We start from the raw sequence: 142,087 nt of genomic DNA on the forward strand, positions 1-142,087 counted from the left end.
CATTATGACCACTAGAGGCCACTGACACACTTGCTTATAAGGGAGAACCAGTCTGACTGGGGAAGTGAAGTGCCTCCTTTGTCAGGCAGTTCATATATTTTGAACTGGACAGTGCAGATTTCATTAGATTTGCGTATACTAAATTGCTCTTTCAAATTCTTGATTGTGCCCACAAATCCGCCCATAAGAGAATGGATTGGATCCAGATATTGTGGCCAGTGCTTTGAGACCTGAACCACTCAGAATACCAACCCCTCAGGTGCCAACTTGGTTTGAAAATTAACTTTTACTGTAAAAGGTAAAGGTACCCCTGCCCGTACGGGCCAGTCTTGACAGACTATAGGGTTGTGCACTCATCTCACTCTATAGGCCAGGAACCAGCGCTGTCCGAAGACACTTCCGGGTCACGTGGCCAGCGTGACATTGCTGCTCTGGCGAGCCAGAGACGCACACGGAAACGCCGATTACCTTCCCGCTAGTAAGCGGTCCCTATTTATCTACTTGCACCCGAGAGTGCTTTCGAACTGCTAGGTTGGCAGGCGCTGGGACCGAGCGACGGGAGCGCACCCCGCCGCGGGGATTCGAACCGCCAACCTTTTTGATCGGCAAGTCCTAGGCGCTGAGGTTTTACCCACAGCGCCACCCACGTGCCAACTTTTACTGACTTCAGCTCATAAGGAATTGTTGCGCCTATTAGCCTGGATTGTCATTGGCCCTTGGCTACAGCTCATAGTTTGTTTGGACCAAGGCAGACCATGAGCCTGGCTTCACACATAACGCGAAGCCAAACCATGGCTTGACTCCCAAGAAGCACAACAGCAACTGGTTTGGTGAGGAGCAAACCATCTGTGATTTTTCACCACATGGTTTTGACTCAGCGCTATGTGAGAATCAGGCCACTCACTCACAGTTAAATAGTCTAATGAAAAAAGTTAAAATTGTGACTGTGTTTCCCTTTCATTAGGGATGCGGGTGGCGCTGTGGGTAAAAGCCTCAGCACCTAGGGTTTGCTGATCGAAAGGTCGGCGGTTCAAATCCCCGCGGCGGGGTGCGCTCCCGTTGTTCGGTCCCAGCGCCTGCCAACCTAGCAGTTCGAAAGCACTCCCGGGTGCAAGTAGATAAATAGGGACCGCTTACTAGCGGGAAGGTAAACGGCGTTTCCGTGTGCGGCTCTGGCTCGCCAGAGCAGCGATGTCACGCTGGCCACGTGACCCGGAAGTGTCTCCGGACAGCGCTGGCCCCCGGCCTCTTGAGTGAGACGGGCGCACAACCCTAGAGTCTGTCAAGACTGGCCCGTACGGGCAGGGGTACCTTTACCTTTACCTTACCTTCCCTTTCATTACAAATAAGAAGCAGTGATTGCTTTTTTAACAATTAATACATAGGAAACAGGAATCTGCCTTATACTGAGTCAAACACTTGGCCAACCTAGGTCTCGATTGTCTACATTGACTGGCAGATGCTGCCCATGGTTTCCAACAAGAGTCTCCTAGCTGTACCTGGAAATGCCAGAAGCTGAACCTGGGAGCTTCTACATGCATCTCTGAGCTACAGCCCTTCCCTAGCCCACTGCTGCTGTTTTACTTATGAATCAGCAATGCTTCTGAATACCAGCTGTTGGAAACCACAGGAGGGGAGAGCGCTCTTCTGCTTGAATCCTGCTTTGCTGGTTTCCCACAGGCATCTGATTGACCAGTGAGAGAACAGGATGCTGGGCTCTGCTTATGTTCTCTTCATCCAGCAGTTTAGTATGGGGGGAAAGACATCCAAAGCCCCACATATTTTTGAAAATTGAGAGCTCGTGCACACTCGTCCTAGACAGCAGAAGTCCAATAAGTTTTCCACTTGCCCCACGCTTACTAGGCGTGGGTCTGAACAATTTTGCCTTTCCCCTGGAAACCTGCTCTTTAGTGCTAAATCAGAACAAATGGCAATCTGCAGAAAACCTGATTGCCATTTGTTCCGATTCAGTGCTAAGCCATGGGTTTACTTGGGGGAAAGCAGTGGGGCGAACAGAAGTGTGGATAAGCCCCCATTCTTGCCTTCCCATCACTATGGTGCAGCTCTAGAACCTGTGCTCAGTTTACAGGGCTCAGCCTTCAAGCATGTGGCGTCATTGCAGTGAATGCAGTAACTTGGAGCATCTTAACTGACAAAGTAAGTGTCACGCTGCGGTCAGCTCCACATTTCACCTCTGTGCTTTTTGGACATGGATGGGGGCCGGACCCCACCCCCAAAATATTTGAGGGGCTCAAAAGGGCTCAGCTCCCAGGAGCTGGTGTCCCTGATGTGCTTAGACTGCGTCTTTCCACTAAGTTATAGGGCAGCCACTAATCATGTATACTTGGCCTTTTTTAAGTAGACCTTCCAGAGAACAGGGCATGATGTCTACACATGTATGTTCCTAGTACGTCTTGTTTTAGAAATTAAGCACTGCATACATTACCACAGTGCTTTCCACCTAAAACTGTAGGCCAAGCAGCTACTGATAATTGTTTGAATTTATATTAATTTTTGTTTTACATGTTTCTATTTCCTGCCCTGAGGCCTTCGGATTATAAATGCTTATAATCAAATGTAAATAAATAATAGTTAAAACAAGAGCATAAAAAGCAGCCTCAGTTTACAGGTTTTAACTCCTGTAGAAGGTCCTTAATAGGACTTCTGTGCAGAGTTCCTGTATGTCCTCTGTATTCATGGAGATGTTCACTGTAATGACTGTAAAACAGAGTTGCTTTCCAAGCAAAGAGGGAGAGGCCAGATTTTCTAGAAAACCATCTTACTTTGAAGATGAGATCTATTTACAGAACCAATTTGTTTCCCTGTATTACTTTAGAGGGTTTTAAGCAGGCAACCTAAATCCCCACAGCATCACAAGTAGTTGGGGGTGGGGGTGGGATGAGGGGGTATGGAGGGAGGGAGAGAGACGCAGGCTTGGGACAAGACACATCACCATGGAGATAGATAAGAGCAAATGGTTGTACCATCAAACGGAAGGAAGAAAGCCAGGAGAAGACACAAATAAAAGGAGAAATCTCATTAAACCCAACACTAATTTTGTAATCAGAGGAATAAAGGTCCCTTGAAAGCCTCCAGCCCGAAGATACGGCACAACAAAGAAGCACAAAAGGTTTCTTGCAGCCAGGTGTGGGGTGCATTTGGACATGGCAGCGCTCTGCTTTTCGTCTGCTTTCTTCCCAGATTGTCCAGCATAGTGCTGGGGTGGCAGTCATCTCTCTAATCATGATGTTCGGCAGCAGGAAACAGCATGAATTGCCTTTCCTTATTATGCTACATTGCTGAAAGAAAACTGACATGCATGGGTTTCTGAGGGAAAGCTCTATGGAAGTAATTTTTATCTGCAAATCCATGAGGAAAACTGAATGTGGGAGGACTCTATCTATCTATCTATCTATCTATCTATCTATCTATCTATCATCTATCTATCTAATGCCTCCCCTGCACAGGAGATATTGAATTCAGTGGTACCTCGGGTTACAAACACCTCAGGTTACAAACACCGGGTTACAGACTCCGCTAACCCGCAAGTAGTACCTCGGGTTAAGAACTTTGCCCCAGGATGAGAACAGAAATCGCGCAGTGGCAGCGGGAGACCCCATTAGCTAAAGTGGTACCCCAGGTTAAGAACGGTTTCAGGTTAAGAACAGACCTCCGGAATGAATTAAGTTTGTAACCAGAGGTACCACTGTAATTATCTTTTCACCCCTTGTGCCCCATTAACATATCTCTACATTTTTGCAAGTTCAGCTGTAGTGATGTAGTGAGAGAGTATGAGCTTTGCGTGCTGATGGTTCTAGGCAGGCGACTACAATTTTTTGCCAACCCCACCCACCTCTCCCAACGTGGGTGAGAATCAGTTTGCATGCTGCATCTTGAAGGTGCGAGTGTGGCAACCGAAATGGTCAGACCCTGGCCCTGGGCTCAGGTGCCCAACTTCTCCAGGTAGTGCTGGAAAATCTGAAATCCTCAGAGCTTCTGGTAGCATAGACAGGCGAAGGGCCAATGGTCGCACCATCAGATTGATAAGGCATCTTCCCATCTTCTTCCTAACTTGGGCATACTTGGGTGATCAGGGGACCTGAAATGCCAAGGAGCAGAGGCATGGCTGATAGGGGATGGGCCCAAGGTGCGTGAACTGACAGAATGGTCTTGAGTCCTTGGGAATAAAAAGTAAAGGACCCCTAGATGGTTAAGTCCAGTCAAAGGTGACTATGGGGTTGCGGTGCTCATCTCGCTTTCAGGCCAAAGGAGCCAGCGTTTGTCCACAGACAGCTTTCCAGGTCAAGTGGGCAGCATAACTAAGCCACTTCTGGAGCAATGGAACACCGTGATGGAAACCAGAGCGCACGGAAATGCCATTTACCTTCCCACCGCAGCGGTACCTATTTATCTACTCACACTGGCGTGTTTTCGAACTGCTAGGTTGGCAGGAGCAGGGACAGAGCAACAGAAGCTCACCCTGTCGCATGAATTCAAACCACCGACCTTCTGATCGGCAAGCCCAAGAGGCTCAGTGGTTTAGACCTCTAGAACAAGCCTAACCAGAGTTGAAGGCCGCAATGCTTTGGGTTGTCACAGATGAATATTTGTCTGGGGCACAGTACCAATCCAAAGGAAAGTAAAAATAGTAGTACTGTCTCTCAATGGGGATATTGAAAGGCAGGGATCTGTATAAAATCTGACCCTGACAATTGCCAGTAGTACTAGCCACATCAGTGTAACCATGGGCAGTGCTTTAATTATTACCACTGGACATTTTACTATTGGACATTTCAACTTGGAAGTGAAGGAGTATGCCAGAAAATGACAAATCACTATAATTTAAAATGTGGAAACTTGGAAAGTATAGATATGGCGAGGCAGAAGGAAACAAGATGTACTCTGGTTTTACTCTGTATGAACTGAAGTGACCATTATGTTGTGTGGAGTTTGGTAACATGTCACTATGACTCTCCCATAGTTCTTCTGGGCTATGGACCAACAGAGGGTTTCTGCAAGGATGCTGCCAGCACAATTTTACAACCAATAAAACAGCAGCCACTGTCTGATGACTTACTACTGTCAGGGTCTGAAAAGCCAAAGAACCTGAGAGCCACATGAAGAAGGAAATAACTTATTTTGCTTGCTTGGCTTAACCATTTCCTAGTTCTACTAGGTCTTTGAGCCACCAGATTCTGCCTCGAATGCTACCTGTTCAGAAAGCAGGAAATAAGTATAATATGGCATCTTAAAGAGCAAGACATTTATTGTGGCATCAGCTTATGTGGGCTACATTCTGCTTCACCAGATGCTTGACTTATCTTGAGTTGCAGCGGGGGCGGGGAGGGAGGATTGTAATAAATGAAGTCAGAAATAAATCAAATGCACCCCCCAAAAAGTACCGATGGAGATAATTACATTCACAAAAGTCAATCATGTTAATAACACAAATATTCTGGCACTGGTAAACCAACTGGCACAGATAATGTGATAAAAATCCATTGTGCCAATTCAATTCACAAGGGATGGCACTGAAATCCAAAGTTGGCAGCCATGTCCACACACCAGCGGTGAGGTTGTCCTCTAGAAGAACCAGGCACCTTAAATCTTAACCACAACACCAGCTTTTCTCCTTCAGATGGCGCTTTGGCTGAATAACTCTTACGACTGCATGCTGAGGCATGCCGCATTCAAAGGAAAAATAGCTGCGTGTAAGTAGCCAAACAATGTCAATGAACTAAAGAACATCAATAATTTGTCAAGGCTGCTGCATGTCATGTATCTAGACAAAAGCTGAGAAAGTACAGAGACAAAGATGGTAAGCACATGTTTACTAAACTAAATAACTCTTGCAAAGCTTAATGGCCTTTTCCTATCCAATATTTCACTCATTCATCCATTCACAATAGCTTGCAAACAAACACATTGCCGATTGCTAAATGGCATTCCTTGGCACTGTTTCCTTTTGCTGGGTTTCAGTGAATAAAAGCAATGGGGGAGGGTAATCCACCCTGTTGTGTGTACCGTTTAATGAACTTCTGCCACAATCCTTATAGATTCCTAGGCAGAATTCAGCAAAGTCTGCAGAAGGCATTCTTTTGATTTGTGTCTTTTGGATAAATTCTTTTTTTCCTTCTTGCTGGTAGTTCATAAATTCCAGTGATAAGTGTGTTTTGAGGCACACACAAAAATACTTATTATTTAAGGAACCAGCATTCTTGTGACACTCAAAATATTCAGCCAAGTCTTATAAGCATTTGTACTCTGCACTTTCCTAAGTGATCAGAAGTACCTAGGACATTCTTGGAGAGTATCAGTTTTCTGGGGAGGGGAGAGTATTATAAATGCTTGGTGTTTGGGGTATTTACTTTGATATCATTGTGTGGTGGTTTTGATATTTATTTACAAAGAGTGGAATTTAACGTATGGCTAAGTACAGGGCTACTGGGACGCGGGTGGCGCTGTGGGTAAAAGCCTCAGCGCCTTGGGCTTGCCGATCGAAAGGTCGGCGGTTCGAATCCCCGTGGCGGGGTGCGCTCCCGCTGTTTGGTCCCAGCGCCTGCCAACCTAGCAGTTCGAAAGCACTCTCGGGTGCAAGTACCCGCTGTTTGGTCCCAGCGCCTGCCAACCTAGCAGTTCGAAAGCACTCTCGGGTGCAAGTAGATAAATAGGGACCGCTTACTAGCGGGAAGGTAAACGGCGTTTCCGTGTGCCGCTCTGGCTCGCCAGAGCAGCGATGTCACGCTGGCCACGTGACCCGGAAGTGTCTTTGGACAGCGCTGACCCCCGGCCTCTTAAGTGAGATGGGCGCACAACCCTAGAGTCTGTCAAGACTGGCCCGTACGGGCAGGGGTACCTTTACCTTTACCTTTAAGTACAGGGCTAGCCCAACCATGAGACAAGGTGAGGTGACTGCCTCAGGCGTCACACTCCCCGAGGCAGCAGATTCTGATGTTGATCTTTCTTCTTGTTCCTGATGGAGATCTTTCCTCACCCCTTATTTTCTGGGGAGGGCACCCTTTTGGGGTCTGCCTCGGGTGTCAAAATGTCTTGGGCCGGCCTCGGCTAAGTAGGGTATGTGCACAGGGAATTAAGTCCACTTGTGCAACTGTTCAGAATTGGCCAACTGTTTTCATCCATCTTCCCCAAGTAGATGGGGAATTTTGCACCCAGGGCCATGCCCCTTCACACACACCCCCCCATGCTACGCCACTGGCGCCTTGTTATGATTTTGTATGCTGTCACTCCCCCCCCCTTTTTTTTGTTTGTTTTGCTTTTATTAAACTAGAAGTGTCCTGGGCCTCTCTGGACCTATGAGATGGATGCAGCTGGCATCCAGATGGGTAATGCTGTGACATACAGCTCATTTGAGAAACCCAGCCATGCAGGGCAGGCACCCAAGGCCCAATTTAGCAGAATGAGCAGGAGGGCAGCCCAACACCACAGGGTTGGTTTAGTGACCACATAGGGAAGTAAGTGAAGCTAATGCACCTGAACTTCTAAAGAGGTACCTCCCACAAAAGACCATTAAGTCCAGCACCTAAAATTATTCTCCTAACTGAGAGCAGGGACCATTTTCCTTGCAGCTGCCTGTCTGCCTCACCCATGAGATCAGAGCAGCAAATCTAATGACAGCTCCATTGATCATTATTTAACTTGGGCAGCTCACATTAAGCTTCTTCCTCCCGTTAACTGTGCTGCATGTTGAGATTCCCTCATGCAAGTGATGTAGGGAAAAACCTGCTCCTTTTCCCTTGTGGGATATCCAAGAACCCATATAGAGTCCTTAAATTATCTGTAGCAGAAAATAACAGAGGCCAACCAGAGAATATTGAGAAGCAAAGCAGCTAGTAAGCCTGATCTTTATTAAACTGTTGCAACAGGGTCCTCACTCACCACATGCAGGAGAGAGGAGGCGAGGAGAGAAACGCCTAAACGTGGAGGGGTGCAAGAGATATTCCGATGGCACTGAAGACGTGCGTCTCGAAAGCATTTGGGTTCACACAAAGTTTTCCTGAAGGTCATTACTCAGTATGGTAACTTATGGCTTTGCTGTCAGTTTCCATAAAGCCACTCCTTGTAACAAGGGGGCGGTGGGGTGGGGTGAGGTGGGGTGGGGGAGAAAAGAAAAAGGGTTTTGTTTGGAGCCATTAGGGGGCCCCTCCCCCACCAACCCTATTAGTGAGCTTTATTAAAGCCGTGCAGACAAAGAGCAGGGATGCCCTCCTTAATGGAGAGCCTTCGATAATTACTCGGCTCTGCCGCTTCTTCTGGGGCCTGAATGGCCTTTGAATAATGTTTCTCTTGCTGTGGTTGCAGACAATGTCCTAGCAGACTGCTCTAAACGGTGCCAATCCCATTAGCAGAAGAAAAGCGGCCCCCTTTCTAGGGAGGTGGATGTTTGTTTGTGGTGGTAGCGGCGGCCTTGCAGTGGGGATGAACTATGCCCACTGCCTGATCGCTTCTGCGAGGCGAAGGAGCCGTGCCAGGAAAAGCTTGTTCAAAAACAATCCCCCTCTTTAAAAAGACCTGAGCTAAGTGGCTTGGGAAAGAAGGAGCTGGCTGGCAGAAGGGCTGGCCGATGGGAACATCTCTCATCAAAAGGAGAAGTAAAACATAGCTTATTGAATGTTAAAGAAAAGGTAATTGCTACAGTGTTGAATTCCAGTGGGCAGCTTTTCCTCTGCTTCTGAGGGTCAGCTCTGATGTTACATTGCCCCCCCACCCCCCGCCATGGACGGCTGTGAAGAAATTGCTTGTGAAAAATGTAAGCGTGAAGCAAAACGGATGCATGCAGGAAATAAATATTATTGTAATCCGAGGAAGGGAAGAGCAGAACGCCTACTGGTTCCAAGTATACCCTCAGGGTACGGGCCGGTATTTTAATTTTAATAATAATTCATAGATCTTTCATGCAAGAACTGAAGCATGCTTCCCATTCCGAGGCATAATTTTTCACCTGCATCCCTAACTCAGGAATACAGCAAAGCACTCTCGTGGAAGGAAATCATTTGGGTCGAATCAGAATTTCTGATTCAAAGATGGTCAGTGCCCAAATTCTAGCCGAGCCACCCTTTTCCCCGATCAGTAGAACCTAATGCAGACATCCTGCAGCCTCAAGCCAATACCAGTGCAATTTTTCTAGAAAAAGAGGCACTGGAACTCACCATGAACTTCTCCCTCATTCTGTTAGAATGGTAATGGCGCCCACCGGAGAGGTGCTGAGAGTTCCATCAAGTTCCAGCTAAAGAAAGCCCTGGTCTATACCACTTTTACTTACAAAACACTGAACACTGAACAAAAGAATTTAGTTCAATTTTAAATGTTGTCACAAACTTTGATTAATTGTTGGTATTGGCTCCATTCCCTAACCTGGCAGGACTGCTCTGAAAGATTCTTTTTGAGGTTGCAATCCTATAACCCTGTACTTGTGAATAAACCCCCATTGAATTTGATGGCACTTGCTTCTGAGCAGGCAGGCATAGTGTTGTGCTGGCAATTAAATACATAATAGCATCCTTTATTAATTGAACAACGCATTTACAAAAAATGTTTTTAATATGAGTACTTATAAAACTACAGATAGCAGGCATCAAAAAACAGGACGGGAGCTCCTCCCATTCATATATATTCAAATTCATATATTCATATATATTGAAATGAATATATATGAATATGAATATATATTCATATATATTGAAATGAATATTGTCAGAGCTGGCTCCTGGTCCCAGCTCACAAAGGACCAACGCTAGCCGGTAGTAAAGTATCAAAGTCTTTATTGAAGAATAGTTTCCATTTCCAAGCCTCAGCGTCCCAGCTCTACGTCTAGAGTCTAGACCGGCGAAGCTCCGTCTGAATCTCCGCCCCCTGTACACCAGTTTAAGACTCTAATCTTACTCCACCTCTCCCTTCTCTCCTTTCTCCTCTGGGTCCTGCTGCCCCCCGGGGTCTCCTCCCTCCTGGACTCCTCTGACGCAGACGTTGACCCTCCTGACTCCTCCCGCTCTCTTCGGTGGGCTTTAGGACTTGGCTCCCTACCCGGGCTGCCAACTGTGCCGCCTTCCTGTACATTTGAACTTGGCGCGCGCGTGCGTTTAACCTTCCTCTTAACCGTTTCCTCGCTCCCTGACGGAGGCGTGGTCAATCCTGCCTCATGTTCTCCCGCTGGTAGCGCGCCGCCTGATCCCGATGCCTGGGACTCCTCCCCCCTACTTCCCTCTGGTGTGGACGCTGGTCCAGATTTCCAGCTGCTGCTCTCTGAGTCCCCTCTGGCCCCTTCTCCCTGAAGTGCCCCCCTGGGTACTCCCCTTGCCCTGACCATGGGAGCCCCTTTTTGTGAATCCTCTGATTCACTGGACAGACTCAGAGACCTCGGATCGCTGTCGTCGCTGACATTTCCTTCGGACTCCTCCCCTTCGCTCTCCATTTCCTCCCTCTCCTGTGCCTCTGCTCCTGAACCCCTGACAAATATATATGAATATGAATATATATTCATATATATTCAAATGAATATATTTGAATATGAATATATATTCATATATATTCAAATGAATATATATTCAAATATATTCAAATATTTAAAGGGCTGTCATGTGGGTGATGGAGCATACTTGTTTTCTCCTGCTCTGGAGGGAAGGCCCAGAACCAATGGCTTCAAGTTGCAAGAAAGGAGATTCCGCCGAAACATCAGGAAGAGCTTTCTAACAGTAAGAGCTGTTCCATCCTTGGGAGATTGTGGACTCTCCTTCCTTGGAGGTTTTTAAGTAGAGGTTGGATGGCCATCTGTCTTGAATGCTTTCATTTAGATTTCTGCATTGCAGGAGGTTGGACTAGATAACTACGCTAGCCCTGGTGAACATCTCAAAATCCCAGAAAAGCCAATTGTGTGTATGATGTGGGGGGGACAGAATAAAAGAACCAACGGGCTTTTTCTTTTGAAAAGTACCCACAATGTTGAGATTATCATAATGCTAGGGGCTCTGGCTGTTACCTGCCGTCACACACTGATATTGTTGTTATTAGTGTTGGTTTTTTTAAAAGAATTTTTTATTAATTTCCTTATACATACTTTTACAATACATTACAATAAATCACTTAAATACTTTTAGCTCTGCTGAGCCTGCAACTTCCCTCCATCTCTTCAGCGAGTATCCCTTATTTTCTTGTATCGCGTATTTTTTAAACTCTTATATCTGTCCTACATTGTAAGAGCTATTTCAGTCCTGCCCGTGCTTTTAAATTTTTACAATTATCCGTTATTAGTGTTGTTATTATTATTACCAGCCATCACAAGTTGTTTATTCCTGTTCCATACCCTCCAACATTTCTCCGACGAAAATAGGGACATCCTATTCCATAATAAACAAAGGTCTGTATAGTTAAAGCTATGGTTTTCCCAGTAGTGATGTATGGAAGTGAGAGCTGGACCATAAAAAAGGCTGATCGCCAAAGAACTGATGCTTTTGAATTCTGGTGCTGGAGGAGACTCTTGAGAGTCCCATGGATTGCAAGAAGACCAAACCGATCCATTCTGAAGGAAATCAGCCCTGAGTGCTCACTGGAAGGACAGATCCTGAAGCTGAGGCTCCAATACTTTGGCCACCTCATGAGAAGAGAAGACTCCCTGGAAAAGACCCTGATGTTGGGAAAGATGGAGGGCACAAGGAGAAGGGGACGACAGAGGATGAGATGGTGGGACAGTGTTCTCGAAGCTACTAAAGTGAGTTTGACCAAACTGCGGGAGGCAGTGGAAGACAGGAGTGCCTGGTGTGCTCTGGTCCAGGGGGTCACGAAGAGTCGGACACAACTAAACGACTAAACACAACAACAACAACATTCCATAATAATAATAATAACAATAATGTTTATACCCCACCAACCCCCATCTGACTGGGTTGCCCCAGCCACTCTGGGCAGCTTCCAACATATATAAAAACATAATAAAACATCAAACATTACAAAAACTTCCCTTCAGATGTCTTATAAAGGTTGTATGGTTACTTACATTTGCTTGGGGGTCACATAACTCCATACCCTCTAACATTTCTCCGTTAAAAATAGGGCTGTCCTAAGGAAAAGTGGGACATTCTGGGATCAAATCAGAAACCAGGACGGCTTCTGTAAATCCGGGTCTGTCCCTGGAAAATAGGGACATATGGGGGGCGGGGGGGGGCAGTGGCCCCCCTCTAAATCAAGTAAATCAATAAAAAATACTTAAATAACTGAGGTTCTGTCCTCCCTAACAAAAATCCTGGCTATGCCCATGTTGGAGGGTCTGCATTGTTTTTTTTTAAAAAAAATATTATTATTATTGTTGTTGTTGTTTTGTTTTGTTTTTTGTTTTGTTTTGTTTTGTTGTTGTTATACTATTACTACTACTACTACTACTATTATTAGGTTGTTGTTTTTGTTTTTATTATGTATTTTGTGATTTTGTATCTTGATTGTATTTTGTGAAGTGCCCTAAGGACACCCCCCCCCCCGGTATACGGCGGTATAATAATAATAATAATAATAATAATAATAATAATAATAATAATAATAATAATAATAATAATAATAAAACAATCGTCATCATTATCTTTATGTTGGGCGGGGCTGAGGAGTGCGGAACAGGCTGCCTGCCGGAACCTTCTTGCCGGTTCTTTGTTTCCGTGGCTGCTGCGGGGAAGCGTTTGAGGCGAGCACCGGGCCAGGGCAGGTTGTAAACAGAGAGAGCCGAGGCGGCGGCGGCGGCGGCGGCTGAGGCTGAGGGCGGTTGCCGGTGTGTGTGTGGCCGGTGGCGGAGGGAGCGAGGAGGACGGGAAGAGAAGGCAAGGGAAACCGGGGGGAATAAATGCGGGACCCCCGGGCGGCGCGTGTGCGGCTGCTGCGGAGTCCGGGTCGAGGCTGCCTGTGGCTTGAGCCCCTTTGCCTTTGCGGCTGAGTCCCTGGAGGCTCCGCAGACGGGAGTGGAAAGGCCGCTGACCACCCCGAAGGTCCAGCCTGGGCGTTTATGGCGCCTTCCTTATTGTGCCAGGTGCCCTCTTTGCTCTGCAGGCTCTGCAGCCTGGCACTTTTAGGAGGCGCGCATCCTTATAAAATCAAGCAGCTTGGGGGTTTGTTGTTGTTGTTGTTGTTGTTGTTGTTGTGCATTTCTTGTGCCTGGATCTGTATTCATCCTCTGCCCCCCCCCGTCCTCCCCTCCCCCACCCCAGCTCCTTAAATTATGCAATATTAGGTCATCCCATGGATGCAGTTATAGCTTTCACCAAAGAAGCCACGCAGTAACTGCAGGACAAGCACAAAGCTGTGCAGTCGGCTTAAGCGTTTTATGTAAACTGTGTCTTGTCGTTGTTGCTGCATCTAATATATATTCGTTCTCTTCTCTATGTAGTGTTTAACCTGCCCTTCTTCCAAGGTAGTGTGTAAGAGCCTCCTATCCCCCTCTCCCCATCCCCATCCCACTTGCAACAACCCTATGGAATAAATTGAATTCCTTTAAACTGAATGATGGCAGGTGCCTTGAAATCACTCGGTGAACTTTGTGGTGCAGTGCAGATTTGAGGCCAGGTCTCCCTGTTTCAGGCAAGACTCTACCAGAATAGCTCTCTAGCACATTACATGTGCGCCACCGTATGTGGTGCCCTCTGAAGGCATGCAAACTGTTGAATCAGAGTTAAAAGCATATTAATGTTCTCTTTGATTATTATTTTTAAGCATTATGGAAAATAGTTTACTATTTGTGTTCTGAGTGTACCATGTTACCCAGGCTTCCTTGAGAACGCACATATTTTTACTCCAGAATGCAAAGTGTGAAAAAGGAGGTTATAGTTGCCATTTTGGGGCAAGGCGGTTTGAAAGTCTTGTTTTTTCAAATAATGGACTGGCTGTGATTATCTGTTAAACATTTGGCTAGTTCAGATGGCAACCTTGAGCTAGGTTAAGAACTTTGAGAACTGAAAGAAGAAAAGTCACTTTATCCAGGGACAGTCTACATATATATTGGCCTGTTCCTACAGGATGTTGTATTAGTGTGTGAAGATCCAATGATCCCCAGATATGCCCTCCACATAATGTCAGGCATCTTCACTTGGTAGCAAGTGGCCAATAGGCAGGTGCAAAATGTGTCTGGTGCCTGGCTAATTTTGAATGTGTGTTTGTATATGTGTGTGTGTACAGACACACAGAGATGTACACACACATATATGCATATACATAAACACACACCCATACATATATCTAATTGATGTTAATAAGACTTGTTACTCACAAGCAAATGTGAGTAGGATTAGCATTTGTTCTGTTTTAAATCCAGTATAGGCTGCAGTCTTAACTGCAAGTGACTTCCATTGAACTTGCTGGTTCTTAAGAGGATATGTATAGGATTGCATTGTTAGTTACTTTAATCCCAGTAGTTTTTACTGCCACAGATTCTTTCACAATAACCGTAAACTATATAATACACCATTCTCAGAATGACTGACTATCAAGTATATAAACTGTAGCAAAACTCCATCCTTGTGGACTGATACTGACTAGAGAGGAAGTGAGCCAGTTTGATCAACTTGCCAATAAAAAGCCAACTTTTCTACTATGGAGATGTTAGGAGATATTTTATAGGAAACAGTACATTCACCTGTCATTTAATAGTGCTCTTTAAGGTAGCCAGGGAAAGAACTTCCTCCAAGATTGGTTGGAGCAGAGGAAAATAAGGCAGGTAGGCATGCTTATAAAAATGTTGTGGGCTAGTAACTGTTGTAAACTTTTTTACAAGGCTGTACTATAGTATGTGGGACGCGGGTGGCGCTGTGGGTAAAAGCCTCAGCGCCTAGGGCTTGCCGATCGAAAGGTCGGTAGTTCGAATCCCCACGGCGGGGTGCGCTCCCGTTGCTCGGTCCCAGCGCCTGCCAACCTAGCAGTTCGAAAGCACTCCCGGGTGCAAGTAGATAAATAGGGACCGCTTACTAGCGGGAAGGTAAACGGCGTTTCCGTGTGCGGCTCTGGCTTGCCAGAGCAGCGATGTCACACTGGCCACGTGACCCGGAAGTGTCTCCGGATAGCGCTGGCCCCCGGCCTCTTGAGTGAGATGGGCGCACAACCCTAGAGTCTGTCAAGACTGGCCAGTACGGGCAGGGGTACCTTTACCTTTACCTTTACCTTTACTATAGTATGTCAGTACTTTGTTCAGAGTATCCCCCTTCCAGTCTAGGATGCAGGCCATGGAATAATCCAGATGAATGTGAAGGATTCAACAGTTGCAAATTGGATTAAGTAGAGAGACGAGGAGGAGTCTATTTATCTTCTCTTTTCCTGGGCTGCACATGGCTATTCTGCAGAAAGAGAGAAGAATAAGACCATTTAAATGTTACATATTCGTCTTTAAAACTGCCCTGAAAATGGGGGTTGGAATAATCCTCCTGGGTTTTGATGCTGGCAAATATTTGAAATATTTTCCTGTTTTGGTTATGATATTCTCAATAGAATAATTTCCTTTTAGTTAGGGTCTAAGTTCTGTTGAATACACAGAGACTTCCTTTTGCTTAAATTATGGACAGGCATGCCCCTAGCATCCAAAAGACAGTGCTGCAGCATCTTTTGAAATTACCTGATTTATTCATTTTTGCTGCCACAAATTCTCTCATGTGAAGCAATATAACAGACTCCACATTTCTCTTCCTTCCTGGCTCAGTTACAGGAACTGGAAGTATAGAAAATGGGAGTATGGTTATAAACAGCCATCTCATCATCAGCCTCCCTGCTTAATGACCTCATCTCTAGCAATGTCTGTATGACTTGCTTTTGTTTGTGCTGAGCATAGATGATGCTTCAGAGTTGCCTCCATGGCAAAAAGAAAATGCAAACATATGCATGGCTTTGTTCTGTTAGTAGGAGAATTCCAAGGTCAGTGTATTTTTGTACTGAGTATTCAATCTGTCTGAGAGTGAAACAGGGTCTGTTTATCCAGAACTGAAACATGTAGCCTGTTAGAGAAAACACTGATGACTAAGTACAGTGGTACCTCGTGTTACATACACTTCAGGTTATAGACTCCGCTAACCCAGAAATAGTAACTCGGGTTAAGAACTTTGCTTCAGGATGAGAACATAAATCGTGCTCCGGCAGCGTGGCGGCAGCAGGAGGCCCCATTAGCTAAAGTGGTGCTTCAGGTTAAGAACAGTTTCAGGTTAAGAATGGACCTCCAGAACGAATTAAGTACCGTATTTTTCGCTCTATAACCCGCACCCGACCATAACATGCACGTAGTTTTTAGAGGAGGAAAATCCGTAGGCATGCCACCCGTAGGCATTCCCTCCATAACACGCACAGACATTTCCCCTTACTTTCTAGGAGGAAAAAAGTGAGTGTTATGGTGCAAAAAATACGGTACTTAACCCAAGGTACTGTTGGGATACTGCCAGGGAGAGAAAGTCCATCTTGACCTCCAAGTCGTCTCCGGACGTCCATTGATCTCCCGTAGACACGCAGTATCAGCAATTAGCGACAGGAGCTCCAGAAATAGCTTCTGAAGATCCAGAGCTCTTGCACACTCTTATCAGCAGATAATGCACAGCAAAAGTTGCACCCAGGAGAGCATTATATAGAAGTTTATTCAGTGTTGATCAGAACAAAGAAAACCATGACTGCCTGCTTGAGAGAGTTCCGGCAGAGAGAGAGAAAACGAAAAGCAAAGACACAACATAAACATCCTGTGAGACAGGAAATACGCAGACTCTGACACAAAAAGCCTGCTCCCTGTTAAGGTGGAACAGAAATATCCTAACAGGTACCACTGTATAAACCTTCAGCATGATACAAGGGTCAGTGGAGATGAGTTTTTTCTTCATCCATCTCAAATTCTGAGTTCCCTTTTCGTGGGCCAGGAACTGGGCTGTTGAGTGCTCTCCTTGATTTCTACTACTCACCGGATGGGTGGGGTTCATTCTGGAAGGAGTTGCACTCCCCCTAAAGAGGCAGGTGCACAGTTTAGCGGGACTTCTGGATCCGCTTCTGTTATCGGAGGCACAAATTGCTTTGGTGCCATGAACCTTCTGCTGCGAACCCAGCTGTGACCCTCTCTGGATGAGGATAAGCTAGCTTCAGTTGTCTATGCTATCAGTCTGGGCTAGATGACCATGTGGGGCTGCTTTTGAAGACAATTTGGAGACTATAGCTAGTGCAGAATTCAGCAGCCAGATTGTTGAGTGAGCCCTGAAGGTATGTTCATATTACACTGATTCTGGCACAATTGCACTGACTGCCGATATGTTTCTGGGCTCAATTCAAAGTGCTGATTTTGAAATAACAGGCAGTGACCAATTTATGCACATCCGATTGACGTGTGACTGTGCATGCGTGCATCACGGGAACCTAGAAGTGGCTGAAAATAGGGCATAACAGGCTTATGCGTGCTCCTCTGACGCACGCAAGGACAGGAACGTAACCCCGGTACGTTCAAGATGACAAAGTTTTTAATATAGAGTTGAAATCAGTTTTTAAATACTTAAAAATATTGCGAACAGATTAAGACATTAGCAGGATTAATTACAAAAATGTGCAGTGATATAAAACAAATATTGACTATATGTGATAAATAATAAATAGGTTTAATTTGGAAATGCAGTAAAATAATTATAAACATCAGGAGCTGCTAGAAGAGGTGGAGGAGAGTCAAAATATGATATATGTAATAAAGGGCACAACAAGCTGCCAGTCTGGGCACATTCTATGGCTAGATCCAGCTAGATGATGAAATATTTCTGAATGTATGATGTTGATAATGTTGTGATAGCAGTGGGCTGTATTCAGCAGATCGCCAGGTAGTGCTTTGCTTCTGCTTGTGCAGTGGGACTTTCTTCCCTCTCTCCCCCCCCCATGTGCCCCCTAAATCTGTTTTGGGGTTTCCTCCAACCCTCTGGAGCAACTTTGGGGACAGCAGGGTGGATGTGTCTGGGGAAGTCCCGTCATTCAAGCAGAACTAGCTGCACTTGTGTGTTTATTTAGTTCAAAGTTTCTCAAACTTGGGTCTCCAGCTGTTTTTGGACTACAGTTCCCATCATCCCTGACCACGACTGGTCCTGCTAGCTAAGGATGATGGGAGTCCAAAAGCAGCTGGAGACCCAAGTTTGGAAAACTCTGATTTAGTTGAATGCCTCCTTATTCTTACCACAACCTTTCAGATATACTGTGATTTCATTCAACCCTAGTGAAGTTTCTTGCTTTGTGGGGACCCCTGCTACTGAGAGTTAAATCAGAAGTGTTTTGGGGTGTGTGTGTGAGGGAGGGAGGTTTCTTAGAAGCCAGCAGCAGCAGTTGTGCTAAATAGTGTATTCAAAAAAGACAAGAGTTTCCAGGAAGTTCTCTGACTGCTTCTCAGTGTTGCTGTGTGTGTGTGTTGTTGTTGTTGTTTTTACCTTATAAAATAAAGTACATTCTCAAAAAATTTCACAGTGAACTAGACATTAAAACAAAAACTGACCAGATACATAGAGAATACAAGACAAATGCTAATAATACCATACAGTGGTACCTTGGTTCTCAAACATAATCCATTCCAGAAGTCTGTTCTACTTCCGAAAAAGTTAGAAAATGAAGGCATGGCTTCCGATTGGTTGCAGGAGCTTCCTGCACTCAAGCGGAAGCTGCGCCGGACGTTTGGCTTCCGAAAAATGTTCAAAAACCAGAACACTTACTGCCGAGTTTTTGGTGTTGGGAGCTGATTTGTTCGTCAACTAAACCGTTCGAGATCCAAGGTTCCACTGTATTTCATCAGCTCTGAATTTGTCATTCTGTTGCTGAACTTGGTCAGTTGCTTAACTTCCTCCCTTCCTTGATTTGATGATTTGTCACTAGGGCTGAGATGCTCATTCAGGTGGGCTTCCCGTCTTGCTTCTGCAGAGATGTGAAAGACTGAACAGAATCCCATTGCCCTATCCTTCTTCCAGCCAGTTGTCAGAACAGGGAGGGCATAAAGCTGGAGAAAGACGTCTCTGTGTCAAAACAAAAACAACCACACAAGATTTGGTACCTTGAGCCTTGGGTATAAATGCTTCCTCTGGGTGACGACATGCAAAATGCTTGGTAAAGGTCGCTACATGACATGATTTCCCTGGGGAGTCAGTGTTTTGCTTTGCATTCAACCTCTGAACTGAGCCACTTCTTCTTTTCCTTGTCACCTGCTCCTGAGTGGTTTCAGACTGGAAGTCAGACTGACAGTAACACAGAGGGCAGTGCCTGGATAGTCAGCTGTGCTTACCAGTAGCTGCTCTAACAGAGCTCCTGTATATGGCAAACAGTTCTGTTTCTTTTTTCATTTTCTGCATTTAAAGTCATGCACGTGAGAGAGGCTGAAATTGCTTAAATTGCTGCTGTATTATGAATTATTGTTGCTAGATCTATTGCCATGGAGAGTGATGGATAATCTTTAGCTGACTAACACACCCCATTGATAGATTTTCTCAGGCTCCTTTAATCTTGGATCATTTCTCACTGGTTTAATTCAGAATGGGTTTGTTGTCTCCATAGTGCTAAGATCACTCTGGTTTTCCCAGCATGTTGCAGATGAAGCCGTGCTGAATTCAGACCGGCTTTTAGATGTGTGCAATTCAATTCTATGTAAAGAAATATACAGATAGCTGAGTTGACCTATAAGAAAAATGCCAAATATTAGGGCACTACTTTAATTAGGCCAACCAAAATTGCACAATATTTTATGACATTTTGATTGGCCCAATAAAGGCATTGCCCTAATATGTATTTAGACAGGTTTGCTAGTTCAAGGGAATGGAAACTAGAGGGGAAACTGTTAGGCTAAATAAAGTGAAATCTCCCATAACGTCTGAAACCTCCGCTCAGTCCTATAACAGAAACCGCCAACGCATTTTTTCGGCATGTCTTTCAGGCACTGAGGAATAGGAATTTGCTTTTGAAAAGCAGGCCTTTCTCTTCTTTAGGACTCTCACTGAACCCCGCAGAATGGATGGGTAAACAGTTAAAGCACTGAGGGTCAGATAGACTGCTGCTGCTGCATACCTCGGGTTAAGTACTTTATTCGTTCCGGAGGTTTGTTCTTAACCTGAAACTGTTCTTAACCTGAAGCACCACTTTAGCTAATGGGGCCTCCTGCAGCTGCCACGCGATTTCTGTTCTCATCCTGAAGCAAAGTTCTTAACCCAAGGTACTATTTCTGGGTTAGCAGAGTCTGTAACCTGAAGCGTATGTAACCCAAGGTACCACTGTACTCTCTTTCTGCCCTGCAGCACTTCAAGCTTCAGGCAGTCTCTGGGTCTGAATCTGTATCCCTCTTTCTGAACTGCTGAAACCGAAGTTGGCAACAAGAATCCAGGGGCTCCTGTGATCAGCTACCTATACCAGGTGTGGGGAACCTTAGGGCTGCCGGATGTTGCTGCACTGTAACCCCCATCAGCCCCAGCAAGCATGACCAATGGCCAGGGATGATGGGAGTTGTAGTTCAGCGGCATATGGCAGACCTGAGGTTCCCCACACCTGGTTTAATCTGCTCATGCCAGTTTCCAGGCTTCTCTTGTGTCCTTAATAGTGAACTCTACTACAGTGGTGCCTCGCAAGACGAAAAGAATCCGTTCTGTGAGTCTCTTCGTCTAGCGGTTTTTTCGTCTTGCGAAGCAAGCCCATTAGCGGATTAGCGCTATTAGCGGTTTAGCGGCTATTAGCGGCTATTAAAGGTTTAAGGGATTAGCTGCTAAAAGGCTATTAGCAGCTTAGTGCCTTAGATAAAGGGGGTGGGGAGCGAAAAAAAACCCCCAGGAATCGCAAGACATTTTCGTCTTGCAAAGCAAGCCCATAGCAAATTCGTCCTGCGAAGCACCTCCAAAACGGAAAACCCTTTCGTCTAGCGGGTTTTCTGTCTTGCGAGGCATTCGTCTTGCGGGGCACCACTGTACTTGACTGAGAAGCAGAATCCAGGATAGAGCCATGGAGGTAGCAGGCTTGGTGCCAAGGGACAAAATAAACAGGTTGCAGCCTCCTCCTTAGTTCAGAGGGGGAGGAAACTACCATTTGCCAAGACGATGGTATCACTCAGGTGTGGGGGTAGTTACTTCATACACACACACTCTCTCCAGCGTTACCCACAAGTGCATGTCTTTATTTTCACTGTCATCAGCAAACAGTTGCCACTTTCGAGTGTTCGAAATCAGCCAGGTGCCAGGCGCGTTTTGCGACTGGCATGGATCAAATTGTGACCAGGTGGAGATATCTGGATGCAAGGCTGGCGACTGACATCTCCACCTGGCTGCCCCCTCCAGCTTTCTTAAGCAGGTAAGCAGAAGAGGTTATTTCTTGCGTCAGTTTGCCACATTTGTCTCCAAGGAGTACATGGTTCACCCCACTCTTTAGTCATTCCCTGCAATGACCCTGTGAGGTAGGTTAGGAGGCTCCAAGTGAGCTTCAAGACTGAGTGGCGATTTGAACCCTGATTTCTCATGTTCTAGTCCAACACTCTAACCACTACACCCCACTGGCTTCCTAGAATCCTGCTGCTATGGGGCAGCTCTGTAAATTAAGTAGGAAAATAAATACAGTGGTACCTTGGGTTAAGTACTTAATTCGTTCTGGAGGTCCGTTCTTAACCTGAAGCTGTTCTTAACCTGAAGCACCACTTTAGCTAATGGGGCCTCCTGCCGCTGCCACCGCACGATTTCTGTTCTCATCCTGAAGCAAAGTTCTTAACCCAAGGTACTATTTCTGGGTTAGCGGAGTCTGTAACCTGAAGTGTATGTAACCGGAAGCATCTGTAACCCTAGGTACCACTGTACGCGGAAAGCAAACTATATTTTCCTTGAAGCTTGACTTAGTTTTATCCTGGGTTGTTTCATTTGATGTTTAAATGTGTTGTAAAGTGCTTTGAGATTTTTATCTTTAAAACATAAAGTGATATAGAAATGAAATAAACAACAACAACAAACCCGGCTGGGGGCGGAGGTGGCACCTAGTCATACCGTTGTAGCGACCGTAATCTAGATTTAAGGTGCCATTTGGTGATTAGCTTATATTATTTGAGTTTCTAAACACTGCCTCTCTCTCTTATGGGGAGGAGAACAGAGCTGCGCTTGTGTGGTGGGTGGGAGGACACACTATTGTGGTGAGGGCAAAACCAGCAGTGACACTGGGTGGCCTTCCGCTGACAGAGCTCTCTCAAGGGGATAGAGTATATTTCTGGCCCAGAGCACACAAAGATGTATTGCATTTCCCCAGAGCAGTATACAGGCTCACACTCTGCCTGTCATTATGTCGGACATTTTGTCAGTAATAATAACAAAGATGATAGGTTTCTTTCTTTTTTTTCCTCGGTCCGCCTTATCCCTTATTTGAAAACCGAGTTGCCAACACTTCTGGGAATCTCCTTTGATTGTAACCGGCCAGTGGAAATCTCGCTGCATCGTGGTTTCTCCCCTATTGTACAATGATGCTGAGTCATGTCTTCCCATCACAGGGCTTGCGATTTGCAACTGATAAATATTTTGGCAGTAAAATAGTTTTGGATGTACCCAAGTGATGCGGCAGAAAATGCTTACAATGCCAATCTAAGAAAAAGGGATCTCCAAGGCTGCATTTTACCTGGTGGATCTTCACGGGGCTTGATTGTGAGTAGACCTGTATAAGATTGCCATGTAAAAGTAGCACCCGATGAAAGCATTTTAGTCAGTTAACCTTGCACAGAGTATACCAAATTGTTCAATGTCTAGGCAGTTTAATTGCTAGCTTAAATTGTGAAAATAAATCACAGTATTTATGGGCTGGTGGGTGTTAATTTGTGGCTATTTAAGTTACTAGATGTGTTTTGGTCTGAAGAACACATGAGTTGTTTAACTAGAAAATGGGGTCAATTGCTTTGACTGAATCAAGAGATGTAAACAAATTGTTTGTCACAGTGCCATTGGCACTGAAACCCTTTTCACAGGCAGCCACTCAAATTAAAGAATAACAAACAGGGCATATACCTGCCCAAGAAATGTTCTGCAACGTATATTAATTAACAGTGCTGAGTGATAAATATGTATGCACTTGGACTTTGCCACAAAGGGCTTCTTAGGTCAAGAAAACACAATCAGGTACAAGTGTATCTTAGACAAAAGAAGTGTGATCAGTTGTAAAGAAGAAATATCTGTGAGGGCTATTAAGATAGAGACATCTCTGAAGTGTGTGTTCTTGGGACCAAAAAGCCTAAGGAGGAAAATATGGTTGTTGCCCCACTGATTCTTCTCCTCTCCCCAGAGCTTCAGAAACCAAGTGTCTGTGAATGTTGGCTACCCCTTGAGCTCTCTACCTCGTCGCCTTGCGTCTTCCCCCTCAGACTCCTAACCTCCGTTCCCTTTGCACCACTTTTTCTTCAGCCTGAGGGAACTTGAACCAGGGACTTGCAATCTTCCTTTAGTTAGTCTAGTGAAGTTATGGCCCATACTCGGAGAACCCTATAACATTTGAGTGTTGATAGGCATTTTGCAGATAAGACATGCAGAACAGCATCTCTCTGCTGGTGTTCCACTCACCCTGTCTCTGGTGAGAGAGCAACTTCACTAACATGGTTTTGTAACATGTTTTACAGGAAAATCCAGATTCTGCGGACTTCCACTGCACAGCCAATACCCCCCCATCCTATCTTACCATTTAGACTGGTAAGTCAGAGGCCAAGTTATTCTTCAGTAGCACGTTTACAAAGGGAAGTCAAGCCAAACATCTGAAGGCCCATGCCAGTTGCAACCCTAACCATTTAGCTCCCATCACCACCTCGTTCAAGCAGTGTCAGAATCTTTCCTGAGGCACCTTCCTCTTCTGCGCCTGGAATTTTTATGCTGTTTTTCGACAAAATTCCCCCAAAGTTCCTGCTCTGACTGCCCATAAAATGGAGGCGTTGGAGGTCGATGACATCAGTCCGGCCTTGGAAGTGACGGAAGATTTCTTTAGCACCTTTGACGCTAAACGAGAGAATGTGCAGCCGCCAGAGGTTTATGGGGTCCAGGAAGTTCCTGAGCTGGTCGGCCACGAGGTGTTTAATAGGATTGCAGCCTGCGGAGACCTGAGGAACATCACTTTGGGGAAATCCAACCTCGTTTGGGAGCACTGCAAAAACGGACTCTTGGAAACCAAAGTGCAGACTGCAATTCCTGCCAAAGAACAGTTTGGAGTACAAAGGGGAACGGTTCCAGACAACCTCTCTTGGGTGGAACGGGGGGAGGCCTCGGCTTTTAACATCTGCCAGAGGAGGCGGAGTCGGCCCCGTTCTGTGAACGATATTATAGTGCAGAGTGAGGAAACGGCCACTTTCAAGCCAGGCCACAACCGGTCACGCTCAGACGTCAGCCACATAGACTGGGGTGTCATCTTAGCTGATGCGTCTTCACAGCAGCCGTCTAATCAAGACAATCGATGTCCTAAACTTTCATTTGCACCAACTGGATTCGAAAAGGGAGAGGACATTCAAGGGAACTCTGGTGAGTGCTTGATACTTTGCTACACCTGGCTTCCTCCTCCTCCTTCTTCTTTTGGTGCCTGTCTCTTAGCGAAGGCAGAAAGTGGCAGGTTTGGTGAGGCAACACAATCCCAGGTTGGATTTGGTTTGGTTTTTTTAATAAGATTTTTATTGGGTATTTTATACTTATAACAAGAAAGACAATAAAAAATAAACAAAAGGGGGGGAAAGCAATACATAAATTCAACAAACAATACATCCACAATAGAAACTGAAATAAAAACAATACAACATAAAAAAAAGAAACAAAAGTAAAAACACACATCCAAATTTTATATCCACATCTTTCATTAGCTTATTTCCTCGACTTCCTCGCACCTCCCTTTTTTGTATTCTAGTTCAAGTTATCTAATTCAACAAATCCTTTCCCTCTTCTTCAATTTAATCTTTAATTTATCATAATACGATTTAATTTTCAATTTCCCAATTTAACGCATTAACACTTAATGTTCATATCATTCTTAATAACCCTTCTGCTAAAACCGTGTAACTTCATTCCAATATACTTCTAACATTCATTAATTTTACAGTATTTTTGTAAATATACTTTAAATTTTTTCCAATCTTCTTCCACCAACTCTTCTCCCTGGTCTCGGATTCTGCCGGTCATTTCCGCCATTTCCATGTAGTCCATCAGTTTTATCTGCCATTGAATCCCAGGTTGGATTTGGAGCTGTGAACCTCGAAATTCAGTTCCCAGTTCCCACCATGGGTTGCAAAGATTGTCTCAAGCAAGTTGCCCGTTTCTCAACCTTAAAGGCAGAGGAACTCAACTTGAGTTACGGTTGTAAATATAAATATTTCTGTGACACATTTGGCAGTAGAAGACTTTGATTCTGCAGCCTGTCTAAATTATGCTACCCAGCTCACGACAGTATCCAGAAGTAAGGGAGAGAATCTGGAAGATGCTCTGTTTGCTGATTCTTTCTTTCTATGAGGACAAAGGTAGTGACTTTGAATCCCAGGATGGTCAGCCTATGCAGTTCTGACACTATGGCTAATTTTTAGCACTTTAGTTTATCAAATTATTTATATTTGGCCCAAGGAGCATCACAGTGTAAGGAAAACACTGTAAATGCAATGACCTAAAATACCGTATTTTTTGCTCTATAAGACTCACTTTTTCCCTCCTAAAAAGCAAGGGGAAATGTGTGTGCGTCTTATGGAGCGAATGCAGGCTGCGCAGCTATCCCAGAAGCCAGAACAGCAAGAGGGATTGCTGCTTTCACTGCGCAGCGATCCCTCTTGTTGTTCTGGCTACCGAGATTCAGAATATTTTTTTCCTTGTTTTCCTCCTCCAAAAACTAGGTGCGTCTTATGGTCTGGTGCGTCTTATGGAGCAAAAAATACGGCAATAAAAATTAATAAAGGTGAAAGCATTAGCAATTATAAAAAGGCCTGGATTGGGGGGGGGGGGGTTAGTACAAAGGCTACTAAAAGAAGAAATCATACTATAGTGGGCCTGCAACTTTTGCTCATTTTACATATGTGATCGCAACCTTATATGTGTGTGTGGGGGGGGGGGTGTTAAATAAATGGAGAGCAGGGAAAACTCACGTTATCCACTCTCCATGTATTTATTTCCCCCTGTCCCATGCACCCAGTGGATTTTCCTTGCTTACCAGGATCTGGAAGGTTGCAAGAGGTCCCTGGAATGCTCCCAGAGGTGTTCCGCTTACCAGGCCTCGGGGAAGGCTCTGGGAGTGCGGGGGGGGGGGGGGAGCGTTGTTCCTGATATCACGTGATTTTGCCTTTGCACATGTGCCCCTAGAACTGAACCCTCGCCTAAGTGGCGGGCCGACTGTATATTTTGCAACATGGAAAGGGCTACTAGGAAAGGGCGACTTGGAAAATATGTTTGGTTTTTTTAAACCAGTTTAAAAATCCAAAGTTTAGGTTGGATATGATGAGCACCTTTGAAGGGCGCTCCGTAGAACTGAACGCAGTACTCTAGGGGTGGCCTGGCCAAGTCAGGCGATTCATGTAAGACAGGCCTATCAATGGAGATTAGGCATAAGAGCTAAATGGAACATCTGCATTATAATAATAATAATAATAATAATAATAAATAATTTATTTATACCCCGCCCTCCCCAACTAAGGCCGGGCTCAGAGCGGCTTACAAGCAATAATAAAAACAAGATGAATGATTACAACTTAAAAACAAAAGTAAAATACAACATTAAAATAATGGAACATTAAAATATTAAAATGTAGCCTCATCGCAGGAGGAGAAGGAAAAGAAAAAAGAAAGAGAGGGAGGGAGGGAATCAAATTGGCTCCAAGCCAAAGGCCAGGCGGAACACCTCTGTCTTACAGGCCCTGCAGAAAGAAATCAGATCCTGCAGGGCCCTGGTCTCAAGAGACAGAGCATTCCACCAGGCCGGAGCCAGAGTTGAAAAGGCCCTGGCTCTGGTTGAGGCTAATCTAACTTCCTTAGGGCCTGGGACCTCTAGGGTGTTGTTATTTATGGACCTTGAGGCTCTCCGTGGGGCATACCAGGAGAGGCGGTCCCGTAGGTACGAGGGTCCTAGGCCGTGAAGGGCTTTAAAGGTCAAAAGCAGCACCTTAAATCTGACCCTGTACTCCACCGGGAGCCAGTGCAGCTTGAAAAGCACTGGGTGAATATGCTCCCATGGCAGAGACCCCGTGAGGAGCCTTGCTGCAGCATTCTGTACTCGCTGGAGTTTCTGGGACAGCTTCAAGGGCAGCCCTATGTAGAGCAAATTACAGTAGTCAAGCCTGGAGATGACTGTCGCATGGATCACTGTGGCCAGGTCGGGGCGGGAAAGGTAAGGGACCAACTGCTTGATGCGGCGAAGGTGGAAAAATGTCGCCTTGGCTGTTGCTGTAACCTGCGCCTCCATGGAAAGGCAGTCTGCCACTGGGGATGGGAAGCCAATGAGGAAGCACGGATGCGCCTCCATGCCATGTTCAAGCTTCCTCAAGGCACCTGTTCAGCCTTATATTGAAGCACTCACCTGATAGCCATGGGCAACAAGGGACGGCATACCAACATGGTGCTCTCCATCCATCCATCCTTGGCACCCAGTATAGAAACCAAGCAGGCTGCCTGAGGGGGAAAGTCCTTTCCTCTCTGCTCAGCAGGGATGGGGCAGTTTTGCAGGAGGCCGGAGCTCTCAGTTCCCACAGCTGCCAGTCACAGGCTAGCTGCATTTCTATCCTTCTTTTGCAGGTATCTTTTGTGGGCTTCCATACAAGGCTGTGCTAGATGGATTTTGGGGCTGATTCCATCAGACAGCTCTTCTATTATTTGCAGACTAGACCACCAATACAAGATTACTTATCCGTGATAAACATCCCAGGTTTTGCTCATGCCACTTTCAAATTTTTCCTCTTCTAGTACCTGGGGAGACTATTTGAGCACAAAAGGAGAGAAATGTTGCCCTCTGTGAACAACCGTTTTTGAAACACAGTGTATGCAAAAAAGATTGTAATGAGACCTAATACAGCAAGAAAGGAGATATAATCTGTAGATAAGAGGAATCTTATAAGGCTCTCAGCAGGTTGTTTTCTTCGCTGTTTTCTTCTTTTGGTCCTTATTTCTCAAGAAATTACTTTTTTTAAAAAAAGGAAGGCACCCTAGATGTAGGCTATTTGGTGTGATTATCTCCTATTTTCTATGATGGGCTCTGATTCGCTCTGCCTTGATTTAATTTCCTTGTTTGGGGAAAGAGTGGAGAGAAATGCTGTTTCCATTTTAGAGGGTGGACAGAAAGCACTCAGCGGAAAGGTATTATGCAGCTTTTGTACACCAGGCAGGTGAGGTGGCAGGAGGGAACCAGAGAGAGAGATTGGGGGGGGGGGTGCAGCTGTGATTCCACCTGTCTATGTCAGGAGCCGGCCACTTCTCAAATCAGAAGGGTCCGCTGCATTTGAATTTTAATCAAGTCGGCCACTGTCATTGTCCCAGTTTAAGTGGGAGCGGATGAAGCCAGTTCACAGGAGCTGGAGAGAAAAAGCTGGCAGAGAGACTGTCTGGCTGTGAAAGATGGAGAGGAGAGACAACTCCTCTCTCTCTGTGTGTCTTTCAACAAAAGACAAGCAAGTCTCTGCTAAAGGCAGGAGGGAGGGGAAACAGTGGCGAGTGTGGCATAAAACCTGGGAGAAGCTTGGAAGAGTCACCTGTGCCTGATGGAAACGTGAACAACAGGCTGAGGTTTCACTTTGGGTCTGCGGTAGCTGCGCTGTTTCTCTTATTGGATGATTAACAGAAAGGGAAGGTAACTGTGGAATATATGCGCATGATCGGCACTACAAAGGGATCTGTGTGGCTTTCAAATAAATTAATGGCTTTTGAGTTAGCGCAGAAATCCCAACGAATGTTAGGACCAGAGAGGGAAGGCAAATCAAATTGGTTTCTTCCTTATACTCTTGCCTCATCAACACTTTTTTTTTAAAGGCCTTTTCTTTTTCCAATTTAGATTGAATTTACCGTATTTTTTGCTTTATAAGACTCACTTTTTCCCTCCTAAAAAGTAAGGGGAAATGTGTGTGCGTCTTATGGAGCGAATGCAGGCTGCGCAGCTATCCCAGAAGCCAGAACAGCAAGAGGGATTGCTGCTTTCACTGCACAGCGATCCCTCTTGCTGTTCTGGCTTCTGATATTCAGAATATTTTTTTCCTTGTTTTCCTCCTCCAAAAACTAGGTGCATCTTGTGGTTTGGTGCGTCTTATAGAGCGAAAAATACGGTAATTACCCCACCCACCCCACCCCCACACACTGCCCCAGCAGTTTATGTGAAATAAAGCTCCTTTTTGGAAGCTGCGTTTTGGATGTTATACACTCGCATTACGGCTGGCGTGAAGATGCGTTGTCACTACACAAGCACCAAATCCGATGCATTCTCAGCCTGGGAGGGAGACACACACATATCCAGGAAATGCCAAAGTGACAGGCACTCTCCCCAGCACCCCCGGAAGTTCTGCCATTCCCCACCAATCAGAAACTTTCTATCAATGGCAACACCCAAATGTGGAGGAAGCCGATGAACTTGCAGTGGTGGCAATGCATCTCGAAAAGCTCAACGTGCAAGGCAGTGCCATAGCACACCCCCTTTGTCTGAATTTCAACATCACAATATATCACCCTCTAAACATCATGATATATTGATATATCAAAGGGTCTGAAATAAGGATGCAACAATGTAGAGGCAAACAAGGTACAGTGGTGCCTCGCAAGACAAAATTAATTCGTTCTGCGAGTTTTTTCGTCTTGTGAATTTTTCGTCTTGCGAAGCACGGCTTCCCATAGGAAATGCATTGACGGTTTCCCATAGGAATGCATTGACGGTTTTAAGAAAAAGGCGCAATACGTTTTCGTCTTGCGAAGCAAGCCAATAGGGAAATTTGTCTTGTGAAGCAACTCAGAAAACGAAAAACTCTTTCGTCTTGCGAGTTTTTCGTCTTGCGAGGCATTCGTCTTGCGAGGTACCACTGTAATGTCCTGGCAACTGCTGCTACTTAGGGTTCTAAAACTGACACATTTTTAGTTATCTTTAACATATTGTTACATCTGTTACTTTATAGTACAACAGAGGTAGCAGGAATCATAAGAGAAGCAATGACTGGCTTCATGGTTTTTCCCACATCACAATTTTTTACATAGCCCCCCCCCCCACATCACAATTCACAGTACAATGGTACCTTGGGTTACGGAACGAATAAAGTTCTTAACCCGAGGTACCACTGTATATCACCATGTTGAATATTCCGAAACCGTTACCATGATGTGGGCTTCAACAGTGGCGTAGCGTGGGTTGTCAGCACCCGGGGCAAGGCAAGTAATTTGCGCCCCCTAACCCGTGGAGCCAGGTAGGGGCAGAGAGCTGCGAGCGCGCCCCCCCCCAAGATGTTGCACCTGGTGCGGCCGGCACCCCCTGCACCCCCCACGCTACACCACTGGGCTTCAAACCAATTTTGGGTGATGTATAGATACATTACCTAGCCCACCAGTGGCATAGCCAGCCCTGCAGACCCCCAGGCATCCCTATAGGCAGGGATCAAATTCCTTTGCACGCTTTAAACCTCTGTTTTGAAGCACAACGCACATAAGAAAAGAAAGGAGAGCCCAGTGGGAGCACACAGTCCCTGAACATGGGTGCATAGTAGACGTTTGCAAGAGAGAAGAGGGAGTAATGCCACCGGGAGGGATTCACTTCATCCTGTTATTTCAGGTATGTGCAGGAGACACAAGTTATGTGTAACTAAAATGGAACTCCTGTTAGGGCTCGGCGATACATCGTCCAAAACCAGTTTGAAGTCCATATTGTGATAAAGGTAAAGGTAAAGGTACCCCTGCCCGTATGGGCCAGTCTTGACAGACTCTAGGGTTGTGCGCCCATCTCACTCAAGAGGCCGGGGGCCAGCGCTGTCCGAAGACACTTCCGGGTCACGTGGCCAGCGTGACATCACTGCTCTGGCGAGCCAGAGCCGCACACGGAAACGCCGTTTACCTTCCCGCTAGTAAGCGGTCCCTATTTATCTACTTGCACCTGGGAGTGCTTTTGAACTGCTAGGTTGGCAGGCGCTGGGACTGAACAACAGGAGCGCACCCCGCCGCGGGGATTCGAACCTCCGACCTTTCGATCAGCAAGCCCTAGGCGCTGAGGCTTTTACCCACAGCGCCACCCGCGTCCCCTCCATATTGTGATACCGGTTTCATAACTTTTGACCTGGCAATATATTGCAAATCATGATGTGTGTGTGCATGTGCTATGCAAAAATCACAATGTGGGGGAAACCAGCCAATACCTCTACATAGTTCCATCCTTATTTCATACATTGTGATATATCATTATATTGTGATGTTTAGCTGGTGACATATCACAATGTTGGAAAGCAGTTATCGCCCAGCCCTACTGTTCACCTCTACATAGTTCCATCATTTCAGACGTTGTGATGTATCGGTATATTGCAATGTTTAGCTGGTGATATATTGCAGTATTGAAAACCAGATATCGCTCAGCCCTACCTACTCACAATGTAACCAAAGAAATTTCAGTTATTGTTTCTTCAGAGTTTCTCACCTTTATCACCTGCTATGTCACCTGTAACTGGAAGTAATGGACTCCGTTGTTCTTGCATCTGAGTTGAGTTGGAAATCTGTCATACTCTTTGCTGTTAGATTCACTTAATTTCCTGCTTTCGTTGCATTTATTTTGAGGAGTGGCTCTTAGTCTAATGAAGCCCACTGAAAGGCACGCGTGTGTCATGTAGATGGCTGCCAATAATGTTCAGATTTTTGAAATCAACTCCTGAGTTTTTACAGCTCAGTAAAAAGGAATAATTAATTGGAATTGCTAGTCTCTTATGTTACAAGTTGATTGTCCTAGTCCAGTTACCGTATTTTTTGCTCTATAAGACTCACTTTTTCCCTCCTAAAAAGTGAAGGGAAACGTCTGTGCGTCTTATGGAGTGAATGCAGGCTGCGCAGCTATCCCAGAAGCCAGAACAGCAACAGGGATTGCTGCTTTCACTGTGCAGCGATCCCTCTTGCTGTTCTGGCTTCTGAGATTCAGAATATTTTTTTTCTTGTTTTCCTCCTCCAAAAACTAGGTGCATCTTGTGGTCTGGTGTGTCTTATAGAGCGAAAAATACGGTAAGTGCTTTGACTCCCCAGTGGGCAGTAACTGACAAAGCTACAAGCCAAGTTCCCTCCACTTGCAGTTTTCAGTCACCCTATTTTCATGAATGTACATCTGATTAAATCGCTTGAATCATCATAACTCTGACCCAAATGTAGTGGAGCCATTTAACAAGTTTGGGGTGCAGGTGGGGGTCCTTTCCCAACAAAATGCAACAGACATCTTTGTTGCCATCAGAAGACTCTAAATCTGATTTTTTGACAATAGTTTCCACGTAGCCAAAGGAAACATTTAATTGATACCTCAAACCATATTGTCTGTTCATTGTATTTGAAAACTAACTTCCAGAGTGATTTGATCAGGGCTTGCCAATCTTTTTAGGCCAATGGACCCATCTGCAAACTTGAAAAACTGTTGTGCAGATGACAATTACTCGTTTATTAGATTTCTTAGTTGCCCTTCAGCGTAAGTTCCCAGGATGGGTTATCATAATAAAGAATCATATAGCTAGAGTTAGAAGAGACATAAAGGATCATCTAGTCCAACCCCCTGCAATTCAGCGATTGCAGCTAAAGAACAGCTGGCAGGTGGGTTGCCAACCTTGTTGGACCAGTGGGCACATTTCAGCTCTTTCTGTTGCTGTCTGATAGCACCTGGGGAAATCTCCCTTCTCTCTTCTTCCTGTCATCTTAATTTTGCACGGGGAGGTTTGCTGGCGGTGCCATTGGTCCAACCAGAAGAGTAGAGCATGGTAAGTGGGCATGGCAGGAGAGTGAGAAGGCCCTGGCTGGTCTGCAGCACTGAGTCCCACTTGAAAGTGGTCTGAGGCCGACCATTTGAGAAACTGCATTAGAGAAGGAAGTTTAAGATATTTGTAAGGTAAAGGTACCCCTGACCATTAGGTCCAGTCGTGACCGACTCTGGGGTTGCGGCGCTCATTTCGCTTTATTGGCCAAGGGAGCCAGCGTACAGCTTCTGGGTCATGTGGCCAGCATGACTAAGCCGCTTCTGGCGAACCAGAGCAGCGCATGGAAACGCCGTTTACCTTCCCGCTGGAGCGGTACCCATTTATCTACTTGCACTTTGACTTTCAAACTGCTAGGTTGGCAGGAGCAAGGGGAGCTCACCCTGTCGCGGGGATTCGAACTGCCGACCTTCTGATCGGCAAGCCCTAGGCTCTGTGGTTTAACCTACAGCGCCACCTGCGTCCCTTAAAATATTTGTAGTTAACATTTATTTCAACTCTCTTCTAGAACACAAGCCGACGTTCTCAAATATCCTGAAGAAAGGATACTTGGAAATTAAGAACAACCATGACAGCTATTGGCAGACATGCTGCGCAGAACTCACTCCATACAAACTGTACCTGTATTGGCTTGACAACAGTGGGAACCAGAACCTTCCTACTGTCTACCTGCTTTTGCATTTCCAAAGCATCAATGTGGAAACGAATGTGGTTGATGCAGTGCTGTTCAATAACTCGCACCTGCAGCTTAAGGCAGAGTCTCCATGGGAGGCCTTGGACTGGGGGCAGAAGCTTTGGGAAGCTGTTCATTCCTCAGTACCATCTTTCATGAGGTCCCAGGGAGATCTGGGGCGCTCGCAGAAATTAGACAACGATGAGAGCGGCATCATCCAAAACCGTGGTTTACAGAAGGAACCTGCCCAGTTTTTCCAGCCCGCATCGTTGACCCAAAACATCAAGGACTACCAAAACATTCTCAAATCAGGGACTCTTTACAGACTGACGCTCCAGAATAACTGGAAAGCATTCCATTTTGTACTCAGCCGGTCTCTCCTCATGGCGTTTCAGACCGGTGGGCTTGACGAAGACCCTCTGTTGAGCTACAACATTGACGTGTGCCTGTCTGTCCAGACTGATATTCTGGATGATTGTGACTCTTGCTTTCAGGTTATCTTTCCTCAAGATGTGCTTCGCCTGCGGGCAGAAACCCGTCAAAGAGCTCAGGAATGGATGGAGGCATTGAAATCTGCCGCCAATGCAACCAGGAGCTTGGGTCAAAATCTGCAGGTGACGCTCAGAAACAAAACCCAAGGCCTGTCGTGCGGAAAAGAGCACAGGAAGATCAAACGGCAGTCGGTTACCACCAGCTTTCTGAGCATCCTGACCACCTTGTCGTTGGAAAGAGGACTGACTGCCCAAAGTTTCAAGTGTGCAGGTAAGCAAATACCGTATTTTTCGCACCATAGGACGCACCTTGTTTTAGAGCGGGGAGAACAAGAAAAAAAAATTCTCCCCCTCTCTGCCCAGCGCCCCTTCAGCGAAGCGGCAGGAGGCGCTGCGCAGAGAGAGGGAGACTTTTCTCCCTGTTGTTTTCCCGCTCTAAAACAAGGTGCCGTTTAAGGTGCATTCAGGCGGCTACCTTGGAAGCCTGGAGAGCGAGAGGGGTCGGTGCACACCGACCCCTCTTGCTCTCCAGGCTTCAGGTTCCTTTCAACCTGCTCTTTGGGGCTGGCGGGGGGAAGCCCACCACCAGCCCCAAAGAGCAGGTCAGAGAGCAGCGGAAAGGCGCAGCGGAGAGGCTGCTGCCATAGTCGCACGTCACTTCTCCAGCTGGGAGAGGGTCGCGGGGCTATGGCTTCTTTAGCCCCGCACACGCTCTCCCAGCTGAAGAGGTGACGGGCGGCTATAGAGGTTCCTGCCATAGCTGCACGTCACCTCTCCAGCCGGGAGAGGGTCGCGGGGTGCTTCTTTAGCCCCGTGCGCGCTCTCCCGGCTGGAGAGGTGACGGGCGGCTATAGAGGTTCCTGCCATAGCTGCGCGTCACCTCTCCAGCCGGGAGAGGGTCGCAGGGCGCTTTTTTGAAGGGGAAAAAGTGTTTCCTATAGAGCGAAAAATACGGTAAATGTCGGACGTTGTGTACTTGTTCTGCCTCCCTTTATTACTTGACATGCCTTTCCAAGGTGTAAGGGCTTTCTGCTGAGTTTTGCACAGCTTCCTGTTGCAATGCTATAACTAGGGCGATCTTTCTGTGTATCACTAGCTGTGCTGGCATGGATCATGAATGCATGGGCTTGTGATGAGCTGCCAGGGCTTACAAGTCTCCTGGCACCTGGTCCTTTAAGTAGGTCCTGATGTGCACCAGCAGGAATCCAAGTGGAGACTTTGGGAACAGGCTGGGCAACCTGGCTGCCTAAATAAGGTGCCTCCATAGAGACACCTTATCTCTCCAACAGAGAAGCATGGGCCATGCCTCTCTGTTGGAGGTCTTCATCACATTGTGTTTTCATTTTGTATTTTTATGTTGCGAACCGCCCTGTGATCTTCGGATGAAGGGCAGTATTCAGATTTAATAAATAATAAAAATGTAAGCCCCACTGGGCACAGCCTGTACTTATCTGTGCCTCCCCAGCCGCTGAACGGGGTCAGGAGGCTGAGAAAGATTTTGGAAGGCATCTTGTGGTAGTAAGTAACACACCTGATTGCCGATGCCCAGGAATGCAGCAATTAGTCTTTCCAGCAGGGGGCAGTGTCAGTAAATTGTCTTTATATTTTAGGTCAGCCAACCTTGTTTTGAAAGTTTTTTTTTTTTTTTTTTTAAAAATCCTTTTATTGCCATCATTCTGTTCCTGCATGTTAAGGAGAGATTTAGCTATTTTGCATTAGTAAGTTTAGGGTCAAAGCCTGGAAAAGCAACCGTATTTCACGGATCTTAATTGAAAAGTGGTGTTTGGAAAGTATTTGGCTGGCGAATTGTGGGTTTCCCCTTTCTGGCAGGCTGAATTTCTTATTTAGTTACATATAGAGATCCTCTAGAAGTGAGAGACTGGTGTGCGTGTTCTGTAAATAGTAATCATTATTCTTTTAAAAAATGGGACATTTAGCTTTAAAATAAACCAGCCATTTCCTCTCCCCCTCCCTTCCTCAGTTTAGCAGCATCTGGACACTTAGACTACAACTCCCATCCCATACCGACTGATGGGAGTTGTAGTCCCAAACATTTGAAGGGCACCAGTTTGGGAGAGGCTGTTCACCATGTTTGTTTCCCCTTTATTGCATCACACCCAATATTTCATTTCTGGTGACTTCTCTGCAAAAACAAAAAACCTTTACCCTCGACCCACAGTTATTACTCCTGATTGACTTTCTCCCCATTCATATTGAAAGTGGGTGGAAGATCAGCTGCCTTTGCTCCCATCTAGGAGAGCAGAAGGAGTTCAGGCAAATTCCTAGTGGAGCTTTCCCTAAGTTCTCCTATGAAGAAGTCAGTGTGAAAGCAGGAGCACATTCATTTATTATTAAATTGGTATACTGCTGTAATGGTTCTAGGGGTTGCTTGTGCGTAAGTTGCCGCCACTCCTGGCTAGGTTAGCTGGTTGAACCCTTTCTATCTGGACAGCCTCAAGTTTCGTGGCTGCCTCAGTCGCTGGCAGAATCCGTCAGTGGGCGTTTCTTGAACCTCTTCCAGCATAAAAGCTGTTTGACGCCCAGTCTTCTCCTACTCTCCCTGCACGGAAGTCTTCTGCGCATGGAGGGTGTGGGCAGCGGAGTACCCGTTCTCTCTCCGCTGGTCTCCGGCGAGGAGTCCTGGAGCCACCTCTCCGATTCCCCCATCTGCCCCCCTTCTCCACTGGTGTTACGCTGATTTCCTTCCCCAGCGGACGGGCTGCGTCTCTCCCTGCTGGGACCCTCTCCGGCATCCCTCTGGAGCCTTCTCTCCGCCTCCAGCTCCGATGGCAGTTCCCTGACAACTGCCCTTCATCCAAAGATCACGGGGCAGTTCACAACATAAAGGTACAAAATGAGAACACAAACTAAATAATAAAACCAAGGACAAAAACAAACCCGATAGCCCTGCTCCCACAAACACTTTTTAAAAGCCATAGTATGTTAAAGAGAAACGTTCAAGCCTGGCGATTAAAGATGCATAATGAAGGTGCCAAGTGAGTCTCCTTGGGGAGAGCATTCTACAAACAGGGAGCCACTGCAGAAAAGGCCCTTTCTCATGTTGACACCCTCCAGACCTCTTGCGGAGGAGGCACACGAAGAAAGGCCTGCAGTCAGATAATGACTGCAGGCTCTGGGTCGGTTCATATGGAGAGCAGTGGTCCTTGAGGTATTGGATATACACAGATACAGCCAGTGAAGGCAAGGCAAAATGTTAGCAGATATTGAAGCTGGACCCTGCCGGTTGCATCTGTGCACACAGCCCAGGTTGCTCACTAGTGTTTCAGCAGCCCCCTTGCAGCCCCTTCTCTCTCCAGTCTTACCTTTAAGATCTTTCCAGCAAGGAAACACTTTAGAGGTGATGTAGGTGGGGGCAGGTGTGTGTACGGTTCCGGTGTTTTGCCATCCAGGTCGCAGCAGAAGGTTGTAGAGAAGCCTTGTACCCTCCTTCATCTGGGGCATGGGCACGTTCCGAACAGAAACTCTCCAGGGACCTCTGCATGTGCATTTGTGACCTGAGATCTCGTGAGTAGCTCGAGGCGATCCAGTAGGTTTTGTCGTTGAGCAGGGTTTTTAACCTGGGCCTTGTATGCTCAAAACCCAGTTTTTTGTATGCAGCATTGCACTGGCAATTTATGCTGGTAGTTTCCAGCTGTGCATTGGCTGAAAGGTGCACTTTACTGTTTTTACTGAGCCATTCTGGCAGGATCCGTGCCTCAGAAAAAAACTACCAGCTGGAGAACCCTATAGAGGTTCATGCACTGTTAAAGTTAGCTGTGATTTCCTAGCTCACACCAACATTTCTCCCCAGGTATGGATTGAGGTGTGCGCATGCAATCTTGCAGCTCATTCTAGATGGGTCACATAATCCCATGAAAAGAGCCCTGGGGTTCCCGAAGGGAAGAACAAAAAGATGCATTGTCATTATTCATTTATTTTAATTTAACGACATAATAAATGCGTTAAAGCTAACGAGTGGAAAGGCCGTGCTGTGGAAACTGGGCTGAACCAGGCTTGTCTGCTGAAAGTCCTTGTTGAAGGTAGCCATTTGTCTTTTCCCACTTGGAAAGATGTCCGCTGTCTTAACTTTGCGGGGTGGCTGTTTAACTGAATAGGAATACTGCTGGTAATTGCATCTTGTAGGCTTCAGGCCCACCCTTCCCTTCTCTCCACCCCCCTACCCTCATCCAGTTCCCCCACAGCTGCAAAAGAGGGGCAAGCTTTGTGGAGGTGGAGAAAAAAAAAGTTTTGCTGCGAATTCTTCAGCCATTTAGTGCAAATTCCTGTAATTACCATCATTGTGTCCTGTCTGAATGGCACATAATACAGCAGAAGCCTTTCCTAATTGAGACCTTACAGGAGGTACAAATCCCCCCTTTGTTCAGCCTGACAAATTAGTGCCAGAAAGTGGCAGGGTCCGAGTGGGAATCAAAGAGGAGCTGCACAAAGATGAGACTTAAGGCTACAGTAATAACCCTCTCTTGTTCTTCAGGGGAGGAAAAAAGTAATGGAAAAATTAGGCTTTTTCTTTCTTTGGGGTTTTTTGTTTTGCTGCAAATTCCCTTGACATGACAGCACCTTAGGGCTGCTTTATTTATTTAGTAAAAGTGATTAAATAGTAATATGACCCATTGTCTCACCAACTGCCCCCCAGCCGACTAAGTCCCACTGCCTTGACTAATTGATTGACAATGAACCTCTGATAGAGGAGTTTGTTGGAAAGATTTGCTGGGGAGAAGGTTCCCCCCCCCAATCCTTCCCCCATTTCTTTCTTTGTTTTTTCTTGTGTCAGGGATTTGGGGGGGGGGATGGTTGGGGGGGCAGAGTTGGTTTTGTTTGAATTGCACTCTACATCCCCCCCCCCTTTTCCTATCCTCCTTGTTAAAAGCTTTTGCAGCAAAAGCTTCCAGACAAACAGCTGACACTCAGAAGTGGGTAAGGAAGAATGTAGCTTTAGACAAGTTTATCTTGGGCGCCAGCTAGCATTTTTCCAACCACGGATAGAAGCCAGGGCAGGCATATCAGGCCTGGGGATGTGGCAGAAGGAGAAGAGGAAGGGGGGAAATGGATTCTCAGTGTATCAGGGTCAGGAGGGCAGATTAAAGAAACAAAAACGGAGGGGAAAAGTTTTTTCCTTCAGGAACGGATGCCTTCACTCGGCCTGGGAAGAGAAAAGGTTTTACTCTGTCCATTTGCATTTAGCTCTTTCCACCAGAATAAGTGTGTCTGGTTCTGTTTTGCTGTGCGGTCCTTTTCAGCACCTAGGATCTTCTCTGCATCAGTGGTCAGATCCAGAAACAAACTGTCCATGGTGCTATGCCAAACGGCCAAAGAATTTCATCACCTCCAGTGTTTCAAAGGGACCATCAAGGCATCTTTCCCATTTGTTGATTGTAATCCTGTCTTTCATGAATTAGTTTATCTTAAAGCCCTTTTTTATTAATTCAGCAATGTTGTTTTGGGGGGTTGCTTTTGTGTTTTGTTTTGTTTTGCTGGCAGGGTATCCTTTGAATACGAAGTAAAAAGATTTGCCCTTGCCTATGCTATGCATTAGGGACGCGGGTGGCGCTGTGGGTTAAACCACTGAGCCTAGGACTTGCCGATCGCATGGTCGGCGGTTCGAATCCCCGCGGCGGGGTGCGCTCCCGTCATTCGGTCCCAGCGCCTGCCAACCTAGCAGTTCGAAAGCACCTCCGGGTGCAAGTAGATAAATAGGGACCGCTTACCAACGGGAAGGTAAACGGCATTCCGTGTGCTGCGCTGGCTCGCCAGATGCAGCTTGTCACGCTGGCCACGTGACCCGGAAGTGTCTGCGGACAGCGCTGGCTCCCGGCCTATAGAGTGAGATGAGCGCACAACCCTAGAGTCTGTCAAGACTGGCCCGTACAGGCAGGGGTACCTTTACCTTTACCTTTTTATGCTATGCATTAAACTAAGGAATGTAGTCAAATTGCTTAGGAGATACAATCATAGAATCATAGTTGGAAGAGACCACATGGGCCATCGAGTCCAACTCCCTGCCAAGCCATTGTGCACCGTGCTCCTAATCTCCTTTACTCAGAAGGAAGTCCACTGGGGTAGCCTCCTACTAAACTTCCAATAATATTGCATCCCTAATAGTGTGATCCTGTGCATGTCCTATTGAGTTTACTGGGACCTGCTTCTAGGTAACGGTGCAGAGGATTGCAGCCTAAGCCTTGCAATAGGAAATGGCTATATATGCTTAGCTCAGGCAGGGGTCCCATTATAGTTTGCGCTGTATAAACATATTAAGGAAGCTTGTTCCCACCCTGTTTTGTTTATGGCAACCTCATCCTATGGACCCAATTGTTATACAGTTCATTTACTATTTTTACATGGCTTTTCTTGTTGCTCAAGTGTTAGGATGCTAAATGCCTCTGTCGGCATCCTGTAAACTTCCAATTCCCATGCACACATTGCAGTGGCAAAGACTTAAGGGGGAAGTCAAGCAGCTGTAAGAGAAAAGCGAATAATTCCAGGGTAGAGAGAATGAGGGAAAACGTCTGCTACAAGCCCAGATATGGCGCTTGGAATCATAATCATAATTTATATAATGTGTTAGAGATTTCAAACAACTTCATATATGTTATTTAAGCACAGTGGTACCCCGCAAGACGAATGCCTCGGAAGACGAAAAACTCGCTAGACGAAAGGGTTTTTCGTTTTCTGAGGTGCTTCACAAGACGGATTTTCCTAAGGGCTTGCTTCACTAGACGAAACAGCCCTGCCTCTCCTGTCATGGCGACGGTCACTGCACGCACGCACGCTCGCTTCCCCGCTCCTCCGGCTCCCTCCCACCTTCTGGCTGACGGTTACACCGCTGCCCACCCCCCTCGCGTGCTTCCCTCAGAGAGCCGTTGCCACCAGCGCCTCTCTCTCCCTGGAGTCGCGCCCCTGAGCCCCGCCGCCCTCCAGCAGCCGCGTGGCGCGGTGGCCACAAGGCGCGGGTGAGTCTGAGGTACCGGCTGGGGCAGCTGTCCTGCTTCTCCCCGACCCTCCCTGCCGTTGTTAGTGTTTAACTGCAGTGGTGCTTCGCAAGACGAAAAAACTCGTACGACGAAAAAACTCGCGGAACGAATTAATTTCGTCTTGCGAGGCACCACTGTAATGTGTTAAAGGTTTCAAACAACTTCATATATGTTATTTAAGTATGGTAAACTTCATTGTGTGTGACTGTTCATGGCTGACATGAGGACTGAACAAGGGGTTTCACTGCCTTATTATTTCATTTGCATCCCACCTTTTCTCCAAGATGGCATTTGTGGTTTTCCCCCACCCAACAACCCCATGAGATAAGTTAAAATGAGAGTCTGTGAGTGGGCCAGCGTCACCAAATGAGCTTTGCAGCTGCGTTTTAAGTTTTGGTCTCTTTGATCCTAGTCTAGGGGTAGGAAGCCACTTTCATCTGATGGGCTGGATCAGAAAGCAGTCAACCCTCTGCATGCCACATTTAACAAAGTCACTCACATGAAGGAAGGCTGGTCAGAAATTGCTTTATGGGCCCATGAGCCAGAGATACCCTGTCATTGTCCTGGTCTTGACTGGCACTCTTGGCCACTATGTTTCACCAGACCTCAAAATAAAGTGAGATTGTTTGCATGTGTTCAGTTCATATGCATGAAGGTGTGTGGGTTTTTTTGCCTTCAGAATGCTCTGGTGCAGTGCCATTTTCCACGCTCGACCAGTCATGCCATCATTCTTGCATATTAGGGGCATTTGAAAATCTTCCGATAGGTCTGGAATTGTGTATAATGCATGCACACGTAGCCCACAAACTTGCTGCCACAATTTTACTTTAGCATTGTTATTATCACAGTATGTTTCCTGCAATGTGCAAATTTGCGGCTGATGGAAGGAGTGGTTCAGCGCTCAGGGGCTTTTGGTCACGGTGAGGTCCTATCTAATGAAAGATTAAAAAGAAAAAGAAAAATGGAATGTTCCTCATCCTTGAACATAAAACCCTTCTGGATCAGGTCTTTTGTGCACCCATGTTTGTTTGTGGTGGTGGCCAACCAGAATCTCCCAAGGAGCCCACAAGCAGGGTGCATGAAATCAACATGTCTTTCCTACATGCCTCTCCCTCCCCTTGGAAGCAACTGGTATTCAGCGAAATCAGAGTTGTCATTTAGCCAGGTCAGCTAGTAGCAACCATGTAAGAGAATGAAAGTTTACTGCCCCCCCCTTCTCCCCCAACCTTATATTGACCACAACGTTAATGTCTCACATTGAATATAACTTATCTGTAGAAAGGACTTGGCGATCTGAAAACAGAAACGATGTATGTACTTTTGTAAAACCCTCCCCCCCCAAAAAAAAATCTTTAATTAAAAACCCCCAATAAGGATGCCCTTCCATGAATTTGGCTAATCCCTTTTCAGAGCCTTTTAAACTGGTGCCATTAGCAGATTCCATATGTTAATGATACTGTGTGTGAGAAAGCTCTTCTTTTCGCTGCCCTGACTTCTCTGCAGGTCTGCTTCAAGCAAGGGGTGTATAACTTTTATGAAATAAATAAATAGAGGAGAAAAACCCTTCCCTGCTTTGAATCCAGGCAAAACCCTTTCCACCACATTTCAGACAAGGGTGTGAGAAATGCATTGCTTGGGGAACGGTTGGCTCCCCATTCCCGTCCTTATTCCTCACCTCGCCAAAGAGCAGGTCCACTCAGCTCTTGAAGCATGCTATTCCCCAGTCCTTGCATCATCTTTATTGCTTCTAACAGTGGGGGGGGGGGGGTGAGACGTGTTTGCAGGTGTGCAATGTGCCGCATTGTTGTACTTGGTGGTTTTGTGATGCCGAGATTGTGAAACCCAAGCAATAAAAAGTCAGCCAGTTTCAAGGGTGAAGGTTTCTCCTGCAGCGTATTCACCTTTGCAAGATAACCAGTGTAGTATTTCACTCAGGTTTTATTGGCTTAGATTTTGAGGTTCGCAAACATACCAAAGGGCAGGATTTTAAATTTTTTATTTAAAAATGGTTTGCCTTGTTAAAGGCTGATGCAACTTGGCCAGCAATAGGAGAGACCTCTGGAGACCTTCTGTTATTTATTTTTATTACTACATATGTATTCCACCTCTCCTTCCACTGCCCGTGATATGAGGGGGAGGCTGGGGAAAGGAGAATGGGATTGGGAAAAGGCAGAACCTTTCTGTGTGAAATACTGCAGGCCTGTCTGTACCAGGGCATTGTACAGTGGTGCCTCGCAAGACGAAATTAGTTCGTTCCGTGAGTTTTTTCGTCTTGCGAAGCACCATGGCGGGGAGGGGTGGAGAGAAGCAGGGCAGCTGCCGCAGCCGGTCCTTGGACTCACCCGCGCCTTGTGGACACCGCGCGACGCGGCTGCTGGAGGGCGGCGGTGCTCAGGAGTGCAACTCCGGCTGCAGCGCTGGCAGCAACGGCTCCTGAGGGGAGCGTGCGAGGGCGGGGGGCAGCGGCGCGAGGCAGCCGGAAAGTCGGAAGGTCGGCCGGAAGGTGGGAGGGAGCCGGAGGAGCCGTCAGCCGGAAGGTGGGAGGGAGCCTGAGGAGCGGGGAAGCGAGCGTGCGACCGTCGCCATGACAGGAGAGGCAGGGCTGTTTCGTCTAGCGAAGCAAGCCCTTTGGAAAATCCATCTTGCGAAGCACCTCAGAAAATGAAAAACCCTTTCGTCTAGCGGGTTTTTCGTCTTCCGAGGCATTCGTCTTGCGGGGTACCACTGTACAAGCTATTTATTAGCATTCAGATTCTTGCTGCCGTGGTCCATTATGTGCACTGTCAGCTGTGTTGTGTCTGGTGTGGTGGGCCAGGATGCACAGGCAAAGAAGGCCTGTTGAATTTTTCAAGCGCTTGAAAGCTTTCCTACCCAGTTGCTAGGTAAAGGGAACCCTGACCATTAGGTCCAGTCGTGGCCAACTCTGGGGTTGCGGCGCTCATCTCGCTCTATAGGCCGAGGGAGCCGGCGTTTGTCCGCAGACAGCTTCCGGGTCATGTGGCCAGCATGACCAAGCCGCTTCTGGCGAACCAGAGCAGCACACAGAAACGCCGTTTACCTTCCCGCCAAGGCGGTCCCTATTTATCTACTTGCACATGATGTGCTTTCGAACTGCTAGGTTGGCAGGAGCAGGGACCGAGCAACAGGAGCTCACCCCGTCACGGGGATTCGAACCTCCAACCTTCTGATCGGCAAGTCCTAGGCTCTGTGGTTTAACCCACAGCGCCACCCGCGTCCCTACCCAGTTGCTAGACTTCTGCAATTGTGCCAAATGAACATGCACAAAGCGGAGAATTGTGAGGAGAGCCAGTGTGGTGTAGTGGTTAAGAGCGGTAGTCACGTAATCTGGGGAACCGGGTTCGCGTCTCCGCTCCTCCACATGCAGCTGCTGGGTGACCTTGGGCCAGTCACACTTCTCTGAAGTCTCTCAGCCCCACTCACCTCACAGAGTGTTTGTTGTGGGGGAGGAAGGGAAAGGAGATTGTTAGCCGCTTTGAGACTCCTGAAGAGGAGTGAAAGGCGGGATATCAAATCCAAACTCTTCTTCTTCTTCTTCTTCACAGCATAAGTGAAGCCCTCTACCTCTCTCGTCTGCTGGGCAGTGAGGGTGGTCTGCAGACCACCTCATTCTCCCCTTCCAGAGCAGAACCACAACTGTAATTACCGAGAAATGAGCAGGAGAGTTAGCTTGTGCTTTCTCCGATGGCCTTCCTGAGCAGCACACACAGAAAAACCCGCAAATACTGTCTGTTGACATAAACTGGTCACCAGAGCCTTGTGCAAAGGTCTTCAGGCTGCCAACAATTTATGTTGCGAAGCCTGCAGAGAAGATGACCTAGCAAGATGGCACATAGGGTCATGGACAGACTGCTTGCATATGTGTGTTGCAACAGGGTCTTATCTGAGAACACATTGTGCTTGCCTCCCCCCCCCCAGGGCTGCCACCTGATTAAAGAAACCATAGCCAACGGATCCTAAAGATCTGAATTTGTTTGCACTTTTGAATCTGTTGAAGTTTGAAAAGCCAAGCGTGAGGAATATGGAATATATTTTTTAACCCAGGCTCCCAGAGAAGCTCACAAAGCTTCTGTTAAAGACAGGCATGCAATTCTCAAAGACAATGACGCACAAGGAATTCTGAAGAGCAAATATTTTCTCTGGTTTTCAGTAGTGCCTGCTGTGACATGCGCGCAGGTGTCATCTTAGAAGAGGTATTCTGTCGGCTGTTGTTACTGCTGTTGTTGTAATATCCATAGCTAAAACATACAACACAACGTACAAAGGAATCATAGAACTGGAGAGCTGGAAGACCCTGAAAAAGAGGAGTTGGGATCAAAACAGAATCGTGCTCTTGAGACCCAAAAGCTTCCCCACCCCTGTCTTAGTAATCAATAACCAATATGATGTTGTACGTCTGATGCTATGAAAATTCTTGTGTGGATTTGAACAGAGTGCTGCTGCTTGCTGATTCAACAGAGGTGCCCTCGCAAGTTAAAATGGGCCACTTGCATCCCTAAAAATCCTGTACTGAGGGTGGGGGCGAGTGTGGAAAGGGATACCCAATAGCATTTCATTCCAGTAAATGTAATGGTGTTAATAAGAGGGGGGGGGGGGTTGAAGTCTAAGAAAGGAATGGCATTGTAAGCCTTAGAATCCAGACTCTATGCAACAGAGGTACTCAACCTTGTTCTGTATCACTGCCCCCACCTCTTTCTTTCCCTTCTTTATTTTTTGCAAATAGCTTAATTGGTGTCTGCCACTGAGATACATTTGTCACCGTGCATCGCTTTGAACCTCCTAACATCAAAGGAATCGACCGCTTTCATAACTTGATTTGAAGGGGTTGTAGAAATAACGGTCCTTGCGAAATAAAACATGCGACAGGCACAAGGCGAGGGATGTTGAACAGTTTCAACACAGTTGGGGCAGGGAGAACGCCGCAACCTCAGCGGTCGTGTCTAATGGGACAGGAAGATGTCGTCCTGTTCTTTGCAGCTCTCGCTCTTCCTCAAGTTTGTCGTTTTGCAATTCGCTCGGCTACACAGGGCTGTTTGTGTGCATTCTGCTGTGTGACCCAGGTCAAAAATGTGTTGTCAAGGAAATGGAAGGCAAGTACAAATCAAGTGGAAAGCGAATGGCTTTGCTGCGTGAAAACAGGTTTAGCAGCAATCGCTTCCTTGGGAGAGGTCATAGAGCAAAGAGGAGGAATAGAGACTTCTAGAGGAAGGGAGCAACAGGAAAAAGCTGCCTTCTTCAGGATTGCATATGTGTAGAGGAGGGCTGACCGGTACCTGGCAGAGAACTTTGACTTCTGGGATTTCCAGCTTTTTATTTTAAGATTCATGTTTCTAGCCCTCGTGGTTTCTAGTCTGAAAATGTTCAGGCAATTTCTGTGAATGAAGCTTTTGTGGCTGTTCGGCTTCCTGTTGTCAACTTTTCCCAGTCAGGTTCCTCACAGAATATTCTTCCCCTTGCTATATACTCTGCAGCCACGTTGATGGTTACTCCAGAGTTTAAAAAAATATGGAAGAAACGAGAAGCGGGCTCGGAATCAAGCATTCAATTTCACATCATCACTGAATCTGAGATCAGAGTTTGAATTTATCAAAACAATTGAATCTCCAGGATGCGCCATTTGGACACTTTTCTTGGTTCAAAAGAGAAAACTTTGGCGAGGCACACCCTGAAGCAGAAGTTGATAGGCTTGAATAGATGCTAAATTGAACCAATTAACTCCTCCCACACTATATATTAGGAACATTGGAAGCTGCCATTTACTGAGCGAGACCACTGATTGATCTTGACTCGGTATTGTCTCCATGGACCAGAAACAACCCTTCGTCGTTTCAGATAAGCCCCACCTGGAGATGCCCAGAATTTAATCTGGGACCTTCTGCATGGGCTGTATGAGCGAGCTATGTACATTCGCCTTCCTATATTGGGCATATTCACCTGGACTTTACAGATGAGCAAAATCTGTGCATCCTGACTTTCACGGCAGATCGTTCAGGGCTTCCATGAAACCTTCTTTTGTGGACACATGTAATCAGTGCCTGAGCCAAAAAATCTCCTCTCTGCTAACAATCCCCTTTCCCTCACCCCCAAATCTGTGTGACTTGCTATCAGCTTGAGCATTCTAAGAGCACATCGTTTCAAAGCAAGCCCAATGTTCTTAGAATCATAGAATTGTAAGACGGGTGCTTTGAGAAGCTGGAAAGTGATGGACCGGGCTTCTTCACACACCCTAACCCATTCCACAAAGCAGGCTGCCAAGCAAATGGTGTTACCACGGTCATCAGGAAGAACAGCCAATACAGTACAGTGGTACCTCGGGTTAAGTACTTAATTCGTTCCGGAGGTCCGTTCTTAACCTGAAACTTTTCTTAACTTGAAGCACCACTTTAGCTAATGGGGCCTCCTGCTGCTGCTGCACCGCCGCTGCGCGATTTCTGTTTTTATCCTGAAGCAAAGTTCTTAACCTGAAGCACTATTTCTGGGTTAGTGGAGTCTGTAACCTGAAGCGTATGTAACCTGAAGCGTATGTAACCCGAGGTACCACTATCTCTTTAGGAGACCCACTTTGGCTCTGGGCTTCCAGTTGCTAAGCTGTTCAGTGGTACCTCAGGTTACATACACTTCAGGTTACAGACTCCACTAACTCAGAAATAGTACCTCGGGTTAAGAACTTTGCTTCAGGATGAGAACAGAAATGGTGCGGTGGCAGCACGGCAGCAGCGGGAGGCACCCTTAGCTAAAGTGGTGCTTCAGGTTAAGAACAGTTTCAGATTAAGAATGGACCTCCGGAACGAATTAAGTATGTAACCAGAGGTACCACTGTAATATGAAACTGGGCTTGTACATGGATTCCTGAAACTATTTCATAGCATATGAGGAGATGTTAGAGATTTGTGTGGTTCAGAATCTTACACAGTCGTACCTTGGAAGTCGAACGGAATCTGTTCCAGAAGTCCGTTCGACTTCCAAAACGTTTGAAAAACAAACGTTTTTCAACGCTTCCTATTGGCTGCAGGTTTGCAACATTCGGGAGCCAAAACGTTCAGGGAACTACGCTGTTCGCCTTCCAAGGTACGACTGTATTTTGCAATAGGGTAGCATGGAATGTCACACAAGCAGTTATCAAAAACGCCTCATTCTCTTATTCCGGTAATATTTATTTAGAGCTGTAATTGTTCTGTTTTGAAAGGTAATTACCGTATTTTTCGCTCTATAAGACGCACCAGACCACAAGACGCATCTAGTTTTTGGAGGAGGGAAACAAGTAAAAAAATATTCTGAATCTCAGAAGCCAGAACAAGAGGGATTGCTGCGCAGCGAAAGCAGCGATCCCTCTTGCTGTTTTGGCTTCTGGGATAGTTGCGCAGCCTGCATTCGCTCCATAAGACACACACACATTTCCCCTTACTTTTTAGGAGGGAAAAAGTGAGTCTTATAGAGCAAAAAATACGGTATATATTCTGTGTTCTCTCTCTTACTAAAACACAGCAGCGTGTAGTTATGGAGATTTCCTTCCAATACTGCTAAGAGTCCTGCATTTTTTAAAGCTGTTTTTTCCCTTTCCCCCCCTTATTGGCAGGTTGTCAGCGGTCCATAGGCCTCTCCAATGGCAAAGCCAAGGTGTGCAGCTACAGCGGGTGGTACTACTGCAGCATCTGTCACGTGGACGACAGCTTTCTAATTCCTGCTCGGCTGGTTCATAACTGGGACACTTCAAAATACAAGGTAGGACATGAAGGAATCCCTTCTCCTGCCCTTAGTGACGAATGCCCATATGAACAGTTGCGCTGAGTGCGAAACCAGGGGGGGAGAGAAGCCATCTTCCTTATCCCCAAGAAAGCCCCTGGAATCCACACAACCTCGTGACATAGCATGTTCCCATCAGGCACTCTGTCCCCCTGTGAGGAGGGAATAGTGCTGAGGGTGCAGGCTTGTCACCACTTGGCAAAGCTTTCTTTTTCTGTAGAAATGAGTTGGGGGAAGAGAGGGAAAAATAAATAAATAAATTTATACATACATACATACATACATACCCTGTCCATCTGGCTGGGTTTCCCCAGCCATTCTAGGCGGCTTCCAACAAAACACTAAAATACAATAACCTATCAAACATTAAAAGCTTCCCTAAACAGGGCTGCCTTCAGGTGTCTTCTAAAAGTTGGGTAGTTATTTTTCTCTTTGACATCTGATGGGAGGGCGTTCCACAGGGCGGGCGCCACTACTGAGAAGGCCCTCTGCCTGGTTCCCTGTAACTTGGTTTCTCGCAGCTAGGGAACCGCCAGAAGGCCCTCGGTGCTGGACCTCAGTGTCCGGGCTAGGTATACTAGACCGAGGCCGTTTAGGGCTTTCAAGGGAAAACGCTCAGACACCTTGTCTTAAACATAAAGCCACCTCCGTCTGAACATTTTGAGATTTTTCTGCCTTCCCCACAGTGCTTGTGTGGCAGAGGGGGTCTTGGCTGAACACTGCTTTGACCTAGCCCAAGTAAGGTGCACACCCTCCCCTGTGCTTTGACTGACACTTAAAGTCACCACAAGTTCAAGACAGCTTGCTCAGATACCGTTATATCTGGAAGAATTCTGTGGGGACCTTGAGCTGAGATCCACTGGGCAGTGGCGTAGCGTGGGTTGTCATCACCCGGGGCAAGGCAAGTAATTTGCGCCCCCTAACCCGGGGCAAGGCAAATAATTTGCACCCCCCTCCCCGCTGCACTGTCCCTCCCCCAGATAGTCCCTCGCTCTCTCTCCACACCGCACCGCACCGCACGCCTGGCACCCTCCCCTCCACAGTGGGCGGCGACCCGGCGGCTCGGATCGGATTCACACAGCCAGCACTGCAGTGAGAGAGAGTGAGTGAGCCAGGTAGGAGCAGAGAGCTGCGAGCGCACCCCCCCAGATGTTGCGCCCGGTGCGGCCGGCCCCCCCTGCACCCCCCACGCTACGCCACTGCCACTGGGTATCGCAGCCAAAGCAGGGTTGGATGTCAACTTACTATCGGAGATGGGCAGCACTGACCAGCTTTGACAGACAGAAGGTTGTTTCTTAATTCTGGCTTTCCAGCCTTTTCACTTGTGCACAAGACGTTTCCTATTAAGCCTCACGGAGACCTGGTGAGATTTCAGTCCTCATTACATGCTTCCCAGCTGCAAATGTCTGTGCCTCTGCAAATTATTTTGGAAACTTTGGTGCTGCTTAATCTCCAGAGCGCAGAATGAGTCAAATGGAGCCATTGAGAGCCCTCACCTCCTGTTCTTATTGCTGCTCCCGGGTAAAAATGTGAACCTGTTATTTTTCTCTGCAACAGTTCTGCGTAGGGGAATCAATGTATGCGCCATAGCATGAGCCTTATTTGGTAATGTTGATACAACGAGGCATGTGTTTTCATTTGTTCACTCGGAACTCACTGTTCATGTGTAATATCAACTGTGTTTTACGTGTCATCCCGTTCCTTGCCCACACGTCTGCTTCGTGTACCGAGGTCTAAATCTAGCAAAGCACTGGAGGCAGTGATTCAGCATTGTCCTGGGTCAGGAATATGAAGCAATCAACCACAGCAGGATTTAGAATGAGGATGAGCTTGCACTGACCAGCTTCAGGGCAACTGGAGGGTGTATTTTCGCACTGTTTTGCTGTCTTAACTGGATGCCATGGGGGAAATCTTAGAAAAATGCTACGATCCATCATGGATGCAACCTGGGATCAGAAGAGGAAAACACAGAGGTCAAGGCAATAGTACCAGTGTTCAAAAGTAGTGATTAATTAATTTCATCTATACATGCAACACATTCACAATTGCTCTGCAGGTATATATTTATCAAAGACAGTTGTTATGTCTAACTAGATAGGCAGGTGTAATGGTTCTAGGGGTTGCTCGTGCGTAAATCGGCGCCACACCTGGGTGGGTTGCCTGAGTGAGCCCTTTCTGTCTGGACAGCCACTCGCCCGTGGCTGTCTCAATCGCTGGCAGAATCCGTCAGTGGGCGTTTCTTGAACTTCTTCCAGCATAAAAGTTCTTTGACGCCTAGTCTCCGCCTACTCTCCCTGCGCGGGAGCCTTCTGCGCAGGGAGGGTGTGGGCATCGGAGGACCCGTGCTCTCCCCGCTGGTCCCCGGCGAGGAGTCTTGGAGCCACCTCGCCGATTCCCCCTTCTGCCCCCCTCCTCCACTGGTGCTACGCTGATTTCCTTCCCCAGAAGATGTGCTGCTTCTCTCCCTCCCGGGACGCTCTCCGGAATCCCTCTGGAGCCCTCCCTCTCCCTCTGGCTCCGATGGCAGTTCCCTGACAGCAGGCTAGTACAAAATAATAATAATAATAATAATAATAATAATAATAATAATAATAATAATAATAATTTTTACCCCGCCCATCTGACTGGGTTTCCCCAGTCACTCTGGGCGGCTTCCAACAAAATATTAAAAATATAATAATACATCAGACATTAAAAACTTTCCTAAACAGGACTGCCTTCAGATGTCTTCTAAAGTCAGATAGTTGTTTATTTCCTTGACATCTCTTGGGAGGGCGTTCCAAAGCGTGGGCACCACTACTGAGAAGGCCCTCTGACTGGTTCCCTGTAACTTCGCTTCTTGCAGTGAGGGAACTGCCAGAAGGCCCTCGGAGCTGGACCTCAGTGTCCAGGCAGAACGATGGGAGTGGAGACGCTCCTTCAGGTATACTGGGCCAAGGCCATTAAGGGCTTTAAAAGTCAGCACCAACACTTTGAATGTTGAATGGGGCAATTGTAGGAAGCTTCGCTCTGTTCCTTGGGTGCTGCAGAGGTCTTCATCCAAAATTGGTTCTGTCCCGAAAGTTCTTATACTTGCTCAGTCTCTTGCTAACTGACATAGACTGTTTTATTATTATTGCAAGGGCTACATGACAAAAGGTCATATTCTCTGACCACATCAGGGTGCCTGTGAGCAAAAGAGCACAACTGTCTTGAAATGTGATATTTCTTCTTCCAAGGAATGTAGTTAAAAAACCAAGTCCTGTTTATAGCCATCAGTAACCTGTTGCCCCTACCCCTTTTGACAACCTTGCAGAGCTCACATCCCATTCATTCCATATATCCTTCCCAATTATAATGTAACTAATTACATAAAAAATAGCAATACAGTGGTGCCTCGCAAGACAAAATTAATCCGTTCCGCGAGTCTCTTCGTCTAGCGGTTTTTTTGTCTTGCGAAGCAACCCTATTAGCGGATTAGCGCTATTAGCGGTTTAGCGGCTATTAGCGGCTATTAAAGCCTTAAGGGATTAGCGGATTAGCTGCTAAAAGGCTATTAGCAGCTTAGCGCCTTAGAAAAAGGGGGTGGGGAGCGATAAAAAACCTCAAGAATCGCAAGACATTTTCGTCTTGCGAAGCAAGCCCATAGAGGAATTCATCCTGCGAAGCACCTCTGAAAACGGAAAACCCTTTCGTCTAGCGGGTTTTCCGTCTTGCGAGGCATTCGTCTTGCGGGGCACCACTGTATTATAAAGGCAAAATCTTTGGACTCATTTTGCAAAATAATATCTGACTTACCCTGGTGCACGTGACATTTTGTTCTTACTGAGTACATTTAATATGGAGAAAAGACACAGAAAAATCCTCGCCGAGTCTTTATCTGATGAGACAAATTCTTGGATTATGGAACTGGAGTTCAGACCTGCGCATGTTATGACCACCAGGTCAAACTCAGTCTACCATGCTGGTACCATGCCTACCAGAAACTTGATAAAATCCTGTTTTTGCTATCTGCCCTGGGACAGGAGATGGGATTATCAAGCACTTCGCAGGCAAAAATATCTGACTAGTGGTAGGCTGTGTTTCATTCTAGCCGTTCACAGCTTGATTGAAATACAGTGGTACCTCGGGTTAAGTACTTAATTCGTTCCGGAGGTCTGTTCTTAACCTGAAACTGTTCTTAACCTGAAGCACCACTTTAGCTAATGGGGCCTCCCGCTGCCGCTATGCGACTTCTGTTCTCATCCTGAAGCAAAGTTCTTAACCCGAGGTACTATTTCTGGGTTAGCGGAGTCTGTAACCTGAAGCATATGTAACCTGAAGCGTATGTAACCCAAGGTACCACTGTAGAGTCTTCCCCTGTTGCTTTGTACAACCAAGATCGACACCACGCAACTACCTTTGTGGCTGTTTGCTTCAGTTCAACCTGCAACAACTTGATTGATCACTGAGGAAGCATCGCCAGGTTTTTCAAACTAGAAGTGCTTTGTGGAGCTCTTTCTAGATCTTGGACTTTGTTTCCTGTAATGGTTCTAGGGGTTGCTCGTGCATAAGTTGCCGTTACTCCTGGCTGGGTTGCCTGGTTGAACCCTTTCTGTCTGGACAGCCTCAGGTTCCGTGGCTGCCTCAGTCACTGGCAGAATCCGTCAGTGGGCGTTTCTTAAACCTCTTCTAGCATAGAAGCTGTTTGACGCCCAGTCTCCTCCCCCTTTGCCTGCGCGGAAGTTTTCTGCGCAAAGTGGGTGTGGGCAGCGGAGTACTCGTGCCCTCTCCGCTGGTCTCCTGCAAAGAGTCTTGGAGCCACCTCTCCGATTCCCCCATCTGCCCCCCTTCTCCACTGGTGTTACGCTGATTTCCTTCCCCAGCGGATGGGCTACCTCTCTCCCTACTGGGACCCTCTCCACCATCATCCTGGAGCCTCCTCTCCGCCTCCCGCTCCGATGGCAGTTCCCTGACATTTCCCTTGTGAGATGGTGATTTGTTTCATAAGGAAGCTTTGGTGATAAATATGGCGGAATAGAAATCATGAGCTCTTTGTAACAGTTTATTCCCCCCCTTTTCTTCCAAGGATCTCAGTGTGATATTCTTGCTTCTCCCCATTTCATTCTCCCAACAAGCCTTAGAATTAGGCGAGAGTGAGAGGGAGTCACCAGTTAAGCTTTGCGGCTAAGTTGAGATTTGAATCTGGAGCTCTCCAATCTAAGACCAAAACTCTCACCGCTACAGTGGCTCTAACGTGAGCTGGAAGAAGGTGGCAATACAGTCGTACCTTGGAAGTCGACTGGAATCTGTTCCGGAAGTCCGTTTGACTTCCAAAACGTTTGAAATTGCGGCTTCTGATTGGCTGCAGGAAGCTCCTGCAGCCAATCAGAAGCTGTGGGAGCCCCATGGGACGTTTGTCTTCCAAAAGAATGTTCGCAAACCGGAACAATCACTTCCGGGTTTGCAGCGTTCGGGAACCAAAACGTCCAGGTTCCAGGGCGTTCGGGATCCAGGGTATGGCTGTATATAGATGTACAAACATGTACACAAAAGTTCCTCATCATAACTGACAGCTGCTATCTTGCCTTGTTTTGTGACCAGGTTTATTAATAATGTTGCATATATATATATATATATATATATATATTTGCTTTCGTAGATTTTCACGGGTACATATATATGCAATTGCATTTCAAGTCTTTTATCCAATTAAGATTAACAAATTTAATTCCTTATCCAAATACAAAAGACTACTTTATTCCATTTTAACACAGATGACTCTTGTATAGCAAGGCAAATTAGCTTTGTGGTCTTAAAATTTGTCCTTTCGTCAGGAAAAGAATGGATAGAGCCAAAGTTTATTTATCAGAATATAAGTGTGTAGGTAGAGAGTATCTTGTTTTGATTTCATGTAAGCCACTCTGGGAGCCTTTTTGGCTGAAGAGTGGGCTACAAGTTCTCAAAATAGATAGATAGATAGATAGATAGATAGATAGATAGATAGATGATAGACATAGCACGTGGGTGGCGCTGTGGGTTAAACCACAGAGCCTAGGGCTTGCTGATCAGAAGGTCGGTGGTTCGAATCCCCGTGACGGGGTGAGCTCCCGTTGCTTGGTCCCTGCTTCTGCCAACCTAGCAGTTCGAAAGCACGAAAGTGTAAGTAGATAAATAGGTACCGCTCCGGCAGGAAGGTAAATGGCGTTTCCGTGCGCTGTTCTGGTTCACCAGAAGCGGCTTAGTCATGCTGGCCTCATGACTTGGAAGCTATACGCCGGCTCCCTCGGCCAATAAAGCGAGATGAGTGCCGCAACCCCAGAGTCATCCATGGCTGGACCTAATGGTCAGGGGTCCCTTTACCTTTACCTTACCTTCTAGGATCGCCCGTCAGTCTGTGCCATTGTGGCTGGTCTTGCTGCCTTCTTGGGCCTCGGCTTGGCTTACAAAGACCTCACAATTTTTCTCCTGGTTGCTGTGAGGACGTCTGCGGCTGAGACCAGGAGACCACTTCAGACTTTTCGATTGAGAACTGGTATGAACACATTTGGCACCGTGCTCTATTGAGGGGGAAACTAAGCCATAGCATTAGGCTGGCTGTGGTCCAAGCTGAGCGAGAAGCGTTAGAAGCCATCTGTTTTCTCTTTATCACGTTCATTAATACATCAGCGGAGTATCTTTGTCCACCTGGATCTCATGCCAGCTTTGGGAGGGACTTGTTGCGCTAAAGTACATCGGCTATTGGGTCAGTGATGCTGACCCAAATGTAATGTTCCCACCAAATGTAAACATTGGAGACCTGAGTGTGCTTGTTAATGAATGATACGTTGCATGTTTTTTGTACATGCAGAATCAATAAAATTGCCAGAAAAGGTAATATACAAAACCTGCACACAGTTACAACGTAAATACTCTGCATAGAACATTAAAATTCACTTTCAGGCAGTAGTTCACATTCATAATCTTTCTCCAGTGTAATAATCATAATACTCACTGAATAGCACAGCTCATTAATTTATAAAATCGTTTATAGATCAGCATATTTATGTTAGATTTAAAAGATTTAAATCATCGTCATAATTTATTTTTATTATTTATACCCCGCCCATCTGGCTGGGTTTCCCCAGCCACTCTGGGCAGCCTCCAACAAAATATTATTGTCACAATGGCATAAATACTATATCGCAAGTGGACTGTGCAGGTTTCACAAAATCATTTGTATCTTCCTTTTGCTAACCTGCTCATTTAACTGGAGATAATAAGTCCCAAGCCTTTACCCTCTCTCTGTTATTTGCCTCTTTTTAACATTTCCAAAATCTAACAAATGTTGTTGGCTGCACCAGTTGTATACAGAACTGGCATTTGAATATTGCAAGATACAAAATGCAGCAAGCAAAGCTTCAATTCCGGTTTTAATTTTACACATTTCATTTATAATATCTGTAATACTATATTTTCCAAAATTTTCTTGTTCTTTCACATAGCTGCAATATGTGGATAAAAGCCCCTTTGTTTTTAAAGCAATACCAACATTTATATTCTGTATGTTTATGTGTGTGTGTGTGCCTTTCATTTCATGGTGTACAGCACCATTGGTAGACCATTATATAACAACATACAAGTGTTTTGTGTCTTTATTAATCTTCAAATTATTGTTTCCACTTTTTAGTATTATTTTCGTAAGAGATCAGTGCAAATCAACAATGTCTGCAAAGGTTTCCTTCTCTCTCTCTCTCCCTCGAAGGATTCTGTAATTTTGAGATTTGCAAATTTATTGTGTCTGATGGGGCTGCCAGTTGACAATTTTATTTCTTGTTTATTTTAAAAAATAATAGTAGCAGCTGACAAATAGATGGGGCATTTATTGCAGCTTATTGATCCTAGCCATCTGGAGAACCATAACATTACATTTCTTTTATGGCCCCACCTGTATTTCAGAATGCGCAACTGTGCCATTGAAGTCATATGTAAGCTTTTTGCCAGTACTTTATGATTAAATTATTATTCAACATGTTTATAGCTGGGCTCGGTTCTTGCTATTAATCAGGGATTTCTGCCCAAAGGAATACAGTTTCCTCAGGGCACATGTAGGCAGCACTTCGGCCTTTTCATAGATTTGTACAATAACATGGAAAAGGAACTGCATGTCGAGCACTTTGAGCAGACAGGAAAAGAGCTGTTTTAAGAGTCCCCACTTTACTTAAGTACTGATTTTTAAAACAGAATAATAGAATTGAAATATGGGTTTTTCTCATGTTCCATCCTTTTGTTGACCTTGCCAACAAAGGTCCGTATAGTTAAAGCCATGGTTTTCCCAGTAGTGATGTATGGAAGTGAGAGCTGGACCATCAAGAAGGCTGATCGCCGAAGAATTGATGCTTTTGAATTATGGTGCTGGAGGAGACTCTGGAGAGTCCCATGGACTGCAAGAAAATCAAACCTATCCATCCTTAGGGAAATCAGCCCTGAGTGCTCAGTCGAAGGACAGATCGTGAAGCTGAGGCTCCAATACTTTGGCCACCTCATAAGAAGAGAAGACTCCCTGGAAAAGACCCTGATGTTGGGAAAGATGGAGGGCACAAGGAGAAGGGGACGACAGAGGATGAGATGGTTGGATAGTGTTCTCAAAGCTACCAGCATGAGTTTGACCAAACTCTGGGAGGCAGTGGAAAACAGGAGTGCCTGGCGTGCTCTGGTCCATAGGGTCACGAAGAGTCAGACACGACTAAACGACTAAACAACAACAACAACCATCCTTGCAGACATGGATTGTGTGAATAATGCTACTAGGGGAATTTTCATGTCGCCTCATGTTCCTTGCATGATTTTTCATGCTATCCCAATGTTGGACCCTTAGACATAACTGGCCAGAATGAGCCAGGTGATGCTCCCTGACCCCTGTAGAAGCTTTCAGGCCAAATTTACTTGCTGATGTGAGAATTTAGGAGACAACCCCCTGACTGTATATAGAATTGACTTTTTTTTGGTATTCCTTGTCCTTTGCTGTCCCTGAAGCTCCTTGTGAACAAGGTTCTGACAAGGTTCCAAGCAGGTAAGGTTGGGTTATCATAGTTTCAAAATCTCATTTTCCAAGCTGTGCACTTTACCTACTCTTGGATCTAAGCTGAGTTTCTGATAGAGCACAAATTAAGTGCAGGAGGATAGCAAGGAAAAATAAGCAATTCTTCTCTACTGCCTGCCTCCTCACCTTTCTGAATTAATTGTATCATGCCCCATAGTGACCGGGCAGGTAATCCATAAGCCAAAATGTATAATTTTGAGACAATAGCCAACTAAAAGGGTGTACATCCTAAACGGCCTCAGCCTAGTATACCTGATGGAGCGTCTCCACCCCCATTGTTTTGCCCGGACGCGGAGGTCCAGCGCCGAGGGCCTTCTGGCATTTCCCTCATTGCGAGAAGCAAAGCTATAGGGAACCAGGAAGAGGGCCTTCTTGGTAGTGGCGCCCGCCCTGTGGAACGCCCTCCCATCAGATGTCAAAGCGATAAACAACTACCTGACATTCAGAAGACATCTTAAGACAGCCCTGTTCAGGGAAGTTTTTAATGTGTGACATTTTAGTGTATTTTTGGTCTCTGTGGAAGCCGCCCAGAGTGCCTGGGGAAACCCAGCCAGATGGGCAGGGTACAAATAATAAATTATTATTATTATTATTATTACATCCTAAACTTTTGAGAAAACGATAACAGTTCTTCAGTTCTGTGCATCTAGTTTCCATCCTCACTCCTCTGCCCTGCCAAAAAAATGATACAGAAATGAACAATGAGAGAGAGTCTCTCATGGTCATACTTTGCCCCTAAAAATGTGTTGGGAAAGCTTGTTTTCATTCTTAGGATTATTATATTTCATTAATTTGAGCACTGTTCATTTTGGTACTTGGTAGCAATTATCTGATGGATTTTTCCCTTAAACTCAAAAGTGTTGCAGTTAATTTTTTTAATTATATCATAAAGCCGAAAAGGTCCGGAAGATCACTTTAATCTATTCCATTTCGTGTCTTCAGAGAGGGTCTTCAGTTTTGTACCCCATAGCCACACGCTGCATAAAATCCACGATATCCAGATGACCAAGTGTGGACCAAGTAGAGAACAAAGAGGGAAAACCTGAGCACTTCAAATAATAATTCAGTAAAAACAGAGGCATGTTCTGTTTACCCTTTTAAACCAACACTATTACTTTCTGGCTTATGGTCCTATGCATAGTTGCTTTAAATCTCACTGTTTTGAATGGAATTTCTGTGAAAGCAACTGTGTGCAGGAAGATTGGCATATATTATGAGTTTTTGTTTTGTTTTGTTACTTTGTTCTAAGCACTGAGAAAAAATGGGCTCGTTTTGCTGTTTAATTGTAGCAGCTGACAAATGACTGTTTCAGTGCAGCTTGCTAAACATCTGGAAAGCCATGCTCTTTTAATTCATTTTACAGTCCCACCTGTGTCTTAAAATGTACAGCTGTGTAATTATGAGTAAGCACCAAGCGTTTAGTGGAGTTGGTAATTTTGGATGACTTTGGAACAGTCTTTTTTTGGGTGCATAAAAGACTTATATAACATCTAAACCAGAGCTTTCCAAATTGTGTGTTGCGACACGTTAGTGTGCCGACTGCAGTATATAGGTGTGTCGCACGAATGCTCCCTGCATTCCTCCCAGGCCTGGAAAGGGGTTAGTTTCACCTGCAGTTTGCTAGTAAAACTGAATTACTGTGTCGTGAAATGATGCATATCTAAAAAGCGTGTCACCGACATGAAAAGTTTGGAAAGCTCTGATCTAAACACTTGAGTATCCCTTTTCTAGGGCTTCCCCTTTTATTTCTTTGTTACTCTTATATCTTCCCTTTTTCCTCTACTGGAGAGCCAATACAGTGGTACTTTGGGTTACATATGCTTCAGGTTACATACGCTTCAGGTTACAGACTCCGCTAACCCAGAAATAGTATCTCGGGTTAAGAACTTTGTGTCAGGATGAAAACAGAAATCGTGCTCTGGCGGCGCGGCGGCAGCGGGAGGCCCCATTAGCTAAAGTGGTGCTTTAGGTTAAGCACAGTTTCAGGTTAAGAACGGACCTCCGGAACAAATTAAGTACTTAACCCGAGGTACCACTGTACGATTCAAAATAAAGTTGTTCAATAGATCCAGACAGCTTCCAGGGGGCTTGCGGAGTGAAAGTCATCCTGCTTTTACTGTGAACACGGCAATTATGGCTTTCCAGGGCCCAGCAAAATTGTTGGCTTTGGAGAACTGAATTCAATTTCCAACTTGGCCCTGAAATTCATTGTATAACTTCATCAGGCTATGGCCTTTGGCCTGGTTTGGATGTTCCAACACTTTCCACGTATCTGATCAGGCATGGTTATGCGTACCACACTGGTTCCACTGGTTCCAGATTGGGAGGTTGGGCATTTAAATCCTAAATCCAGCAGAGGCCTGCTAGACTACCGCAGCTCCCCTTTCCACTTTACACAAAGTATCTGACTTGCCTTTCCCATCTTTTCCATGTTAGAAGATCCTGTTGAGGCCCCCCAAATCCCTGAGCCAGCACTGCAGGTATTGTGTCCTAGTGACAATTCACATAAGCACAGTGCTCCAATATTGTTGTTTTAAGCCTGACACACATACAAGTTGCTGCCAAGTTCCTGTTGGTTGTATTACTACTTCCGCACAGCTGTACCTTGCTCTGTGAAGAGCCATTGAATGTCTTCATCAGGTGAATGGCCTTTCAGTACTTCATCCTATTAAATAACAGTCGCCTTTCTTGCAGGATTGTGATGAGTTTGAGTAAAATAAGGAAAGGTATCTGAGCCGACATTGGGGAGTGGGCAGGGTGGTAATAAGAGCCATTCAGTTGTCTGGTTGGTTTCAAGGGTGGAATGCCTCAAAACCTATAGGAGCCTCTTATTTTGCATTCACATAGAAACATTTATGGGCAGATACTAGTATCAGAGGATGGACACGAGCTGAATTAAAACATCTCTCCAGCCCAAATGCCTTTCTAGTGTAAGAACAGTATACAGTTCTGGTAATGAGAGAGCTTTGATCAAGCATATACTGTATTTTATCCAGGCTTTGCCAGTGAGGTTAGATTAGGTTTTGTAGAATCTGCTATTCATATGCACACTTAAAAGTTAGTGTGTGTGTGTGTGTGTGTGTGCGTGTTCAGTATGTTCTGTAGAAGGTTTCCAGTAATTGAATCTAGGTTAGCTGAATATCTGAATTCAGTTGTTTCCACCCCCGTAGCCTCTGTCTCTTCATGACGGTCTACTGAATAGCTTTTCAAGCATCCAACTAGCCTTCCAAGTGCTATCCAAGCACCCAGTAATACAGATGCATAAAGATGTCCCTTGAGCCATTTGGGTAAATTAGGTTGTATTACAACCTCAGAACACTTTAGCGTAACTAGTATAACACCGCTGAGGAGATAGTATCGATTGCCTGTGAGCATTTAGAGGTTTTATTAGAGGCTGAGCTAAGCTTAATGGATTTCCCCACCCCTTTTCTAGGTATCAAAGCAAGCCAAAGAGTTCCTGGAATATGTCTATGAAGAGCCCCTGATTGACATCCAGCAGGAAAACCCGATGCTGTATAGACATGTCGAGCCACTGACAACGGTGGTCCGTCTGAGACAGCAGCTGAAATCCCTCCGAGCCTATTTGTTCAGCTGCAGAGCAGCAGTGGCCGAAGACCTGCGAAGGAGGTAGGAAGAAGGGCTTCCTCAGGGCTCCCTTCCCCTGTTTGTCTGTCTCTCACTTCCTCTTCTCGGTTCCCATGACCTAGCAATTAAAGTGCGGCCCGTTGCGTCTGCCTACTCGTTGTAACTGGATACTTCCAATGCAACTGGATGGTCCACGGCCTTAAAATATCTCTGATTCACCAGCGCTTCTCTTAAGGATATTGGGGAGAGAGTGGCTCCACAGACTGACAGCCTTACAGCAGGAATGGTTTTCTGTGCAGCAGATGTAAACTTAGCAGTCGTTGCATGCCAATTAGAGAGCAATGGAATATGCAGGCTTTGGAACAAGTTACATACATACAAGGCATATGGAACTGACTCGCTGTGTCAGATCATTAATCCAACTAGTCTCACATGGTGTATTCTGACCTTGCTGTAATTCTCCAAGATCGCCGTTTTCCCCTGCCCTGCCACATGAGATCCTTTGCAACTCTAGATGCCTGGGATTGAGCCTGGCAATGCTTCATGCAGACCATGTGCTGTGACACTGAGCTGCACCAAAACGCCACACTTTGAGCACATGAACATGGCTGTTATTTTGGCTAGTGCTCCTACTGCTGGAAGAGTTCCCACTCAGCTGGGGTTTGTGCATTTGCAGAGGCTTTTCAGCGATGCATCTGAAATATAATTGCCACTGGGCGATCCAGCAATAGCTCTTAGCATCCCAGGGGAACTGCATTTAAAGTCCTGTGGTTTGGAGTCACCTACTGCCCAACTTTTCCTCCCCCATCCATCACCGAGGTCGGTGCCTCAGGCAGAGCAAGGAACAGGGTAAGGCCTGCTGTTGAAATGGTGCCCTCCTCCTCCTCTGAATTGAACACGGCTTACAAGGCCTAAGAAGGAGGGAAGGGAAGTTCAGATTTGTACCCATGCAGCAAACCCCAGGGACGCGGGTGGTGCTGTGGGTTAAAGCCTCAGCGCCTAGGACTTGCCGATCGCATGGTCAGCGGTTCGAATCCCCGCGGCGGGGTGCGCTCCCGTTGTTCGGTCCCAGCGCCTGCCAACCTAGCAGTTCGAAAGCACCTCCGGGTGCAAGTAGATAAATAGGGACCGCTTACCAGCGGGAAGGTAAACGGCGTTTCCGTGTGCTGTGCTGGTTCGCCAGATGCAGCTTGTCACGCTGGCCACGTGATCCGGAAGTGTCTTCAGACAGCGCTGGCTCCTGGCCTATAGAGTGAGGTGAGCGCACAACCCTAGAGTCTGGCAAGACTGGCCCAAACGGGCAGGGGTACCTTTACCTTTAACAAACCCCAGAAACTATTTGTTTCTTTTGTCTCATGGAGTTCCCTGGAAATAATTAAGAGCCAAGGAAGCCCAAAACTGGAACTGTAGCTTGGTTCTGTCTCTTGGTCACACTGTGGTGTGCCAGAATGTGGGGGGGGGGGTGGGCTGGCCAGAACACAATAACATGGATTTGCTTTCATATAAATAGATGATTCCCTGCTACCCTCCCTAAATTGTGCCCCGTTGCAAGGTAGGGGAAGAAAGACAATTGACACCTGCTTGTTTTGCCAGTAATGAAAGGGAAGTGATCTTTGCCATTCAGGAGATAACCTGTGTCAGTGCCTTGGTTCAAAATGTCAAGAACAGCTAAGGGAAGTCGTCAGTGTCAGGAAGGTGGGAGATGCTGGTAACCACATTCCTGTTTAAGTGTGTGTTGCGGGGACTGAACGGAGCTTTTTCTTTCTTTTAAATAAAAGACCTGCAACTTTGTAAGGACGGTGCATGCGATGCTTTACAAATTATTGCCTTGCCCTTACACACGCATCCACAAGCGACATTATCTCTTCTGCTTTTCCCCTATCCTTCATTTGTAATACTGGTAATAGTGCCTCCTTCAATTAGTATGAAGGCAGGATGGCTTATGGAGGGTGCAGTTCAGAAAAAGGTGTCAGAGAAAGAAATTACTGCTTTTGATTAACACCAAAGGGGAAAAAAATAAAAGAATGTTCTGATTAAAATAAAGAGGCAGGGAGGGCTGAAGCAAGTCAATGAAGAGAGTCGGAGAAAAGAGATCAAAGGAGACAAAGAGAGAAAAGCAACAGGGCCTGGAGACATGGGGCAGAGAGGGGAAGGTGAGGATGCTGGCTGCGGATGAAGAGCCAGAGCTGATGGGAAAAGGTGATGGAAAAGGGGCCCGGAGAAGCTGTGAAGAGGCATTCAGGAGAGCACAGGAACAAAAGCAAACCTGAGAAAATAAGAACCGCTGGGAGCTACAAAGTGCCCAAACAAAGGAGGATTAGAGGCGGAGGAAGAAGCAGTCGCGTGGACATAGTGCTGGAGGCAGGGAGGGTGAAGTTGGGATGTGGGGGCTTCCAAGAACTGAAAATATCAAATTGTTATCAATGTTGGGGGAAAGGAGCATTGCAGCGTAGCCCGTTGGGGTAAGACGTGGTGGGCACATGGAATGATGCTGCCAATAAAATCAGCGGGAAGAAAAAATTATTTTAAAAGGTTTCCAATGGGCTAAATTAAAAGGTGTTTGAGTAACAGAACATAGCTTAATTTTATCTTGTCGTCAGGTCAGCTTGGATTAACCTTCGACTATAAAACCATATTGGGTCTATATGGGGCGCGGGTGGCGCTGTGGGTAAAAGCCTCAGCGCCTAGGGCTTGCCGATCGCATGGTCGGCGGTTCGAATCCCTGCGACGGGGTGCGCTCCCGTTGTTTGGTCCCAGCGCCTGCCAACCTAGCAGTTCGAGAGCACTCCCGGGTGCAAGTAGATAAATAGGGACCGCTTACTAGCGGGAAGGTAAACGGCGTTTCCGTGTGCGGCTCTGGCTCGCCAGAGCAGCAATGTCACGCTGGCCACGTGACCCGGAAGTGTCTGCGGACAGCGCTGGCCCCCGGCCTCTTGAGTGAGATGGGCGCACAACCCTAGAATCTGTCAAGACTGGCCCGTACGGGCAGGGGTACCTTTACCTTTTTTATAAAACCATATTGGTAGCTACAATTCTCTGAACACAGTCTGTCATGCCCTCAAACCTCATAACAACTCTCATCATGAGGATAAATCCTTTTCCCTTTCTCCATCTTTTTGTTCATGTGTGAACCTCACTCTCTCTGTGTGTGTTTTAACCTCATTATTTTGTGTGTGTGTGCAAGATTTTATCACACTTCCTAGTTTCTTCTTCTGCGAACAAAAACCTTGCCAGTGATTATCCACTATGTTATTTCCTATTTTGTAGCCCTTATTTGTAACACGATCGCCATTTCTACAGAACGTGAGGTAATCCAGGAGTTTGTTTTTTCATGGTTAAATTATTACCCACCCCGTTCCCACTTATTCTTCGTTTCAGTTATGTGAAAAACCAGCAGCTCTGAGTACACCATCTTGAAGTCCTGTCAGTATGGTATAAACAAGCTGAAACAAAACTGTTAATAGGGCCGTCCAGAGAGAACTAAGAGCAGACTGATTAATCACGATGGCACCCTGTTGCTTTTACAGCATGCATTGCCTTTCTTCTGAGGAAAAGAGAAGAGGCTGCTCCTGTTTTTCTACTGGTTTTCATTACTATCTATGCTTGTGTGTTAAAATGCACAAGGGTATTTGTAATAATAATAATAATAATAATAATAATAATAATAATAATAATAATTTTTGATTTGATTTGTATACCACCCTTCATCCAAAGATCCCAGGGCAGTTCACAACAGAAAATGTGGGGAAATGGCTGCCAAATCTGTGCGCTGGAGTTGCAGTTTATTTCCGAAGCAACTATAGCCTAACATGTAGGACAACGAAAAGAAGCCTTGGAGTTCTCTGTGTTCCCTTTGAACAAAGTAGTATTTACGGTGATTTATCAGATCACTCTTCTTGATGACTCCCGGGTGCTTGTTGCATCGGCTATTTAAATAAAGGCTAAGATTATTACAGAAACAGAAGTGCTTTGCAAAAAAAAAGGGGAATCGCTTGAGTTTGAGTGTGTCCTGCTGCATTGTCACAGTCAGTAACATCTGACCATACAGAGGCCATGGCGCTTGTTAGTTCTGATGGAATGGTGGTTTCTTTTTTTATATATATAATTAATTCTTTTTTTATATAATTAATTTTTATTTAATTTCCAATATACATTCCATCCATGTTTAACATCCACTTTTAACATATACATCTTTTAGACTTCCCTCAGCCTGTCTGACAATTTTCCATATTATCGCAATTACTCACATTTCTTAAATTTATATTGCGCTTTAACAATCTTAATCTTATCATATCTTTTAAGCAACATTTCTATCAATCGTTTTCACAGAGCTTCTTGAAAGCCAACAAGCGTTAATTGCTCCTCACATACATTTTTGATATACTCTGTAAATTCATTCCAGTCCTCGGTGAATCTCTGATCGCGTTGGTTCCGAATTTTCCCCGTTAATTTGTCCATTTCTGCATATTCCATCAGTTTCATTCACCATTCTTCCCTCGTCGGCATTTCTTCCTGTTTCCATTTCTGGGCCATCAAAATTCTAGCTGCTGTCACTGCATACCTAAATGATTTCACATCATTCTTTTTAATTTCATTCCCTAGTATTCCTAATAAAATGGTGGTTTCTTGCTTAGCTTTATCCAGTACAATAGAGCTATCTAGAAGCATTGTGCCATTTCTGGGGGCCCTTTGGCCCTCGGTGGGCCTTTTCTCTCAATAGTTCCTCCAGGAAAAGTGGTACAACATTGCGGTGGCCTCGGTAGGAGCAAAGTGGAAGTGTTAGCTAGCAGTAACAGCAGAGCTATGTGATTGTCCTTCATGTCATGGCAACTTGGAACTACAATGGTACCCCGCAAGACGAATGCCTTGCAAGACGGAAAACCCGCTAGACGAAAGGGTTTTCCGTTTTTTGATGCGCTTCGCAGGACGAATTTCCCTATGGGCTTGCTTTGCAAAACGGAAATGTCTTGCAAGTCTTGAGATTTTTTTTCGCTCCCCACCCCCTTTTTCTAAGCCGCTAAGCCGCTAATAGCCTTTTAGCAGCTAATCCGCTAATCCCTTAAGCCTTTAATAGCCGCTAATAGCCGTTAAACCGCTAATAGCGCTAATCCACTAAGACGCTAATAGGGTTGCTTCACAAGACGAAAAAACCGCTAGACGAAGAGACTCGCGGAACGAATTAATTTCGTCTTGCGAGGCACCACTGTACCACCAGAAGTGGTCTCTCTCGTAGTAGCTCCAAAAGAGTTCATATTTAAGATTCCCTTTTAATTTCCTACTTGATAATGCAATCACAGATGGTTTTTCAAAACGTTTTCATTTCGCTTTTATAGCAAAAGTTGTAATAAACAGAAAAAGAACAACCCATCAACCAAGATTTGTGTTATTGACCAATGGTTAAGAGGGAGATAGATGGTGAAAGATGGAAGATTACAACACAATTAATACCACAAATCAAGTATGAGTATCTGGTCAAAATAAGGAACGTGAGGCTGAAGTGGTATTTGCTTTTAATATAACAAGAATAAGAATATATTTATACCCTTCCCACCTGGCTGGGTTTCCCCAGCCAGCAGCTCCCAACAGAATCTTAAAAACACAATAAAACATCATACATTGAAAACGTCCGTAAACAGCAGGGTTTTTTGGGTTTTTGTAATTTTATTTTAGCTATTGTGATTTATGTGGAATATGTTCAGTTTAATTGCGTATTTTAAAAATGTTTTAATTGTTTGTGACTACTTTTGCTATGTAGAATCCTGAAAGCCACCTGTGGCACAGTTTGCACTGTGGAAAAGCGGATACAGATAAAATTATGTATGTATGTAATTGATTTGCTGTGGTGAGTTGGTTTCTCAGCCAGAGCGATTTGCCAGGTCCTCCCAAACCATCCTTGGCCTTCAAGTCTCTCCATCTCACCCACAGGACTTTTTCCACACAACAACATTCCACTCACAAGTATGTCCTGCCCTGCATGCATGTACAAACATGTTACATGGATTGGTAATAACTTCATAGGTGAATTTATTTTATGGTACACAAGCACCATATGTAGGCAAGTTGACTGGCTTTCCTAAAAGGGCCACTTAGAATCTGGGATTTCACAAACTTGCAGGTCTGTCCATGTTGAAAATTTGCATAAGGTATTTTCAAGTTCATACTCTCCACAGCAGCAGCTCCTGGAAATCTGTTGCCCCAAATTTACAAAACTGCAGATTTCAAAAGAATAGGTGACATTAAAATCATGGGACTCTAGAAATGCTGTATTTGGCATGTAGAATTTCTTATAAGATTGCTAAAATTGCTGCATGACAAAGGAGATAATGGCATTGATCATTTTTTAGGAGAGATATTAGAAAACACTGGATATTAGAAAATGACAAATGCCCCTTTTCTTTCATAAGAGATTGCCTTTTTAAAAAATCCCACTGAGATTCAAAATTGTTTTCACTTGCAGAAGCATTGCTTGAAAAATTGGCTCTACCTATGTCCAGCATATATTTATCACTTTAGGAAAAGCTTGCAGCAATCTTTTAAAGTGCACCTGCAGAAACAGCAACTGCCTCTGTGGCAAAGTAGACGAAAGGTTAGCCTTTTAAATACTTCCTGCTCAGTACTTCATTTTTCAGATATACAGAAACAAGATCACTAAAAGATGTTTCTGAACAACCAATTATATTCTGAATTGCAAATATTCAAAATGTAAAACAATGCTGCAGTATTAAAATAAATAAATGATGGAGCCAACTCAGAACAAAATAAACTAGCTCAGTATAAATCTTATTAGCCAAGTCTGCATAGGTTTCTACTTCACCTTCACTTAACTTATTGCTCTGAGGGCCTTCTGGCAATTCCATCACTGCAAAAAGTGGGGTTCCGGGTTCCTTCTTGGTAGTGGTGTGTGCCTTCCCATCAGATATCAAACAGATAAGCAAGTGTATTACTTTTAGGAGACATCTGAAGGCAGCCGGGCTTAGGGAAGTTTTTTTATGTTGTTTTATTGTGTTTTTATATTTTTTAGGAAGCTGCCCAGAATGGCTGGGGCAAGCCATTCAGATGGGTGGCATATAAATATGATGGTGATGATGATTAAGCAGTTCTGTGTTATAACTACTTTGCTTTCTGGATTCACTTTGTTGACATTGACATTTCATTTCTGTGCAGACCTCTTCTTTAGATTATTTGCTTTTTTTGGCCAAAACGTTTAATACAATAATCTTTTTTTAAAAGCAAGAACAAGTAAGCTACGCAGAAGAGGTGGGGAAGGGGCTTCCAGCAACCACATCTTAAGAGCCTTTTGGTCATCTTAGGAGGCAATTCACCGGCACAGCCTGGTGCTTCTTTTTCACTCTAAAGTTGTTTGTCTGGCAAGAGGGCGGGGGAAGCAGCTGGGCAGCTCTGTTTTAGTTGTCCAGCACAGAAACAAAATCAGTTTGCACTGTTGCAGGACAATCGAGTCTATAGGACTCAACAGTCAGACAGATTTTTTAAAGGATCTGGGCTTAAATTTACTCTAGACATAAACTTCTAGAGCAGATCAAGAGCAGCACTATTTGTTCTGAAAGAGAATGGCGCTTGATCAAACTGTTTTTTGCATACAGTAGTACAGTCGTACCTCGGTTCTCGAACGCCTTGGGACTCATACACTTTGGCTCCCGTACACCGAAAACCTAGAAGTAAGTGTTCCAGTTTTCGAACATTTTTTGGAAGCCAAATGTCCGACACGGCTTCCACTTGAGTGCGAGAAGCTCCTGCAGCCAATCGGAAGCCACGCCTTAGTTTTTTCAAATAGTTTCGGGAGTCGAACGGACTTCTGGAACAGATAATATTTGAGAACCAAGGTATTTGAATCCTTTTCTTATATATCCTCATAAGAACAGTTCCTTGATTTATGCCCACCTGCCTCGATTTCATTGAGCTGCAGACTGTGAACTTCAGAATTTACTCTGCGCTTATCACTTTTGTACTTTGGCTTTTTGCATAGGTCTTAGGCAGGTCTGTTTGCAGTTGTTTTAGCCTAGCTGTCAGAGTGCTTAATTCAGTGCAGAAAAATTGCTCTGAGCTGATGACAAATCATCTCTTAAATGCCTTTGGACAGTGTTTATTCTTAACAAAGGGACATAGCTACAAACCCTGCAACTTCGCCCTAAATGCAGAAAACAAAGCCTTATCTTGGGTTCTGTTTACAGTCAAAAAGTCACAGATAACCTTTTGTTTGTGCAGATACATCCCTGATAAGGCTGAGAGCGAAGGATGGATGAAATGTCTGGTTCGATCTTGCACAATTGTTGTGCTTCAAACCAATTGCCAGTGAAAAAGAAATGGAAACGCACGAGAAACTGCCCACGGTGCCCGAGTTCCTTACTTAGATATAATGCTTCCAATCCCTCCATGAACCAACAGGCAAAAGCCTACATTTCTATTTCTGTCACTTCTTAAGTTGTTCACCCAGAAGAGGCTTCACCTTTTTTTCCTCCTCCCCCCCCTTTTTTTTTTTAAAAAAAGGAATTCCCACCATTCCATCTTAAAAGTAAGGTTCAGGTTGCTTCCAGACGGAAGCCGCCTTCTTTTCCCTTTTTGGTGGCTTGCAAAACTACAGTGCCCATTCCATGCAATCATGAAGCTTTTATTTACCATATTTTTCACTCTATAGGACGCACCAGACCACAAGACGCACCTAGTTTTTGGAGGAGGAAAACAAGAAAAAAAATATTCTGAATCTCAGAAGCCAAAACGGCAAGAGGGATCGCTACGCAGTGAAAGCAGCAATCCCTCTTGCTGTTCTGGCTTCTGGGATAGCTGCGCAGCCTGCATTCGCTCTATAAGACGCACACACATTTCCCCTTACTTTTTAGGAGGGAAAAAGTGAGTCTTATAGAGCAAAAAATACGGTATTTCTTTTTGTTTGATTGAACTATTTTCTGTCCACACCAGCGGACAGAATGTGATGGGATGTGTCCGGAATTCAGAGTACACATCCCCATCACCAAACCTCCTTCTGAGAAGGGAAAAGCTCTCTGTGTGTTTAAAGGTTGTGTGGTTGTAGGTTTGGGCACCCCCCCCCCTTCCAACAGCGGTAATGTGGTCTTCAGGTTCTCCACACCTGCCCTAAGTAAACAACCCAACGTCCTTAACCCTGAAGTCTTGGAATGATTGAAACAGCTTTGGCTTGCACCATTTTTATTGTTGTTCTTAATGTATTGGTGTTGCCTTCCATTGTTGTTGCTGAGAATATTGCATCCCACTGACGTTTCACCTTTAGGCTGCAGTTATATACACACTGTGGGTAAGTCATATTGAACTCAGTGGGGCTTACATCTGAGTAAAGGATTGCTGTGCCCATCTGCACCTTTTTATTATTGTTATGTATTTATTGAATTTATATCCTGCCTTTCCTCCCAAAGGAACCCAGAGGCACAACCTCTGCTGGCTCCCTGCTGCGGTGATTTTTGTTTCAGTCTTCTTTTATATTTCTCAAAGCGTTTCAAAAAATCTGTGCCAGAGTTGCAGCAAAGGAGGAACATTTGTTTAAGCGTGCTAGTTCTTCTTCTAAACCAAACTATTTTGCAATGCAGGTTTTTCCCCCAAGGTCTAAACTGATTTCTCAATGTGAATAAATGACAATGTTTGTTGGTGCTTCTTCAAAGAAAATATTGCGCTGAACTAGATGTCCTGGCTGAATTGACCTCCATCTGACTCTGCAGATGTTCATAAGGTTGCCTTTAAAGCACTCAGACCCTGGATGCAACTGGTTCCATCCATTAGGCACATGATCTTAGTGCCACTGAGTGCCTTCTGCTCTCTTTGATTTTGATGAGGAGAGCTTCTTAATGCACTTGGAGTGCTGTCCTCAGAAGTAGGCATTGGCTATTCTGCTGCTTCCTTCCATTGCAAATGAACAAGACCTGTTTCTGCAGTAATAGGAGTTTTGTTTAAAATAAAAAGTCAACAAAATTGGGCAGACCTTATTTTTAAGGCTTCTTCCCTGTCCCAGTTTCCATGGCAATGGGAATAAGTGTGCTTTTCTTACGGTTTCTCACTTACTGGTCATGTACTTTGTTGCTTCCAATATGTGTTTGTTGCGTTTCATCCTTGATAAGAGTGCTTTCTTATGGAACCAAAAAGGTGGGATATCTTTTGACGTCTCTGCCAATGTCACTTTGAGAAGCTGCTTTCATAGCATATTTGCCCCAAACATCCGTGTGTGTGTGTGTGTGTTGTTTATATTTGAACAATATTTCCAACTCTTCTTTCCTAGGTATAATTGATAGATTTAGACATAACTACTTTTGAATACAGGTCTGGAATGTTTTTCTTCATCAAGAAGTACATTGTACATATTTTTGCAGTGGTAAAACCTAGGATGAACTTCTATGTCTGAGTGGCTAGGGAAACCCAGCCAGATGGGTGGGGTATAAATAAATTATTATTATTATTATTATTATTATTATTTGTAGCAGTTTATAATCATAAAGTGAATCATATGTCCCTAACAAAATTTAATATTTGTCATTTTAATGTTATTAATGTTGTTAGAGAACCATGTCTTGTCAAGAAACTGTTCAGAGGAAAAGGAGGCAAAACCAACAGACATGTGGCACAGTGCTATTTTTCTAGAAAAAGAGGTGCCCAAACTCACCATGAATGCCCCCCCCAAGCGTTCTCTTATAATGGCAATGGTGCCCACCTGAGAGGTGCTGGAACTGAGTTCCGGCTGGGAAAGAAAGCCCTGTATGTGGGCATATACAAAACTACAGATCTGTTAAGATGCCACTGTTACTTCCCAATTTAGAATGAGGTCATTTGGTTTTTAGTTTAAAGCTGTGTGGAATTTTGTGAATGGGTAAAAATCTTTAATATTCAGCACTAAAAAAACAACAACAACCAGTCTCTAGGATGGTTCAGATTTTGTGCCAGTCTTTCTCCAAACTTTGGGATAAAATGGAAATGACGGGGTTCTAGGAAGATGCAGGTGGAACCACCTGTAGAGGCATGTTTTTCCTCTGCAGTCTTCATCCTGTGGCCTGTGATCATACCGTGTGCCAACCAGTTTTAAAGAAGTCCTTCCTTTGTGAGAAATGGCCTGCAGGAAATGCTGTGGTCGGTGAAAGTAATGCAGATTCCCTAAATCATGTTTTTAAAAATTGGGTTGATGGTGGAAGGGTGGTTTTTTTCCTCGTGGAGGTTGAAGAATTCAGTGTTTTTAATATCGTCTTATAAGAAGTTTCTGTATGAGATTTTGTACTCTGAAAATTATACTATTATTATTATTATTATTATTATTATTATTATTATTATTATTATTATTTATATTCATGTGTATTACACTAATTCACAACATATATTTTCTTATTGCAGTGGTATATGCATGTTCTTTATTTTGTTAAAATAAAAGTATTTTTTATTAGAAAATTATACAAATACTCACTTTTTATTCTTGTTTTTCACCAAGAATTTTCCCTAGAGAGTATCTTCTTCAGCAGATCCACCTGTACTCCTTGGCAGACCTACAGCAGGTAATTGAATTTAGTTTGTCCAGAAGCTGGGCCTTATACATACTGTGAATACAGATTTTGTCAAGCTATGTCTTGGTGAGCCTTTCCAGACCAAGAAGCCTTCCTAAATGGTAACTCAGAGAAATGCCTTAAACATAGGTTGCTTAAGAGCCAGTGTGGTGTAGTGGTTAAGAGCGGTGGACTCGTAATCTGGTGAACCGGGTTTGATTCCCCGCTCCTCCACATGCAGCTGCTGGGTGACCTTGGGCCAGTCACACTTCTCTGAAGTCTCTCAGCCCCACTCACCTCACAGAGTGTTTGTTGTGGGGGAGGAAGGGAAAGGAGGATGTTAACCGCTTTGAGACTCCTTCGGGTAGTGATAAAGCGGGATATCAAATCCAAACTCTTCTCTTCTTATCTATAACCAGAATATCAGTGATGATGATTTATTGCCATTAATGCAGTTAATGGCAGATGAGCTGATACCTTTTATGTCCTTAACCGGAATAAAGCCTACATGGATGTAAAGATACAGGGCAAAGGATCTCGTACATTTTGTTAGAAGCTCATGAAGCTCGTACATTTTGTTAGAAGCCGATATAAGTGGTTAAGGGGTTATCTGTGAGCCAAGAAGACCCCAGTTTAAATCTGACTTAATCTATGAATTCCATAAATGACCTTAAATGGGCCATGCTTCTGTCAGGCTCAGAACACCACCTGTAAGTTAGAGATTTAAAATACTAGTCTAGCTTACATTGCTATTGTAAAGATTTCATGTGTGTGAACTGATTTTGAATGTTCCAAAAGCATTACATGAAATGCTGAATAATCGTTAAATGCTGTTGAATGCCTGTATCGCGGAAGTGACTTGTCTGCTTCCGGAGTTGTGAGATAGGAACAAGCAAACCGGTTCAAGGGAAAAGCCAGAGATCAGAGGTCTCCGTGAAGCTTTTAGTAAGTGCCTCGTTCTTCAGATAATCAAACTGCAGAAGAGCAAGTGGCCTAAACTTGGGGTGTCAGTCTCCCCAGTTGCCGGTTTCGTAATCTCCAATGCCTTGCAAGCTGCTTAGCGCCAAATATTGATAGCAGACTTTCAAGAAGTGATCAGTAGCTTATCAAATTTTCCTTGGGAGGGATGGAGGCTTGCAAGAGTCATACTGCACGCATTTATTTAGCTGCTACTCTGGCAGATTTCTTTGTCCTGATAGACATTTACATTATTTCCTTCCCTTTCTGCACCCCAGACCTTTCATCATGTAATTCAATTACAGTTGTGGCTCGGGTGCGTTAAATTGGATTCTGCTTTTAATCTGGCTGGATCCTTGTTATCAGCCCAGAAAGTCTCTCTCTCTCACTCTCTCCTTCCCCCTCCACAATTTCCTTTCTTCTTAAGTGAGAAAACAGGCCGTGCCATTTCAGTCAAAATGGTGAAATGATAAGGTTGGAAGAAGATCAGGACCCTTTAGCATAGCTGTCAGCTTTCCCCTTTTCTTGCGAGGAATCCTATTTGGAATAAGGGAATTTCCCTTAAAAAAAGGGAAACGTTGACAGCTATGCCCTTTAGGTGCTCTTAGTGATGCCCTTGCCAGATCCTTATTCAGGAAGTGTGACATTCTTGATTTGTCTAACATCCATGGGACCCAAATCAGTGTACATGTGGTTCCCAGGAAGTCTCACATCCAGGCACTGATCACCCCTAGACCTGCTTACCTTGAGCAAAATGCCCCATATTCCTTGAAACCATATCCCTGGAAGAAAATCAGTTTGAATGGATTCTATTAGAAAAGAAGTGTATCTAGGCACTGTGGTCATCTGCAAGGGATTCTCACGTGGCAGGGTTAATGTTGCCAGCCTTTATGTCATGTTTGCAGACACCTGTATAACTCACAGTTGGTCTGCCAACAGGTCTGGTGCCTGATGCTAGCACTCCATAATGCACATGAATTTAGGTTGCAGTCCTGAACCCGCTTACCTTGAAGAAAGCCCCATTTAACTCAGTGCGACCAGCTTCTGATTAGGCTTGTCCTGCTAATAAATGATAAACCGTGTTTACTTAGGAGTAAGTCACATTGAGTTGAATTGGGCTTACTCCCAGGTAATAGTAACGCTGCTTTCCATGCATTTGCACCTGGTGAACCTGTGTTGAACAAACCTTGTATTAGCTGTACGCCACACATTGGTTCCATTTTAGCACCAAGAAAACTAGGTTTTCCTTGTACGAGTGGAATTGTGTGAATGCGATATGCAAGGTGGCTTTAAAAGCTGCTGAATGGACAGGTGTTTTGCCCCAGGTGGTGGTTGTTGCAGCGTAATTATAGGACAATCGAAGACAAATCCACTCCATAATAGCCTTTAATGCTCCTGTGCTCCATGAACAGAATAGGGAAGGTGTGAAGCAGGAGGAACATAATTCTGGTAAAGTTGTCAAACTACTAGTAATGCCATTTATTCTTTTCATGATTTGGAAAGCACCGTGGGTGCAAATAAGAATGGCTCAGCGGGTCTGATCTTTCACCAAAGAAACGGTGGTTAGTCACACATAGGATTTAATAAAAACAAATAAATGAAATAAAACCATTTCTCTTATCATGTGCTGAGCACAACAGCTGGTCCAGCTACACAATCCCACTAAATGCCGGCTATTGCTTCTTTATTTCCTACGTAGGCCTACAATACGATGTGGGCACAGCTGCTGCTGCCGCCTCTGCAGCAGAGGTAGCCAACGTTATGACTTCCAGATGATGTTGGAGATCAGCCCTGACCAGCCTAGCCAGTGGCTAGGGATGCTGGGAACTGTAGTTCAGCCGCTTCTGCAGGGCGCTGCATTGGCTACCTCTGCTCTACAGGCTCCAGGTGTCCTGCCTCTGGCCTAGCAGCAGCACCTTGCGGAGTGGAAACGAGCAGCAGGCAGCAGTCCAGGAAGCGAGCCCAGGTGCTACTGAACCCTGCTTCCTTTTCATCCAAGGCCTCTGCTAAGGGTGCGGCTCCCCTCCAGCCAGATAGGAGGAAAGCGCTGCCACGAGGTGGGCCAGTCCTTAATTGGCATTTGGTGTCGCTTTAATCCTTTTAAGACCGTAAACTAAATATTGTGAGAAGGCAACAAGCCCAGAAAAGCAATCTTGCGTAATCAGGTCTTTTGCTCTAATGCACAATTGTGAGAGGCCTGGCAGTTTGCGTAATATTTTAAGCTACGGTTGGTTTAGCCCATAGGAGCCAGCTAGGTGCCATACATTCTTTATCTCGTTTTATCCTTGCAACACTTCTTTTGTGCAGTAAGTGAGGGTGCTATATAGTCACTTGCTCCAACTAGTGTTGTGGTTCAGGTGGAAAACTGAAGGTGAACTTCCCATATCCAGGCCCAGCATTTTGTCTATATCTATCTATCATCTATCTATCTATCTATCTATCTATCTATCTATCTATCTATCTTCATCATCATCATCATCATCGTTAATTGAATTTGCATGCTGCCCTTCATCTGCAGATCCCCAGGCAGTTCACAAAATAAAATCACAACGTGAAAATCACAAAATACAGTATTTTTCGCCCCATAGGACGCACCGGCCCATAGGACGCACCAAGTTTTTTGGGGGAGAAATAAAGAAAAAAAAATTTATTTCCCCCCCCCCCAGGCACTTGTGGGGCCGGCAGCGGGGAGAAGCGCTCTTCTCCCCGCCGCCCGCCTGCAGACCAGGTCCGGGGACAGCGGGAAGACGCACTGCGCCTCCCCACTGTCCCCGGAGCTTGCAGGGCTGGCGGCAGGGAGAAGCACGCGTCTCCCCGGCGTCAGCCTCCAAACCACATCGGGAGACAGCGGGATGGCAGCGTTCCGCCTCCCCGCTGTCCCCCGACCTTGTGGGGCTGGCGCTGCGGCTCTCCTGAAGCCTGCATTCGCCCCATAGGACGCACACATATTTCCCCTTCATTTTTGGAGGGGGAAAAGTGCGTCCTATAGGGCGAAAAATACGGTACATAGTAAAAATATGACCAACAACAAACCAATATCCCCCCCCCACAACACAATTAAAAGGGCATAGGATGTCAATCAAGAGGAAATGCTTTTGCCTCGCACCTAAAAGAAGTATAATGAAGGCACCAGCCGAACCTCCCTAGGGAGAGCACCCCAAAAGTGGAGAGCAACCGGTGTCGTCACCCTCCAGACCTCTCATGGAGGAGGCACACAAAGAACAGCCTCAGAGGATGATCTCAGGGTCCAGGTAGGTTCATATGGTGAGAGGCGGTCCTTGAGGTATTGCGGTCCTGAGCCATTTAAGGCTTCATAGGTCAAAACCAGCACTTTGAATTGGGCCTGGGGCCTAATTGGTAGCCAGTGCAGTCAGGCCAGCATCAGTGTAATATGCTCAGGCCATCTCGCCCTAGGGAGCAACCGTGCCACCCATTTCTGCACTAGCAGAAGTTTCTGAACTGTCTTCAAAGGCAGCTCTACATATAGCATGTTGCGGTTATATGACGCGTTGCAGAAGGATACTGTGGCTATCCAAAACCGCTGAGAGGTCAAGCAGAACAGGGACAACACACACTCTGTTTCTCTCCCTATACAGGTCATACAAAGCGACCAAAGCAGTTTCTGTGCCAAAACCAGGCCTAAACCCCAACTGAAATGGATCTAGAAAATTACACCACCATGCTGCAAAAGTGGTGGACGAAGAAATAGCTTAAAACATTGGTGGTGTTTTTAAAACTAAACCTTTGCGTCTTAATGTTTTCACTCTTGACACCGCCTACAGGGGGAGGAGAGTCCTCTACGGTCTTTGGCTGTGCATTGCACACAGTCCAGTCCTTCTATTTCCTCTTTTGCTAAATTCTATAAACACTACACTATTCTGTCACCTACAGCCGCTATTTCCAGTTCCAGTCTGGAAAAAGTGTGGTATGCTATCATAATCCTTTTTCCTAGACTTAGCAAAACGCCAGTGCTTGTGGCCGCTTAACTTGGTGCATTACTTAGGAAGCAAATCACACACGTTTTCAAATCTGAAAGTCCCAGAATGTCAAAAGAAGTTAACAAGCCAACCAGTATTTCCAGGAGAGCCCTTTCTTAATAAAAGCTAACTTAACGGAAATAATTCAGATTGTGAACGGACGGTTGAAATTACAGCCTCTGTGTTGACTTACAAAGAATCTTATCGTCAGTATGATGATAATGATTAACATGCTGATTTACAAGGGTGGGGTCACAAGATATTTGCAGACTCTGCACTGTCTTCCCAGTGGCAACAGCACCTTGGTATGTAGGCTTTGTCGCCTCTTTAGCTTCAATTATTAACCCTAACCTGCAACCTCACAAAACACAATGCTCCCTCGTTAAAATTAAAGAGGGTAAATGCAGGCTTAACCTCTCTTTGTTGAACTCCACTTGCCTTTTCCTGGAGATGCCCAGCTCAAGGTTAGCTGCCTTGAAGTATCAGTGAGCTGGCAAATCAGGCTCAGTAAAATGATCAAACATTGTGAAACTTTATATTTTACCTACTAATATTCTTCTACTCCTCTTCTTCTTCTTCTTCTTCTTCTTCTTCTTCTTCTTTGCTTGTGCATTTCTCATTAAATGGCAGGCCTTGAACAGATCTTTTGGGGGCATTTTCTTTTTAAGCTTCCATAATTTTAAACATCATCATAACCATTTTATTTGTATGCCACCATTCCATTGTTAAAACGATGCTCAAGTCGGCTTACAACATGACAAGATTTACGTAATTACCAATGCAACAAAAGTCATAAGCAATAAATGAAACACATCAAAAAGTACACAACCAAATGGGAAACTATTTCCACATAAATCATAAAATCTAAAACTAAGAACACAGCTTTAATATCAATTACAATTTAAAATGACAAAGATAAAAAAATAAAAGCAATTTAAAAAACAATAACGGAGCCCTCTCTGCCCAGATGGAAGGAGGCAGACAAGGCCCTTCAGGTAATATCATGAGGGACAGCCAGCCTAGCACTCAAAACATTAGTTCAGTGGACAGGGTGATGTGGATTAAACTCTCAGCTCTGCCATGACATTCCTTGGGTAGTTTTGAGCTACTGCCATATCTCTTGACTTTGCCTCCCCCTAACTCAGAGAAGAGTTGTCAAATGCAGGCCAGTTCAAACATGATGGAATCAATGTGTAAAGTTCACGGAAAGTGCTTCTCTGTGGTGTTGACTCCACCTAAGATATGAAAGCTGCTCTCCACATGGATTGTCCCATGAGAATGAGAAAGAGGGAAGGAGATTCCTTCCCTCCACAGAGAGTACTGTTCCTCAGAACTGCACACATTCCTGGTGGCCTCCTGGTGCTGGCCTGGAGACTTTCCCATGCTGCTGAGTTCCTTTCACGCAACATGGTCCCATGTGGAGCTGCCACAACATGGAGACACTTCCCTGCTATAAAACTTTAGTTGGCCGTGTTTAACAATGGTAAGCATTTAGCATACTCTGAATATATTGTTGAGGCCGGTCAGGATGAACAAAGCTAGTGGCTTAGTAAGTTAATTTGGGGTGCATTTCTGCCCAGTTATTTGGGGGAGTGGGTGGGAAGTCTCATTGGCATAGAACAGTAACAATGGACAGTGTTGCCACCACATTCAGAAAATATGGCACAATATTTGCTTGCTGAGTCAATGTTTCCCTACCCCTCCCCTGCGAAGTTCTCACCATGTATTGATTTAGCTCTCTAGTTGTACTTTGACTATGTTAGGCGTATGCCTAATACATTGTGAAGATACGGAGATAACATTCTTTGTATAGTACAGCTTTCAATGAGACTTCCTTAAGGCCTTTTCTATAGAAGCTATTTGTACTCATTTCCCCAGTGCGTTATTTTGGTAAACAGCAACTTTGGCTGTTAAGTGTTCCCTCTTCTCTGCAGGCATTGAATAAATGGAACAGCAAACTAAAGCACACCATGGTGACCGGTAGGCAAGGAAATCCCATACTGTACTAAAAAGGGTACAGAATTGTGCAAAACACCTTTGTTAAACATTACTAAAGCATTCTTACAATGTAAAACATACCGTATTTTTTGCTCTATAAGACTCACTTTTCCCCTACTAAAAAGTAAGGGAAAATGTGTGTGCGTCTTATGGAGCGAGTGCTGGCTGTGCAGCTATCCCAGAAGCCAGAACAGCAAGAGGGATTGCTGCTTTCACTGCACAGCGATCCCTCTTGCTGTTCTGGCTTCTGAGATTCAGAATATTTTTTTTCTTTTTTTCCTCCTCCAAAAACTAGGTTCGTCTTGTGGTCTGGTGAGTCTTATAGAGCGAAAAATACGGTACATTACATTGCAAGATAATATAAAACATACATTCAAGACTGTGTTGCAGGTTATTATATATATTCATAATATTAAAACTATTTAGCAGTGCAATCCTAAGGGTGCTTACACACGAGGAAGCCCCGCTACAGCGTACAATCATTAACTCAAAGCTCTGCTAATGTGGTTGTATTTCAGGTTTTTTGTTTTATATATTTCTATCACTCCCTGCCATGCAAAACTTCCAGGAAGTAATAAACTGCATGCTTGCCATTCCGCAAACACACATAGGTAAAATGATCAACCGTACAACTCTCATCATCACAGACTTGCTTTAAAAACAAACCAAAAAAACTTCAAAGCCCTCTGTTGCTAGATATAGTCTGACTACCTAGTCTGTCTTACAAATCGAAGAAGGTCACGTTATCCATCTTTCAGACTCTCAAAACAAAAAATCACAAAGTCAAAAACCCTCCAAATTGGGCACCCCCAACCTGCAGCCCTCCAGATGTTTTGGCCTACAACTCCCATGATCCCTAGCTAACAGGAGGGATGATGGGAATTGTAGTCCAAAACATCTGGAGGGCCGAAGGTTGGGGGTGCCTGCTCCAAATCCTGTCTTCCTGAATTCTAGAAACCACCTGTTAAACACATTAATGCAGCTGAACCACATCAGCACGACTGTTTTGTATGTTCAAAGCATGTTCCAGCTTTGCAGTGCGTTATCCTGTCCACATCTGCAACTATGTAAGTCATGGCGCAGTCCTTCTCTACACAGTGGTTTGCAACTGGATGGCACTGCATTTCTTTTTAGGTACCAGCAGGTAGCCTCTGACTAGATACAATTGGCTGCAAGGGTACAAGTGCTGTCTGCAAAAAATTCTGCTCTGGCCAGAATTTTCATAAATTGCTTGTCAGCCGGTCTCTGCCTCCCAGCCAGTAGCATGCAGCCTTACCCACCAAGTACCTCAAGATGCCTCACGGAAAGTGATTCATAAATGAATAGATAAATAATATCTCTTGTTGTTGTTGTTTAATCGGGTCCGACTCTTCGTGACCCCATGGACCAGAGCACGCCAGGCACGCCTGTCTTTCACTGCCTCCCGCAGTTTGGTCAAACTCATGCTGGTAGCTTCGAGAACACTGTCCAACCATCTCGTCCTCCGTCGTCCCCTTCTCCGTGTGCCCTCCATCTTTCCCAACATCAGGGTCTTCTCCAGGGAGTCTTCTCTTCTCATGAGGTGGCCAATGTATTGGAACCTCAGCTTCAGGATCTGTCCTTCCAGTGAGCACTCAGGGCTGATTTCCTTCCGAATGGATAGGTTTGCTCTTCTTGCAGTCCATGGGACTCTCAAGAGTCTCCTCCAACACCATAATTCAAAAGCATCCATTCTTCGGCGATCAGCCTTCTTTATGGTCCAGCTCTTACTTCCATGCATCACCACTGGGAAAAACATAGCTTTAACTATACGGACCTTTGTTGGCAAGGTGATGTCTCTGCTTTTTAAGATGCTGTCTTAATATCTCTTAACACCCCCCCCCTTTCTACCCCTAACATGGACACACACTTGTCTTTGCTGACAAACATCCTTTCCAAACTAATCCAGATCCTGCAAAACCTCCAGTACTGGTTTCTTAGTAAAGCATGGAGATCGTGCTCTTCTGTGTATATCAATTTGCATGTTATTATTTCAAGAACTTACCGTATTTTTCGCCCTATAGGACACACTTTTTCCCCTCCAAAAATGATGGGGAAATGTGTGTGCGTCCTATGGGGCGAATGCAGGCTTTCGCTGAAGCCTGGAGAGCGAGAGGGGTCGGTGCGCACTGACCCCTCTCACTCTCCAGGCTTCAGGAGAGCCCCAGCGCCAGCCCCACAAGGTCGGGGGACAGAGGGAGGCGGAACGCCGCCATCCCGCTGTCCCCCGAAGTGGTTTGGAGGCTGACAGCGGGGAGAACCCGCCGCCAGCACCGCAAGCTCTGGGGACAGTGGGGAGGCGCAGCGCGTCTTTCTGCTGTCCCCGGACCTGGTCTGAAGGCGGGCTGCGGCAAGAAGAGCACTTCTCCCCGCTGCCTGCCCCGCAAGCTCCGGGGACAACTGGGAGGCGCAGCGCGTCTTCCCCCTGTCCCCGGACCTGGTCTGAAGGCGGGCTGCGGGGAGAAGAGCGCTTCTCCCCGCTCCCGGCCCCACAAGCGCCTGGGGGGGAAATAATTTTTTTTCTTTATTTCCCCCCCCCCCCAAAAAAAACATGGTGCGTCCTATGGGCTGGTGTGTCCTATGGGGCGAAAAATACGGTACTATTGCAGCCTATTGGTTATACGGTAAGGCTGAGACTGAATTATTTAATGCTGGATATTACTGATCCTGGTGCATAATTCGCTTTTCCTCTGCTCCGGCCTGCATTTCTTTGTTTACATTAATCTGCAAGTGTATATGCTCTATCACTAACATATCTGCTGCTCCTTGCGTTTCCTCATTTTTGTTGGACATCATTTCCCCTTAACCGGTTTAGACTTTTGACTCTTATAACCAAAATTAATCAAGGAAGGGATTTATTAAAAGTTGCTTATAGTACTGACTTTGACCGTCTGTTATACTAGAGCAGTATCAGAGCCCTGGCCTTGAACCCCACCTTCCCGTAGTGACCTTTGTGAATTGTTTAAGGTCCAGAGTGAGGCCATCATTCTATAGCAGGACACAATGAAAGCATCACCTTTCCGTGCAGTACACACAGATGTCGAGTCTGCATGGCTAGCAATAACATTTCAGCTTCCTGCTGCCACAGATGTTCTTACAAGAATGAGGGCTTTTCAGCATTTCCATCCCGTGGCAGCGACCCAAGCCATCCCATGAACTTCCTTTCCTGCCTACATTTTTCCATTTAGTGTATGTGCTTCAGTTTAGGCCTTCAGAAATACATTTAGCATAAGTGAGGTGAGCATTCTTACGGAATCTGCATTTACTTATTTTGCTTTAAGATTTGAGTCTTGCGGGCTAAAGTGGAAAATTTAAAGTTAGATTGAGTTAAGATAAATTATAGAACAAAAATTGGGAAAGAGGGAAAGGATTTGCTGAATTAGCATTTGAACTAGAATACAAAAAAGGGAGGTGTGAGGAAGTCGAGGAAACAAGTAAATGAAAGATAATGATATGGAATCTTCTTCTTATGCTATTTGGATATATTGTTCTTTTTTCTTTTTCTTTCCCCCCCCCCCCTTGTTTTTGATGTATTGTGCGTTAAATTTCTCTTTTTTTGTTTTTTGTTTTTCTTATACACTTTTTTCTGTAACCATAAAAATCTTAATAAATATCTTCTAAAAAAAAATAAGATTTGAGTCTTGCAGCACCTTAAAGACGAACAGTTTTATTACAGTGTTAAGTTTTTGTGGACTACAGTACACAATAATACCTTGAGTAGCAGAATACCACACACACACACACACACACACAAGGTTCGGGAGAAGATTGAAGATAGTGAGGGCAGAGGTAAATGGAACACAATAAATACAGACACGGTGATAATTATGTTATTACCAGTAATCATTACTAAAACAGTTGTTTTGGCATTGGTAATTGGATACTCAACATTTTGAGTAAACAGAAAGCGAAAAGACTGCTAGTACTGAGTCACGTGGTGGAGGGAACCGGCACATTTAAGTGAACATTCAAATGTGGATTTTCATATACTAGGGCCATTGCATGCCTCTTAAATTATATGTGTGTGTGTGTGTGTGTGTGTGTGTGTGTGTGTTTGTGTGTGTTTGTGTGATAGTATCTTCTCACACCATAGTTCTGTGTGAAATCAGGCTCTCACCCTTCTCTTCCATTGTTATCAGTTGAGTAAAACAATAGAAGAAAAACACTAGTAAAATAAAAACAGACACGCATTGTAAGTAAATGAATTAAACAATCTAACTTTACCCATCTCCAAACAGGTGTAAAATTACCTTTTAATGTTCTGTTACCTTGTTGCCATAGGTGGGTTTTATTTGGCATTCTTCAGCCTGAATTGCATGATTCACCCCATTCTGCAGCAAGCCCTTCACTGTTTAATCAACTCTGAATTGTGTTTTAGTTTGGTAATGAGACACACAAATAATGTCCAGTCATTTCTGTTGCTGATTCTTGGTGATGGGGTCTCTTTTCTGTTGCTTTACAGGTTATTGAAGGGAAGCTTGCCCCTTTCCTTGGGAAGGTAATCAAATTTGCCACTTCCCATGTCTACAACTGCAGCCTTTGTAGCCAAAAGGGATTCATTTGCGAGATCTGTAACAACGGCGAGATCCTGTACCCCTTTGAGGACATTTCTACAAGCAGGTAAAGGACGGTGATTTCATGTGTTGCTTTGCATGTGTGTACATTTACAGTGGTGCCTCGCAAGACGAAATTAATTCGTTCTGCGAGTTTTTTCGTTCTGCGAGTTTTTTCGTCTTGCGAAGCACCACTGTGTATTGACGGTTTCCCATAGGAATGCATTGGCGGTTTTTTAAAAAAGGCGCAAGACGTTTCGTCTTGCGAAGCAAGCCCATAGGGAAATCCGTCTTGCGAAGCAACTCAGAAAACAAAAAACTCTTTCGTCTTGCGAGTTTTTCGTCTTCCGAGGCATTCGTCTTGCGAGGTACCACTGTACTATGATACAGTAATGACGAGAGGGCTGATGCAAACATGAGCAAGAGTTCAGCTTACCTCCTTTCTATGTGGAAACCTTTTATGAAGGCCAAACGAGACACAACATTAAATACATCTTCATACCAATGGAGGAATTTCCTCTCAGTGCAAGTAGCAGCTTCAAAGGAGTGGTTTTCATATGGACTACAGTAAGTTGAACTGCAGTGTTAAACTCCCTCTCACCATCACCACCAGTAATCACCCACCACAGCTGCTACTTGCATTTGTAGCCAGTCCAAGTGGAAAGTGTGCACATTCATGGGGTATGTCCCATCATGCTTTGGTCTGCTTCACCACATGTACATGCACCAGGGAACTGGAGTTCAGCACCGCTCCCTACGGTGTTTAAATGCAAAGGACTAGACACGTGTAGTTATAGCAAGCACAACAGTGTACATAACACACAACGGGGCCTTAAGGGGACTTGTGAACTCAAGAGGGACTTTCACAATCTGACCATTAAAATTCCTTAAGACATTTATTTCTAAGCAGTTCAGATTGTAAATGCAAGTCTGTGATATTTTAGAGGCCCTAGGCAAGGTAAAGTTAATGGGACCTGCCTATCCCGAGCCAACAAGTTTCAAGAATATTTATCTTTTCTGGGGGTCAGTATCCAGACTGTCTATTTCCTTCTCATGGCCCCCTGTACATATGGGAAGCCTGAGGATAGGAGAAAAGGAGACAGGCCCTTGACGCTTGTCTTTCATCAGCCTGTAAGTAGTTGTGCATTGGCAACTGAGCGCATCATCTTGCTGCATATTGGACTTGGGGATTGTTAAATAAAGAAGCTGACCAGGCTGCATGTTGGGTCTGATTCATACATGCATGTTTATCCCTTAATCTGAGTGCATATCATGCCTGTGTCGTTCAGGCACAGATAAAACATCTATGTCACCCCAGTTGAGTTTTTCAATGGTGTGTCCAGGAGTGAGTCATAAATAACTAAGTTTTGTATATTCACTATGTTGATCCTCCCTTGGGCATTGTTGGCAGTTTGTGAGATGGCCAGGATTATTTTGTTAGCATAATTTGTTGAGAGTTGTTTTTCTTCCCAGCTGGGAGAAGAGTTCTGTGCCAGTGCAGCCCAAGGCCACCTTTCACTGAGATTTTTGACTGGCACCTCTTTTACTGCTAATATTTGGCTCATCTTTCCCTGGTTTTGTTTCAGTACCTTGTTTTTAGTATTAGGTCCAAGCCCTGAACGTATATTAAATGAGGTGTGCAGCACAACTGTGCAAACACTGATTAAGAAAGGAAAGAGAACACTTGCAAAACAGGACGGAAAGTTGTGAATGAAAAAGCATTAAGGAGAACTAAGACCATGGCTATATAAGGCAAAGATATCTGCAAGGGACTCGTGAGGATAATGAAAGCGTCAAAGTAGTTGCTGTAAGGAAGGTTTCCCAGTGCAATGCATGTAATTTCTCTGCAGAATGATTTGATTACTCTGAGTGTTTGCTATGCATTAAAATCACAGGTTAAATGCCTTAGAATTCTGAAATCTTAAATGCCCTGAGAGAATTTGCAGTACATCTCAGATCAGTGATATCTGGGTGTAATGACTTCTGTTGCTGCTTATTACACTGGCAGCCAGTAATATATATGTGTAGATGTTCAATACAAAAACAGATTTAATGACACTGATATAACCACATCATTTTCAAAATAATATTTAATATTGGTGTACCAATGAAGTCGTGGTTCAGTAACAAAAGTGAATTAGTTTGATCAGTTAATTTTTATTTTGGCAATTACAGTATTTTTTGCTCTATAAGACTCTCTTTTTCCGTCCTAAAAAGTAAGGGGAAATGTGTGTGCGTCTTATGGAGCGAATGCAGGCTGCGCAGCTATCACAGAAGCCAGAACAGCAAGAGGGATTGCTGCTTTCACTGCGCAGCTATCCCTCTTGCTGTTCTGGCTTCTGAGATTCAGAATATTTTTTTTCTTGTTTCCCTCCTCCAAAAGCTAGGTGCGTCTTGTGGTCTGGTGCGTCTTATGGAGCGAAAAATATGGTAGTTTGAACATTATCTGTCTGCATATTGGATAATGTTCTTTTGTTGGGGCACTGTGTTGATAGAAAGCAGGTTGCCCATTAATAGATGTAATAGTCTACTTCTTTTTAAAATAGGATTCATTCATAAGATTGCCACATAGGCAATGCTTTGAATTTAGGTTTGTTAAAAGAAATCAAGTGGGCTGCCTTTTAATTCCAAGACAGGCCTTGGCAGCCCCAGTCATTGCAGATTCTGTGTTTCACTCTGATTTAAAGTATAACCCTCTTTGTCCATTATATTGGGGGAGGAGGAGGTGGGGTGTTTCAACTTGATATGAGACAGGGGCTTATGTGCCCTTGCCCCCATCCTAAAGAAAACCCCCACAAATATTTCAATATATTGAGATTTCTGTTGGTAGGGTTGCATTCCCTTATTTAGGTAATCGTTGCCTTAAATGTTTGCCCCATTTAACTAGGATTCAGATGTTCTGTTCTAGTTCTTATATTATTCTGTTCCTTAGGATGTGCATAGCCATCTGTACCCTGAGCCCCTGCTAGGATGGCAGAGTTACGAACAAGTTGGACCTTGGCGCCTGATTCCGCATTTCCACTTTTGAGTAGGCAAAGAATACCATACAGTGATATTCCACTTGCTGGTAGTTCTCCTGAAAGGTTTATACCGTCGTATCAGCAAACACAAGCCCTGGCATTGAATTTCAGAGAAGTGGCCTTGTTAGTCCGTTGCAGCAAAAAACAATGCATAGCCTTTGAATTGGAGTAGGTGCCCAAAACGGGTTGAGAAGGTTGAGTCCCTTCAACCAAACATTATTCCTGGGTGGGAAAACCTTAGGTTTTGTTTTAGCTATGGAGTTTTCATTAGAGTTTTTCTTGGTTTTTTCGGGAAGAAAGACGGGGTAATTTAAGCTGTCATGTTCAGCAAGTTTCTCTAACACCTCCACCCCCTCCCACAACCATCTAAGAGGGATATATAACATTTACAGTTTTGTAGATCCATAAATTAGTTTTCTAAAGCTTTGCCCCTAAATGGAGATGAAAATAAATATTAACACATGTGCATTGTAATGAACTTACTGTTGTCCTAATGCCTTGTTTCTGCTCCTTCACTTTTATGTGTTCAGCTTCACTAAATCTAAACAAAATGAATGCCTCTTGTGTTTTAAATGAGTGCAAAACTGGACTTTTAATAAATCTTGAGCCTCTGTTAGAGTGGTATATAAAAAAACCCCCAACAATAAATTGCCTTAATAAGAAGCTGTTTGTACTGTGTGAAAGAGTTCCCCTGCATTCACGGCATTCTTGGATGACCAGGAATTGAAGTGTGTTTGCACCTTGCTTTGCATATATTTTCCCTTTGCCTTTTTGCCTTGACCTTTCCGCTCGACAAAGAAGAAGGCAAAGCGATGGGTCTCAGGTGCCCTTGCCAAGACCTGCCAGAGGGTCAGCACTGGATGACGACCATCCTGATATAATGGCATCCTCACAGGGGCTGAGGGAGAGAACAAGTTCTGGTAGAAAAGTAGTTTTCCTGTGGGTCCATTTCCAGATGTGATTTCTCAAGGCCTGTCTCTTCCTGAGACAGATAACTCTCCGGGCAGAAGGACACCCCCGCCCGCTTTTAAAGAGCTGGAGTTTCCATTTGCATGGAGCCTGTTTGCTCAGCATTCATTTTTTGTCAATCCTTGAGCAAACAGAGCAAATACCTGGATAATGCACTCATCTGGCTTTGAATGCACATATATTACATACCCTTTTCTTGCTAATCGGTGTGACACATTCCTTTGTTGGCTAAATGGTTCCAAAACAAACACAATCATTTCAGTTAATTAGCAGGGTTTTGTGGGCTGTGCCTGGCAAGCTCCTTACATCCTGTGCAACAATACACAACTTCCAAGTCTGCTGTCTTAGCACTGGTGTAGAATGCTCAAATAATTCTCTCTCTTTCTTCTTTTTTTCTTGCTTGGTTTTGCACTGCTTAGTTAAAGTATTCCCCTTCCTTCGATTTCCTGGGTGTCGGGTTTTGGAATGAAAACTAAAAATAGAAGAATAGTAAAGTGCAAGTGGAAATGTTGTAATAGTTGGGTCTTCTGATTTTTTCCTGTCAGCTCCAGCAATTAGTTTTTAAGTAGACATGGAAATTGACTTAAGCCTGCTGGAAACAGTGTTCTCAGGAAAGCTTCATTTTCCAGGGGGCAGAGTGTCAGGTGGTAGTTACTCACAGGTGGTACTCACTCACTGGGGTGGTGGAATAGCACTGCACATACTTGAAGATACTATATTGTGAATTTTTCGCAGCTTTCGGATACAAGCTCTTATTGCTGATATCTCCTTCACCTTTTACTTGAAGGACTAAAAAAAAATGAGTTCTTCCTTGCAAAGTAAAATGCTGATAAATGTTTAGTATGGCGAAATTCCAGGTTCTGCTACCTGTCAGCGCTGGGAAACATTTTGTTGTTGGATCATTGTTGATCTGGTTTCTCAGATCAACTTCATTGATAGGGGTCTCAAACTGGTATTCCACACAGACAACCAAGACCCAGCGCCTTTCTTCCTCTGCCACCAATGCAGCCCATCTGCTGAAGGAATTGCTTGCTTTACCCAGAGGTGTCCTCTAGAAAGCATTAGAAGACCCACTGGCTGGTGCATCACCCAGTCAGGTGGAATCAGTGCAGTTTCACTTGGCCTTGTAAAGCCTTTAATAATAATAATAATAATAGTAATAAATTTTATTTATATCCCGCCCTCCCCAGCCGAAGCTGGGCTCAGGGCGGCTAACAACAATCAAATAATCCAACATTCTAAAACATTTCATTATAAAAATTAATTAAAATCAAATTAATGGCAACCGTTAAGCAAAATTCTGTGCAGGTTGCCAGAGGAGGGAGTCAGGCTGGGCCCTGACCAAAGGCCTGGTGGAACAACTCTGTCTTGCAGGCCTTGCGGAAAGATGTCAGGTCCCGCAGGGCCCTAGTCTCTTGTGACAGAGCGTTCCACCAGATTGGAGCTGCAGCCGAGAAAGCCCTGGCTGTAGTTGAGGCCAGTCTAACCTCTCTGAGGCCTGGGACCTTCAGGATGTTTTTATTTGCAGACCGTAGGTTCCTCTGTGGGGCATACCAGGAGAGGCGGTCCCGTAGGTACGAGGGTCCTAGGCCGTATAGGGCTTTAAAGGTTAAAACCAGCACCTTAAACCTGATCCTGTACTCCACCGGGAGCCAGTGCAGCTGGTACAGTACCGGATGAATGTGATCTCGCAGCGAAGACCCCATAAGGAGTCTTGCCGCGGCATTCTGCACCCACTGGAGTTTCTGGGTCAGTCTCAAGGGCAGCCCCTTTACCCCAGGACATCCTCTTTGGCCCACCCTAAACAGCCCGACTCCCATTGAGAAGAACCTGCCAGGCTGAATTTCTGCTCTTCACCCTCCTTCACAGAACCCTCTGCCTCTGGAACTTGACCGTTTGCTTTTCTAGATGACACTGGTTACCTCTGTCCCATCTGCCTGCTAGCAGCCATTCTGAGAACTGACTTTTGCCCACTGTAGATCATACCACATGCTTTTGACCCCCACCTGAGAACTTTCTCACTCCTGACCCTGGCTTCACTTGTCAGAGCTAGCGAACCTTGACACATGGACCTAAGGACAACTGTGAGCATGCAGAGTCACTGTGCATAGCTGCCTACCACTTTTGAGCCTATATACACGTGTACTGTCTATGTGCCCATAAACTCTGCACAAGCGTTAAGTCCCACATGCTGTTGCATGGAATGGGTCATAGGAAAACTACCGTATTTTTTGCTCTATAAGACTCACTTTTTCCGTCCTAAGAAGTAAGGGGAAATGTGTGTGCGTCTTATGGAGCGAATGCAGGCTGCGCAGCTATCCCAGAAGCCAGAACAGCAAGAGGGATTGCTGCTTTCACTGCGCAGCGATCCCTCTTGCTGTTCTGGCTTCTGAGATTCAGAATATATTTTTTCTTGTTTTCCTCCTCCAAAAACTAGGTGCGTCTTGTGGTCTGGTGCGTCTTATAGAGCGAAAAATACGGTAATCTTTCAGTGTTACTTTTTTGTAAAAAAAACAACACAAGAACAACCCTTCTGTACAATTATGACTCCAGCCTATGCAGAAAATGAAATAACTTGCTCAAGCATCTCACTGACTACCATACTAATGAATCATCTTGCTTTAAAAAAGAAAAAGAAAAAAAGAAATGTGTTATTGTGTTATATGTTTCAGGGCATGCAAACAAGTATAATCTTCTGCACTTCAGAGCTGAAATTATCTTGTGGCTTCTAGGAAAGAATGCTAGAAGGGAGGAAGTTGGTTAAGGATGGGGCTGGCTGGGACACAAGTTTAAGGAGAAATATGTGCCTCCGTTATCAGTTTCCAGCACCTCCACCCACCATTTCACCCACCCTAAATCTCCCGTGTTAAGAATGGCTGCCCTACAGGAGCATACGCCTGATCATTTAAAATGCAAAAACCTTCACGGAGATTCAGAGGTGTTTCAGGCACTGGCGCTATGTGCATAATCTAGGCAATGAGCCATACGATTGCACTCCTACAGCAGCTGTGACCATAGGAAGCCAAACATGAAAAGTGGACTTTCCCCCTCTGGGACCGCTGCAGGCAAAACGGAAGACATGAATGAGTCCACAGTTGCTTGTTTTTAAGGTCTCATCTTTTTGTCATCTTCAAAGCAACAAATGTCTTCTCCACAATGTCATTGTATTTGTGCTCAAAAGGATCTGAGAAAAGGAGAATAAAGGCTTAGTAATAATGAGACTGTTTTGTAAATAAGTGCCATAAAAGGAACACCCTCTTTCCCAACACAGGTGCTTCTCATTGCCCTCAGATGTTAGAGAAGTGGGTGACGCAGCACCGAGCTGTGGCCTTGGCCAGATAAGAAGCAGGTGTTTGATCGCTTGATTGAAATTCTGAGCGGTCTTGCAGCCACAGCCAGGAGATACACCTTTGTAATTTTCCATGGAAGTTAGAGTAGGTTGCAGCTGGGAAAGATTTCAGCTTTTAAGTTTTGCAGGTTCATCTCAGCTTCATGATTCCTTCTCTCCTTAAGCCGTATAGTGAATTGTGCAACACACAATCAACAGAGTGTTTAAGTGCCATATTTCGTTTTCACTTGTCAGTCCCTTGCAGTTGACTTCACACATTCCCTTTGTGTATCAGGTCCTCTACCACATGTGCAGGTGGTCCTAACTGGGCTGGCAGGGCTAGCCAGGACTCACCCTGGTCCACCCCAGTACCGGCAGCTCCTCCTCATTCATCTCACCATCACCCACAACTTCCACTCCATTCTCTTCCTCTTTGGGCCCAATCTGGAAGTGGGGAGGAAGATAGTAGCTGCAGTCTCTTCTTCCTTACCCAATGAGATGGCATGAGTGGCTGCAGGGAGGAGGGGGCGGGCTTCTCTACCATTGGGAGCAGGTAAGTAGTGTAAATGGCAGCACCACCAGCAGCAACATTTCCTCTACTTTATTACTGCCACCGGGTCTGAAGAAGGAGCAAGCAGAAGTGGCAAGGAAGAAGGAGCTGTCCATGTTTGCAAGAAGAGCAAAAAGTAGAGCCATTTCCATTGTCCAGCAGCAATTTGTATGTGTCAGGAGAATCTGGTTTATGGTGGGCCCTTGCTGGGGCATGGACCTGGGCAGATGCCCAGTGATGCCAACCCATGGTGCTCAGCCTGACATCAACGATGTTTTAAATGTTACGTGTGACTGTGTCAAATATTCACCTGCAAATGCGTATAAGAGCCTTGATTAACTGCAGCTAACTGACGAGTGTACATTTGGTGGCAAACCTAGATTTGCCACTTTTGGAAGGTGTGAAATAATCCTAATAGGAAAGAGAAACAGGACTCATGACATGCTGGTTGGCAGTGGGTAGAAATGAGGAAATGTGTGGAACTTGTGGGCTTCATTCCCTGGATATTTGCTTCATCAAGATCCTTGTGTCTTAACAAGTTTTCATCAGAAACTGTTCAGAAGTGTTCCTGCCTTTTCTACACAACCACAACACTGAAACCCACCTCCATCTCCTGAAAATAAAGCTATGGTAATTAGATGCTTGTGGGAGTTGCTGCTGTCTCTTGCACCAGTTTCACTGCAAGGCGGATTCATGGACCCTCCGGCCAATTAGTTGACTTGGATTTCTTCTGTTCGTTGTCTCAGCAATTAAGATGTCTGAGCAATTGAAGTGTTACTTCCCAGTCAGAATAGCTCCTGGCAAACAGAGCACAGCAGATCCAATGGATTTTCACAATGCACTTGACTCAGATTTTCAACCTAAGTTATCACCGTTGCCATATATTAAAGGTAAAGGTACCCCTGCCCGTACGGGCCAGTCTTGACAGACTCTAGGGTTGTGTGCTCATCTCACTCTATAGGCCGGGAGCCGGCGCCGTCCGCAGACACTTCCGGGTCACATGGCCAGTGTGACATCACTGCTCTGGCGAGCTTGCACCAGCGCAGCACACGGAACGCCGTTTACCTTCCCGCTATAAAGTGGTACCTATTTATCTACTTGCACTTTAAGGGTGCTTTCGAACTGCTAGGTGGGCAGGAGCTGGGACCGAAAGACGGGAGCTCACCCCGCCGCGGAGATTCGAACCGCCGACCATACGATCGGCAAGTCCTAGGCACTGAGGTTTTACGCACAGCGCCACCCGCGTCCCCGTCCTGCCATATATTACTGGAATAGAATTGGGCAAACCAGCAAAAATAAAAATAAAAATGGTCTGGATTGGCCTAGTGGAACTTCCAGTCCACTGGAATAGAATTGGGGATAGACCAGAACACTGCCTGCTTTTTATTAGGAACCTCATGTTTCCCTCCATCTTCCTGATCTTAAGAAACTTCTGGGTCACACGAGTACCTGAAAACTACATGGGAAAGTTGCTGTTTGAGTGCTAACAGTGTCTCTGTCACTGTTCTCTCTACCATCATCTCACCCTTAACACTTTGTCCCACAACCCGTACCTGAAAATCTGTACTAGGTAACAAGTGTTTAGCCTCTAAGAAAGATTTTCAAAAAACTTAATCCAAATTATTGTGTAACATAGAAGATGGTGATAACTTAGTATAGATCCTATTAGTAAAAATACTAATGAAAAGCCTGGCCAGATAGAAAAGTCTTGATCTTGTATGTTTGTTTGCTGTTATTTACTGCTGGTTGTGCAGCCAAAATTTTATGCTGATGTTACTGGAGGTTACTTTTGGCAATTTTAATGAATTGTACATGCTTTGTGTAAATGTGTTTTTATTTTAATGCATTTTTACTTTGGTCTATGATCTTAAATCGGTTTGAAGTCATGGAGAGACCTTTTTGTGTAACAAGCAAGTAACAAGTTCTGCTAATGATGATAGCTGATCTGGGACCCAAAGCTCAGCAGCGGAGGCATCAGGCAGGTAGCCCTAGGAAGAGCTACTTGGGACCCCACGAGAGAGAGGTGCCTCTCCTCTGTAGCCATCCTTCTAACTTGTGTTGCCAGAGTTATCCAGAGAAAGACTTCTAATGACCACAGATTTAAAGAGGGCAAGTTAATGAGGAGCTGCTTTTAAATTAGGGGATTCAGTTTGGTAATGGAATTCAGCCATGTACTGAGCTGAAATGTCAGTACATGTACAACACAGAGCAAAGGTTTGATCTGGATTTTAGCAGGGCATGGGTCACAGTGACCAGGCTGTCTTGGTCCAGGAGGGATTCTCTGTTTGCACTTTTCTGTTTCTGCATGCAGCAGTTATCATAGGAAATATGAGTTTTCCTGCAAAAGCTTATGCAGCAATGATTCAGTTCGTCCCTAATGAAGGCCACAATTGTATGCATGTTGGGAACCAAATCCCATTAAGCAGTAGGAGTTGTTTCTGAGCAAGTAATCTATGAATGGGATTAGGGTGCTATACAGTAATGCAGCTACTGTTCTGGAATGACTAGGTATAAAGGTAAAGGTAAAGGTACCCCTGCCCGTACGGGCCAGTCTTGTCAGACTCTAGGGTTGTGCGCTCATCTCACTCTAGAGGCCGGCGGCCAGCGCTGTCCGGAGACACTTCCGGGTCACGTGGCCAGCGTGACAAGCTGCATCTGGCGAGCCAGCGCAGCACACGGTACGCCGTTTACCTTCCCGCTGGTAAGCGGTCCCTATTTATCTACTTGCACTTAAGGGTGCTTTCAAACTGCTAGGTTGGCAGGCGCTGGGACCGAACGACGGGAGCACACCCCGCCGCGGGGATTCGAACCGCCGACCATGCGATTGGCAAGTCCTAGGCGCTGAGGTTTTACCCACAGCGCCACCCGCGTCCCTAAGATGACTAGGTATATTAAGGCTTAATTTGGTAGTGAGAAAACAATAATTGGATCTGTAGTGGAAGGCTTTGGGAGCTAGAAGCGTAAGTGCTGGTGGGATTTTAAGCAAAGCCCATGAAGATTGTCATTCATTTCTGCTTTTCCCTGTCCTCCTGCTTGTAATCATCTGTTCCCTTTTATCAAGGAACAAGTTGATTATTGATCATACAGAAGTTTTGGATGATGGGTGGGTTTTTTTGTGTTTTGCAACTTTTTCAAATGGTTTGAATGATGTGTTTGCTCTCAATTTTGAAATCATTAATCTTCTCTTGCCCCTCCCCGCCCCCTGATTTAATGCATCTGGGTAGCAACGGCAGGTGTGTTTCACTCTTCCATAATCCTGCAGGCGTCCATTTCGACAGAAATTCCTGATAAGCGTTTACATTCTCCAGTTGACTGAGAAGAGTGATCAAAAGAGGGAAAAGGGAGAGGCCACGAATGAATGCAAAACGACACTCTCATCAATCATTGGTCTCCAGCGTTTCCCAAGGAATTGTAAATCACTAACGAAAGGGGAATTAGCTTGATAAAGTCAGCATTAGTGTCAGATGTGGATGATTTAAAATTTCTAAAGGCACAACTGTTTTCTTTGGCTGTCATCTTGGCTCCCACTTGGGTTGCCTGCATGTGCTCCAATCCAGAAAAGAATGGGTAACATGCTTAAGTAATTAAGCTTGTAAAATCTTCCAGAGATTTTGAGATTAAAGCAAATACTAACAGCTGCAACCCTGCAACCGGTCAGGCTGCTTACATCCCAGTGACTTCATTAACTGCACATAGCATTGTTCTTAACTGCCTCGCTAAACCACTCCCATAGTGTAACTCAATGTTCCGACACTACAGTGGTACTTCGCAAGACGAAAAACTCGCAAGACAAAAAACTCGCAAGACGAAAGAGTTTTTCGTTTTTTGAGTTGCTTCGCAAGACAAATTTCCCTATGGGCTTGCTTCGCAACACGAAAATGTGTTGCGCCTTTTTCTTAAAACCGTCAATGCATTCCTATGGGAAACCGTCAATGCATTTCCTATGGGAAACCGTGCTTCGCAAGACAAAAAATTCGCAAGACGAAAAAACTCGCAGAACGAATTAATTTCGTCTTGCGAGGCACCACTGTATAAGACAGCTTCTCACTGGGACTCAACGATGTCTGAGAATCCTCTGAGCGTTTCTCGGTGTGGCTGGCTTTCAGAGGTCAGAATGCAGCCAGCACAGGAGCAGTCTTATCATAGAACTTCTTTCCTCTGCATAGTGGGGTGGGGAAGAGAAGCTAGGAACCTACATATTAATATACAAATATCTGATTTTGTTCTCACAGATGTGACAGCTGTGGTGCCGTCTTCCATTCAGAGTGCAAGGTGAAGTCGGTGCCGTGCCCCAGGTGTGTGCGACGGGAGCTTCAGATGAAGCAGAAGTCTTTCTGGAGAAGACTCAACATGGATGAAAGCCTGGAAGAGGCCTGCAACATGTTTGAACTGTCCTATCAGAACACTTGACTCAAAGGAGGAAGCTGGCAACCTGCAGAGATCCCTTTCCTACTGTAGAATGAATGCTTACAAGGCAACGTTCCACTGCCAGGCAGAATCCTTTCCTGCAGAAAGATTGGCTAATATTCACCTTTTCGGTTATTGAATAGCAAGGGTCAATGTTGCTAAGAAGGTTGAAGGCAGAACGCACTCATGAAGCCTAGGTCAACCAGGTGGTCTAAAGCCAAATGTAGTTTACTTGAAATATTTCCTATTCTCTTTGCATTTATTGTTAGAAATAGAAATATTGTGTGCATTATTTATTATTACGTTTCCAAGTGAACTATTTTGCAGAAATAGCAAAGGTGGCCCTGGAACTTAAAGGCCCCAGAGTACTTTGCACAGGGGGGCTATGAGATGTATTTGTGGGGTCTTTTCCAGCTTAGAAGGATGTTTTAGTAAACCGTCCTTAAAACTACATTCCTCTCCCACCTCTCAAAAAGTAAACTCAATTATAGATCCACATCTAGATGACTAGAATAGCAATCCTTGTACGCTATATGAACCAAGTGCTAAATGCTGTTTAGTTCCTGCGTTGCTGTTCTCGACTACTGGAATAGCAACTCATGGTTGTAGAAGATGCACAGCTTTACATCTGCACAACATTCCAATCTCCTACTAAGTCAACAATGCAAATCCCTGTGGCTTTTCTCACATGTAGCACGATTAAACACCAAAATGCATCTGTTTTGATGTTAAACAATGTACACACTGCTTTGCTGCTGCTTTGGAAGTTGACCACTTTTTCTAAGCACCTTTCTCCACCTTCTTACACTTTGAAATGGTGAGCTGAGGGTTTCGCAGGGCCCTCATCTCTCTCTCTGCTGCTCTATCCTTTTGGCTGCACTTGATATGGGGACTCGGAATAGCAGCCTGAGCAATTGCTGGGGACAATTGCTTCAGCGCAGTGAGGAGGAGGCACATCTTGGCTGAGAAATTGGGACTTGTGCAGTTTCTAATTCTGCCTAAGGAAGTGCATGTACAGAACATGGCACACTGTGGCTGCAGATTGCCAGGTGTGCATCCACACTCACTGTGCACACAGCATACTGTGAATAGCGATGCACTTTCCATGTGTCTTATGATAGAGATTGGAACGGGCTTCCTTGTCTTTTGCCTGGGGGTTTAGTACACGACTTTTACCCATGGGATCCTAGTAATACATAACATTTTGCCCACTTATTCATCTGTCTTTGGAGTGAGGCCCATGAATCCTCCCAGTTCTGTGTATCTGGTGCTTAAAGATATGTCAAATGAAGTTTGCAAATGCTGCGTTTATTTTGCCCTTAGCCAGACCAGTCTTGTGCACCTAGATTCACCTACTGGTAGCTTATGTAAGCTTTCCCAGCCAGATCAATGAATGGAGATTTCCAGCCTTCATTCTTACTGAGTCTGTACATTGAAGGCAGAGAGTCAGAAAAAGGTAGCAGAATTTACTGGCACTCATAAATGTTTCCTCTGAGCCGGATTTTGTTTCTTTGCTTTTAGCCACTTTGAGGCTGTGTTCAGAGGTTTATGGTTTATCATTTGAGCAACATGCTTAGGAGACTCTCAGGCTCATGTGCTTCCTACTCACGGAGGAGATTGGAAGCTGTTGCTTCCCCTTTTGGATAACTTCAGTTTGGCCTTTGTTGGTTTGAACGATGGTTTAGTGAAACAAGCCAACTTCGCATCTTGGTTGATGCTGCCAACCTGTTTCAGTAAACCAGTTAAGCTTAACCATAGTTTAGGGTTTGGGCGTAAACACTAAACTGAGATGAATCAAAGGTAGCAGCCTGAGGCTTCCCTGGGCTTGTTCCGGTAGCGAACAGCAGTAAACCTTAGGTTGTTATTATGAGGTCCAAATGCTCACAGTCTCTGAGATCTTTTATTATTCAGTGCAGTTAGTTTCTCCATATTTCCTGTTCTTCCTCCAGTGCGTATATATTGATGCCAATGTGGTTACTAAATTGTAGGAAGTGCATTGTTCTGTGAAAATAATGCATAGTTTTATTTAATGCATCCTTCCCTGTGGTACTCTCCGGGTATTTTAGACTACAGGTCCCATCAGGCTCAGTGGTCAGGTGTTTTGGGAGTTCTAGTCTGAAACATCTGGAGAGTGCTAGGTTAATCCAGTATCTTCTAGATTACAGATTTAAGGCAACAAATATATTTAAAGTGGAGGATACTGAGTAAACCAAACCTTAACGTGCCTTTTAAACAGGAAATTAAAAACTTCTGGCTGAAATGGGAATTTTATAAATGAGAGGTGTGGGAAGGCTGGTTACATAAGAAATAGCAGGGGTAGGGATATAGGCTGTTTCTGTAGCTAAAAGCTTTAGAGAAAAGAATGGCAGGATCTTAGAGCTGCTGTCCACATTACTTTTCTGTAAGTCACACCTGCATCGGCATATGTGCACATGTACAAACATGTTATCCCGTGAAACTTGCTTCAGTACACACCTGTAAAATGGTGTCCATTAGTAATGTTTTTACTCATTTATTTAAGAGCTCTGCAAATGTATTCAGATACAGGTGTGATACGTGAGAATTGTCCCCTGCTTGAAATATGTAACCTGAGAATCTACCGTAACATGAGAATGGGGGGGGGGGCACATCTGAAAACAATATGATGTTGTTGAAAGGAAGGAAATAGCAGCCATTTGTAGAAGGAAATAGCACACACCAGGTAGATTCTTTACTGTGGCACCGCCAGCAGCTCCAAAGGCTCTAACCTAAGATTGAATTGCTAACTGTTGATGCCGCTTGGAAAGACTAACCAAAGTGGATAGGCCTGTGTCACATTTCACACTGCCTATGGCTTGTTACTGATAGTAGTGGTCTGTCCTTGGCGGACTTTTATGCTGGAGGTGTCCTGTCCACGTGGCAGAGAGCAGGATTTTGTTTCTTGTGTTTGCAGCACAATACTATGGGATGCCTCTTCTTTGCCTTGGAAGCTGGGAGCTGAGCAGCAGTCTCCACTGTCCCATGGGTTGCAATGGCAGAATAGAATAGGGCAGCGAGGGATGCTTGAGCACTTAACATAAAAAGGCGCAACACAAATCTGCTGTTCTTAAATTCCTGCTTTGTCAGCAGGAACTTTCAGATTCTGTAGCCATGTGTTTCCCAAGCCATAGATAGTTGCTCTTCTTTCTGAGTCTCTGCATGAGAAAGTGCCAAGTCGTGTTGAGTTTATTGAGTTTCAGTGTTGAGACCCGTTGACTTCCATGCTACGAGGGAAAGGAGTTATTTCAAATTCCTGGTTTCCTTAAAATACATTCTAACAGCATCTCTTCCAACTTTTTATGTAAACTCTTTCTTTCTTTCTTTCTTTCTTTCTTTCTTTCTTTCTTTCTTTTTTCTTCCCTTAGAGTAGCTATGAGCCAATTTGAGACATTGGCAAGTTATTGGCTCACAGAAAAGAGGGTAATTTTGAAGCCAGTGTCAACCCCTATGAATAACAGGTCAACATATTTGGTAGTCTGAGCACAATCTTGAATCCCACCCAGGGTATTTGAATTTAGCTGGTTACTCTTAAGAAAAGAAGGGCATTAGATTGCATGGGTAGATGCAGGATATCATGGATTTACAAAATATGTGTTTTAAAAAACAATCAGGTGACTCACCCTGAATATGACCATTTCTGTATGGATTTAATTATCAGTGTATTTCATTATTATTTGAGTCAATTGAATTGCAGTAAATATCAACAAACCTTTAAAGGTGTGCTGGTAACACTGATAATTGAAATAGCAATTTCTAAAATTGTTGCGATGTACAAAAAATACCATTATCTAAAGCAGGAGGGAGCAACCCGTGGCCCTCAGACACCCATGATTTGGGGTAACTAACATTTGTACAGTTGCTCCCCTCACTATCTAAAGCAGGGGTAAGCAACATTCATGTCATGTCTTGATTAACACTTATAAATGGGAACCAAATGTTAAAAAAGAAGAAATCAGTTGAATTGTCTCCCTCTTCCCGTCCTGCAAGTTGCTGCTTGCCCCTCTGATGAATGCTCCGAATTCATCCAGCTTTTTGCTGATATTATTTATGAAGCTGTTAATCAGTTGATAGTTAGCTCAGCCTTTTCACTAACACAATTCCCCACCCTACTCTATAACACATTGGGTGGTGTTGTGGGGTTTTTTTTTGAAAACCTTAATTCCAAATGATCCATGTCACTATTCCACACAGTCCGTGAATTTCTCTGTGTCTCAGAATAATAAAGCTGTTTGTACTCTAGAGGCATTGCAGTTATAGATTGTTAGTATCATTTAACTTTATTTGATCTTAGTATGTTTGTGAATTATCCAGTTAAATGGGATCTTGGCTAATCCAGCCCAAATAGCTAAATAATTTGCTCTGCTAGCAGCCAGCGATTAACTGAATAGTCAATAAAAGCAGAGAATCAGCAAATGGAATGGATGTCTCTAATTAACTTAACTTCACATGCTATAATAATTCATTGGTTGGTCAGATTGGCAGTCCAAATCTTCTCATAAAAGTGATTTCATTTGCTTTGGAAGAAATAAGCTGCTCTAAAATTGTGCCCTGTTAAAACAACCCCGTTGAGGAGAAGCTGTACTGAAATGTACTTTTGTAGTGTTTCAGGGATCTAACCTTTACTTAACATTCAGCCATTTTACCTACAAACCTGGAAAATGCAAACCTTTTGCTCCCAAGTTTGAGCGAGGGAAATACAACCAAGCATTATTTTATAGCTGGTAATCTAAACCTGACAGTGGCTTGTTTATTTCTGGAGATGGTTTGCCATTTTTAATTTTACTTTGTTGTAAGTGTGTTAAACATGTTGTTTTTTGAAAACTGCAATGGAGCCAACCCCTTTGTCAATTACATGCATTGTTTTTGTATTGTATGTTTTAAATTATTTGCTATCACGTCAGTGTGCTTAATTTATGAATAATACATGTTATATTATTAGTTCCACTCAAATGAGTTAGATTATGTGTTGATAATGTATCTGGGTTTGATCTCTTACACCGCAGTCCTAACCTCCTCTTCTCTGTGGCAGATCCCTTGAGTTCAATGCACTTGCTCCCAGGTAAGCCTAAGTGGTCCATAACACATTGCTGAGGGCGACTGACCCCTACTGTACAAAAGACAACACTCAATAAACAGTTCAATAGAAAATGTGTATGTTCACAATAGTCTTTATTGAAACCATTTAAAGTGCAAGGTGCTTCTTAAACAGCAAGCATGAAGTTTACTTCTCTGAAGTCCCGTTGACTTTAATGAGTGATATTATAGCGCCTGCTTAGCTTTCCCAATGGGGAAACCCCAGTGGGGTTTCAACGTGCTTTAACTTTGGGCTGGGTCATGCATACCATCATGGAGAGGGTGGTGCCATTTTGACTTATCCTCAGGCTACAAAATGTGTTGGGCTGCCTCTGCTCCTCTTGTCCGTTCAGCTAATTACAACCAATTGCTGGACTCATTTTTGCTTTCCCTCCTGTGGCCATTCCCCCGTGTGGCATGAATAAATGCATTGTCGACAATTCAGCAGATTGTGATACAAATATATTGGCCTCGCCCATCAGGCAGAGAAGAAGCAGATGCAGAGAACTTGCTTTTCATTCCCCTCTACCAGAAAAAAACACACCAAAACTTGGTCCCACAACTGCCAGTTGCCTGGGATTTGGAGAGCAAGATGCAACTACACTCTGGCTCCATCCAATAGCTAATGGAGGCTGCACACAGCAAGAACACCCATTGTCGAGAGAAGCAGAAGCTACTCTAATGCTTTCCCCTGTAGAGTATTCCCTGTCTTGTGTGTAGTCACACAGGACAGGGAATACTCTACATTCCCCCATCCTTTTTCACTGTTAAGACGACAGGTAGCTTATACCTGAAGGAGCGTTTCCACCCCCATCGTTCTGCCCAGACACTCAGGTCCAGGTCCAGGGGCCTTCTGGCGGTTTCCTCACTGTGAGAAGTGAAGCTACAGGGAACCAGGCAGAGGGCCTTCTTGGTAGTGGTGCCTGCCCTGTGGAACACCCTCCCATCAGAGATATAAAAGGAAATAAAATACTATCTGACTTTTAGAAGACATCTGAAGGCAGCCCTGTTTAGGGAAGTTTTGAATGTTTGGTGTTTTACCGTGTTTTTAATATTCTGTTGGGAGCCGCCCTGAGTGGCTGTGGAAACCCAGCCAGATGGGCAGGGTGTAAATAATAAATTATTATTAATATACTGAGGAAGACCATCAGTCCTTCATGTCTACAATGAACTGTAGCAGATCTCCAGATGCTATAGTGTCTGTAGGCAAGTGTTATCTTTTTTCATTGCTGCACAATGCTTAGACTCTCTATCAGTCTTTATTAATAACAAGCATTGGGGTTTCCTTTTCCTGGCATCTAGTTGATCCACCAATTGACCGTGGAAGAGGTGGATTTATAGGCTTCTTAATGTCAGGTTTCGCTTTGGGAAGGATTAGCAGGAGACCTGGTGAATGGCGGCAAAGAGGAGCAGCTGACATTGAAATGGTTGTTTTTGCAGTTTGTTCATAGGCAGCCCAAGTTGGTACTCAGTACAGTTAAAAATTCCTGCCACCTGATGAGTGTTGATTGAGCCTACTGTGAAAGGAAGTCCTGGTTTTGTTCTGGTTCCTAATAAAAATCCCATTACAGTTGGCATTAAACAAATCCATTGTTTGCAGCAGCTGAGGTTTTTCAGAGGCTTAAAGGATTTGCCAAATGCCCAGTTTTGCACTGACTGGGCTGGGAGGGAGGAATGCACCTATTCCTGCAAAGCCACAGTGCCACAGATGTGAGTTTTTGCCATGGATTATTCCACTGGCATCTAACCTGTCTCTCCCAAGCCTTTTCACGGGGGAAAGTTTTCCATGGAAGTTCTACTTAACAGATGCTGTGCATTCAAACTATGCGGGCAAAACCCATTGCAAGAAACAAGAACTATGGCTCAAGGAATCTCTCCAATGCAAGCTTGAACACATGGGCAGAGCTGCATATTGTTGCTCTCCATTCCCAGTGCTGCTGTAACTGAGAGGTGGTACCCTCCTGGTACCCTCCCAGATCTGGGAGCTGGCATCCCACAATATCTAGAGAGGACCAGGGCAAGCCATCCTTTTGCTTTAACTACTTGGACAACATCAAGGCACAAAGCAGAGTGGTGTGTGCAGCCAGAAAGTACAGAAACGGGGGGATTGTTGTTCTCCATAACATGGAGAAGAGGAGACAGGGTGCCTCTGTCGAAAAAAGATCAGTCTTGCCCTGCAGAATGGCATGGATTGGTTGTCTCTGCACGACCTCTTGAGTGTAAGTGGACCAGAAAAACCCTGATCATTGAAATCTTCTGCGGCAACCTTGCTTCAGATCCGACCACTGTATGTAGCAAATAATGACTGCAAGGGAAAAGCCAGGGCCCTGGCCTTATGGAACTTCGTCCTTCACAGAGGCCTCCCAAAATGCTGATTTTGCATGTTTTTGAAAAAACACATTTTAAAGTTACTGTTTAGACAGGTGGTTCAAGAATAGCTGTATATTTTAGAGCCTAGCTGTTTACAAGGAAGGCGAAAAGGCTTGCAATCTTTAAAATAACGTTAAGACACCTGCCCCTTGCCATAAGAGGGGAAAGATAGTGTATTAAAAATAATTCAGTATTTCACACACTGTACCATAGCCAGCATTGAGAGAATACTTCTCGACAAGGAAACAAGCCTCTCTGAAAAGCAACCTGTTCATAGAAGAACAAAAAGGCCATGTGTGATACTCATGGGATGATTCCTCTTCGCTTGGAGAAACATTTTTGAGCAGGCGTAACAGATTTGTCAGAACTTCTCCATACGTGTAATTAACTTGCAGCACTCATTTCAAGACAACAATGCCCATTCACACCACAAAGAACTCATAACCCACCTACTCTCAGCAGCCAGAAGCATCATAGCCAGACATTGGAGAGACCTGTCAGGAGTAAGCATGGACCAATGGTACCAAATAGTAGGGGAAACAGGCCTACTAGAAAAATTAACTAATAAACTGAAACTGACACGGGGCTCCCCTTTATCACATACACAGCCCAACAGGACAATGACAATAATCCACCAACAGCATACAAATCAATACGGCTAACATGATCCAAAACACCCACCCACCTCACTCACACATGAAAACAAAGATCACCACAGCCAATCACAAGCAAACAATCACACCCTAGGCCAACCCCAACCTCTCTCACCACCAAAGGAACACAAGAGAACAACACAAGCAATGCTGACACCAAACTCTACATACATTAAACATAATAGAGACACTGCCACCCGACCCCACCCCCATCCATCTTCCCTCTCTCCACCCCCCTTTCTTTTCTTTTCTTTTTCTTCTCCCCCTAATGCCTCAACAAATGAAACGGATTTGTAAAAATGTTACATGGAGAAAAAAATAATACGAGGCATTACACTTACTTCTGTAAAACAAGAAAATCCTTAATTAAAAAAACAAAACTTGCAGCACTTATTACATGCAGCGATAGCCTCCAGCTTAGGTGACTTACAAAAAGATGAGATGAATTCATCTAAGACAGGTGAACCAATCTAGTTACTTGCAGTGGGTGGGTTCTGCCCAGCAAGGAGTCCTGGCAAATGTTGCTGCTGCTGCTGTACTGTGGCTTCTCCCTTCCCCCATAGCTGCGCAGTCCTCCACGCCACCTGACCAAACGGGCACCCGAGACACCTCTGCAGCTAAACATCTCTGTTCAACAACACATTGCCTCTGGTTCCCAATAATGGAACAAACAACAGAGCAAAGCAGTAGCTTCATGTCCTCCTTGGGAGTTGCCCGAAGAGAACTGACAGGCTGCCATTCCCGGCAATTCTATCCCTGGAGATTGTATTATCTTGAGTTATTATTTTTTGGCAGAAAGCACACGCTTTTCAGAAGTCACTTCCTGGTTTACATGCCACTGAAAACTAAAACTACCGTATTCTTTGCTCTATGCCCAGTGGTGCACCCTTTATTCGTACCTGACTTCAGGACGTGAGGGAAATGTACTGTATTTTTTGCTCTATAAGACTCACTTTTTTCCCTCGTAAAAAGTAAGGGGAAATGTGTGTGCGTCTAATGGAGCGAATGCAGGCTGCACAGCTATCCCAGAAGCCAGAACAGCAAGAGGGATTGCAGCTTTCACTGCCCAGCGATCCCTCTTGCTGTTCTGGCTTCTGAGATTCAGAATATTTTTTTTCTTGTTTTCCTTCTCCAAAAACTAGGTGCGTCTTGTGGTCTGGTGCATCTTATAGAGTGAAAAATACGCTATTTGCGTTTGGCTCTAGAACACCTACTATGATTTCCAGTTCATGGATCTGTTGGGGGGCAAAGTAGCAAGTGGAACTGATTCGAAACATATATGCTTGTGGACATGTAGATGCTTATGTAATTTGAAGAAGTTGTTTGCATCCCAAAAAAATATACTAAAGGGGGGGGGGGACAACCGTTTGTTTTGCTGAATAGAATATGGTCAATTTTGCATGAATCATGTTGCTAAAAAAGAAGAAGATTCATGCAGAAGAACGAAATCTCAAAGCCAAACTAGACACCTCATGAAGATGAATGCGACATTCCTTGAGTCAGAAAAAGAGCCACTTGCAGTGGGGCATTTGGGACAGCAGAAGGGAGGGACACAAATCCCTTTCCCCACCTACCATTGTCACATTTCAAATTGCTTGCCACACAGCTGCCCTGAGTTCATGCTTTCCCAGAACTGGAATTTATAGTCTATTTATATAGCACATTTTCTAGAAGTAAATCTGGGCTCAAAGTGGTTCTCGCAGAAATTGGTGTCTAAAGACAGTAATACAATAACAATATGTAATAAAACGTCACAACAAGATAATACTAAAATAGTAACAATCAACATTTAACCGTTAATTTAGGATACATGGACATTTACCGTAAGTGAGCATACAGCTTACCAACAGGTCAGGTTAAAATAGCCACCAAGCCCTTATGAAGGCTCCTAGGACCTGAAGGGGGCACAAGGCAAATGGGGAAAAGCATTTAAGGAAGGACAAGGTGTTAGAAAGCATCGTAGTACAAGGTCCAAAATTTTACGCAGGTGTATGCCAAAAAGAAGTGGGTGGCCCTGTGGGTTAAACCACAGAGCCTAGGACTTGCCGATCAGAAGGTTGGCGGTTCGAATCCCCGTGACGGGGTGAGCTCCTGTTGCTCGGTCCCTGCTCCTGCCAACCTAACAGTTTGAAAGCACATCAAAGTGCAAGTAGATAAATAGGTACCTCTCCGGCGGGAAGGTAAACGGTGTTTCCGTGCGCTGCTCTGGTCCACCAGAAGCGGCTTAGTCATGCTGGCCACATGACCCGGAAGCTGTCTGCGGACAAATGCTGGCTCCCTTGGCCAACCCCAGAGTCGGTCACGACTGGACCTAATGGTCAGGGATCCTTTATGGCAAAAAGAAGTGGTTCACAGCAGTCTTTTCACAGCTGGGTGACAGAAATAATAAGGCAACATTGCCTACATTGCTGTTTTTATGTACATTTCCAGCTTTACATCAAAACTTTATTATATGGCACTTACCAGATGTGTCTTCAGATTAGATCAGAGCACATATCTCTGTAATTTCCCAACTACAGACACGTCTGGCATAATTTGTGTGATCTGGTGATTACAGATTCTGCTGCGGCTGCTATGGGATCCAAGGACAAAGGGCAACCTGGGAACTGGTCTTGTAAAGGTGGGAACTGGGCAAAGTTTTCAATCAGTCCTGATACTTGGTGAAAACATGTTTCCCTGTACCAGATCATTATTTGCATGCACAGAACATTCAATGCTTTGCTCCCTGCAACTCTTGAATGAGGCCAGAGTCTCGGTAGATTAGATGTTCATAAAATAGAATTATCTGGGTTATTTCCATTAACTTTCTCTACCACAGAGAGTAGGGTGGGTAATATTATGCATCGCCTTTGCCTCTGAATCCCCATTGTGGAATATTTGGAATAGGAAAACCTCTTATTGCTAGCATGCCTTAAAAAGTCAGCACAGTAGAATTCCCAAGTCTTCCTATGATACAGCCTTCAACAACCTGGTACCCTCCATATGTTTTTGACTACGACTAAAGAGTTATAGCCCAACACATCTGGAAGGCCTCAGGCAGGCAGTGGCTGGTGTATTACAAAGCTTAATCATTTTGCGATGTACTTTTCAGCAACATGTTGTGAATAGGTGCTATTTGTTTACAAAAAGTAAATGCCACCAAGTTTTTGATACTTAAAAGTCTTTGGAGAGGGCCCTAGAGCTCAGTGGAAGATCATGGGTTTGGCATGCATAATATCTCAAGTTCGGTTCCAAGCACTGGTAGCAAGAGCAGCCCCGTCCAGTGGCGTAGCGTGGGTTGTCAGCACCCGGGGCAAGGCAAGTAATTTGCGCCCCCTAACCCGTGGATTTGCGCCCCCTAACCTGTGGATTTGCGCCCCCTAACCCTAACCCCCAGATGTTGTGCCCGGTGCGGCCGGCCCCCCCTGCACCCCCCACGCTACGCCACTGGCCCTGTCAGTTGAAGAAGGAGCGAGTGCTGGGTTAAATCTACCTGTGGCTCAAGGCAGCATCGGCAATAAGGAATAAGCAGATATCAGACATTACCTTGTTCCTGTCATGCAGAACAAGCCACACATCACAAGAAATGGCATCCAGCAAATTCACAATATGGATATGAATGCATATTCACTGCCCACCCAGAACTGCAGTCACTGTGTCCTCATAAGCCTTTGGGGTTCCAGAGTTGGCAGAGTTGAGTGATATGTTTTGCTAAGAGGCATAAAAAAAAAGTGTATCTCAGAGATTGGCAAGCAAAATTATATGAGCTAGCATATTATATGTTGAGTTAGCAAAAATGACACAAAAAATCAGAAACCAAAAAAATACAAAGTTTATTAATGACTGGAATAAATTTATGGTATACATTGAAGGAAACTACAGAGATTTAAAAACTATAGCAGGTTTGATATAAGTCTTACGACGCGCAAACCAGTAACAATTAATAGCTGCAGATAAAAGAAAGAACTTTTATTAAGAAACCCGAAAACGGGAGGGTAGGAGGTCAAGGGATGTGTAGGGAAAAGGTTTAAATATTTAAAAATATAATGTTTCAAGGAAAAAGATAAAAAATGTAATGAATGTTACTTCTGTGCTATGTATGGATATTGCTTTTGAACTTGTAGATCTGTTTTTTTTTTCTTTTGGTTTTTTTTTCTTAAGAGAAATTCAATAAAAAGAAATAAAAAAGTGTATCAACAACATGGGGTGTTAATTGTAGTGTTAAGCAGACACTTGCATCTTTCTAATTAAAGCCACCAGGTGTGTTTTGCTGTCACTGTTCTCTTTTTCCGGGGGGGGGGGGAGAGGGAAGATGTGGTTTTATGGTGCAAGAGTGCAAAAATCCACTTGAATTGCACAACCAGAGCTCACTGGTGTGCTATTGAATCTGACCCACAATATCACAACCGGCTGGAAGCACCTCAAGAGAACGGAATGGGAATTGAGATGCTGGTCCTGAGGTGCCGGAAACGCATTTACAGGTTACTTCTTCCCCAAACACGTTCCTGTAGGGAAAGCAGATCTGTGCCAAAAGGTTCGTGTGGGAATCATTCGCGAAGCACTCGCTCCTTTTACACCTGCATGTGCCGCCACCTTCTCCTCAAGTTTTCATGGCAGAATAATGCCCCCATGCAGAAAGGAGAGAATGTCCATTTATGTGTCGTTACCACCCCCCCTTGATTCACGTTACCCCCCCTACCAAAATGATTTAATTCTTTTTCTGCCTGACCCAAACAAAATAACCTCATGTCTTGCAAAGTGTTGCTCTCCCTCTTTCTCTGCCTCTCTCTCCCCTTCCTTCCTTCCTTTCTTTATTTTATCTTATTTTTTATTATTTAGTGGGCTTGCTGATTAGAAAAGAACCAAGCCCCCCCCCTTACAATCCCTTCCTCCCCCAACAGCACGATTGTCACTGCCAATTAGTACATTGTTAGGGCGCATAATGGCGCTGTAGCTGGGGGAACGGGACGCTTTTGTGCGTCTCCAGTCGGCCGTGGGGGCAGTCAAGATTCATTTAGGGCCTTACACAACATGGACAAAAAAAGAGAGGAAAAGTAAAGAAGGTTGGGGGGGGGCGGAAAGAGGCATCTGAAGAAAATGGGGGCGAAGGAGGGGAGGAAAGAATGAGGGGAGGGGGGACAACTAATATGGGAAAAGACGTGGGGGAGAAGTCTGCTATTCAAGGGGTAGGCAAGCCCCATGAAAGGCCCAAGAGGTAGCATCTCATTGAAGGCTCCCCATTGGAACACAAAAGGGAACTAGAGCTTAATAGTAATTAGTGGACTAACTGTGCAAAGAACATTGTGCCTCTTTAGCAGATTGTTCCAACTTTTCCTCCTCTCTCTGCTCTGCGAGAAAAGGGCGGCCTGCAGAGAGGAGAGTGAAAAGAAGCGAAACGGGGGCCTGGAGGCAGCCAGCGGCACTCCATTCCCGGGGCCCATTTGGCCGCGACCTATTCAGACCTACTTTTTTGACAGGTAAATTGGATTTTATTCTCTCCGAAATCTTGGGGCCAATTACGCAAGTGGAGATTTTGGCATGGTTGTGACATCCGGGGGTCCGGTTTTGGGGAGTCAATGTTTTTCTTGTTTCGGGAATCTTTAAAAGGTCCCCATCTCTCCCCCCACAAATATTATTATTATTATTATTATTATTATTATTATTGACAGCAGTCAATGTGTCAGCACGTTTTGCAAGGCTACATTGGCGACTCAGTGTTCAGCCAAAACTTCTGGACACTTTTAGGGCCCCTTGATTTAAAGGGTGGGAGGAGTTGAGCAACACAAGCGCAGCTCTCACCCGCTAAAGTCGGTGGGGCTCCACACAGTGCTTTGCTTCAGCTCGCCCTAAAATGCTTCTTTCTCTCTGTCCATCCCCAGAGAGGGAGGCTCTGGGGTGAGATCTGAAATGATGGCAGCCGCTGCCAGCCTTGATCTTGGATTAACGTTGAACTTCCCTCTCTCTGCCAGTGGCCAGTGCAGAGCTCCTTTCAGGTGCAAGAGAAAGTCTTCCAGTCACCTTTTCATTTAGGAGACAGGTGGCAGCAGGTGGGCCTCGCTCCACATGAAGCAAAGCGTTCGCCTTGGCTCATGGCAGGGCCAACCCTGCCCCCTTGGGGTAGCCATGTACCTCCTCCCATTCTTGATAAGCCCAAGATAAGATTATCATTGCAAGCCTGTCTTTGCAGAACAAGCAGCCTGCCAGGTGAAGGCACTTTGGAGGTTGGATTGTTTGGGCAGAGAGATTTCGTTGTTTCTTCCGCATCAGCCCGCCTTGTCAAAAGTAAAACTGAAGGCCAGTAGGAACTTTACATTATATAATAATCATTGTCATTTAGTGAAAATACACATTAGTCTTGATCATACAGAAGAAGAGAAGAGTTTGGATTTGATATTCCACTTTATCACTACCCGAAGGAATCTCAAAGTGGCTAACATTCTCCTTTCCCTTCCTCCCCCACAACAAACACTCCGTGAGGTGAGTGAGGCTGAGAGACTTCAGAGAAGTGTGACTGGCCCAAGGTCACCCAGCAGCTGCAAGTGGAGGAGCGGGGAATCGAACCCAGTTCCCCAGATTACGAGTCTATCGCTCTTAACCACTACACCACACTGGCTCTCCAGAAAAGCGTAAAGCATGCTTTTACTCAGAGGAAACCCATTTGCATGAATGGACTTAGCTTAGCCATGTTCATTCATATCAATGAAACTACTCTCAGTTAAACGTAGTTGGCTACTCCTAGTAGTTTTTTTATGCTTCCCACTTCCCTGAGTGGTAGGAAGTTCTAGGGCAGGCTATGTCCCTTGCAAAGAAAGTTTACTGAGGACATGGAGGCTTATTTGTAATATTTTTATTTACAATAATGCAAATTGAATAGATGGAGTACCCTCACTGTGAGAAGTGAAGTTAAGAGTGAACCAGGCAGAGGGCCTTCTCAGCAGTGGCTCCCTCCTTACAGAGATAAAGAACTACACAACTTTTAGAAGACATCTGAAGGCAGCCCTGTATCGGGAAGGTTTTCATGTTTGGCATTTTATTATGTTTCTATATGTGCTTAAAAAGCAGAGACATCACCTTGCCAACAAAAGTTCGTACAGTAAAAGCTATGGTTTTCCCAGTAGTGATGTATGGAAGTGAAAGCTGGATCATAAAGAAGGCTGATCGCCGAAGAATTGATGCTTTTGAATTATGGTGCTGGAGGAGACTCTTGAGAGTCCCATGGACTGCAAGAAGATCAAACCTCTCCATTCTGAAGGAAATCAGCCCTGAGTGCTCACTGGAAGGACAGATCCTGAAGCTGAGGCTCCAATACTTTGGCCACCTCATGAGAAGAGAAGACTCCTGGAAAAGACCCTGATGTTGAGAAAGATGGAGGGCACAAGGAGAAGGGGACGACAGAGGACGAGATGGTTGGACAGTGTTCTCGAAGCTACCAGCATGAGTTTGACCAAACTGTGGGAGGCGGTGGAAGACAGGAGTGCCTGGCGTGCTCTGGTCCATGGGGTCACGAAGAGTCAGACACAACTAAACAACAACTACAACAATATGTGCTGGAAGCCGCTCAGAGCGGCTCAGGAGACCCAGCCAGGTGGGCAGGGTATAAATAATAACACACAGGGATAGGGTTTCGGCCACATCAACTCCTCCATAAGTAAACAACACACAGGTAGCCAATGCCCAAAATTCAGGACTCCTGTCTTCTTTATTGACCACCTTCCAACTCCTAAAGCAGGCCAGATCCAATCTCCTTCCCCCTTGCAAGGCCAAGTTAGACAGATGGGCAGGGCCTCACACGTGTTAGTCACCTGACACCCCAATAGTGTCAGGTGGCCTGCTTTTGCACAGGCAACCAGCTGATCATCAGGACTTACAAAATGTCACCCGCGGCACTTTGCAAGTCCCAGCAATCAGCTGACAGTCAAAGCACCTTGCACAGGGCTTGGCAGGTGATGAGGTCTGCAGGTCTCCTTCGGTCCAGCTGTGCTTTTGCCTGACATCATATATGACCTCAGATGTAGGGCTTTTGGTGGGTGTGGGCTGGTCAAAATAGCCTCGCAAGCCAATTGGGAAGGCCTGGAGGACCTAACTAGACTTGCCTGCCCAGGCAAGCCACAAGCCATGAAAAGGCATCAGTGCTAGTCTCCAGTCCAGTGCCTAAAGCAGCTATCTGTACAAGGAATCAAGGCAAAAAAAGACCACTTATGATTTGATGGTTATAACACAGTGCGTTATACATATGATTAAATCATACTCTGAGGAGGCCCATTGAAGATAGCTAACTTAAAGCTATCTATTCCAACAGGTCTACTTGGCATATCTCTTGGTTGGATGCAGCCTAACAGATTTAAGCTGTCTAGCCACAATCCTAAAAGGCATCTGTGCTAACACAACTCTTGAATATCAGCTTATTTTAAGTAAATAATGCATGCTCCCATTTTTTAAAAATGTTTTTTTAAGTACACAATAGCTTCTAACACAAAGGGCCCTAATTGATTTGAAGGACCCATTTATATTCTGTTGAATAAATGAGAGGGAAGGGAGAAAGTTATTTCACATGCGCTTGCATAATTCACAGACTCATAGTCCATAATAGATAGATATTTACACAACAAATACTAAATGACTTTCCTTGACCTAAAATCATTCATCACGGCTGTTTCTCAAACGGGACGTCACTTTACTGTTTTAGAAAAGCGATGCTTAACCAAACACGCTTGTGCTCACATGTGCAGCCCTGACATTTTGCAATAAGTCACATCTGACAGTCCAAAAGTATAGAAGGGGAGATTCAGACTGCAAAGACTGAAGGCAGAAAACAAAGAGCTTGCTTACCGTCTACAAAACACCACGGTAGTTTGGGAGTAAATCAGTGACTGCAGTGCAGGTGGAGAATCTCTTCCAGTCTGAGGACCACATTTCTTTTTGGAAAGTTTTGCAGGAGCCACGTGCCTTGGGGGGGGGGGGGCCAGAGGGAAAAGTGGGGTGAGGCAACAAACATGAACTTTGGACACTAGGCTAGTTTGCACCAGTGGCGTAGCGTGGGGGGTACAGGGGGGGCCGGGCGCACCGGGCGCAACATCTGGGGGGGGGGGCGCGCTCGCACTCGCAGCTCTCTGCCCCTACCTGGCTCACTCACTCTCTCTCACTGCAGTGCTGGCTGTGCGAATCCGATCCGAGCCGCCGGGTCGCCGCCCACTGTGGAGGGGAGGGTGCCAGGCATGCGGTGCAGTGCGGAGAGAGAGCCAGGGACTATCTGGGGGAGGGACAGTGCAGCGGGGGCGGGGGCGCAAATTACTTGTCTTGCCCCGGGTGCTGACAACCACGCTACGCCACTGGTTTGCACACACATTCACACACCCCTCTCGACCCTCCATCCCAGGTACTGAGAAGCGCTATCAGAGTTCAGGAACACTCCCCTCCAAGCAAAGATACTCAAGGGGGGTGCAAAGCACAGGCCCTCCAAGTATAAAGTTACCAGATGAACCTGGGGACACTTCAATTAATTAATTAATTACTACACGTTCGGGACGTTGATGCTGCAGTGATGGGGGTGGCAGAGAGGCGGCCACCGCCTTGACCTCAACCGCCACGTTTCCCCTTCCTCCAAGGCCTCTACCTCCTTTCTCCATGAGCCTGGGCAGCCCCTGAGTTGCTGGTTCTTTGGTGGTGGGGAAGTGGGGTGCGGTGGGTCAGGCATGGAAGGCGCAGAAGGAGGGCCAAGAGCGGCGGTGAGGCTCAGGCAGCGCAATGCCTCGCGTCCCATTGGAGCAGCCCCAATCCCATTCCTACTTGTGTGCAAGCAGGAGGGGTGGAGATCCCTCAGCTGGGAAGTGAGGCTTCACACTGTCTTTCGGAGCAGCCCCATCCCAACTCCTACTTGCGTGCAAGCAGGAGGGGGCGGGGATTTCTCAGGCAGTGCAATGCCTCCCTTCCCATTCCTACTTGTGTGCAAGCAGGAGGGGTGGAGATCCCTCAGCTGGGAAGTGAGGCTTCACACTGTCTTTCGGAGCAGCCCCATCCCAACTCCTACTTGCGTGCAAGCAGGAGGGGGCGGGGATCTCTCAGGCAGCGCAATGCCTCCCTTCCCATCGGAGCAGCCCCAATCCCATTCCTACTTGCGTGCAAGCAGGAGGGGGTGGAGATCCCTCAGCTGGGAAGGGAGGCTTCCCATTGCCTAACTGAGAGATCCCTGCCCCCTCCTGCTTGCACGCAAGCTCTGATACGCAGCATGAAGCCTCCCTTCACAGCTTAGTTGCTGGGGTCAGGGAAGGTGGAGGCAGCCCGGAAGCTGCATCTTTGAGCCCCTGCACCACCATCATATGGGGGCTTCTGAGCAGCTCCTGAAGCCAGCCAGAGCCAACTGCTCCGGGCTGCTGAGACTGCCGCTGTTGCGTTTCCCGGGGACATTAGATGACATCCGGGGACATTCCGGGGATGGAATTTGTCCAGGGACTTACTCGCAAATCTGGGGACTGTCCCCGGGAAACAGGGACATCTGGTAACCCTATCCAAGTGTCCCTATTTTCCTGGGACATTCCTGATTTAGAGAAGCCGTCTTGGTTTCTGATTTGATCCCGGAATATCCCGCTTTCCCTTAGGACATCCCTATTATCATTGGGTAAATGTTGGAGGATATGGAGTTATAAAACCCCCGAGCCATCTGAAGGCAATCCTGTATAGGGAAGTTAAAAATAAAATAAAAAGTTTAATGTTTTATTATGTTTTTTGTATATGTTGGCTGCTAGGGCAAGCCAGTAAGATTTGTGGGGTATAAATAGTAAAATTATCCTTATGGGATGGGACATCCTTATTTTCATCAGAGAAATGTTGGAGGGTATGAAAGCAGGGGTGGTGAGGGTAATGAATCATAGAAGCTGGAAGGGACCCCAGGGTCATCTAGTCCAACCCCTTGCATTGCAGGAATCTCAACACACAGTCCCAACTCCAATCTGAAACCATCCTGGCCGTGGCAGACCTACATTTTGGGGACGCTGAAGCTTGAACTGTTATGGGGGCACCTTCACAAAGAACAACAAAGCCTGGGTAACCACGGTTATCTTCTTCAGTGGCGTTGTTCCATGGCAGAGGTCCACTATTTTTTTTTTATAAAAAAAACTACCACATCTCAGATTTTGATTAAAATTGCTGCCCTGGATTATCTCATATTACATGAAGCACTATTTTTTTCTGTTTTTTCTAGCAACATATTCATGTTCAGTTTCATCGTATGGAAATGTGAATCGTCCTGGAAAATGCAGATATAAACTCAGTTCAATTGCTAGCGGAACGTGTTTACTGGAGGAAGCATTTTTGCTCCTTTCTCCAAGGGACGCGGGTGGCGCTGTGGGTTAAAGCCTCAGCACCTAGGACTTGCCGATCGAAAGGTCGGCGGTTCGAATCCCCGCGGCGGGGTGCGCTCCCGTTGTTCGGTCCCAGCGCCTGCCAACCTAGCAGTTCGAAAGCACCTCCGGGTGCAAGTAGATAAATAGGGACCGCTTACTAGCGGGAAGGTAAACGGCGTTCCGTGTGCTGCGCTGGCTCGCCAGATGCAGCTTGTCATGCTGGCCACGTGACCCGGAAGTGTCTGCGGACAGCACTGGCTCCTGGCCTCTAGAGTGAGATGAGCGCACAACCCTAGAGTCTGGCAAGACTGGCCCGTACGGGCAGGGGTACCTTTACCTTTTACCAAGTTATTTGATGAATTGCTGAATAAAGGTGCAGTAGTGTGCTTGCTTGCTTGCTTTAGATATAGCAACAGGTTGGAGCATTAATTACCGGTAGGCTCTGCACTTACATTCTGGTCCCTGCAAAGGCTGCTGCTATGGGAGGGGTGGGTGAGTTAAATCAGTTTAGGATAAAGTACTAAGGAAGATTATTAGGTCTGATTCACACATGCAGGGAGATGGATGGGTATCTCTTCCTGGCGCAACCTGACGGGTGGTTCAAATTTCGGGTGGCAACTTTCCAGGGGAAAAGGAAAGGCATCACCTGGGGAAAAATTGGACAAAATTTGCAATTGCTCATTTAAAAATATAGATGCCAGCTTAGAAATATATTCAATACCATACACCTGTGCACAGGTGACCTGCCTGCTGTGGTTAAGTCTTTGCATTCCCTTCTTAGGGGTCTTTATCTTTAAGATGGACTTAGACCAGGCAGCCCTTCCAACAGAGGACTTCCTAGAATAGAATCATAGAATCATAGAGTTGGAAGAGACCACAAGGGCCATCGAGTCCAACCCCCTGCCAAGCAGGAAACACCATCAGAGCACTCCTGACATATGGTTGTCAAGCCTCTGCTTAAAGACCTCCAGAGAAGGAGACTCCACCATCCTCTGTCTGTCCTCTGATGGCTCTCCAAAGAGATGACGATGCTGAAATAAAGCAAGAGACTTATTCACATCTCAAGCTGTTCGTGTGAAGAACAGCTACCACACACTTCTATCCTTTTTATTAGTATTTTAAGGACAGCTCTTTCTTAAAGCGCCGCACAGTTGAACTTGTCCTCCCTGTTTCTCCTTTCCTTTTTCAGCTTTTAGTTTTACCTATCTGGCTTTCTTTTGGCATCTTTTTTTTTTTTTTTTTTTACGTTGCCTTGAGACATTTCTTTGAATAATTAATTGCAAATGCAATTAATAATCAAAACCATACGAATAAAAACCAGAACATTTCTGGCTGATTATTATTATTTTTTGCCGTTCCCATGAACTTACCAGGTGGCCTTAAGAAAGCCACAATCTCTAAGCCTCGGTTCTTTGTCTCCAGCAGGGGAGCGATGACACGGTTCTCCCTTACGCAGCCATTGTAAGGATTACAGAAACAATATTTGTGTAGTGCTTGTACGTGCAGGGAGCAGTATACAAATACTTCGTTTTATTGTTTATGGTGGCAGGAGAACACTGATGGAAACACAGAGGAACATGCAGCTGACGTTGTGCTCCAAACAGCAACACCAGGCAGCTATCTGAGGGTGAGGGTGCCGCTGATGGAACAATTCTAGCCTGAACTCCCTAGTGTGACAGTGTAAGAATCTGCATCCTCACAATTCCTTCTAATTTCAGATTTGGGTAATCTGGTGCCTATCAATTTGGAAGTGAAAATAGTCCCATCACAAAATAAGGTTGTGGGTTCTGCGTACTTAAGGTGCATAGAAGAACCTTACTAACTTTGTAATGAAAAACACATTTTTTGTGTGTGTGTGGGGGGGTGCCCTCAAATAAATGGTCCCAGAAGAGCTTGTGCTTAGTGACTTCAAGAACCTATGGAATGTTAACGTCAGTTGAGACGTGGAATGTTGAGGGGGTCTTTCTTTTTCCCCAAGGAAAATGGAAGCAGAGAATTGGCTTCCTTGAGGCTCAGACAGCTTATAGTATCCCGACAGAGGTGGGGATTAGGGGTGGGTGGGCAGATGTCTTTAAAAAGCACCTCCTTGAAGCACACATGGATGTTTCAAGTGACAGCAAAGGAAGGGGATTCTAGGTACAGTGCGAGTCAACGCTGCTGATTCACTGGGTCAAAAAATATATGAGAATACAAATCTGGTTCACACCCACCCACCCCAACCGTGCTACTATGTTTGGCTATGAAATACAAATCAGGCAGCCAAAAATGCAAGGAAATTAAGCAAATGGAACTGTAATCCTTGGATGAAGAGCAGTATATAAATTTAATAAATAATAATTTAATAGATAAAAGAAGCAAAAGCCACTCATCTGTTTTGTGTATTAAATGTGAACATGCAAGATAAATTGACTTCAACAAAGCTTCAGTGGAATTTGTCTGTTTATAAAATGTTTGCAATTGCTTGGCCCATTAGAAAAACACACACCAAATAATCAAACTGATCATCCAATTGTTGATGCTTGCATAAAGCCTGGTGCTGCGCTTTGAAGGCCATGTAATCAGCTGATTGTCTGGACTTCAAAATGCCCTGCACATCTCTCTTTTTAAAAAAAAATTAAATTGTTTTCAGTTATATATATTTCAATAGTTTTACAATCATTCTAACATTTCAAAACTTCTTCCTTCTTTCTCTTTCTGCATTTCCTTAAATTTGTTTTTTACATTTCCTGCATAGCCTAATTTAACTTATTCTTTTATTCATCTACTTTAAATAGATATTCTTATGAAACTGCAGGTTATTACAATAATCCTGCCAATGTCCTTTTCTGTTTACCATTTGTCTATAGACATTCAATAAACCATTTCCATTCTTTTAGCCCTGCATATCTCTTTGCAAGCCCAGGATTTTGCAGGGACCACTGATCAGTTGACCAGTAGTGCCTGCAAGCCTTTTGATCCTGCAGCTGGGCATGGCTTGGCCAAAGCGACCTCATTAGGCCCACACTCTGGCTACAGCTAAGGAAAACCAGAGGGGGCCAGCTCTCCCTCACTGCTTTCATAGAAGACCACCAGCTTCTATGAGTGACAGGCAAATCACAGCCTTCCATGTTTCATGTTGCCACTGAAAGGCCTCTAAAAATGGCATTAGTCAAGGTGGTCATTTGAGGTATCAAATCCAGCTCTCCAAGTGTCCAGCAGGAAAACTCTCCAGTAGAATTGGTTTGGTGCTAAATTGTCATCGCGGTTTCGTGGAATGCCAATTTCGTTAGCCACTTTCAGCCAGCTGCCAACAGAAAGGCAAGGATATAAGTCTAAAGGAGAAGGAAAGAAGAAAAAAAATAACAGGGTTGTGGCCTCCCACATGAGGTGCCCAATCGCATGCCATTCCCTGGCAACAATTGAGTATTCAAGTACAGTGGTGCCTCGCAAGACAAAAAGAATCCGTTCCGTGAGTCTCTTCATCTAGCGGTTTTTTCGTCTTGCGAAGCAAGACCATTAGCGGATTAGCGGATTAGCGCTATTAGCAGTTTAGCGGCTATTAAAGGCTTAAGGGATTAGCGGATTAGCTGCTAAAAGGCTATTAGCAGCTTAGTGCCTTAGAAAAAGGGGGTGGGGAGCGAAAAAAAACCCCCAGGAATCGCAAGACATTTTCGTCTTGCGAAGCAAGCCCATAGCAAATTCGTCCTGCGAAGCACCTCCAAAACGGAAAACCCTTTCGTCTAGCGGGTTTTCCGTCTTGCAAGGCATTCGTCTTGCGGGGCACCACTGTAAGCAGTTTCCATCATACATGAAATATGCAAAATAACTAAGCAAGTATTAGACGTCACCCCAGAACTGGCCCTACTAAACATCTTCCAATAAAATAATGCCCACTCACAACAGAAAGAGCTCATAACCCACCTACTCTCAGCAGCCAGAAGCATCATAGCTAGACAATGGAGAGACCAGTCAGGAGTAAACATGAACCAGGCATGGCCAAACTTGGTCCTCCAGCTGTTTTGGGACTACAACTCCCACCATCCCTAGCTAACAGGATCAGTGGTCAGGGATTATGGGAATTGTAGTCCCAAAACAGCTGGAGGACCAAGTTTGGCCACCACTGGCATAGACCAATGGTACCAAATAGTATGGGAAACAGCCTTATTAGAAAAACTAACCAATAAACTGAAGGAGCGTCTCCACCCCCATCGTTCTGCCCAGACACTGAGGTCCAGCACTGAGGGCCTTCTGGTGGTTCCCTCGCTGCGAGAAGCCAAGTTACAGGGAACCAGGCAGAGGGCCTTCTTGGTGGTGGCGCCCTCCCTGTGGAACCCCTCCCACCAGATGTCAAAGAGAAAAACAACTTCCAGACTTTTAGAAGACATCTGAAGGCAGCCCTGTTTAGGGAAGCTTTTAATGTTTAATTGGTTATTGTATTTTAGTGTTTTATTGGAAGCTGTCCAGAGTGGCTGGGGAAACCCAGCCAGATGGGAGGGGTATAAATAATAAATTATTATTATTATTATAAACTGACACAGGGATAAATAGAAGAAGACGCCTTCACCCTGGTTTGGTTCCCCTTTCACAGCCCAACAACACAACGACAAGAACCCGCCAACAGCATTCGAATCAAGCTGGCTAACCTGATCCAAAAGCACACACACACGTCGATGGAAGAAGATTGGAAAAAAATTAAAGTATATTTACAGAAATATTGTAAAATTAATGAATGTTAGAAGAATATTGGAATGAAGTTACATGGTTTTAGCAGAAGGGTTATTAAGAACTATATGAAAATTAAGTGTTAATGTGCTAAAGTGGAAAATTTAAAGTTAAATTGTGTTAGGATAAATTTTAGAACAAAAATTGAAGAAGAGGGAAAGGATTTGTTGAACCAGCTAATTGGAACTAGAATACAAAAAAGGGAGGTGTGAGGAAGTCGAGGAAATAAGCAAATGAAAGATATAGATATGAAATTTGGATGTGTGTGTAAATGTTTATGGTTTTTTTTATGTTGTATTGTTGTATTGTATTTTTTTTCTCATTGTTGATGTATTGTCTGTTGAATTTATGTATTGTTTTTCCTTATTGTTTTTTCTTTTTATAGTTATAAAACATTTAATAAATATTATTTTTTTAAAAAACAAAAGCACACACACACACACCCCACTCACACACAAAAACAAATTTCACTACAGCCAACCAAAGACAACCAACCACACCCTAGGCCACCCCCAACCTCTCTCACCACCAAAGGAATACAAGCGAATAGGAAAGAGAACCCACAGAAAAATCCCACACCTACACTAAGAAGAAGAATTGAAGCGACACTGACACCAAATCCCACCCCACTCACCATTCCCCCTTCCTCCTCTTTCCCCCTTTTCTTCCTAACATAACATTGTTTGTAACACTAATGTCTCACAACCAATGGAACTGATCTGTAGAAAACACAACTTGAAAAAACAGACAATGCACGTAAAACTAAGAAATCTTATTTATATAAAAGGTGAAGGAACAGCAACTGCTACCCAGGTTCTACCTTAAGAAAATCTGCTAAAGATTATAGAATCATAGAACTGTAGAGTTGGAAGGGACCCTGAAGAGCATCTAGTCCAACCCCCAAGCATGATAGATGGCCAGCAAGAACACTCTCTACATCTGATAAAACAAAGTTCCTGTTAAGAAGTACTATACATACCAAATACCCAAACAAACAAAGTAAGCAGTTTCCATGTCACTGAAAACAAATTGTGGGTTTCAGCTGGGATAGGCCCTTGCTCATTTCGGCCCTGCCCAACAATGGCAGTGTCCTTGCCTGTGTGTCAAATATTAACTGTGGCAGGAGTTAAGAAATGTCACCACAGACACTTTCCCTCACCCCCTTGTTCATTCCTTTGTCTTTCCTGAAGTGTGGCTTAGTTTTCTCAAATCTAAGGCAGCAGTACACAGAAGTTAGAGCTGCATCAACTGGGAGATTTGCTGAAGATTCACAAGGATTTCTGACTCCTGGCTGTTTAACAATCATACTGGGGATAATCTCCCTTTGACCCTCACCTGATGAAGAATAATAGTGTCCATGGTAACTGGAATACAAAAAAGGGAGGTGTGAGGAGGTCGAGGAAATAAGTTAATGAAAGATAAGGATAAATATTGGATGTGTTTTTAATTGTTTGTGTTTTTGTTTTTGTTTTGATGTATTGTGTTTTTTTGTTTTCTTTTTATGTATTGACTCTTTTTCTTTTTTCACTTTTTTCTTTTGCTTATTTTCTGTAACTTTTAAACTTCTAATAAATATTATTTAATACCAAGTGGGAATATAGCTGTTACTTTGGTGGTTTCTGGAAGGGTCTGGCAACAGGGCGCTGGAATAGCCATTTTGTGCAAATCCTCGCAGAGCTCTTCTTAAGTTCTTAGTTCAGGACACCAATTCCAGCTCGTTTCTTCCTACCTGGATGTTGCACCATGGCTCCCAGTACTGAGAGTTTGCTGTCTGCACCTCCATTGAATCACAGGCTTTCTTCTCCCTGTAAAGTGAAAAAGATCACTAGTTGGGGTTGTGTTTTTTTTAATGGCTGGGCTCTTGTGTCTTTTAACACCTGAGACAAAAAGCAGAAATTTAACAGGAGGAGCCTTCTTTACAAATGCCTTCCGGTGCCAGAGACAGCTGCAGGTGCTGTTTTGTTTTGCCCTTCTTGCAAGCTCTTAAAGGAACAGAAGACTTGTTTTCTTCTATTTTATTATGTTTTGGGACGGTGTTGGAGAGGTGGGGAGTTACAAGCTTTTGGTGAGGTGATCTCAGAAATAGCCAACATTGCTCCAGCCAGACGTTGTTGGACTACAACTCCCATCATCCTGAGCATTGGCCCTGCTGAGCCTGATGGGAGTCGGAGCCCGACAGCCATTAACAGAAGTGAAATGAAATGTTATCTGTTCTGAGCTGGAGGAACAATGTGGGCTGTTAAACAAACACATGTTACTGCGTGAAAGATAAATAAGTAGAGGAACACTCCTTCCTATGGGCAACTGGATTGGAGTAGCCCGGCATGTATGAGCAAGCGAAAACAGAATCATTTCTATCTAGGGCAAGTGACAACTCAACGGTTGGATAGCGGAAGTGGTGGGCAAGAGTGAAAGAGTTAAGTTTCTTGGAGCAGACTGGGAAGGACAAAGGCACATGTTGAAAGGTTAATAGGTTATACAGTACCTTAACCTTTCCACTTCACTAACTTGATGTGTTTCTTCTCTCCCATTCAGGCTGCTTTAAGCCAACCTCCCAGCATAATAGACAGCATGTTTATAAAAATCAGACTGATGTAACATTAAGCCTTTCTCAAGCTGTTTACACTCTGGAGGTGAATTAGGACTGGCACTTTGTTTTGCTTCGTTTCGTGTGTGTGTTTTATTTTTTTAAAAAAAACATGTTAGTAACGCGGTTCTGTACAGATTATGGCAAGCAAGCCTGTCTTGGCAATTGTGCTTTTGCATCAGGGTGTGTCCTGTGTGGGGTTTTTGTTAGGGACGTTTTTTAAAAATCTGTTTCGCAAACCGAGGAAGCCGGAGGATTCGGTGCTGAGCTCCTTTGCAGAAGGTGCATTGGAAAGTGGGCCAAAAAGCTCCATCTGTCCCAGAAGGAAGACATGCAGATTGGTTCTGAGCTGCTTCTTCTTCGGTGATCACTCTTAGCCAAGTAGGACTGTCTTCCATAAACACAGTTTTAACAATGAGTCCGTAAGTGGCTGTGGAGGCCAATTCTGGATCCACACGTCCTTCCACAGTGGGGACATTGGTTTCCAGGCAGGAGTTGATCACTGTGAGGGTTTGCCAGGCATACCTTCCTCTTAGCACATTTATCCTTTTCGTACTGAGTTTGAGTGTCTTCAAAGCTCATGACACCTTTGGTAAAGGCTGTTCTCCAATTGGAGCACTCGCAGGCCAGTGTTTCCCAGTTATCAGTGCTCATAGAAGAAGAAGAAGAAGAAGAGTTTGGATTTGATATCCCGCCTTTCACTCCCTTTAAGGAGTCTCAAAGCGGCTCACATTCTCCTTTCCCTTCCTCCCCCACAACAAACACTCTGTGAGGTGAGTGGGGCTGAGAGACTTCAAAGAAGTGTGACTGGCCCAAGGGCACCCAGCAGCTGCGTGTGGAGGAGCGGGGAAGCGAACTCGGTTCCCCAGATTACGAGACTACCGCTCTTAACCACTACACCACACTGGCTCATACTACATTTTTAAAAGGTTTGCCTTGAGAGCAGCTTTAAACCTCTTTTGTTGTTGTTATTTCGCTTTCCATTCTTAAGTTGGGAATAGAGTAGTTGCTTTGGAAGACAATAATCAGGCATCTGGACAACATGACCAGTCCAACAAAGTTGATATTGAAGAATGATATTTGCTTCTTCCAGTACACTGTCGTTAGTTCACCTGTCTTCCCAAGTGATGTGTAACATTTTTTGAATATTTCTGGTTCTGAGACCCTGGCTCAGCCATGCACTTGATGGGTGGCCTTCAGCAAGTCCGCCTCAGTTGTCCTTCTGTAAAATGGGAATTACTGCATGGATTAAGATAAGGAAACGTCAACCTTACCAACCCCAAGTGTTGGGGCAACCTACAAATCAAAGTCAATAAACAAGCCAGGCAGTGAGCAGGACCTGTCTGGGCATGATGCAGATATCTTTCTGGCAGTGATTCTTAAACTGAGTGTGCGATGAGAGAACTCCTAGTGTGCTGTGAGAAATACATTAATTAAATAGTTAAAGTCGACTTGTGGGCTCAAGGTAGCCACCCACAGACGAGGCCGCAGGATTAATTGCATGTGAATCAGGTGGGGATAATTCTGTCATGTCTGTGTTCAGTCATCCCTGGTGTGTATGAGTTGCAAATTGGTAATACACCTTCTCTTGAACAAGAGGCATATCTCTCAGAACAAGAATTACACGGAAACGTGAGCAACACGGCATTACTCAGAGTAGACCCACTGCAGTTAATAGACCCAATAGGTGTGGGTCTTTGGTGAGAAGGTCCCCTTCCTCTTGCATATGCTAAAAGCAAGAAAAACAGCCTAACAGGAACATTAATGGATAAAAATAAGCACATATTGCCTCTAGCCTAATAGCTATTAACTTGGACAAATTGAAGAGAGCATCAGTAGTGGTCATCATGGCAGTAATAAGATCTAAATTCAGTTCAGATATGACCCAAACTTGGCCACAGGGTCAGAATCAGATCACTGTGGCCGTGGAAGAGCTCACATCTGATGTCTCTCTGGGGGGTCCTTACATTCCTCCCCCCACCCCTCAGCCCCACAACCCCACAGTGCAATGCTAGATAGATCATTCTGCTGTGGCTCTATGGGAAATTCAATGTGTGACTAAAGCCAGCTGCCACCAAAATCAGGTTACGTCACTAACAGAAGAGGGGGGGGGTCCAGAGGACTGCCCGTCCCCCACAAAAAGAGCCCTGGAACCTATTAGATCCAGATCCAGAGAGTTGTCTCCCATGGTCGGAACCTCAGAAACAAGCTCGGAATCCAAATCTGGACCTTTGTGTCTACAGTGAGCACAGAAAGACGTCAGATGATATGTAATGCCCCACAATGCATGCGGGCTACAATCAGAATATTACGGCAGCTGGAACCTTTGTAAATTAAATCTTGATTCCTCATCTGAATATCCTCCCCATACCTGTTAGGAACTCGCTGCGTTCCTGTGCAATCACGCCCGTGTTTATTCAGAAGCAGACCCCACACAGTGTCTGTGGGGTTGCTCAGAGCATCAGCCACCCTTTGTTTGACCTTGTCTCCTTGTTGGATTGTGGCCCAGCTCCAATGAGCAGGGCTGGATGTTCTCCATCCTTACAGGTATTTATCATTTCTCTTCTCTCGTTAATGAGGTAAGAAATATGGGAGGGGGAACCTGAGCAAAGCTCTATAATGTATAGCACTAGATAACTGCCAAGCAGTATCCATCCACTTCCTCCTATGTCTCCTATATTGTTTGCTATGAGTAAGAGGATGGCAAACTAAGATTGGGTCCCCCCATTCATAGCCTCCTGTTTGCAGAGGAAATCACTCTCCTCTCCAGAAAGGAGGAGGAGGAGGACCAGTGAAGATCAGTGTGTGGGGTGAACTAGAAGCCCTAGATTGTTTCTGTACATCTCAATGGACTCCACAGGTGATTCCATTTCCAAACAGCCCTTTAATTAGCAGCACTTAGCACCTGCCCAAGGGGTGCTAAGTGCTGCAAGCTGAAGAGGATTATTAGCACCTCTTCATGGGGCTTGATTTCTCTGGACAATGCGAGGACAGCCCCCCACTGTTGCTAGGGGAAGCCACAGGAGGAAAATTGCCCTAGATCTGTGTTGCTGGCAATTGCCCCAGTTCGCCACCTAGAGAATATGAAGTTTCAATACTTCATCCTCCAATTATCCTAGCAGGTTACTCCTACCACTTCCAAAATACAGGCTGAGGCCAGGTGTGTGCAAAGCCTTGAATGCATTGCATGCTCTGAACTAACCGAAGGGCGGAAAAGGCTCCGTCGGTCTCAAAAAGTGGCACATATCTGAGAGATGCTGCTTCTTCCATCCCCACAAAATCACAAGAATGGGGAAATCCCTCTCTGTTTCTCCATCTTCCATTTCTTATTAAATTCTACTCCTATTAGTTGCTTGCTACACACAAAAAGGTCTCAGAGTGACTTACAGAAACTGATAAGAGCATAAAGGATAAACAAAAAAAGTCATTAGAATATCTAATAGTTCGTGCATTGATGTCACCTCAATAACTCTTGCCTTGTTTTTCGAAATCAATGAGCAGGAGCTTCCCCAGACTAAGAGGCACTGTGGAAGGCTCTTGCTCAGGGCTAATGCTCCTGCTATTCATGCAAGTCCCAGGTTCCATCTGTGGCCTCTCTTGGCAGGGGCTGGGAGGGACTTCTGCCTGAAATCACGAAGCGCCACTGCCAGTCAGTGTAGTAGACATTGCTTAGTGAGATGGATCAATTTGTCTGATTCAGTAGAAGGAGCTTCCTGGGTTCCTTCCTATAACAAAAAAATAAAAACTTGCTCACCAAGGGCAAAATTAACTTATGGAATTTGGTGCTACAAGACAGAGTGGATTGAGCACAATTTATGTTAATCCACTTCCTCCATTCAGAATAGACTGGAGCAGTTCACACCTGCTTGTATTTGAATTTGGGTAAGAGGAGGAACTTCAGTCTTTTCTGTTTCTGCAAGCAGGCACCCCCTTTTCTGTTTGCCCCTGCCTCATTCGTTGACTCTATTGTGCCCATGAGGTCCCCAGCAGGGCACACACACAGATACCTGTGCGCACACATTTAGAAAGAAAACCCACACCCAAGAAGAGTGCAAAAGCTCACAGTCAGGCAGCTGAAATTTTGCTTGTGTGGTTTTCTGGGTTTGTGCACACACCAAAAAGCCACCGTAAATTCACAGCACACACTTTTCAGATGGTTGGTATAGTTTGCTTGTGCAGTTTTCTGGTTTTGTGCACTTTGAAGGATGGTGCCTATGCTCTGCCTTCATGCTGCCAGATTCCATGTCAGCATCAAGGCCGTGCGCAGAGGCAGTTCCTGTTCTCCACTGGTGGGGGGATTATTATTATTTACTTAAATTCCTCTGCAAAGTGCTATGGGTGCCAGTAAACATCAAATACATAAATAGCAGCAATAACACAATTTGAAGGGAAAACAGTCAGAGCTTTATGGCACGCTGGAAGACCAGCAAAAATTCTATGGCGGCAGTTCCCAAACTCCCCACCCTGATGGAGCACATGAAAATTACTAATGATGGTTCCCCCCCCCTTGCCTTTTGTAGCAATCCTAATGCATTGTGCTAGATGCAGTTGGTTGTTAATCATATTGTTGTCGCTCCTTTTATTGCATTGCATTTTATGGTATTACTATTTGCAATTCGCTGGAAGTCCTCTGCGCTGGACCTGGAGGCTTCATTTAGCCACGTTATCCTTCCTAATTCTCCCTTACAGCCCGCGTGTCTTCTTCACATCTCGTGGCAGCAGCCACTTTTAAAGTGGCACTTTAAAGAGTAACCCCATTTACTATGGGGTGAAGTCTCCGCGTGGTTGGCATTCAACGAAGTTCCAAGCTGAGCAGACCCACGGAAGTCCACGGACCAAGAACTCTGTCATGGTCATTAATACTGACGGCTCTATTCTGGGGCAAACTTCGTGGTGCCTACCGCCCTCCGTGGTGTTGTTTTTGCAATTAAAGGACCCCTGCAAAATTGCATCGTGGGGACTGGGATTTGCCAAGGGAGCTGGGAGTTGCAGTTCAGGGGGAGAGGGGGGTCCCTTCCCCGTCGGGGCTGCCGCGGGCCCCTTTGCGCCCAGACGCGCGTCTTTGGGCGCCGTGGCGCAGCCTTCTCGGTCTCCCTCCCCGGCCCGGCTGGCCCCGACGCGGCTTCTTTCTGGCGCGGGGAGGGGGCGGCTCTGGGGCAGTGCGTCGGCCGGCCTCCGGCGCGGGTGGGCGGGCCCCGTCGGGGCGGGTGGGCGGTCTTGGCGCGCAGGCACTAGAGCGCAGGTGGCTCGGGCTGGGCGCTTCATTCGCCGCCGGTGGCGCGTTTGGCGGGCTGCGCGCGTCCAGACAGCGACCCGAGCCTGGGCGGCGTGGCGCTTGGTGCCGGAGCCTCCGCCCGCAGCGACCCGGCCGGAAGGAGCCTCGAGCGGGCTGTCGGACGCGGCCGAAGCAGCCAGGGCGGCATGGCAGGCGGCGGCGGCGGCGGCTCCTCGGCGACTCCACGCGGCCAGCCCAGCGCGCTGGCCGAGCCCCGCCGGCGAACGCTGCCCGTCGGAGAGTGACGGTCCCCGGGCCGGGCCAGGACGCGCGTCCCGCTTGCATGGCTCGCGTGCGCTCCGCGCGGAGGGACTTTGGCACCGCGGCGCCGAAGAAACTTTTCTCCCCGGCGATCCCGTCGGGGGACCTGTGAAGCGGAGCCAGCGCCTCCGCCTGCCCGGCGCGGAGTTGGCGAGCATGAGCCGGGAGAGAGCCGCCCCCGCGCCGCCTTGCGATGGAGTTTCGCCTCTTGGGTTGGTCGCGTCCCTCCGGGTTTTACCCCCCTTAAGGCGCCCGGCCGGCCGGGGAACAGAAGCGCCCAGGTGCGCCTTTAGCCGGCGCTGAAGGACTTTGGGGCGACTGGCTTGGCGGGGCTGGGAGCGGACTGCGAGGGGACGCCTCGTATCATGTGCGCCTTGGGCGACGCTGCTGCTGCTGCTGCTGCTACGGGGACCCATCGGGTCTCCTTCCCGGGACTCGGTCCGAAGAGCTAAACCCAGCGCGCTCCCCCCCCCCCGGGAGGCAGCGCCGCCTTCCCCATGGCTGGCCTCCGCGACGCGTGGCTGAGCCTCTTGCTGCTGCTGCTGCTTCAGGCTCCCGCTCCGTCGGGGGCCGCCTCCAAGGCCATCGTGTGCCAGGAGATCACGGTGCCCATGTGCAAGGGCATCGGCTACAACCTGACCTACATGCCCAACCAGTTCAACCACGACACGCAGGACGAGGCCGGGCTGGAGGTGCACCAGTTCTGGCCCCTGGTGGAGATCCAGTGCTCTCCGGACCTCAAGTTCTTCCTGTGCAGCATGTACACGCCCATCTGCCTGCTGGACTACGCCAAGCCGCTGCCTCCGTGCCGCTCGGTCTGCGAGAGAGCCAAGGCGGGCTGCTCGCCCCTGATGCGCCAGTACGGCTTCGCCTGGCCCGAGAGGATGAACTGCGACAAGCTGCCTGTCCTGGGCGACGCCGAGATGCTGTGCATGGATTACAACCGCACGGAGGCCGCCACCACCTTGCCACCCTTCCTCACCAAGCCTACCCGTCCCTCCAAAGGTGCCCACAGGAACCTGACCCCGCTAAAGGGGGCCGGCTGCAAGCGGGTGTGCGAGTGCCGGGAGCCCCTGGTCTTCATCTCAGAAGAGTCCCACCCGCTCTACAACAAGATTGAGACAGGCCACGTCCGCAACTGCGCCGTCCCTTGCTTCCAGCCCTACTTCACCCAGGACGAGAAGACCTTTGCCACCTTTTGGATAGGCCTGTGGTCTGTCCTCTGCTTTATCTCCACCTTCACCACAGTGGCCACCTTCCTGATCGACATGGAGAGATTCAAGTACCCGGAGCGCCCCATCATCTTCTTGTCCGCCTGTTATCTCTTCGTCTCCATCGGCTACATCATCCGGCTGGTGGTGGGCCACGCCAGCGTGGCTTGCAATAAAGATTACAACCACATACACTACGAGACCACGGGCCCTGCCCTCTGCACGGTGGTCTTCCTCCTGATCTACTTCTTTGGCATGGCCAGCTCCATCTGGTGGGTCATCTTGTCCCTCACCTGGTTCTTGGCTGCCGGGATGAAATGGGGCAACGAAGCCATCGCTAGCTACTCCCAGTATTTCCACATGGCTGCGTGGCTCGTCCCCAGCGTCAAGTCCATCGCAGTGCTGGCCCTGAGCTCGGTGGATGGCGACCCGGTCGCCGGCATCTGCTATGTGGGCAACCAGAACCTAGACAAGCTGCGGGGTTTCGTCCTGGCTCCCTTGGTGGTGTACCTGTTCACAGGGACCATGTTTCTGCTGGCCGGTTTTGTGTCCCTCTTCAGGATCCGGAGTGTGATTAAGCAAGGGGGCACCAAAACAGACAAGCTGGAGAAGCTGATGATCCGGATTGGCATCTTCACGGTGCTCTACACGGTCCCGGCCACCATAGTGGTGGCCTGCTACATTTATGAGCAGCACTACCGGGAAAGGTGGGAGACGGCGCAAAACTGCTCTTGCCCTGGGGAGAAGCCCAAGGTCAAGCCAGACTATGCTGTCTTTATGCTGAAGTACTTCATGTGCCTGGTGGTGGGCATCACCTCAGGGGTCTGGATTTGGTCGGGGAAGACCCTCGAGTCTTGGAGGCGCTTCACGAGCAGGTGCTGCCGGAGCGGGAAGCCGGGGAGCACAGGCATGTACAGCGAAGCGAGCGCAGCTCTGACGGCCAGGACTGGCCTCCCCAACCCTGCTCCTTACCACAAACAAGTCCCACTGTCCCACGTCTGAAAAAAGGGAGGGGGAGCAAAAAAACCCCAAAGCACCTTACTTGGTCGTAGTTGGGAGCAGGTAAGCACAGTGTGACTTGAGCTCCCAACTGCAAAAAAGGTTTTGAAATAACCCCTGGAGCTTTGTTTTTCACCTGTCATTTGGTCTGTCTGTTGTGAAACGCTTTGCTCCATCTCCTGATGGAGACACAAAAGAGGGGCTTGTTTTTTTTTGGGGGGGGGGATGGACACATTGCTTTGCCCATATTGCAAGATTGCAGGGTTTACTAAGAGCACGCTACCGCCTTGGGGATGCATTTTGAAGCGTGCAAGGAACAAGCTAAGATCTAACTCTTTACATGGGGTATGTGTGAATTAGTTTCCAGGTATAATGAAAAAAGCAGTCTTGGAGGATGCAGTTCTGGAGGGCAGGGGCTGCTTTAGTCTTTCTCTTCCTGCTGTTTTTCCACTCATATGAGTCCCGCCTCCCCCCATCCCAATCAATTTCCTCGCACCATTGGGAAAGCAGCTGAGGAGGAGCAAATGGCAGGAAAAGGAACATCCACTGTTCTTTGGCTTCTGCATTCCTATTCCGGATAGTGAAATCCTATACATGTTTACTTGGAAGCAAGTCCCATTGAGGTCGGGGGTGTGTGCTTAAGAGCATAAGAGCAGCACTGTTGAATCAGGCCAAAGGCACCTGCAGTCCAGCACCAGCTCTCACAGTGGCCAAGCAGACGCCCAGCAAGCAGAACCCGAGTGCAGCCAGAACAGCCCCGTGCGATTCCCAGCAACTAGTTTTCAGAGACATCCTTTGAGGGCAGCTTACACTCCTTCCAAGTGTCTCCTGTAGTCTGTGTCTCCCACACAATCTAGTTTGGTCCTTAGGACACTTACTATTTAATTGGGGAAATGATAATTTTAGAGTCCTTTCCACTAGGTTGGGGTGGGCAGCTGCAGTCAGGCAAATGTTAAGTTTCCTGGTAGCAGAACTTTCTCTCGCTATGCTGTCTGCTTCAACAAAACGTGCTACTGAAGTTTTCAGATATAAAGGAGTATCAATTTGGAGGGAGGCTCTAACTTTCAAAATGGGTGAGTTGTGGAGCTGAGATTGAGCAGAGTCTGGTTTCAGGTTTATTTTTGGATGGCGTAAGTCCACCATCATCGGTTTTTACGCATGCCTTTGCCAGGCGGCCTCATAAAGCCATTGGTGTGAGTATTAGTTTCTCTTCAGCATTCAAAATGAAAGTAGGAAGGGCTGCTCGAATTCAGATGCAGACCAGAAGTCCTTGTTAAGCGCTGTACATGATTTCACAACATTTTGCAAATGAGGACTGTGCTTTTCTTAGTGTGTTTTCACTCTAAGTGTTTGGGGGCTGCAAACCTGTGCATGTTTACTCAGAACTAAGTCCCATTGAACTCAACGGGGCTTACTCCCAGGAAAGTAGATAGAGGGTTTCAGCCCGATAGTCATTTTCAAAGATGTTAGTCTCTCTGTCTCTCCTATTCCAGTTCCACCTGCCCTGGTGGGGTGATAGGTAACAGCAACAAGTTTTCTTAAGATTCATTTCACCGCAAATTCTCTTTTGACTCGAGGGACTGAAAAATCAGTTGACACAAGGTATGAAGAATTACTCAAGAGGTAAAGCTATAAAGAACCACAAAGAATCGATTTATGGCTTGGCACACTAGCAGTCTGATCCTCTGCAAGTTTGTTCAGCGGTATGTCTTCTTGAGTGTAAGGGGACTTACCTGAAAAGGTACTGGGCATGTTTTGGTTCCCTACTCTCAATCTCTCCCCCCCCCATCCCCCCAATCTACTGAAACAATGGTCCTTGGATAACAGGTTTTTAACATATGGCTGCCCTGAGTGAGGCTGGGTATGTATTTGTAAGGTATTGTTAATGCTAATCCCCCTCTGCCCCCCTTTAGAAAGTAGAGCTGTGCCCCTAGCGCAATCCCCATAAGATTGAATGTGTTGTGTGTGTGTGTCCCCCCCCCAACAACAGCTGCAACTGTAGGGAAGGACAATCAACACCCCTCCCTCTTCGCAGAAGGGGCCACCTCCATTTCTAGCCTTTGAAGCAGTGGCAAAAGTCACTTTCTAAGGAAAGCTGTTCAGCTTTTAAACCTTAAATGCTGATACTTCTGTATTAACACGAAACAATATTATATATGGCAGTAGATCCCTAGCGCTGTATGTGTGTGTTTGTTTCTGTCGAGGGAGCCAGACCTCTTTCAGTGAAAAGTGTTAGCACTTCAGTTCTATATGGAAAAAAACTTCATTCTGGTAATAAGTTTTTTTTGGGGGGGGGGGCAGGATATTGCATTTGGATCTGCTTTACAAAGAGGTTGGTGAATTTCTCCTGAACGCTGATTTACTCGACTGCTCAGTTTGTGAACGGGCAACTTCAGGAGAATCCAAACCTCTTTTTTTTCTTTTTAAAAATAAATTTTTATTAAGTTTTGCACAAATATCTCCAATCATACAACTTCCCAATTAACATATTTTCAACTTCTCTGACAATCATCCGTATTTAAAATTTTGTCTACGCATTCCTCAAATTTAGTATCACCTTTTTTAAAAAGAAAAAAAAATGTCTTAACAGTCTTATTTGCATTTTTGCAATATTCCTTATTTTTTCACAAAGCTTCTTTAAAACCCACTAGCGTTGTTTGCTCGTCACATACACTCTTCAAATACTCCGAAATTTTTTCCCAGTCCTCAATGAACTTGTGATCTCGTTGATATCTAATTTTCCCAGTTAACTTATCCAGTTCTGCATAGTCCGTTAGCTTCATTCTCCATTCCTCCAAAGTCGGTGGTTCTTCCTGCTTCCATTTTTGAGCTATTAATATTCTCGCTGCTGTTATCGCGTACTGAAAGAGTTTACAGTCCTTTTTGTTAATTTCATTTCTCATTATTCCTAGAAGGAAAGTTTCTGGGTTTTTAAACAAAACTATATTTTAACATCTTCTTTAACTCATTATATATCGTCTCCCAGAATCCCTTCACTTTTTTACATTCCCACCACATATGAATAATATGAATAATCCAAACCTCTTTGATCTCCATACAAGGGTGGCATTCATACCACACATTTAAAGCAGATGGCTTTCCCCAACAACCCTGGGAACTGTAGCTTACACCCCAAAGAGCCACCATTTTCAGCACCCTTAGCAAACTACAATTCTCCGGATTCATTGGAGGCAGCCGTGTGCTTTTAAAGTGTGGTGTGGATATGACCACCTAGGTTTGTGGGGAAGCAAATCCACCGCCCACCCATTTAGCTAGGGCTTTGGCACTGATCCTGCCTATGCTAAAACCCTAACCCAGAAAAAAAAGCCTTTTTCTAAGTGCTGGTTTCCATGTGCAGAACTATCACTGGATAACTGCAGGATTATGTGTGACCTGGGCCTGTGAAGGATATCCATTACTGCTTAAAGTGGTAAAGTTTTCCACATCACTTCCCAAACCATTCCCCCCCGCCCAATGGTTTTGGCTTTCCAACTTCAGTGGGGAAGTTAAGTATGTGCTTAACTCACTCTCTGTTCAAAAGCAACAGGACGTCAGGCTACAATCCTATATATATATGCGCACACTTACCGTGGAGTAACTGTTTGAACTCTTTGAGCTTTTATGTCTCGAGTAGACGTAACATGGTTTAAAGAATTTAAGCGGGGCTGGCCCACACCTCTCAAAATAAAACAGCATCTTTTCTGTCCAGTTGCCAATGCATTTATTTTACTGAGGTATCTATTGGCCGCCAGGAGGTCACTTTGAACAAAAGCAACTCTTTCCAGCCTCTGTTTCTTCACGCGCACCTGCCCAGCAGTGGCTGCAATTGGAGCATTTCCCCAGCGCCTTCCCTTAGGAAGGTTTCTTCTCATTTACTGGATGGGGAAAAGTGTGAACAGGATCAGACTCTTACATTAGCCCAGCGGCACAGGGAACAGCTATGCTAGTGGAGCTCCCTGCTCCTCGCCTGCTGCCAAGATAATGTGGGGAGGAGGGTTGCAGGATGATGCCAGAGCTTCCTTCTCTCTTGGATGCTCAGCTCCCCCATCTGCTGCTACTGCTGGGCGTTAGCCGGAGGGAGTGTGCAACCTGGGAGAGGACACATCCAGTTCCTGGACCGGATGGCTGTGTGGTGTCAAATGTTAAGCATACACATGGATGCAGCAGGCGGAGGCAAGAGAGGAGGGGCTGGTGGAAGCTTGGCCAGAGAGGCTTTGGCCTGGACAGGAACTAGCAACGCTCCCCTTTTCCTCTGGAGCCCATGGAAGGTAGAGGGAAACTGCAAGGGCAGAACTTTTTGAAGGAATTTGGCTGTACTTTTACAGGCAGTCAGTTTTTAAGTACAGTGGTACCTCGCAAGACGAATGCCTCGGAAGACGAAAAACTCGCAAGACGAAAGAGTTTTTCGTTTTCTGAGTTGCTTCACAAGACGGATTTCCCTATGGGCTTGCTTCGCAAGACGAAACGTCTTGTGCCTTTTTTAAAAAAACGCCAATGCATTCCTACGGGAAACCGTCAATACGCAGTGGTGCTTCGCAAGACGAAAAAATTCACAAGGCGAAAAAACTCGCAGAATGAATTAATTTCGTCTTGCGAGGCACCACTGTATTGGACAGAGTAGCTTCAGTTTGCAGACATCATCCATTGAGTTAAAGAGTTGCTCTTGTTTTTAAAAATTAACACTACCCAAAATATTACAGGGTTCACTTAACTCGGCTTCTCTTGTCAGAGAAGGATCTGGCATCTTAAAATAGCCAGGAAGCAGGTTGACATAGACCATAACCTCCTCTGGAGGTGGGGGGAAGAGGAGGGGCTTTTTTTCCTTGACAAGTTTAGTAACTCTCTTTAAAATGGTTTGCATGCTATCCTTCCTCGAAGTCCATAACTTGAAGCAAATAGCATTTTACCCTCAAAACAACCCTGTGAGGTCGGTTGAGTGACTTGTCCACAACCTCCTGGTGAGCCTCATTGTGGTGGATGCAGTGAGAAGAGAGCAGCGATCAGGATCTAACCACTGCCCCTCTGGCTGTTTCTGCGGCATATGCACCTTCCTTCCTTCCGGGGTTGTGCTGTCTGTCAGTCTTATTTAGCACAGAGTTGGCTGGGTGTCATGGAGTTAAGTGGGAGACCCCACCTTGAAGGCTGTGGTTGAATGACCTCCTTCCAGAATCTATGGACCTGCCACTCCTAGTGTACTGCAGGAGGAAAAGGCTAGAGGGATGCTTGGCCTGAACTTCTGATTCTGAATTGGAAGCTGCCAACTGGCCACAATGGTGATGCAGTGGGGTCACTCTACTGCTATACCTCTGTGCTTGGCATTGGTCACTTTGGATGGCGGCCTCACTCAATTTAATGCCAATGTCCATCCTTGGTATGCTTTTCTAGGCTGCATTCTTCCTTTCCAAAGGACTTTGGTGGAAAATGCTCCAGCACAGTATCACTCCTTCAAAACAACCATGTTCATATTCATTATTACTGAGCAATTTTTCTTCTGTTTTTTCTTTATGAGGAAATTATTAAAGTTGTGCCGCAGTGAGGTTTGTCGTCCCCCAATTGCCCAGCTGCTTTAGGGAGCTTAAATGCTGTAACAGTGCAGACCACTTCAAATGACTTGTTCACCTTGACAGCATTAAACATTTAGCTCACAATCTAATGTGGCATTAGGGCACACTTAAATCCATTGAAATTAATGGCCTTAAGTGGAAACAATAAATATTTTGGTTAACCTGAGTTGCCTCCCCCACAAAGGAGAAGTATATAATGTAATATTTCTTGCTAATGGCACAATGGAAAAGATGTTCTTTGAGATATTAGCTTAAACTGCCGTTAGCTCCTCTACCTTCATCAGAGACACCAAGCCAACTGAGCAATGCATATGAGCAAATTTATTGCTCGTTTTGTCTCCCCTGCCCCAAACTGGTTTCACTACCTAGCCAAGCTATGACTGAAGTAGAAAATACTGAATTTCATTTACATTTGTCATATGCTAACAAGATTCATGATTTCTCCCTCCCACTATAATCTGTGCAGTAAGCAGGTTTCAATTGCCAATACTTATTTTAGCATTGTCCCCAGGATTTGGTCCTCACTGCAGCTTCCTCTATACCAAACCCAGTGCAAAAATGAAAAGGGCATCCTTCCAGACTTTGCTGTGCATGTTTCCATTCATTACCTGCAGTTTCCAGGACCACTGTACTGATTTACTAAGTAGATCGGCAGTGGCTACGTAAACTGTCTTGCAGGGAGAAAGAGACCAGCTGTATATTTTTTTACTTACCTCACCAAACCATGCAAACATACAAGATATTTATCTGTAGCAGATGCACATCATTTTTGTATGTATGGGTGACTGCTTTGAAAATCCTGATCTCGCCTATTGTGTCTACTATTCTTATTTCCACCCAATTCTGTACCTAGTGGAATGGCGATACAGTACAGGGGAAATAAATCTGCTCCTTGCAACTTTGCTAGAAGGTACAGGCATAGCTCCCCTTGCACAATTTGTGAACCACCCAGCCAAAACATGGCCTTGACAATCAGCCTGTTTGTCATTGCAGGCAGGCAGCTAAAGTCCTGGTAGGCTGCAATCAATAGCTGGGGAAAGGAGCTGGATGGAACATGGGCTGTCGAGAGGCCCAATTTTAACTTAGGTGGTTTCTAAAGTCACCCAACCTTACTGGTTTAATACGACGTTTGTAGTCTAATGCAATAACTTGATGAATCAAAAAGTTGTGCTTGCAGTAGTTTAGGAACATGACTGCTTATGGTAAGGAAACTAAAACGGTTGCCAGATGATAAAAGGAAGAGATTCAAAAGTTAAGAAGCAGGACATAATATATTGCATAACATTGCCTTTTGGAATGCAGAAAACATCAGTGTACAAGTTGTCATTCGTTTTGACACTTACAGGGTTCTTTTTCATTGAGACATTGTGTACATCGGCATGTTCCAAGACAGAATTGCACCGTGTAGTTATAGTATGTAAATATTTGTATTAAAAGAATTAAGTTTGTATATATTCTGAATCTCTAGTGAACTTTTGATACGGGTTGGAAGCAGGTTGTAAATTCTCACTGACAAAGAGGCAGCTTTGGATACAGATAAACAGGATGGAAGTCCGGGGCATTAAATGGCTGTACTTGATACTGGATTCATGCTTGGGTCAGGCTGCTTTTTTTCAGTTGTGCCTTGTGGAGGGATGAAGCTTTTACATACTACTTGCAATATGATTATGAAAATACCATGCCAAATGATGTTAAAAAAAATGAAAGGAAAAGACATCGTTGATTCTGTAAAAAGCTTTAAGAGGAAATAAACCAACTTCAAACTGCCACCTTAATAAATGCCTAAACATGATTATTGCAAGCATGGTTAGGGAATAATTCTGTATGAAAAGTGAACAGTCTCTCTCTCGCTCTGTATGTGTGTCTGTAGTACGCAACCTAACCTTTTACAGGCCACTAGCTGTTGTACTCTGATATACAGGGCTGTTTTAAAGAAAATGCTGATGATGGGCTTGGTTTTTCAAAAGCTCTGTACCAAATTTCCAGCTTTTGCATAGAAATTACACAGGGACAGATAGTGTAACAGAATCCCAAGAAGCCACAGCAACTCGATAAGAAGTGGCTTTCAAAAAGTTCTCCGTCCTGTTCATTCCAGGGCCAATGGTTTAAGGATCTTTTTAAAGTATAACAAACTGCGGCATACATTTCATGCAAATAAAAAAAGAAACCCAAGAAAACAGAGTTGCAAGAAAACAAAGACAAACCATAGCTTTATTTTCCAGTTTGTGATTATGGTGAACTGAAAAAACAAAACAAAAATTACAGGAATGTATTCTCTGTCTGGGAAAAGAACCATTATATAAAACCATCAAGGAAGTTCTGCTAAGCGGTAACAGGCTTTTGGCTTGGAAGTGGAGAAAAGCCTAGAACCTTTTCCACAGAACATGGCTGCAGTTCCTTCCACAGCGCATCATTTCTAGGAGGTTAATGCTTGCAGTGCCAAAGAGTTAACCCAAAAGAGTTTTAAGCCAAACACAGCTTAATTAACAAATGACCACTTTATAGACTTGACACTTTTTTAAAAAAGCTCATCCCAGCTCCTGCTAGCTAAAACTGATCCAAGATACCCCCTCGTTTATATGATTTTCTCAAATCAAGATTTCAGCAGCAGTTTGAGTCTGAAACTGCTATATATACATGAGCAGAAGAAAAGCTACCGAGACAGTGGAGAGACTGAATACCAGAGCCCCCAGCAGCTGAGTGATGGACTGCCACTGAGCCCACAGTTCTTTAATTTGTCATCACACAATGACTGGTTTATGCAACCAACTAGGCTTGCATATTGAATTCACGTAGGCAGTCTTTACTGAACAGCAGCACAACTAAAAATGGCTCATGCCAGACAAACCACTCCAAATGCAGTGTGAAAATTAACAAGGCACACCCAAGTTCTTTTCAGAGACAACCATGATTATATTTCCGAAACATGAAGTGTGACTAACCTCTATTCTAGGTGGATGCAAGGCAGTCTCTGCTGCTGCGTACAGGTACTGCTACTGTCACCATATATATGTATTCAAATGGTTTCGAATATACCATTGTATTCAGGCTTGTAAAGATGATTAATGTCAGTCTTACCACCCCCATATTGCAGATGGGGCCTAAAGGTTTTGAGTTGCCTGGAGCCACTTAGTAAATTCACAGCGGGATTCAACTTATGGAATCATAGTTCAGTAACTTCCAGGTCTGCCATTTCTTTAAGAATAAAAAGTATTCTCCCTGAAATTCTAAAGGAGCAACTCCCCAAATTGTTTTGTACCCTGCTTTTTAGAAGGTTGTAAGCATCCTTTACGTCTTTACCAAGGGGCCAGTGGCAGCAGGGAGTTTGAAATTGCACGGGAATTCAAAATTCCAAGGCAAGCCTTTCCCCAACCAGTTGTATCCTGGGGTGTGATGTCCCATTTCAAGGAACCAAAGGCCACTAGAAAAAGGACAAAAGCAGAAAAACCTAATATGCCAACCATGTGCGCTGCTTGCTCACGTCCCAGAAAGGGAGAAACGAGAACTGTTGCCTATGTCCTTACCGTTTATGCAGCTCCTAAAAGTACTGGAACCAGCTCAGAAGACTGTTAGAGTAGGAAGGCAATGCCTTGAGATGGCTGCATCGCAGCTAACCATTTGCACTTCCCATCCAAGGAATAATGCCCATCTCCCCCCTCGCCTACGACACGTTGTCTTTAATATGTCACCACAACGTACATCTTTCATTCATCCACACTGCCCTCAAGTCCAGTGAAGAGGCACAGAAACATTTGTTTCATTTGCAGTGGCCCCTTGTTCTGCATTATCAGAAGTCTTTTAACACACACAGGGGAAGACAGTTCCCTCTCGCCATAACACAGGTCAAGGGAAGATAAGAAACCCTGCATGAGGCAGGATAAAAAGCACAGATCTTAAAAAAGGAGGTAGCTTTCCTGTCACTCAGATTTTGGGCATGCAGTTTCAGGATTGTGCCAATGGGCTGTGGCGGTTAAAGGGTCTTACATTGTATGTTTAGGGGAAACCAAGGCTCAAACATCAGCTCCATTACAAGGCTGACTAGGTAAGGCTCAAGGAGCACTGATTAGTTATTACCCACGAACCTAGTTTATCACCCAGGGCTGCTGTGAGACACAAAACGGTGCTGTATGCAAAGGTCTCTCCACTACAACACAGCACATGAGGCAAACTGGAAGTTTCCTTCCTTTGAAGGAAATCCCTCTTTCGGTCTTAAATCTTTGGAAGAGCTCAGGAAGAGACTTAAAATACAAGGAAGGAAGGGGTTGGTATGCTCACTTATGATAATGCTCAACACTTGCGCACACAGAGATAACTGTGTGTGAGAGAGATCCAGACATGTCTTACAGTTTTTTAGAAAAAAGATTGCTGCTGTTATTGCTGCATTGCCTAGAGAGTTAGGCAAACACAGAACACTTCCCTCCCCTAAGCGTGTTTCAAGCTGCAAAGCTTGAAGCTATCTCCAATCTATGTTAGGAAGCGGAGAAGAATCTGGAGCTGGGCTTTTCGTTCCTAGGGAGAAAAAGTAGAAAAGGCAGTTATGTACTAACCCAAGAACCTGGCTCCCTACCAGAAGCAACCTTGTGAACGCTGCAAGCATCTCATTTTTTAGCTGTCATAGATGGCGGTCCATCCAGCTTGCTTGTTATGCCTTTATGCACATATATAGAGAGACCTGCTCCATTCACCGGTTTAAACCCACACTGAATTCTGCTGCTTGTTCGCTCCAGAAAACAAGAGAGCTTTCAGAAGCTAACATTACATGAAGATTCTATGAACAGGGGCACCAAACTCTCAAGTCCGGCAAATGCCCAGAAACACCTGATACGAACTGAAATCACTGCTTTTGATTTCTTGGGGGGGGGGGGGGCAGGATTAGTGATTAAGATCTAAAATACATCTATGTTCTAGTGTACCATCTTCCATTATCTTGGTGGCAAAACAATCTTCTCACCAGCATCGCTGCTGCTCCCCCCCCCCCCCCAATTTCAGACACAGGAAGCAACGAATCAGAAGGATGCAGGGCAAGTGGAAAAGGTCAAGAATGAGAGGCTTGTGGCCCCCAAGTTCAAGATCTGTGCTCAAGCCCTGCATCTTTCCAGATGACCTTGAATGAGTCCCATATACACCACCACAATACCTGCGTTAAATGGCTCCTAGCTTCCTTGAGAAATGTAATTCAAGCACACGTATGCCCAAGTGCCTTAAGGTCATAGAAATACAGACCCATTAACCATCAAACAGATTCCTGTTGTTACTCAAGTGTCAGGTGGAGGCTGAGTCCAGCACATCCAGAAGAGATTTACCATTTTTCCTATAGCTTGTCTACAGCACCCAGGTGTCCTGCTATGTCAGGAAAAAGCACCACTCACAATTAGATCCAAGATTTTGCCACTTT

The 142,087-nt window shown here is 45.3% G+C and overlaps 2 protein-coding genes and 1 long non-coding RNA gene across 6 annotated transcripts; all 3 read left to right on the plus strand.

The window, feature by feature from the left end:
• Positions 1-12,650: 12,650 nt before the first annotated feature.
• Positions 12,651-101,828, plus strand: PLEKHM3 (pleckstrin homology domain containing M3). 4 transcript variants are annotated; one of them, XM_083401481.1, is made up of 9 exons: positions 12,669-12,815; positions 22,454-22,604; positions 23,567-24,452; positions 33,351-34,277; positions 48,590-48,735; positions 61,230-61,423; positions 72,834-72,897; positions 84,298-84,455; positions 96,488-101,828. In XM_083401481.1, exons 3-9 carry the CDS (start codon positions 23,864-23,866, stop codon positions 96,663-96,665), a joined length of 2,256 nt encoding a protein of 751 aa, XP_083257607.1. In that variant the 5' UTR covers positions 12,669-12,815; positions 22,454-22,604; positions 23,567-23,863; the 3' UTR covers positions 96,666-101,828. The 4 variants fall into 4 exon arrangements, 2 of the variants coding, with proteins under 2 accessions (XP_083257607.1, XP_083257608.1); XR_014502544.1 differs by lacking the exon at positions 72,834-72,897; XM_083401482.1 differs by lacking the exon at positions 22,454-22,604 and having other exon boundaries at positions 12,673-12,815.
• Positions 101,829-106,606: 4,778 nt separating this feature from the next.
• LOC310659690 lies at positions 106,607-109,313 on the plus strand. The gene is made up of 3 exons (XR_014502933.1): positions 106,607-108,038; positions 108,216-108,486; positions 108,945-109,313. It is a non-coding gene; the product is annotated as an uncharacterized lncRNA (long non-coding RNA).
• A 20,102-nt stretch (positions 109,314-129,415) lies between these two features.
• Positions 129,416-133,299, plus strand: FZD5 (frizzled class receptor 5; the record flags this gene model as incomplete). The annotated part of the gene is made up of 1 exon (XM_083401864.1): positions 129,416-133,299. The coding sequence occupies one exon, from the start codon at positions 129,416-129,418 to the stop codon at positions 131,129-131,131; it is 1,716 nt and encodes a 571-aa protein (XP_083257990.1). The 3' UTR covers positions 131,132-133,299.
• Positions 133,300-142,087: the final 8,788 nt, after the last annotated feature.

This window comes from Podarcis tiliguerta (genome assembly GCF_965153285.1).
Source record: "Podarcis tiliguerta genome assembly, chromosome: 1".
NCBI lineage: Eukaryota > Metazoa > Chordata > Lepidosauria > Squamata > Lacertidae > Podarcis > Podarcis tiliguerta.

Coding starts and splice junctions, on each gene's coding strand:
- PLEKHM3 (XM_083401481.1), top strand. CDS start 23,864: ATGGAGGCGTTGGAGGTCGATGACATCAGTCCGGCCTTGGAAGTGACG. Junction 34,278..48,589: donor CCAAAGTTTCAAGTGTGCAG/GTAAGCAAATAC, acceptor CCTTATTGGCAG/GTTGTCAGCGGTCCATAGGC. Junction 84,456..96,487: donor GAGGACATTTCTACAAGCAG/GTAAAGGACGGT, acceptor TTGTTCTCACAG/ATGTGACAGCTGTGGTGCCG.